Genomic DNA, 126521 nt, shown 5'->3' with positions numbered 1-126521 from the left:
TTCATTGGAAACAAGTTTCAAGACTGTCAAGACATTATTCTCACAGCCCTTTTGTGAGGGTCTGATCCACTCTCAAACTCACCAGTAGAAAATAGGAGATCCCTGATTTCAACTAAAAACATTTAACTGCACATATGTTAAGTTTAATATGGACAAGTTTGAGTGGGCAGTGCCTGTGGAACAAGCCACCTTTTCCTTTGACCCACTCTTGGAGAAGAAAACAACTTCAATTTTATGTAGCTTTAATTATTTACCAGGAAGTAGTATTAAATGTAGTAATTACAGTAGTATTAGTATTAAATTATCTTTGACTAATGCAGCAAATACTGTACTGTATTACATATTGGCTGAGTGCACATGCATAACTTGTGTTATGGTTTATTCAATCCAAATGTTATATATTAAACAGTATATATGGTTTAAATATGCGTAACATGCTGGTATGTTCAGCACATTGTTTTTACACTGAGGGTAATTTAAGGAATTAGTGGGTTCTGGCACCATTTCTTGGGAGTAATGACGTATTTAATCTTTTATTAGGCAAATTAAATGGAACTCTTAATTCTGTTCATAGCAGCCGCTGTAATAATAGTTAATTCAATGTTTTGAGGATAAAATTATTTTTCAGTTTTACATTGTCCACCTAGCTCTGGTCCTCCCTTGAGATGATGGAGCCAAACCCATCAGCTTTTCTAAAAGTTGTTACAGATAATGCTTTAGACTATAAAACAACTTAATAAAATATAAAGCCAATTCTTTATACCCCATGGTAATATTATTTTGCATTTATGGGAACCTTCAGAAATAGGTTTTCCAGCATTATGAACTTGGGGTTTTGGATTCACATGTAATTAAATCCTTTTCAACTCCTACCTAAGGTAGGACAATAAGCGATGGCTGGAAATTTGTCAGAGATCCAACCTGGAACTAAGGAGGAATTTCCTAACAGATCAATTAGTGGGACATATTGCCTCTCTGAATCATGGCTGCTCCATCAAAGTCAATTTTAAAGAAAAAATAAAGGACTACTAATTGTTCAAGAATGGCATACGGACAATTGTTCTCAACCTGGGTTTGGGACCCATTTGGGGGGGTGTCAAACGATCATTTCACAGTGGTCGCCAAATTTCCCATGGTGTTAGGAATTAAAGCTTCTATTCTGTTGCCTTGGAACATATTTTTACAATCTGACCAATCAGGCGTTTACAGTAGGGGCGTCCCTCTGATCTTCCTGCCAATCAGCTTAAAGCTGTTGGGAGAATTGGCGCTAGACTTATGGTTGGGGGTCACCACAACATGAGGAACTGTATTAAGGGGTCGCAGCATTAGAAAGGTTGAGAACCACTGGCATAAGGACTCCTGCTTTGAGCAGGGAATTGGACAAAGTCCCTTCCAATTTTATGATTCCAAAATTAACCACTCTCATGAACTACCTATATGGAATTAAAAATACAGTGATACCTTGTCTTACAAACTTAATTGGTTCCGGGATGAGGTTCTTAAGGTGAAAAGTTTGTAAGACGAAACAATGTTTCCTATAGGAATCAATGGAAAAGCGATTAATGTGTGCAAGCCCAAAATTTACCCCTTTTGCCAGCCGAAGTGCCCGTTTTTGTGCTGCTGGGATTCCCCTGAGGCTCCCCTCCATGGGAAACCCCACCTCCGGACTTCTGTGTTTTTGCGATGCTGCAGGGGAATCCTAGCAGGGGAATCCCAGCATTGCAAAAATGAGCGCTTCACTGGCAATAGAAGTCTGGAGGTGGGGTTTCCCAGCAAAGGGAGCATCAGTGAAATTGCAGCATCGCAAAAACACCGAAGTCTTTGAAACCCCACCTCCAGACCTCTGTGTTTTTGCGATGCTGCGATTTCACTGAGGCTCCCCTCGCTGGAAAACCCCGTTGCTTCCCACCTCCAGATTTCCGTTGCCAGTGAAGCACCCATTTTTGCGCTGCTGGGATTTCCCTGCAGCATCGCAAAAACACGGAAGTCCGGAGGTGGTGTTTCCCATGGAGGGGAGCCTCAGGGGAATCCGAGCAGCGCAAAAATGGGCGCTTCACTGGCAACGGAAGTCCGGAGGCAGGGCATCCCAGCGGTGGCGGTGGGTTTGTAAGGTGAAAATAGTGAGGCAAAAAAATCTTAAATCCCGGGTTTGTATCTCGAAAAGTTTGTATGACGAGACGTTTGTAAGACGAGGTATCACTGTATTTTAATGCAAGCAAGAATTAATATGGCCTTTGGCATTTGCAAGGAAAAAAAATCAAGGGATAATTGGACTGTCAGGAACTGGGCTGTAAAGACCACAAAGAGACATTACATCATCCTCAAAATGGAAGCCCAATGTGAGAGGAACAATTTCAGTAAAATAGAGATAACCTACTCAGTAGGCTCTCTTCCAGCAACAAGATTACCAATTATTCCAACAACGCTCATGTTCCTTTATTTATTTAATGTTTCTCCTTATGCAAGAAAAGATTTTAGTCAATTCATGTACATACGCAACATCCAGATACAAAAATTCAATGCACTGAATTTAATGGAGGTCTTGCAACATTAGAAATCTTTCAACATAAAACAGTTTTGTAAAGTCAGCAGGGGTATTATAGTGTCAAATTTTCACACTTTAATCCAGGTACACAAAGCAGCATTATATAACAGCACAGATGCCCGTATCTGGGCAACGGTGTTTTATAGTGCAATTGTTTTCAGAGGAAACTCCAAGGCCACTTTTGCCCTCTCAAGTTTACAAATTTAACAAGGGACAAGTATCTAACCCCTAAATAAAATATTGTAAGTTGGTTTCTCACAGAGGCACGTGGTTTTTTTTTTGTTAATAAATTTTGAAGGGGGGGGGGGATCCCAAACTATTTAAAATTACCCTTTTAGCTAACTTCCCCCCCCAGGTCTTCAGTATAAGACAAACAGCATTTCTATTTGGAAACATCTGGCACAGCAGCTGCTGCAAACATAAGACTTTAGATTTCTCAATATTGAAGTTCTTGTTTGAAACGTCCAGAGAGACTTGGCATTTGTACAATTGTCTTGGCTTCTACAAAACACTCCAGGGAAAAAAGCAACACTTGACATTTCTGCTTTAGTACAAAAAATAAAAATAAAAAATGCTGCTAGACAACAAAGATCTCTTATCTTACATTCAGTGGTATGGTTCTGCCTGGCGAAGTCAACAGAAAGTTGCCTTCTACAACGTCAAATTTTTAAAAACCAATTTATGGCTCCTTACCAGGTATTAGAGGAGGTAATTTTTTTTAAAGGCAGTCCAATGGCATAACCATTTTTTTTTGGTTATTCTAAATTCTTAACATGTTCTAGCAGCTCTAAAAACAGGAAGGGACATCAAGAATCGGATCCCACCATCCCTCTTGAGGTTAACATGAATATGAGAAGAGAGTTATTTATGCTTTTGAATATCTGAGCAGCAGCATGCAACAATCAATCTTCAGATTCCTTTTCCTGAAACCTACTGGATTTTTAAAGAGTGAAGGTACCACCCCAACCAAAGCTGGACTCAGCAGCACATCTTATTTCAACTCCAGAGAAAGCAAACTTGTTGGGGACTAGGAGGCCTCCATGTCTGAGAATCAAGGTTTCTCCAATTCTACTCAGAACCTACACCTTGCTCTTTTGCAACTGTAGTACTGTATAATCATACAGCATGAAAGCACTCCTCCTTCCCAGTTAGAATGTCTGATTTTTTAAATGGAAAAATTATTCCAAGCTCTGGTATGGGGTAATAGGATACAAATCTAAAACAATTATGAAGTTGCAACAATTGTGTCAGCTCTTACAGCTGTACAGTAGTACCTCTAGATACGAGTTTAATTCGTTCCAGAAGGGAGCTTGTATGTCGAACAACTCATATCTGGAACAAATGCTTTTAGCCTTTGTTTTTCCCTGCCGAGATAACCAGAAGCAAGGATTCTTGCGCCACCTAGTGGACGCTCGGCTCGTATCCCGAATTTGAGCTCGGGTCTCGAAAAGAAATTTCTCTCCCCTCGTGGCTCGTATCTTGGAATACTCGCATGTGGAGCAGCTCGTATCTAGAGGTACTACTGTATTATAATTGTTAGTGCAACCATCAAGATGTATACAGATACAAATTTGAGAATATTGGTTAATAAACTAACTCATCTGAAAGACCCTGGGTAGCTTCAAAACTCAAGAGATAGTCTGACCCAATCTCACAAATACTACAGGAATAGACCCCAAGTATATAAGCTTACTTCAGTTTTGTAGTTCCAAAATTCCTACACAGAACATGTAAGAATTTCCATATAGAAATCAAGACATCCTACCTACAGGTCTACAAAGACCACAATTCACTTAGCATGAAAAAGCTTATTGCTAAATAATATATTGATTCTTACATAATACTCTTGCTTATCTGTTTAAAATAACTCTACAAACCTAGCAGAAAACTGTGATTGTGATGTCATCCAAATTAACAATTTCTCTAAATCTTTATTAAAATTGAAGCAGATGCTGCTTTTTAAACAATTGCAAGAACAGATTTGATAGAACGCTTGTACCCTGATGTATGTGGTGTCAAAGCTTATGGTGAAAATCAAAAATACTTTCTAGAAAGAAGATGCAGAATGGCTGGGGATGAGGCTAATAATGTTTTAGCAGCACAATCTTATTTTATTTAAGAATAGTTCCCAAGATAATTAAGTGGTTATTGTTGTGAGAGGGTAATTCAAACTATGAATTCTTGCATGAAAAATGTAGTAAATTTTTCTTTAAAAAACATACCTTACGTAAGGTCTTACAAACCTAACTGCTCTCTACACCCTTATATCCAGACAATTAAAGTGCTTTCTTGTGTGCATTTTTATCCAGGAGAAATCACATGTTTTAATGCAGGAAGGCATTGGTTTTTCCAAATCTTACATACTCTGTTTATATGAGATAAAGTGATATTTTATGGTCCAAAACCAACCAACACTGACTAGGGGCATTCCAAAACAAGAGGCAAACTAAGACCCTTTAAGGGAGGCCTGTCCAATCCATGATATGTAGGCTGTATGCAGCCCTGCACGGCTAATAATGGGGCCCCACAGGATCTTAAACTTTCAAAGGAAGTTTGTTATTTATATACATTAACTATATTTTATTTTATATGTAACCCAAGAAAATGTCAATTTCAAAAATGTTGGACACCCATGCTTTTAACTTATTGATAGGGCTATGAGGTCTGGGCTAAAAAAAAATCTAGGTACTCACCAGTTGCAATAAAAAGATACACAAAACGCTTACTCTTTGATGCCCTCTAATATTTCTGGCAACTTTGCTCTTTTGTACTATCATTAGTAATGATACCAACTATAACACTGTCACCGTGACATAATACCGGACGTGGGCCCACATGAAATCCACAAAAAGTTTGCTCTCTGGTGTTTTGCTATGATTTTCATTCATTCGATTTCTATAATAAGGGCCATTTTTGTGTAAAATATACATTCCCCAAGTCTTAGGTCACAAAACAAGGTTCTCTTTCACAAACGGACAATTTCCACAAATGTCTCTAGGTCGCTTGGGTATTTTTCGCTTAATACTTTCAAGGTTTGCGTTTTAAGTAAACTGCTTCATAGGTTGTTATTGTTGCTTTTAAGGGGCAAAAAAGGAGGAAATAATGGGGAAGAGAATCAAAGTGTTCTTTATTTCAGCCAGGGAATTTATGCATGCTACAAAAATCATCTTTACTTTTCCTCTATGTAATATGGAGCTCATTGCACTTTTCTTTTTTTTTTGCTCGCTTTGTTTCACATGGCACTTGATTGGTATTCAATTCAATCAAGATTTTCTAAAGTTTTCTTTAACAAAGATGCTTTTTCTTGTAGTTCAGGCCTACTGTCCAAAGTCAGTGCTGTTAAAGAGCCAATCAGGACATCTCTACTTTCAGAGTTCAAGCTTTCCCACTGTTTGGATTCTACCCAAGAAAAGGGGAAAAAAAGAAGGATATCATCATTAACCTTTCTACTTGCAATTTTCAGCTAAAATTAGCTATAAAATGGCTTCCGATAATTAAAATACAATTTTAGTCATTAACATGCTAATATCACTTGATAGTAGTAAAAAGACAATTGATCTAAGTATCCCCCCACCATGAAATTTCAAATGATGAGAGATCCTGTCCGAATAATGCAACATTACTGTGCTTAATAATTATGATTTTTAAAAATGTTCTATAACGTTTGTTGTAGGATAACTTCAGCTATTTTATAAAATTACAACTTGAAGTTAAAAACTACAATAATTAAAAATGTGTGTTAATGTTTTATCTATTTAGAGTACCTGGGGGGAAAAACATAGTTTCGGAGCTAAAAGATGTAATGGAAAATAAACTTACATCTTAATTTTCAGAACTGTAATTCTTACCTTCAAGTTTGGTGAGCAGCACCTCTATTACCGATAAAGCTTCAGTCCTTATGGAAGTGTAACTTTTATTCTCTAACGGAATAAGATTTACATTTTCAATGGTGAATACAAATTGTGTGTATAATATTATAGTTTTGTGCCTGAAATACTAGCATGAAGAATTAATGCAATTTTGACAGTGGCATGCAGTATCCCAAATTTTACTTTCTCCTAATCCTAATTCTAACATGGATTTAATAATAGACTATATTATCAGTAAGTAATATTCTTAAATTCTTCTTCTTCAAACAATAGTGTTATTTGAACAAAGACATTGATTTGTATTGGAAATGATCATGCAGCGGTAAGTAACCGTTGCACATCTAGATTGCCAGCGATTGGTTTTAATATACAGTGGTCCCTCGATTTTCGTGATCTCAATCTTCGCGAAACGCTATACCGCGATTTTTCAAAAAATAATAAATTAAAAATACGTCCGCGGTTTTCTCTCTTCCTTCCACTCTTCTCTCTCTCTCTTTCCTTCTCCCCCCCCTCCACTTGCTCACGAGAAGAAAAAAAGCAACCTCTGCCGGGCAGCTCCCCTTGTGCCCTCGCTTTGTGCCTGCCTCTTGTCCCTCTCTTTTGGGGATTTTTTTTTTCTTTTCTTTTTTCGCCTTTGGTCTCCCATTACTGTAAACCTGCCGCTTGGCCGCCACCGAGGAGAATGCGAGGCATGCGAGGTCCCTGCAGAGCAGAGGGGGTGGCTGAGGCGGCGGAGGCGTAGCGGCGGCGGCGGCAGGCGAGCTTGGAGCCTTGCTTCAAGGGGGTCAGACGCAGCCTCGGCGAGCCGAAGGTTTCCGCGGCTCTGACCCAGAGCAGGAAGGGCTGGTGGGGGCGGCGAATCCACCTCCCTAGCCACCGGCTCCACCATCTGCGCATGCGCGGCCATGGGGAAAAAAGGGCGCGCATGCGCAGATGGTGTTTCCACTATATCGCGAAAAATCGATTATCGCGAGAGGTCTTGGAACGTAACCCTCGCGATAATCGAGAGATCACTGTACTGCATTTTTGGACTATAAGACGCCGCTGGAGTATAAGACACACCTTAGTTTTGGGGGAGGAAAATAAGAAAAAAGATGATTTGATGGGGGAATTGGCCTCCTGGAATACCCCCAAACAGCTGTTCCCAGAGGTGAACTTTAGTAACAGGTCTGTTGGTTGTGAGCTCTGCACCTTGCTTTTCCAGCATCTGAAACCTCCATTCAGAGGCTTTTTTCTCCAGTCCCTGAAAGTCACATTTTTTTAGTGCTGTCGTAACTGAACAGTCACTAAATGAGCTGTTGTAAGCCAAGGATTACCTGTACATGGATAGCAAGGAATATGACTTTGACAGGGATGTGCAGGCTCCACTGCCAAGGGAAGAAGGTTAAATCGATTTTTAAGGCAAGAGTGTCATGGTAACATGTTAGGGGTTTTGGGAAGTGGAAGAACTATAAGGAGGAGGAAGAGGTATTGCAAAATTAGATTTGCAAGATTCTGCTATTTAGCCATTCTCAATAAAAATTAGTTATAGGATACTTAATTCCAAACTTTTTTAGATCTAATTCAATAAACAGAACATCCAAATAAGAGAACAACTTATTTGGATGTTCTGCTCCACTGCCCAGAGAAGCAATCATAATTCTTTTTTTTTAGTTTATTATTATTATTATTATTATTTTTACAAACATATTAATGGGTGAACAGTGTGGCCCCTGGGTGTCATACATTCTAATACAAATATAACTAATAGCATCAGTAATAGTCATTACTTTCAATCAACTTGTATATTTCTAATAGTAACATAGAAACATAGAAGACTGATGGCAGAAAAAGACCTCATGATCCATCTAGTCTGCCCTTATATTATTTTTTGTATTTTATCTTAGCATGGATATATGTTTATCCCAGGCATGTTTAAATTCAGTTACTGTGGATTTACCAACCACGTCTGCTGGAAGTTTGTTCCAAGCATCTACTACTCTTTCAGTAAAATAATATTTTCTCACGTTGCTTTTGATCTTTCCCCCAACTAACTTCAGATTGTGTCCCCTTGTTCTTGTGTTCACTTTCCTATTAAAAACACTTCCCTCCTGAACCTTATTTAACCCTTTGACATATTTAAATGTTTCGATCATGTCCCCCCTTTTCCTTCTGTCCTCCAGACTATACAGATTGAGTTCATTAAGTCTTTCCTGATACGTTTTATGCTTAAGACCTTCCACCATTCTTGTAGCCCGTCTTTGGACCCGTTCAATTTTGTCAATATCTTTTTGTAGGTGAGATCTCCAGAACTGAACACAGTATTCCAAATGTGGTCTCACCAGCACTCTGTATAGCGGGATCACAATCTCCCTCTTCCTGCTTGTTATACCTCTAGCTATGCAGCCAAGCATCCTCCTTGCTTTTCCTACCTCCCGACCACACTGCTCACCCATTTTGAGACTGTCAGAAATCACTACCCCTAAATCCTTCTCTTCTGAAGTTTTTGCTAACACAGAACTGCCAATGCAACACTCAGATTGAGAATTCATATTAGTAATACATATTTATATAAAGTTGCAATCTATCATTATTCAATTATTCCATGTTATCATAATTCTTGATCAGTTGGCTGTCACAATGAATCTTTGGAAGATTCTGTTTAGTTAAATTTAGGTTTCAAACAAAAACAAGGGGACAAAGGAAGCACAAGACTGAGAAGATAGTTTACCTAGTGAATGAGTAATGGAGGAACAGGTTTCCAACAATATTCTTGCCAAAGCCTCCGGGTCAGAGTGTTCTGCTTCAAATAATAACAACCTATCAAATGGAAGAATATAAGCATAATGTTTTCCCCCAAGAAACACAGGGCTTTACTGTCTTAAAATTCCAGCTGAGTGATCTGTAGTCATCGGAGGCCTTTCATGTGGCAACTGTAAATATCGAAGATGCTACACATTCAATTATAGGGTGAGCCTTGTGGAGCTTCACATTTCAATTTCACATACATTGCTCCTTACATACAAGGATCACCCAGAAAGCAATGCACCATATTTTTTTTCTCAGCCCACAGTAATGGTACAAATGCAAAACTTTAGATATATATTATTTAAATTGTCAGGAGTGCGTGTGTAAATTTTGCGTTTCATCAGACAGATAGTATAGCTGCAGCGGTGTTTCAATATGGCGTCTGTAAGTGATGTACCCTGTTTTCCCGAAAATAAGACACTGTCTTATATTAATTTTTGCTCCAAAAGTTGTGCTACGTCTCATTTTCGGGGTGGGTGGGTGCCTTATATTTCTCAAATAAGACAAATTCACAGGCAGAAAAGCTGATACCCCAAAGAAAGTGTACCGTACAGTACACTGATTACGGTATGGTACCTGTCAGTATGGCACCCACACACACAAAGGATGGCACTTATATGGTACAACAGTATACTCCTGCTATTGCAGCTTTCGGCCACCAGAGGAACTACAGTCTACGCACTGTAGTGGAGACTGTAATGGCGGTGAGACAGCAGCAGACTGTGTCTGCTGTACTGGACGGTACAAAGCGATGGAAGGGGCCAGCAGGGGACGCCACATTATTACGGTACCGCTATGAACAGCTTTGAATGGTACCGTATGTTTTTCCACTGTACCGTATGTAAACTTGATTACGCCTTATTTTCGGGCGGTGCCTTATATTAGCAAATTCTGCAAAACCTCTGACATGCCTTACTTTCGGGGTACGTCTTATTTTCGGGAAAACAGGGTATGTTACAAGCAGCGTGTCATCATTGAATTTCTCACTGTGGAGAAAGAAACTGTTGGGAACATTCACAAACGTTTGTATACAGTATATGGAGAATCTGCAGTCGATAGAAGTACGGTTAATCATGGAAGACATTTTGAGGATAACGAAGAGGTGATTCACACAGTGCAGAAATCACTTCGTGACCAGAACAAGGAGTGGTACCGACAGGCAGTGTTCTCTCTAAATTTTTTTTGGGGTGGGCGGAAAAGTATATTGTCTGAGCGACAGTCCCTTCGGGACTGGGCGACACAGAAATAATAATAAAATTTCCCTCTCGGCTTCTGGGCAGGTTTGGAAAACTCTGAGTTGATGATGATTTTTAAGTGAGCGATTGCTCACTGCTCAGCTTAGAGGGAACTATGCCGACAGGGCATTCACGTCCTTGTGTCTCGCTGGAGGAAGGTCATAGAAAGGGGCAGAGATTATGTGGAAAAATAGGGAGTGTAGAAGAAACATCATTCTTTCTTGTGTGTTTCATTGTGTTCAATAAATAATAGTTGAAGGGAAAAAATGTGGTGCATTACTTTCTGGGCGACCCTCGTAAAACATGCCAGTTCCCCCATGCCAGTTAGTGGAAGTAGGTAGGTAGGGAGAAGAGGCAATGAGATCCACAAAGCTCAGGCCAAGGGTTTTGAATCTGTTCATCTCCTCGTGCTACTTTGAGGGAAGTGTGAATGAACAAGAACAGAAGCAGAAGCTCCAGCAACCGCAGAAAACTTACCCTTGGTAAAAAGCCTTCATGGCTTGGAGAACGCCGAGCTGTACTTTCCATGTACCAAGTCTCAGACGTTCACACATTAATCTGCACAGCTCTTGTCGATAGCAGCCTTAAAAAGAGATAGAGAGAGAACAGAATATAGACAATCTATATCCCAACAACCGTTAATGTTCAGTTACAGGGAGCCTTAGAAAATCTAATAATGAAACTTGGGTTGTTAAAGGGGGCAGGAGCTGTCAGAACTGCCAATCATTCTGTTGTCTCGTCGACTGCCAGCCCCTCTAGCATCTGAATAAAACACTTTAAAAAAAAAAAACCTGCTTACCCCACTTATTACAATAATATTTAGGTTAAATCGTAAGACATTAAGAAAGTTAACCTTAAAAAAATACATAGCAGAAGAACTGCAACAAAACCAACAATTAATACAGTTGTACCCCTACTTAAGAACTTTTCTAGATAAGAACCGTGTGTTCAAGATTTTTTGTCTCTTCTTAAGAACCATTTTCTACTTAAGAACCCGAGCCCGGAAAAATTTCCCAGGAAATTTGAGAGTGGCACGAAGGCCCGGCCAGTTTCCTGCCATTCCCCCTTTAATCCGGCCATCTCGGGATTTTCTTTAAGGAGGCTTTGGCAGTCCAGAGTGAATGAAGCATTTTCTTTCTCTGAGCGCTTGGGACAGGGAATAAATGGAAGGAAAGGCACCGGCTACCAATTGAGCAAGTGAGAGGAGAGGGGAGCCCTTCAGCATGGGAAGGAAGAGGCAGCAGGAACAGCAACCAGTGTATGGGATGCAGCCTTGCGATGGGTGTATTGGAGGTGCGTGCTCCTCCTCGCCACCTCAGAGTCCCTCTTTTTCTTTTTTAAGCCTTAAAATTTTGGATTTTTTTGATTCCCCTCACCTCACTTTCTTCTTTCGGCAGTGACTGTCCTCCTCCTCCTCCTCTTCTTCCTCCTCCTCCCCCCACCCAAATACCAAGCTTTTATTTCTTTCCTAATGGGTTTGCACGCATTATTTGCTTTTACATATATTCCTATGGAAAAATTGCTTCTTCTTAAGAATGTTTTTACTGGTCACGGACACGGTGCAAATTAAGTTCTTAAGTAAAGGTACCACTGTACAATGAAATTATTTCCTTCTTCTCCTATGAGCTCTTGTAAAAGCTAAGGATAAAATACTTCAAATTACTGGAATTAGACCTACACTGTGTTTCCGAGTTTTTAGGCCAGGCTTTGCCTAAACTTTCAAAGGCACAGAGGAGAGCTTCAACTTGGAGTTCTTTCTCATTCTCATTCTCATCCTCATCATCGTTGTGTGATGATTTTTTCCCTACATTCTCAGGACAATTCTGCAGTGGAACCAGAGAGTGAAATTTGAAAGAGAAAGAGCAAGCAGCAGGGAAAAAAATGGGTTAACTTTTATACCTTTTTGTTTTTTTTTTACAAACGCCCTGACAACAGTGCCATTAAATTATTCTACATTTGGTTAGTAACAAAGAATTCAGAGTAATATAAAGCATTTTATTTCAAGGCATCTCTACTGCAGGAGATCAGACTTGCAAAATTTAATTAGCATACCAATAAAGATAATGTTTTAAATCCAGTAGTTGATGGTAGGGATCATTTCCTTAATCTCATAGTTCACCAAGAAGTCACATACTTGCCTCATAAAGAGACAGATCCCAAGATAATGTACATTCACAAATTGTTTTTACAATTTAAGGCTCTCAATTACCTTCGCTGAGATGAAAGTCAGTAAAGGAGATAAGAAGCTAGTAATCAATGTAAAAAAAAATATAAAATTTTATGGAACTCTACTAAGATGGAAGTGTTCCAAAAACCTAAGTGGATATTAAGAAAGTTGAAAATAGCCTTTCTGCCACAGGTGCATTAGATCAGTGTTTCCCAACCTTGGCAACTTGAAGATATTTGGACTTCAACTCCCAGAATACCCCAGCCAGCGAATTCTGGGAGTTGAACTCCAGATATCTTAAAGTTGCCAAGGTTGGGAAACACGGCATTAGATGATATCTTTGTTACGGACTTGCAATCATAGAAACATAGAAGACTGACGGCAGAAAAAGATCTCATGGTCCATCTAGTCTGCCCTTATACTATTTCCTGTATTTTATCTTACAATGGATATGTGTTTATCCCAGGCATGTTTAAATTCAGTTACTGTGGATTTACCAACCACGTCTGCTGGAAGTTTGTTCCAAGGATCTACTACGCTTTGAGTAAAATAATATTTTCTCATGTTGCTTTTGATCTCTCCCCCAACTAACTTCAGATTGTGTCCCCTTGTTCTTGTGTTCACTTTCCTATTAAAAACACTTCCCTCCTGAACCTTATTTAACCCTTTGACATATTTAAATGTTTCGATCATGTCCCCCCTTTTCCTTCTGTCCTCCAGACTATACAGATTGAGTTCATTAAGTCTTTCCTGATACGTTTTATGCTTAAGACCTTCCACCATTCTTGTAGCCCGTCTTTGGACCCGTTCAATTTTGTCAATATCTTTTTGTAGGTGAGATCTCCAGAACTGAACACAGTATTCCAAATGTGGTCTCACCAGCGCTCTATATAAGGGGATCACAATCTCCCTCTTCCTGCTTGTTATACCTCTAGCTATGCAGCCAAGCATCCTACTTGCTTTTCCTACCACCCGACCACACTGCTCACCCATTTTGAGACTGTCAGAAATCACTACCCCTAAATCCTTCTCTTCTGAAGTTTTTGCTAACACAGAACTGCCAATGCAATACTCAGATTGAGGATTTCTTTCAATCCATTCAAAAGCAGCATCCTTCAAAGAGGAAGGTGCGATATAAAGGGGTGATTCAATCGATTGTTCTCCAAAGAAAGATGCAGTATAGGATTGAGAATGAGTCTTCAGAAGCAAGAAGAACAAATGCATTAACAATTTCTGGCTTTCTCCAGCTACCAGGCAGTTCATACGAGACATTCCCGCTACACAGCAATAGCACTTAGATTTATATACCGCTTTACAGTCCTCTCTAAGCGGTTTACAGACTCAGCATAATTGCCCCCAACAATTTGGGATCCTCATTTTACTGATCTCAGAAGGAAGAAGACTGAGTCAACCTTGAGCTGGTCTGAATCGAACTGCTGGCAATCGGCAGAATTAGCCTGCAATACTGCATTCTAATCACTGTGCCATATATCATAATGGCACCAGCTGGTAAGGTTGTCAGTTAGTACCAATGTTGGGGTAAACAAGCAAACTTGGTTATTGGTTTTGAGTGCTGAGTTTTCCTTTCCCAAACCCTAAATTATTAGAATTAAATTCTAAAGAGATTGTTGGTTCTTCTTTGGTCAGACTGAACAGTAAGTTTTTTAAAAGCAAGAATGAACAGCAAACTAGAATACCTCCGGGACCGCCTCCTGCCGCACGAATCCCAGCGACCGGTTAGGTCCCCCAGAGTTGGCCTTCTCCGGGTCCCGTCGACTAAACAATGTCGTTTGGCGGGACCCAGGAGAAGAGCCTTCTCTGTGGCGGCCCCGACCCTCTGGAACCAGCTCCCCCCGGAGATTAGAACTGCCCCCACCCTCCTTGCTTTTCGTAAAGTTCTTAAGACCCATCTCTGCCGTCAGGCATGGGGGAACTGACACATCTCCCCCGGGCCTATAAAGTTTATGCATGGAATGTTTGTGTGTGTGTTTGCTTTTAATAATGGGTTTTTTAGTGTTTTTTAAATTATTAGATTTGTTCTTACATTGTTCTTTTTATTGTTGTGAGCCGCCCCGAGTCTACGGAGAGGGGCGGCATACAAATCTAATAAATAATAATAATAATAATAATAATAATAATAATAATAATAATAATAAACTAAGCTGTGTTTCTGTTTTGAACTCAATAGGGGATCTTCTTAGTTCAGCCTGGTTCATCTTAAAATGTCTCCCCCTCTTTTCACAACATAAAAGTTAATCCCAACCAGATTCACAAAGGTTTTTATATGGATTAAATAGAACAATTCAGAGAAGTAGCAAATTCAAAAATGTATTATTTTTAGTGATGCTATTATTCAAATCCAAGCAGCGCTAAAAGATCACCTTCTTTATTACTGGAAAGATTATGTCTGTCATTTCCTGGAACCTATTTTCTTGGGTAGACTTAAGCACATCAGCCATACACCGGAGCGCCACAATCTTGTACCGTAGGTTTTCTTTGCGGCATTCTTTCAGCATTGCCTGTACAACATCATCAACACTGGGCTGGTTGGGCAAAGGCTTGCGCAGTTCCACACTAAAATCAATAAAGGATGAACGGGTCATGACTGATCAGTTTGTCTCCTTGATATTACACCGAACCTCTTAAATATATTTCTTAAATTTATTTTCTTAAATATACTTTCAGCTTAAATATATTTCTTGCAAAATATGCATATTGCCTTAGTGTTCTGCCTGGCTCTATGGTAAGAGTCTCCCGAAAATTCAAGGGTACAAATTTCAGACACACACACACTTGAAAGTTCAAAACAATGTTCTTTATCACAAACATTCAAAAGAAACAAAGCACCCTTTTTGTATTGCAAAGAGCACTCGTCCCAAAACAACCTGGTAGTCTGTACAATCCCCTTAATCTGTCCTTAAGTACTTAGCTAGCAGCTGTGAAGGAACGTCACAGCCCTCCTTCTTCCACAAAGTGAGACCCCCACACTTTGCTCTGCTTTGGTTTCAAAGTCGTGAAAAATCAACAAACAAAGTCTGGAAACAGCAAGGCATGGTCCTGAAGAAACAACGATCAGATAATCTTCCACAACGGCCAAGCCAGCACGCTGCTATTTATATCAGCAGCTCTAATTACTGGAGCCCCACCCGAACACAGGTGGCCTCTCTTATCTCCTGTAATATTTCTTCAATTGGTCTCTTCGATGCATAATTCTGCGCATGCGTGGGTCTAACACTTCCTCATCCGAATCGACCGAAGATAATGGAGATTGGCTTCCTAGGCTGTGTGCCAACCCCCCCTCTTCCAAGTCATCCCCACCTTCTTCTTCGTCCAAGGAAACTGCACTACCTGACTCTATCGGCAATAAAACAGGCCTATGACATGTTGATGTTTCCCCTGCATCCCACCTCCACATTCCTTGGGGCAGGAGCTGGGCCAGAGCCAACCACAATACCTTAGATATGTAAAACCTGTCATATGGCTGTATAGACACCAGGCCTTTTATTTACTGTAAAATGCTTTGAATTTTCAAAAAAGCAGCTAATGGAACCCTGGAAAGCATAACAGTTTGCAATTTCATTCTTCCCCTAATGAAGAAAAGCTTCTTAGTACATTATTTACACCCATGCATACTCAACAACTATATATTTTTTTCCAGTGCATACCCCAGAACTGCAACACTCAAGCCCAAAGGAGAAGCAGTATTAATTTTTAAAACTAATACAGTAATACCTCATGATACGAACTTAATTGGTGCAAGGAGGAGGTTCGTAAGACGAAAGGTTCGTAAGACGAAACATTGTTTCCCATAGGAAACAATGTAAAGTCAATTAATCCGTGCAACCAAAAAACCCCCCCCCAAAAAACGGCTTTCCGGCTGTTTTAAAAGGTCGCAGCCGGCCTGGGGGGCTTGCCAGCACCCCCCGCACCCGGGTTCGGGGTGCGGGGGGGTGCTGGCAAGCCCCCCAGGCCGGCTGCGACCTTTTAAAACACCCACGCTCTTCCCTCACCCCCGCCGCCGCAAGGCATCGCAGCGACAAGCAGGTTTTTCCAACGCGGGTCTTATGCGCCCGAGCCGCGTTTCCCCCCACGTCCGGGCCCACGCACCTGTTCCAGCGGGCTCGGCCGGCCTCTCGGGGGTGCTGTAGAGCGGGTGCGCGAATAGCCTCCTCAGCTTGGAGTGGGGGGGCCTGGCTGCTCAGGTTGGCGGGTGGCCGAGTCCGGAGCTTTGGCCGGCGGCGACGGCGGCTTCTTCGGTGGGGCAGGAGCAGCGGGGCTCAGCCGTCTCCGTGGCCGGACCGAGGCGCCGCCTCATTTGGGGCCAGAGGTGGAAGTAGAAATCGGCGCTGAGCAGCGCCCCGAGAAGCAGCAGAATGAGCAGCCGGTCGCGCCGGGTCCCCAGCATGGTCAGTGCCGGCGGCTGGGCGAGAAGCAGGCCGGGCGCGAAGGCAGCGGCGCACGGGCGATGCCGGGCCGTGGGTGGGAAAGGAAGGCGAGCCACGCGCCTGTTTGGCCGCGAGAGCCCGGGCGAGTCCCGGCAGGGCCTCTGCCCCGCTGCCGCGCAGGAGCAGGTGGGGGAAGCCGAGGCAAGGGAAGCAGCAGGCAGCGCCCCGCTTGTGGCCGAGAGGCGACCGGCTGCATCTTTGCCCGGTGGCCTCTCCCGAGTAGGCAGACCGTGCCGCCTCTGGAAGGATGGACGCGTTGGGCGTTTGTTTGCATCACGTGATTGACCGGGTGAAATAAAAGATCTAAAAACCCCTTGTCTCCCCAACCCGGATTTTTAGATCTTTTATTTCACCCGGTCAATCACGAGATGCAAACAAACGCCCAACGTGTCCGAAAGCCAGAGACTTTGGCTAGAGGTCTCTCCGACGAGCTCCGGTTCTCGTCGGAGAGACCTCTAGCCAAAGTCTCTGGCTTTCGGACACGTTGGGCGTTTGTTTGCATCTCGTGATTGACCGGGTGAAATAAAAGATCTAAAAATCCCTTGTCTCCCCAACCCGGATTGAATACGGGTTGGGGAGACAAGGGATTTTTAGATCTTTTATTTCACCCGGTCAATCACGAGATGCAAACAAACGCCCAACGTGTCCGAAAGCCAGAGACTTTGGCTAGAGGTCTCTCCGACGAGCTCCGGTTCTCGTCGGAGAGACCTCTAGCCAAAGTCTCTGGCTTTCGGACACGTTGGGCGTTTGTTTGCATCTCGTGATTGACCGGGTGAAATAAAAGATCTAAAAATCCCTTGTCTCCCCAACCCGGATTGAATACGGGTTGGGGAGACAAGGGATTTTTAGATCTTTTATTTCACCCGGTCAATCACGAGATGCAAACAAGCGCCCAACGTGTCCGAAAGCCAGAGACTTTGGCAAGCGGTCTCTCCGACGAGAACCGGAGCTCGTCGGAGAGACCTCTAGCCAAAGTCTCTGGCTTTCGGACACGTTGGGCGTTTGTTTGCATCTCGTGATTGACCGGGTGAAATAAAAGATCTAAAAATCCGGGTTGGGGAGACAAGGGATTTTTAGATCTTTTATTTCACCCGGTCAATCACGTGATGCAAACAAACGCCCAACGCGTCCATCCTTCCAGAGGCGGCACGGTCTGCCTACTCGGGAGAGGCCACCGGGCAAAGATGCAGCCGGTCGCCTCTCGGCCACAAGCGGGGCGCTGCCTGCTGCTTCCCTTGCCTCGGCTTCCCCCACCTGCTCCTGCGGCGGCAGCGGGGCAGAGGCCCTGCCGGGACTCGCCCGGGCTCTCGCGGCCAAACAGGCGCGTGGCTCGCCTTCCTTTCCCACCCACGGCCCGGCATCGCCCGTGCGCCGCTGCCTTCGCGCCCGGCCTGCTTCTCGCCCAGCCGCCGGCGCTGACCATGCTGGGGACCCGGCGCGACCGGCTGCTCATTCTGCTGCTTCTCGGGGCGCTGCTCAGCGCCGATTTCTACTTCCACCTCTGGCCCCAAATGATGCGGCGCCTCGGTCCGGCCACGGAGACGGCTGAGCCCCGCTGCTCCTGCCCCGCCGAAGAAGCCGCCGTCGCCGCCGGTCCAAAGCTCCGGACTCGGCCGCCCGCCAACCTGAGCAGCCAGGCCCCCCCACTCCAAGCTGAGGAGGCTATTCGCGCACCCGCTCTACAGCACCCCCGAGAGACCGGCCGAGAAGCTGCTCAACGGGCAGGAGGCGCTGCGTTACTACCGGCGGAAAATAGCCCGCTGGAACAGGTGCGTGGGCCCGGATGTGGGGGGAAACCCGGCTCGGGCGCATAAGACCCGCGTCGGAAAAACCCGCTTGTCGCTGCGATGCCTTGCGGGGGCGGGGGTGAGGGAAGAGCGTGGGTGTTTTAAAAGGTCGCAGCCGGCCTGGGGGGCTTGCCAGCACCCCCCCACACCCGGGTTCGGGGTGCGGGGGTTGCTGGCAAGCCCCCCAGGCCAGCTGCGACCTTTTAAAACACCCGCGCCGCTTCCCATGTGTCTCCTGGAGCCGAATGCGGAAGTTCGGCTTTGCTGTTCAGCTTCAGGCTTTGCTGTTCGGCTCCGGGAGACAGCTGCGAAGCGGCGCGGGTGTTTTAAAAGGTCGCAGTCTGCCTGGGGGGCTTCCCAGCAACCTCCCGAACCGAACCTGGGGTTCAGCAAAATTTTGCCTCGGCGTTCGGGAGGCTTCTGGGAAGCCCCGCCGCCCGGCTGTTACCTTTTAAAACAGCCGCGGGGCTTCCCAGCAGTCTCCGAACGCAGGTTCGTAACTCGAAAAAAGTTCGTAAGAAGAGGCAAAATTTTTCTGAACCCCGGGTTCGTATCACGAGTTGTTCGTAAGACGAGGGGTTCGTATCTTAAGGTACCACTGTATTTCCTTTACTATAGTTTTCAGGAAAAATTGAGAGAGAAGTCCAAAAAACAGGATAAATTATTTGGTCAGCAGCAAAAAAAAACCCCAAAACCCACTTTTATATTGACATGGGGAGAAAAAAAGGGGGAAAGGTGTGAAAGAATAACTAGAATGAAATATGATGAAAAAGTGGCAATTTCATCTACTGAAAACTTTCAGACTAGAAGATGAAAATATTTTTACCTGCATGAACAGACGACACTGGCAATTGCTTTTAATAGCTCTTCCTAAAAGACAAGATAAGACAAGAGATACATTTTAGTAGGCGATTTCTACATTGCTTCCACAAAAATTTAGAAGTGCCGAGTCAAATATGCAAGTTACATCTTGTATGATCATTTGATTGTGAATTATAATGATATCCAGTTGGGCGAAAAACCTAAGAGATCAAAAACAATGCCTGACAACAAAGCCAACTCAGCCTGACTTATACAGTGATACCTCATCTTACAAACGCCTCGTCATACAAACTTTTCAAGATACAAACCAGGGGTTTAAGATTTTTTTGCCTTTCTTACAAACTATTTTCACCTTCAAACCCACCGCTGCTGCTGGGATGCCCCACCTCTGGACTTCCGTTGCTAGCGAAGCTCCCATTTTTGCACTGCTGGGATTCCCTGAGGCTCCCCTCCATGGTAAACCCCACCTCCAGACTTCCATGTTTTTGTGGTGCTGCAGGGGAATCCCAGCAGGGGAATCCCAGCAGCGCAAAAACGGGTGCTTCGCTGGCAACAGAAGTCCGGAGGTGGGGTTTCCCAGCAAGGGGAGCCTCAGTGAAATTGCAGCATCACAAAAACACAAAGGTCCAGAGGTAGGGTTTCGAGGACTTCAGTGTTTTTGCAATGCTGCAATTTCACTGATGCTCCCTTTGCTGGGAAACCCCCCTCGGGACTTCCATTGCCAGCGAAGCACTTGTTTTTGCGATGCTGGGATTCCCCTGCTGGGATTCTCCTGCAGCATCGCAAAAACACGGAAGTCTGGAGGTGGGGTTTCCCATGGAGGGGAGCCTCAGGGGAAACCCAGCAGCTCAAAAACGGGTGCTTCGGCTGGCAAAAGGGGTGAGTTTTGAGCTTGCACGCATTAATTGCTTTTCCATTGATTCCTATGGGAAACATTGTTTCGTCTTACAAACTTTTCACCTTAAGAACCTCGTCCCGGAACCAATTAAGTTTGTAAGACAAGGTATCACTGTATTACTATAATACCAAACAGCTATTCCTTCCATGGTAAACTTGATTTTCTCAACTGACCTCATAGAATTTCATTTCAAAATCAAACACTAGCTAGTATATTAATGATTCTGCAAATACAGATCCATTAAACTCACAAATCTATACCCCAGTACATTAGAGCTTATTTGACCACAGGAGGCAAATTTTATTTATTAATGAAATTTATACACTGCTTATCTCATCTGGACAGTTTATCAAATAAAAGTCATTCGGCCAATTACAAGCAATCATGTAAAAAAGGGGAATGCAAAGAATTGCAGTGGGTTTTTGTTTTAAATGTCCATTTCTAAACCATGGAACAACCCACTGTATAAGTCAGTGATTTTACCTTGCCAGCCCATGTTCTTCCAGGGAGACCTTGCAACAGAGCCGTCAACACCATGCCTAAGTGGGGAGGTCCCAGAGCGCCAGTCTGCTTTGCTATGGATGCCATGGTAGCTGCTCCTTGTGCTTTCATCTTCCAAGACGGAGACTGCAAAGCTTTCTGGGTCACTGCGATCAATTCCTCCATATAGAGCCTAATGCCACCGTAGTTACCTGTAGTTTCGAGACACACAGCGTTGGCTAGAATGAATAAGAGAACCACCACCGCCGACGGATATTAATATGGGTAGTCCTTACTTAACAGTGGCAATTGGGACTGGGATTTTCATCAATAAGTGATGCGGTTTAAAAAGTCTGATATCATGTGGCTGTAGAACCTAGCAGTGCCAATCCTGGCAGTTCCTATTACCATCATTAAGGGAAGATTGGGGATCATAAATGGGGAAGCAGGCTGGAGAGTATTATTTATTTATTTATTTATTTATTTATTTATTTATTTATTTGATTTCTATGCCGCCCTTCTCGAGGCAACTTAGGGTGGCGTACAACATCATAAATGCAACAATATATATAAAAAGAAATCTAAATTACAGTGTTCCCTCGATTTTCGTGGGGGATGCGTTCCGAGACTACCCGCGAAAGTCGAATTTCCGCGAAGTAGAGATGCGGAAGTAAATACACTATTTTTGGCTATGAACAGTATCACAAGCCTTCCCTTAACACTTTAAATCCCTAAATTACACTTTTCCATTCTCTTAGCAACCATTTAGATTATTCCTCACCATGTTTATATATTAAAGTTTATTTTAAAAATATTTATTAAAGGAGGATGAAGTTTTGGCGATGACATATGATGTCATTGGGCGGGAAAAACCGTGGTATGGGGGGGAACCACTAAGTATTTTTTAATTAATATTTTTGAAAATCCGTGGTATAGGCTTTTCGCAAAGTTCGAACCCGCGAAAATCGAGGGAACACTGTACTTTAAAAAGAATTGTGCAAAATTACTAAAAATGTTAGAAAATCCCATATACAGTCATATACCTTCATCCAATTCAATCATTCATAATATCAGCCGAAGACAATCTCATCACTCACGGCCCCCATGCCCACCGGTGGAGCTTTACAAAAGACCAGAAGTGAGAGGGTGGTATGTATCCCGGGAGGGATATCTTCCAGAGGGCCGGGGCCGCCACAAAGAAAGCTCTTCCCCTAGGCCCTGCCAGCCGACATTGTCTGGCCAACGGGACCCGGAGAAGGCCGACTCTATGGGACCTAACTGTCAGCTGGGACCCATGTAGGTGAATACTAGGGAATAAGGCACGGGGAGAGCACTGCTTTGCTATGGTGAGTATATGCAGGCTGGAAAGAGTGCGCTGCTGCACCATGTGAGGACATTTTGGCTGAGGAGGGCATGCTGCGGCACCATGCAAGGGCAGCTGGGCAGGGGAGGGTTTGCCTGGATCTCATAATCTGCAGCAGGGCTCCTTGGGAGTTCAAGTGGCAGGAGCAACTTGCAACCTAACCTCCCCTGATGGTCTGGCTTGTGTGAAACTGACAGGGAAAGTTGCAAATGGTGATGGACAGGACACCACAACCATCATAATTGTGAGCCAGTTGTCAAGTGCCCAGGTTGTGATCACAGGAGTGCTCCAGTGGCCAGAACTTTGATGACTGGTCCTAAGTAATGCATGTTCAACAGCAACTTTGACCAGTTGCCGAAGAAGTGGTTGTTAACCAAGAACGACAGAGTTCAGGTATAAAGTTTTGGGACAAAGCTTTTAATAAGTACTGATCCTGGTACAGTAGTTCCTGCTTTAGGAAAAATTAAAAGGCCTGAGCCAGCATGGTCCTTTGGATGTTGGGCTGCAATGGAGACTGAGATTAAGAATTCACTGTGATTTTGAGCCAGCCATTTCGTCTCATGCCAACCTACCCCACAAGGTCATTCCTATGTGGATAAAACTACAGATGACCCGTACTGTGCTACAGTGGCGCAGTGGTTAGAGTGCAGTATTGCAGGCTACTTCTGCTGATCACAAGCTGCCAGCAGTTTGGCAGATCGAATCTCAGTAGGTTCAAGGTTGACTCAGCCTTCCATCCTTCTGAGGTGGGTAAAATGAGGACCCAGATTGTTGGGGGTACTATGCTGACTCCCGTAAACCACTTAGAGAGGGCTTTAAGGCACTGTGAAGCAGTATATAAATCTAAAGGATAATTTATTTGTTGCCAATCTCACTGTCACACAATTCTGGGTAGTTTACAATCTGATAAAACTATAATATAAAAGAGTAAAACAATAAGTACATTAAAATTAATAAGAATATATACTACTTTTGGGTTTTAAGACGAAAAGAGAGGATATAAATGAAGTTAATTTAATAAATAAATAAATAAACAGGCAAAAAGTTCCAGTTCAAATTGTACTTGGAGAAAGGAAGTCTTGAGCATAACTAAAATTATCAACAATAGAAACATAGAAACATAGAAGACTGATGGCAGAAAAAGACCTCATGGTCCATCTAGTCTGCCCTTATACTATTTCCTGTATTTTATCTTACAATGGATATATGTTTATCCCAGGCATGTTTACATTCAGTTACTGTGGATTTACCAACCACGTCTGCTGGAAGTTTGTTCCAAGGATCTACTACTCTTTCAGTGAAATAATATTTTCTCACGTTGCTTTTGATCTTTCCCCCAACTAACTTCAGATTGTGTCCCCTTGTTCTTGTGTTCACTTTCCTATTAAAAACACTTCCCTACTGAACCTCATTTAACCCTTTAGCATATTTAAATGTTTCGATCATGTCCCCCCTTTTCCTTCTGTCCTCCAGGCTATACAGATTGAGTTCATTAAGTCTTTCCTGATACATTCTATGCTTAAGACCTTCCACCATTCTTGTAGCCTGTCTTTGGACCCGTTCAATTTTGTCAATATCTTTTTGTAGGTGAGGTCTCCAGAACTGAACACAGTATTCCAAATGTGGTCTCACCAGCGCTCTATATAAGGGGATCACAATCTCCCTCTTCCTGCTTGTTATACCTCTAGCTATGCAGCCAAGCATCCTACTTGCTTTTCCTACTGCCCGACCACACTGCTCACCCATTTTGAGACTGTCAGAAATCACTACCCCTAAATCCTTCTCTTCTGAAGTTTTTGCTAACACAGAACTGCCAATGCAATACTCAGATTGAGGATTCCTTTTCCCCAAGTGCATTATTTTACATTTGGAAACATTAAACTGCAGTTTCCATTGCTTTGACCATTTATCTAGTAAAGCTAAATCATTTACCATATTACAGACCCCTCCAGGAATATCAACCCTATTGCACATATAACAACAACGCACAATGGCATGGGGATATCTGTGCAGTTTTTTGGGGGGAGAGGAGAATAAACAATAAAATGAAGGAAGAGGATTTTGCATAATCCCTACCTTCAGAGATCAAGATGACTATTTTATTTTACAATTTGTATGTTGGATTTTCGGACCAACGAAGTGGTCAGAGTAGCAAAAATCATGAATGGTAGATCCACTTACCAGGCACATTTTCCTGCCACACTTCAGACCACAGGTTGCCTTCCTCCTTTTCCCCTTTGTCTTCTTCAGGAACTTCATGCATGCCCAGAAAAGCCAGAGGCAAAACGCACTTGGCTTGATTCTTCAGTACATCTGGGCTGTAGCGTCCAATAGCGTGCATAGTTAAAGCAGAGGCCATTTTATAGACTGGCTCTATAATAATCATAATTAAAGAACACAGACAGAGTGAGAAAAACATGACTCCCTGCTTTCATTGCAGCCCAGGCGGCTCAGTGTTCTGCTTTCTAGCAATGTTCAAAACATTATTCAAAGTTCTGGTGATTTAGAAGACATGGGATTATAGACTTTTCAAATCTATAAATCAAAGATGTGTCACTTTTACTAACCTGTCCCCCCCCCCCCCCCCCAAAATAAGACATTCCCTGATAATATCGGACTTTTGAGTGCATGACAATAAAGCCAAGCGCTTACTTCCGGATTCAAGAAAAATATAAGATGGGATCTTATTTTCAGGGAAACATAGTAGGTGGAGAATTACATTGCTCTTTCAAATGGTGTAGCAAGAATCCTGTTCCAAAAAGTGGGTAAGACAAAAGCAAAAACTAGATTTTCCTGCAAAAACATTTAAATAATAACCAATTATAAATAAATCAACAAACCAATATAAAATCAATTAAATAATGGTAATATAATAATTTCCTATACATTTAAAGTTTCTTTCCTTCTGTTACAATAAAAATGAACAGCAACATTTTGAAGGGTTCTAGGGCCACAGCCTAGACTTCAGGAAATGCAGGCTCTATGCTTTTGCTGCAAATAAAGTAGAATCCATATCATTTTTGCTTATTCCCAAATAAAATGACTTGGGGCAAAAAAAATAAGAAAACACCTCATCTCTTTTTCACTGCAATGTGGAACAGAAAGTCAAAACAATGTTAGAACTTGACTATTTGAAAAATCATGCCAAGTAAAAAACTGTGGCATGATTTTGCAAATAGTCAAGTTCTAACACTAATTATGACTCAAAGTTTGATTACTAATCGATGCAACCATTATCTGAAATATGTCATGACCGCATTGCTTAACGATGGCAATCCCAGCAGTCCCCATTGCAATCGTTAACCAAATTCTACTGGTCATATAGGTGAGGACTCGCCCCAATCCAAGTGATTTCTGGCTTGGTCTTCCCTAGCCCTGAGCTTCAGTAAAGTAAAGCAGTGGTTCTCAACTTTTCTGGAACCAGGGACCGGTTTTGTGGACAACAATTTTCCCACAGTTTGGGCTGGTAGAGGTTTCATGCACAATCTCGATGCCACACATGAAGCTTCACTGGCTTTCCCATCACTTAGGTGGCCTAGTTCTTAACCTGCCACAGACTGGTACCAGGCCACAGGCCACCAGTTGGGGAACCCTGAGATAAATGCCTACATGGCATTGGACCAGAGTACCTCTGGAACTGCCTGCTACCGCACAAATCCCAGCGACCGATAAGGTCCCACAGAGTTGGCCTTCTCTGGGTCCTGTCGACTAAACAAGGTCGTTTGGCGGGCCCCAGGGGAAGAGCCTTCCCTTTGGAACCAACTCCCCCCGGAGATTAGAACTGCCCCCACCCTCCCTGTCTTTCGTAAACTACTCAAGACTCACTTATACCGTCAGGCATGGGGGAGTTGAGACACCTTTCCCCCAGGCTTTTTTCATACTTTGTTTTATGTTTGGTATGAATGTGCTGTTTGGTTTTTTTAAAATAATAATAGGGTTTTTTAATATTAGATTTGTTCCACTACTATATTGTGGAGTCTTTGGAGAGGGGCGGCATACAAATCCAATAAATAAATAAATAAATAAATAAAATAAATAAATATTGCTTTTATTACTGTTGTGAGCCGCCCCGAGTCTTCGGAGAGGGGCGGCATACAAATCTAATTAATAATAATAATAATAATAATAATAATAATAAAGGACTGCCCCCTCTTGAACTCTCCCCACCCACCCATTCCTCCCCATCTCTGCCCTTTCGTCGACACTACATAGCAGAACTCCTCAGCAGCAGTACTAAGGCTGAAATAAAACCCAGAGGTCATCAGCAATCCCCAGTGCCCCTAGGCTTAACTTTCAACCCCAGTGCCCTTACTGCCACTGAGGGCTGCCACTCTATCAGGTGGTCCAAAGAGCAAAGATGGGGAAAGCTTCTGAGGTCTTCAGAAACATCGTAAAAACAGGGTGCAGTATTTAGATGACAGTGCAAATAACCTCATGAAGGCGGCCTAGAGTGGCCAGCAACTGGCTCTTAGAGGGCCAGGCTGGACACGCTTTGTCAGTGTTTGGAAGATGGTGAAGGTCAGCTGGATGCAGCAGGGCTCATGGAGCTTGGAATAGTGATTTTATTTTTTAACCATGACATGGGACTTGAGGTAACACTCTTTGGCTGGCTGCAGTAAGGCTGAAGTAGAGGCCTGGGTCGATGGCAGCCAGATAACACTGCTGAAGGCCTCAAGCCCCAAGGCTGAGGCCAGAGTGCAGTTATTTATTTATTTATTTATTTTATTAAATTTGTATGCCGCCCCTCTCTGTAGACTCGGGGTGGCTGACAACAGTAATAGAAAAAACAATGTAGAATACAAATCTAATAATTAAAACTAAAAACCCATAATTTTTTTAAAAACATGCACACAACAGACCATACATAAACAATATAGGCCTGGGGAAGTTATATCAGTTCCCCCATGCCTGACGACAAAGATGGGTTTTAAGGAGTTTACGAAAGGCAAGGAGGGTGGGGGCAGTTCTAATCTCAGGGGGGAGCTGGTTCCGGAGGGTCAGGGCCACCACAGAGAAGGCTCTTCCCCTGGAACCCACCAAACAACATTGTTTAGTCGATGGGACCCGGAGAAGGCCAACTCTGTGGGACCTAATCGGTCGCTGGGATTCGTGCGGCAGAAGGCGGTCCTGGAGATATTCTGGTCTGATGCCATGAAGGGCTTTATAGGTCATAACCAACACTTGTGGGATTGGTGAAAGGAAGAGATAGGTGGGTGGGGCAAATTGAAACATCCCTGCAGTTATAAATATGGACAGGCTGCTAAACACCTAAATTTTGATCACATGACTGTGGGGATGCTACAATGGTCCTAACCTAAGAGCTATCTGCATTATTAGTATTTTCGTCCTATTCAATCGATCACATTAATGAAAGAAGAGTTTCACAAATTAAATAAAAATAATTTTGATACAGACAGCTTGAAAAACAACTTTTAATGGGTTCAGGGCTAAGCTAAGTGATTTAACTGGTGTAAAATCAACACCAGTTGCTAATTCAGAGATTTTAAAGTGAGTATTCAAAATGTAAAAGCATTTAGGTAGCAAAACTTCTGAATTCATTTTACATAAGCATTTTCTCTCAAACACTATATCAAACCAAGGCATTTTAAGATAGAAAAAAGTGTTCAGTAAGCATGCTTAACAAAAAAACACAAACAAACACCCCATTTTCAAGCTATCCAAGTTGCATTTTAAAATAAAAGTAATACCAAAGTCATACTCATTACATATACTACTAGGAACAAAAGATTTTTAAAATATTTAACATGCGACAGTGTTTTAAAAATAGTTAACTTAAGTGTATACCTTCCTTTTCCATGTACCAACTGTTGAGCTTCTGGAGCAATTTGTCAGTGCTGCTGTCTCGGGAAGTCTTAAAATAAAATCCAGAAAAACTCATGTCACTTCTGAACTGACAAAATCAGCCAGAAAAATCTCAAAACTGAGGAAATGTGACTTACCCTAACTAAATGTCCCAAGGCAAATGCAAAGCTCTTCTGCACCACGCTATTGCGATCAGCTAGGCCACTAAGTAACGCACTCATGAGTTTGCCTATGTAAGGGAGCAAATTATTTTAGCAATCAACTGTAAATTTCCATAGAGACAAGTAAAAAGTCAATTCCCAATCCTTCTAATACAATTAATACAATAAAAATGACATGGTGTAGTGTATTACAGTGTTCCCTCAATTTTCGCGGGTTCAAACTTCGCGAAAAGTCTATACCACGGTTTTTCAAAAATATTAATTAAAAAATACTTTGCGGTTTCCCCCCCTATACCACGGTTTTTCCTGCCCGATTTTTCGTCTGCCTTTAATAAACATATTTTAAATAAACTTTAATAAATAAACATGGTGAGTAATAATCTAAATGGTTGCTAAAGGAATGGGAAATTGTAATTTAGGGGTTTAAAGTGTTAAGGGATGGCTTGTGATACTGTTCATAGCCAAAAATTGTGTATTTACTTCCGCATCTCTACTTCGCAGAAATTCGACTTTCGCGGGCGGTCTCGGAACGCATCCCCCGCGAAAATCGAGGGAACACTGTACACAACTACTCCGACCAGTTACAATACACCTTGATAGCTCAAAACAACAAAATGCAGTGGCAGATTACCAATACTATAATGTAATTTTCCTGAAATAAGTTTCCATTCAGTATTGGTTTGGAACCATTAGTTTAAATAAAGGGATCTTGTTGATTGTAGGAATTGATTTCTGGCTTTATGCTGACTTAAATCCATTTAATGGATGGAAAGGCTTTCTCTATTTCTCCTTTAATGGGAGGAGCAGAATTCTATCCTTCAATTCACCACTTTGTTGAAATGTTGTTTTTTCCCCAAACAAAATGATCTTATATAAAAGATTGCATTCATTAAACAGAAGTTTAAAATCTTTGCGGCAGATTAGGAAAATCTTTTGTGGGTTAGTAATGTTGGGGGTTTATTCACAAAATGGAAAAAAAAGAAAAAGTGTTAATCAGCCCAGGTTTAAAAAGGAAGAAAACATGGCTCTAAAACCTACCAGCATATGGTGTCAAATCTTGGGGACACTGAGTAGTTAGTGACACAATTACACTAGCACAACCACCCTAAAAAGAGTAAAAACAGGAAAGGCAGAGATTAGTTTATTCTTCTGGGTGAAAAAGAAGCGCATGTCTACACATTTACTTAAAAACACTGAATTCAGTGATGCCTACTTTGAATGAGCACAGGTAGTCCTCACTTACCAACATAGCAACCATTCAAAGTTACAAAGGTGCTGGGAAAAAAAGAGACTAATGACTAGTCCTCATAAATTCTGGCCATTGGAGCATCCCCACAGTCATGTGATTGCAATTAGGGATGCTTACTAACTGATGTGCATTTACGAAGGTCATAGTATACCACAATTACATGATCGACATCTGCAGCTTTCCTAGCTGGTTTCATTGTGGAAGCTGACAGCCAAAGAAACATAGAAGACTGACGGCAGAAAAAGACCTCATGGTCCATCTAGTCTGCCCTTATACTATTTCCTGTATTTTATCTTACAATGGATATATGTTTATCCCATGTTTAAATTCAGTTACTGTGGGTTTACCCACCACGTCTGCTGGAAGTTTGTTCCAAGGATCTACTACTCTTTCAGTGAAATAATATTTTCTCACGTTGCTTTTGATCTTTCCCCCAACTAACTTCAGATTGTGTCCCCTTCTTCTTGTGTTCACTTTCCTATTAAAAACATTTCCCTCCTGAACCTTATTTAACCCTTTAACATATTTAAATGTTTCGATCATGTCCTCCCTTTTCCTTCTGTCCTCCAGACTATACAGATTGAGTTCATTAAGTCTTTCCTGATATGTTTTATGCTTAAGACCTTCCACCATTCTTGTAGCCCGTCTTTGGACCCGTTCAATTTTCTCAATATCTTTTTGTAGGTGAGGTCTCCAGAACTGAACACAGTATTCCAAATGTGGTCTCACCAGCACTCTATATAAGGGTTTTTTTTATTGGGGAAGCTGATCAAATGGTATCGTGCTTAACGACCCAATGGGATTCACTTAACAATCATGTCCATGCCTGACAAAGTAATATCATAAATCAGAGTCATGTGGTTTTTCACGTCACTTCAACATGGCATGGCTTAGCAACAGAGTTGCCAGTCGGTAAATGAGGGCTACCTACATAGAGAATCAGACTGCTAGTCAGAATTTTGACAGTATGAATAAGAAGGAAATAGCCACCATATTATTAATTATTGCATTTTATTTTCAGGATCTACAAGTGCAGAATATCTAAAAATACTAGTTTAGCTGAACTGCCCCAGCATTATCTGCTCCTTCTCCAAAGCACTAAGACTTCCTCATATTCACAGCACTGGCAGAGAAGACATAATTGATACGATATAATTGCATCAACTTCTAAGTAAAATAGCAATGGCAAACTCAAGGCCCATGGGCTGAATCCAGCCTGTGGGATGCTTAGGTCTGCCGCCCCTAGAAAAAGCGAAGGACTGGCCCACAGTGCCTCTATCAGCGAAAACAGAGTGTGTGGCTCTCCTGAGCTCTATCTTCACTGGCAGAGTGTTTGGGCCATCACAGGCATCCCTGACATGAGTGATGTCGAGCTGGTCACGGCCTCTCTTGCCCTCACCCCGAGGTAAACACAATCCTGGTGCAGCCCTCAATGAAACCAAGGTTGACATCCTTGGCATAAGAGATTAACACTACCATTCTTTCTTGACTTTCTCTCTTGACATTCGCAATATCCCATCTCTGGATAGGTCTCACAAATTGCATTCACTTACATCACAGGATGAAATCATTGTACAGTAATACCTCGTCTTATGAACGTAATTGGTTTCTGGAGGAGGTTCGTAAGGCGAAAAGTTCGTAAGACGAAACATTGTTTCCCATAGGAAACAATGTAAAATGAATTAATGCGGGCAAGAAAACCCCCCGCAAAAAAACACTGCCGCCCGGCTGTCACCTTTTGAAACAGCCAGGCGCTTCTCAGCTTTCTCCCAATGCCGAACCCAGAAGTTTGGCAAAGGTTCGAGTTTGGGTGGCCGCCGAGAAGCCCTGTCGCCCAGCTGTCACCTATTGAAACAGCCGGGGGGGTTCTTGGCGTCCTCCCGAACCCGAACGCCAAACCCGAACTTTTGCCGAACTTCCGGGTTCGGCGTTCGGAAGGCCGCCGAGAAGCCCCACCGCCTGGCTGTCACCTTTTGAAACAGCTGGGGGGCTTCTGGGCGTCCTCCCAAACCCGAATGCCAAATCCGAACTTTTGCCGAACTTCCGGGTTCGGCGTTCGGGAGGACGCCAAGAAGCCCCACCGCCCGGCTGTCGCCTTTTGAAACAGCCGGGGGGTTTCTTGGCATTCTCCCGAACACCAAACCCAGAAGTTCAGCAAAAGTTCGGGGTCGGCGTTCGGGAGAACGCCGAGAAGCCCCCCGGCTGTTTCAAAAGGCGACAGGGCTTCTCAGTGGCCTCCCGAATGCCCACCTCGAACTTTTGCTGAACTTCTGGGTGCGGTGTTCGGGTTTGGGAGGACGCCGAAAAGCCCCCCGGCTGTTTCAAAAGGCGACAGCTGGGCGGCGGGGCTTCTCGGCGGCCACCTGAACCCGAACTTTTGCCAAACTTCCGGGTTTGGCGTTCGGGCGGCAGGTTCATAAGACGGAAAACGTTCGGAAGAAGAGGCAAAAAATTTCCGAACCCCAGGTTTGTATCTCGGATTGTTCGTATGGCGAGGGGTTCGTATCACGAGGTACCACTGTATAGCTATAATTACACAAATAAACAGATATATATATCGGTGGCTGTGCAAATTTCAACATGCGCTTAGCATTCCTAACTTTCCTGCAAAACCTTTCTTTCCCAAGCATAAGCATACCTTAGTACCAATGCCTAATCCACTTCTAGTCAGTTCACAGAGCCTAGGAATCAGCTCTCCCAAAACAGACACATCCAAATACTGCAAGCACTGGAGAAACAAAAACCAAAAGAAAATCAAAACATCCAAGGAGATTAATATAATGAGGTAGATTGTTCCTCACAAGCTGCTTTTTAGCATTGGACTGGAAGAACAACTGATAGAGCAGGAGCCATTTAAAATACATCCACTTTTATCCAGTATTTTCTTTACAGACTTTTTTATCTTTCTATCAATGGCTGCTTCGCCATCAATTCTCAAAGTGTAGCTTGTCATAAAAACAGAAATGATAACCACTATTTTCTTTCCTTTGTATGGGTGTGCATATGTGAGTGTGCAAGAGGAGGGAGAAGTGTTAAGTGTTGGATCCTATTTTCCCCTTACTTTATTTGCACCCCTGTTATGTCAGGAAGGCTAGCCTGTTTTAAAAGCTCATGAAACAATCTTATCTTCTTGGTTATTGATCAAGACATTGATCAAGTGAGTAACTTCCTGCTGTAACGCCAGCTTTCTTTTACTAAATTAAATCATTAGAAATACCAATATTCTGCTATCAGTTAGAACCAGAGCAATTTCATTACAACTTGCAATCTTCCTTGGACAGGTTATGTAAAACTTTTCTTAAAGACAGTTATTACCATATTTATAGTTTCCATCATTGGGGAAGATTTAGCAGCACTTAGCCTTGCAGTATCCATTGCAGCCTTAAAGAAAAGAAAAAAAGAAAAGACTAAATGATTAAAATCTAGAGTTTAAAAGGTGACAAGAGAAATGGAAAGTCCATGTGGATGCATAGTTACAAGCAATATTATGTTAAGAGCGATCGACAAAGACAAAGATGTCTTAAAAAAAGAAAGAGGAATAATTTTCATGAATTTTTTACTCAGACAATATTTTAGTTACACAGTAAATACAAGTTAAGTTAACTAGCTTATCTTATCGGCTATGGATTTTAATTAAAAATAAAATATCATGTGGATATCTCAACTGTATGAAAATAATTAATAATGTAACTAATCTCATTCCCTCTTCTGCTAGACAGCCTTTGGTCTATAAATGAGAAACCTTACTTAATAGCGCCCTTACCTTTTCTTGTTCTGTAGCACGCAGGCTCAAGTAGTTGAGGACCTGAGGCTCCAAAACACTTAGGGATTCCAACAAAGCTGGGATGAGCTTTGGTGCATGTGGTTTGAGCATGGCCCCAGCACTTTTACTGATCTTCACCAAAGTATTAATGCTATAAATTAAAATATGGAAGAAAAGCACATTTGCATTTTTCTTCTCTAGAAATAATACATCCACCCACGTAACAAATATTGTTTAGGTGTCAGAAAACAATCTGCTAACCATTCGCTAAAACAAAGTAGTTCAAAAGGGAAATGAAATGCAGAAAATTCCCAGGCAGCTTATATTATCTACTTTCTGGGGCATAAATATCACCAGAAAATGTATAGCAGTTTAGACTGACTCTTTCCACAGCTGGTTGGAGCAACTGTAGGACTCTTTATGTGATGAAATTATGATTTTCCCATCTAAGCTTAAGCGATTACATATTATGCATGTACCATAATGATGGTATTTTCTAAATTGAGTTTCCTTGGTTCATAAATTATCTAAACAGTTTAGTGGGTGGCGCAAGGCCAGCCACCATGATTCAGTTAGAAAACCACGCCTAAGCAAACCATGGGATGCTACCAGAGAGGAATCTAGAAATTGTCACTTATTGTAAAAAATAATTCTTTGGATTCACAGATTTCATTTCGAATCCCAGCGACCGGTTAGGTCCCACAGAGTTGGCCTTCTCCGGGTCCCGTCGACTAAACAATGTTGTTTGGCGGGACCCAGGAGAAGAGCCTTCTCTGTGGCGGCCCCGACCCTCTGGAACCAGCTCCCCCCGGAGATTAGAACTGCCCCCACCCTCCTTGACTTTCGTAAAGTTCTTAAGACCCATCTCCCCCAGGCCTATACAGTTTATACATTGTATGTTTGTGTGTATGTTTGCTTTTAATAATGGGTTTTTTTAGTGTTTTTTAAATTATTAGATTTGTTCTTACATTGTTCTTGTTATTGTTGTGAGCCGCCCCAAGTCTACGGAGAGGGGCGGCATACAAATCTAATAAATAAATAAATAAATAAATTTCAGCTGCGAAGAGAAAGAATAATGGGTAAAATCCTGCTGAAATCATTTCTGGATATGAGATTTGGAAAAGTGAAAAGAAATGGAAAACCATGTAAGGATAAAGTACCTCAGGGTCCGCACTTCAGTCACCGTATTCATCATTCCTTTATCAAGAAGACATGGCAAAAGTACGGCTATGGTTTTCTGGCCTGCAATTCCTTTAGACGGGTCGCACATCTTCACACACACCTTAAAACAAAAACAACAACATGCAGATGGCAGGTGGGAACCATTACGATAAGCAGAGATGTTCTGAAGATAACTTTTAAACTATGGCTCAAACTGAGTCACAGAATGATGTAAAATTCTTGACGTTACTGGAGTGATTATGAGAATGTACCTTACTTAATGTTTTCAGGGCTAACTCTGCAGCCTTTCGTACAGATTCCTGAAAAAGAAAAGGAGGGGAGGGGAAAAGAAAACCTTTTTAAATTTCCAATTTTAATTTCAATCACGATTAATGGAGTAATTTTGCCTTGATGGTGTATGTTTTCAAGAAAATATAAATCTCTTTTTCAAACAAAGGTGCTTATTTGAAAACCCAGAGAAATAATTTAAAATTCACATTCCTTGACATCAAGGAGCTGTATGTATAAACTTTGCAGAGAATAAGATTGCTAATCTCACTTTACAGAAAGGACGAGAAAGGAAGGGGCCTAAATCAAAGCAAATTGTATTGGCAGTTCTGTGTTAGCAAAAACTTAAGAAGAAAAGGATTTAGGGGTAGTGATTTCTGACAGTCTCAAAATGGGTGAACAGTGCAGTCAGGCGGTAGGGAAAGCAAGTAGGATGCTTGGCTACATAGCTAGAGGTATAACAAGCAGGAAGAGGGAGATTATGATCCCGCTATATAGACTGCTGGTGAGACCACATTTGGAATACTGTGTTCAGTTCTGGAGACCTCACCTACAAAAAGATATTGACAAAATTGAACGGGTCCAAAGACGGGCTACAAGAATGGTGGAAGGTCTTAAGCATAAAACGTATCAGGAAAGACTTAATGAACTCAATCTGTATTGTCTGAAGGACAGAAGGAAAAGGGGAGACATGATCGAAACATTTAAATATGTTAAAGGGTTAAATAAGGTCCAGGAGGGAAGTGTTTTTAATAGGAAAGTGAACACAAGAACAAGGGGACACAATCTGAAGTTAGTTGGGGGAAAGATCAAAAGCAACATGAGAAAATATTATTTTACGGAAAGAGTAGTAGATCCTTGGAACAAACTTCCAGCAGACATGGTAGATAAATCCACAGTAACTGAATTTAAACATGCCTGGGATAAACATATATCCATCCTAAGATAAAATACAGAAAATAGTATAAGGGCAGACTAGATGGACCATGAGGTCTTTTTCTGCCGTCAGACTTCTATGTTTCTATGTTTCAAATGCTTATCTGACTCCCTTGATGCTCCATAAATTATTTTCCATAACACAGCCCAATTGCTAAACTGAAGAGTCATTTTCTATTAAGTATTTCCCTTTTATTCATACAGCTCAGATATTTTTGCCATGAAAGTCGAAAGCCAAAATGGATCATAAATGTGTGTTTTATCATTCAGGAGTTTTGAATTCTGGAAATTCCCAACATAACACCGGAGGAAGCATAAAAGTCTTCTTGATTGTAAGCTCTTCTCTCCCTGCAATGATTATAGTAACTTCCCAATACTGAAAAATGAAACTTTTTAGTACCTTTATATCATCTTGTACTCTAAAGAGAGTTTCCCATATTTCTGGAAGTTTATGAATAATTTCATCCAAAGGTCTTCCTCTTAGCAAGTCATTCAGTGCTAAGCAGCTGTGGAAAGATTTTAATTATCATTCTTTTATAATATGAAGTTTCAATAAAATAAAACAAATTCAGTTTCCCCAAACATTATAAATTTATAATATTTTAATTAATTGGATTATGTATTGGATTGTCTTTTCACTTGTTGTGAGCCGCCCCGAGTTTTCGGAGAGGGGCGGCATACAAATCCAAATAATAAATAAATAAATAAATAAATAAATAAATAAATAAATAAATAAATAAATAAATAAATAAATACATTATTTAAAAGTGTAGAAGAATAACCTTACTGTCAGACAGTAAGGTCTGTACACCTAAATTTTGTAAAGTAGAATTAATCCCCCCTTTTTAAACAAGCTACAAATCTTACAATAATTAATACTTATATGTTCTGTTTCTAAGGAAGCATTTTATGTAATTATGTCTTCATCTACAACTAGCCTCAATAGTTTAAGTTAACCTGTATTAATTCCCCTCTTAATTAAATATTATGGGTGGTATGATATAAGGTCCCTAATGGTACATTGCATCAATGTCAAAAAAAAGTTCAAGAAATGTAATATTTAGTACAGCGTACATCAACTTAAATTATATGGTAGGAAACAAAACAAAAATATATGCATAATAACTAAAATTATGGAGTGCGCGGAGATGTCCAAAATAGCAATGGAAATGCAAAATAAAAAAGACTCAGACTACTATAAAATATGGGACAATTGGTACAAATGGGTCATAGCAAAAAAATATCAAATTTTCATATCATGAAAGTAATAAGCCTATCTCATCTTTGACTGTTCTAAACTGAAAACAAAACCAACCTATAAAATAATTCCAAAACCAACTAAGCTGAAATCCAATTTGAAAAAGATTTTACATCATATCTCTCTTTATTCGTCTTTAAACCAAACAGAATTTTTTACACACCATATAATATATCAATGCAAATACTCATTAATTCCTATATCAATTCTCACACTTTTTTTCCTCATACAAAATACATTTATTACACCATACATATACAGTGATCCCCCGCTCTTTGCGAGGGTTCCGTTCCAGGACCCCCCGCAACGAGCGGGTTTTCGCGAAGTAGCGCTGCGGAAGTAAAAACACCCTCTGCGCATGTGCAGAGGGTGTTTTTACTTCCGCAGCGCTAGCGAGGAGCCTAAGATTGGGGGCGGCGCGGGTGTTTTAAAACATCCCCGCCGACATGAGGGGCTCGCTAGCACACCCCCAAACCCGGGTTGGGGGTTCGGGGGTGTGCTAGCGAGCCTCCCATGTCGGCGGGGATGTTTTAAAACACCCGCGCGACTTTCCAATGAGTCCCGAAGACAAACGCGTTGTCTTCGGGACTCATTGGAAAGTCGCGCGGGTGTTTTAAAACATCCCCGCCGACATGAGGGGCTCGCTAGCACACCCCCAAACCCGGGTTGGGGGTTCGGGGGTGTGCTAGCGAGCCTCCCATGTCGGCGGGGATGTTTTAAAACACCCGCGCGACTTTCCAATGAGTCCCGAAGACAAACGCGTTGTCTTCGGGACTCATTGGAAAGTCGCGCGGGTGTTTTAAAACATCCCCGCCGACATGAGGGGCTCGCTAGCACACCCCCAAACCCGGGTTGGGGGTTCGGGGGTGTGCTAGCGAGCCTCCCATGTCGGCGGGGATGTTTTAAAACACCCGCGCGACTTTCCAATGAGTCCCGAAGACAAACGCGTTGTCTTCGGGACTCATTGGAAAGTCGCGCGGGTGTTTTAAAACATCCCCGCCGACATGAGGGGCTCGCTAGCACACCCCCAAACCCGGGTTGGGGGTTCGGGGGTGTGCTAGCGAGCCTCCCATGTCGGCGGGGATGTTTTAAAACACCCGCGCGACTTTCCAATGAGTCCCGAAGACAAACGCGTTGTCTTCGGGACTCATTGGAAAGTCGCGCGGGTGTTTTAAAACATCCCCGCCGACATGAGGGGCTCGCTAGCACACCCCCAAACCCGGGTTGGGGGTTCGGGGGTGTGCTAGCGAGCCTCCCATGTCGGCGGGGATGTTTTAAAACACTCGCGCGGCTTCCAAACCGAGTCCTGGAAGCCGCGCGAGTGTTTTAAAAGGTCTCCGCCAACAATGGGAGCTTCCTACCACCCCCCCAAACCCGGGTTGGGGGCTCGGGGGGGGTGCTACGAAGCTCCCATTGTTGGCGGAGACCTTTTAAAACACTCGCGCGGCTTCCAAACCGAGTCCTGGAAGCCGCGCGAGTGTTTTAAAAGGTCTCCGCCAACAATGGGAGCTTCCTACCACCCCCCAAACCCGGGTTGGGGGCTGGGGGGGGTGCTACGAAGCTCCCATTGTTGGCGGAGACCTTTTAAAACACTCGCGCGGCTTCCAAACCGAGTCCTGGAAGCCGCGCGAGTGTTTTAAAAGGTCTCCGCCAACAATGGGAGCTTCCTACCACCCCCCAAACCCGGGTTGGGGGCTCGGGGGGGGTGCTACGAAGCTCCCATTGTTGGCGGAGACCTTTTAAAACACTCGCGCGGCTTCCAAACCGAGTCCTGGAAGCCGCGCGAGTGTTTTAAAAGGTCTCCGCCAACAATGGGAGCTTCCTACCACCCCCCAAACCCGGGTTGGGGGTCCGGGGGGCGCTGTCTCTCGGCGCTTTCGTGCTGAGTCCGGGAGCGAACTCGCTCCCCGACTCAGCTGGAAAGCGCCGAGAGACAGCGTGGACAGGCCCGTTCCTTGGCGCTGTCTCTCGGGGCTTTCCAGCTGAGTCGGGGAGCGAGTTCGCTCCCGGACTCAGCACGAAAGCCCCGAGTGACAGCGCCAAGGAACGGGCCTGTCCACGCTGTCTCTCGGCACTTTCCAGCTGAGTCGGGGAGCGAGTTCGCTCCCGGACTCAGCTGGAAAGCGCCGAGAGACAGCGTGGACAGGCCCGTGCGGCGAGAATGAACGGCGTGGGCGGGCGAAGGGCGGGCGGCAGCGAGGAGTTTGCGTGGGCGGTGGGGAAACTCCTCGCTGACGCCAGCAAGAGGGGGAAGACCCAGGGAAGCCGCTGCCATCTACGCATGCGTGCCCGGCACGCATGCGTAGATGGTATTTTTGACTTCCGGGTTGAAAAATAGCGAAGTACCCTATTCGCAATGGTTGGGGACGCAATAAACGGGGGATCACTGTACACCCTCTATTATCCTACTATACCATGTTGTATCACCTAAAAACGTATGCATCACACGCAGATTTACCCTCCTCAATACTTCTTACTCTTTTCTTCTTTTCACAAATCACTCTCTACTAATCAATATATGTATACATATTGGAAATTAAAGGTGTGAATTATAAATATAACATAAGATATAAATGGTAACAAGGATATCTTTTACTTACATAGTCGGAGAAATAGACTATTGATATAAAAACTTTTTATGTATTACTATGTATAATTCTAATATTTTTCTAAACCATTTGATTTTGTATCCTTTCCCCTTTCTCTTTTTCTTTCTCTGTTTATATTCCCTTCCCTTTTTCACTAATTTAATAAATAAACTATTATATATATATATATATATATATATATATATATATATATATATATATATATTCATAATTGAGCTTTCCTGCTAACCTATATGACTTATTTCCAAATATTTCTACTCTAAAATTACAAAATCTGCCACCCAAAATATACAGCTCACATAAGTGATAAAATTACATAAATAAATCCTGAAAACCCAATATAGAGAAAATATACAAGTATGGATTTTCAAAACACCAATTATTTTAATTTAAATAATGAACTGACTTTAGAAATGCATACCTTGACTCTCGAATTCGCCACATATTGCTAGTCAGATTGCTTATTAAATCATCAAGAATTTCTTTCATGTATTTGTCCACCTGTACCAGTAGAAAACAGTTTTAACTATTAAAAGCATTCCCACACCCAAAAGTGTGAAGAAACTAAAAATTTATAGTGATAATTTCCTATAACTCAACCACAAACTACAATAAAAGAGAAAGTGTTTTTCCTCCTTCGAAGGCATTCTTTCAGAAACAGCACAAGAAAATGAAATGGGCTAATATGATAGATTGATTAGAATCATTCTCACATAGTGCTTTTCCTACATGTATATTGCTCTCTCTGTGGCAGGAGGTTAACCCCAAATTAATTAATTAATTAATTAACAATAGGTAACAAATAATTAATTAATTATTAACTTGTTGAATTTATATTGTTACCTATTCGCTCATGGCAATTCAAGGTGGCTTACAGAATATAAAACTACATTTAAAATAGTAAAAACTAACAAAAAGAATTAAATAATATAAAAAATCACCCCCAGACCTCCCACCCTGGCGACAGCAGATCACACGAGCTATTTAATGGGCTCCAGCCTGCTCTGGGTTCCCCAGGCCTGATGGCAGAACCAGGTCTTCAGTGCCTACCGGAAGAGAATTAGAGTGAGGGGGCATCTTAATCTCTGGGGGAATGATGTTCCAAAGAGAGGGAGCCACCAAGGAGAAAGGCCTTCTTTTGGGACCACCAGTTGTATCTCCCTGAGGGATGGGACACACAACATTCCCTGCCTCCCTGCTCCGATGGGTCGGATACATATGACTAGCAAGATATATTATTATCAAAATAATAATAATAATAATATATTTCTAACAAATACAGAAAAGAAAAAAAGCTAGTACTAGCCACACTTCAGTAGTTACATGTTTACGATGTTTTCTTTTAGATAGATAGATAGATAGATAGATAGATAGATAGATAGATAGATAGATAGATAGATAGATAATTAAAAACAGTTGTGTTTTTGACTGTAATCCTTAATGCAGGTAGGAACTTAGTTCAGAAAGACTTAGGCTTCTTCATATATATATTTACTGTTTTCCTATAAACAACATATATATAGCAAGTATATAACATTGGACTATGTGTGCAGATACTATTTATTTATTTATTTATTTATTTATTTATTTATTTATTTATTTATTTATTCGATTTTTATGCCGCCCTTCTCCTTAGACTCTGATAATTGTTTATTGATAAAATACTCCCAAAGCATTAACACAATATGCAATTAAAATAATTGTGTGTGAGAGAGAGACAGAAAAAAAACATATATATATATTCCAAACTTGCAAAGAACTGATAAAGAAATAAAGGGAGACTGATATAGATCTATTTCAAGCTTTTTAGCTTTCATCATCCAAGCCACAGCCTTCTAGAATTCGAACCTCGACAGAAAAACATACATACATACATACATACATACATACATACATACATACATACATACCGTACATGAATATATGAAATAGTTTTGACCGCATATACTTTGGGAATATTTTACCAATAAACAATTATCAGAAATTTTACCAATAAATATTATATTAATAAAATAAGAACATGCAGTTGTGACCAACACCACTCTCCTAAACTCCACTGAAATGCATCCTATTGAATCATCTTGCTAATTTCCAGGACCCAAGAATGATAAATTGTTTAGGTTAAATTGATGTTCTGAACCAAAAACCCCAACCATTTGATGTACTGTACTATATTTTCCTCATTCAAGGTTACACATTATCCCTCTCACATTTAGAAAAATACATTATTTTTCTCCAACAAGGGGTTTTTTTCCATTTGAGAGAATCTACAGTTAACTTTAAGTTGTGACAACTCAGTGGAAAAAAGCGACAACATTGGGACATAATTATTCTGTGTTCACTTACAGCAGATTTATCTGTAACAAGTGCATTCCAAATGCTGGTCATAGCCTGCCGAATCCCAAGATTGGGATCAAACTGGTATCGGTAGAGGCGAGGAAGCAGTTGGGGAAGAAATGGAGCCAGCTGTTCCCCAGCTTTGGTAGCAATCACATTAAAACCAAAAGCTGCTCCCTGAGAAAAGCAAGAAAAAAAATATTATATCTCACTTAGGTGTCCCAGGTTTCTGGTAACAGACAGAAAGTATTCAAGTAAAGCGAACATTATGCATTTTGTACATGAATCAACAGCTCTTCTATATAACGCTCCCACTGTAACAGATTCATCCCATCACATACTCATAATGTTGAGCTTCAGCTCAGAATTCAAAATAGAAGACATATTATTTCAAAGTTATAGATACTCTTATCATAGATTGGGGAAGGGGGAAGGTGTTGTTGTTTCTAATGTTCTACCATTCCTTTTTTTAAAATAATATTTTTATTAATTTTTAACAAGTTTAATATACACACAACATAAAACAGTGCATAGTGAAATGTGCCCACCACCCCGACACACAAACATACCCCACCATCAATCGGGGGTGTTTCTTATATAATCCACTTTGACCCAAGAGCATTATATCTATTTACATATTATAGAGCGATTCCAATTTATTTCTTATCGATTGGTCTCGGATTCTACTCATCATATATCGTCTTACCTTGTCCCACTGTCCCATCAGTTGTCTCAATTCAGTTTCATTATCCAAATTTATCCTTTTATCCATAATTTCAAATTGAATATGGTCCACCATGTACCTATACCAATTTTGCATTGTCCATTTTGTCGCATCCTTCCAACCCAAAACTATTACCACCTGAGCGCTTTCTATTGCTGCTTGTTTTATATCTCTAAATTCTCCCATCGCATTGCTTTTAACTAGTACTGCCATTTCCTTAGTGATTGTCCATTGTATATTTAGCATTTTATTGATGTTCTCTTGCACTTTTTGCCAAAATTCCTGCACTATCGGGCATTCCCAAAACATATGCATAAACACTCCATTATCTTGAAATGTTCTACCATTCCTACTACAAGCATATACCTTCCGAGAATTCCACATTGCATGATGATTGGCCAAATTCATGAATTTATACACCAAATCTGGCTGGTTGAGGTCGCTTGCAAGTGAACAAAGCTCCTGATATGTAGAAAGACCCTGGCTTGGGAAAACAGAAGCAAATGATTAATGCAATCGAAGGAAAAGAATGATGAGTTACTCTTTTATAAGAAATAGTTAAATGTATTAACAAGCTTTATATACAATAAACATAAGCTGTTATACTCTTTTCTAAATTAACCCAGGATGTATTCAGTAAAACAAATTTGAATAACTTGAGATAATTCCTCCTGGAACACATCCAAGGCCAAGTCACTGGAACAGCCATGGTCAGGCTATAAAGCAGTAAGATAAGAACATTGCTCAGGGTCAAAACTACCGAAGGACAAGATAAGATAGCTATGACTATGACGAGAATTTTCATGCTGACCCAATTTAGAGCATAGAATAACATTGAAAATGATTTAGCAGAATAAAGGGGTGTGGGGCGGGATTATCAGGCGTTGTGTAAAAAGTATAAAATACAGTGATCCCCCTGTTACTGCGTCCCCAACCATTGCGAACAGGGTAATTTGCGATTTTTGAACCCGGAAGTCAAAACACCATCTACGCATGCGTGCCCTTTTTTCTATGGGCACGCATGCGTAGATGGGGCCCGGCAGATCAGCTGCTGGGCGGCTTCCCTGGGTCTTCCCCCTCTTGCTGGCGGGAGGGCGAGCAGCGGGCATCAGCAAGGAGTTTCCCCACCGCCCACGCAAACTCCTTGCTGCCGCCCGCCCTTCGTCCGCCACCGTTCATTCTCGCCGCTTTCGAGCTGAGTCCTGAAGCGAATTCGCTCCAGGACTCAGCTCGAAAGCGCCGAGAGCCAGCGTGGACAAGCCGTTCGCTGGCACTGGCTATCGGTGGTTTTGAGCTGAGTCCGGAAGCGAATTCGCTCCAGGACTCAGCTCGAAAGCGCCGAGAGCCAGCGTGGACAAGCCGTTCGCTGGCGCTGGCTATCGGCGCTTTTGAGCTGAGTCCGGAAGCGAATTCGCTCCCGGACTCAGCTCGAAAGCGCCGAGAGCCAGCGTGGACAAGCCGTTCGCTGGCGCTGGCTATCGGCGCTTTTGAGCTGAGTCCGGAAGCGAATTCGCTCCCGGACTCAGCTCGAAAGCGCCGAGAGCCAGCGCGGACAAGCCGTTCGCTGGCGCTGGCTATCGGCGCTTTTGAGCTGAGTCCGGAAGCGAATTCGCTCCCAGACTCAGCTCGAAAGCGCCGAGAGCTAGCGCGGACAAGCCGTTCGCTGGCGCTGGCTATCGGCGCTTTTGAGCTGAGTCCGGAAGCGAATTCGCTCCAGGACTCAGCTCGAAAGCGCCGAGAGCCAGCGCCAGCGAACGGCTTGTCCGCCGCCTGCCTGCCCGCTAGCGAGGAGTCGAAGATTGGGGGCGGCGCGGCTATTTTAAAATGTCGCCGCCGGCATGGGGGGCTTGCCAGCACCCCCCGGACCCCCAACCTGGGTTTGGGGGGCTGCTAGGAAGCCCCCCATGCCGGTGGCAAACAGCCGCACCGCCCCCAATCTTCGGCTCCTCGCTAGCGCTGTGGGAGTAAAAACACCATCTGCACATGCGCAGATGGTGTTTTTACTTCCGCAGCGCTACTTCGCGAAAACCCGCTCGTTGCGGGGGGTCCTGGAACGGAACCCTCGCAACGAGCGGGGGATCACTGTATATGGATTGTAAAATGTGTGTTTGCTCTCCTTGTACTCAATCTAACTTGGAAAGAGACTTGGAGGCTGTCTTTGCAAACGCTTTTCTCTGTCTGAAATAAATCTTTGAATTGTGAACCAAATCTGTCTGTGTATTGTGAGTATTAAAATAATTGTCTATCATATCTCACACTACTACTTACGTGTCCTATTTTGAAATATCCCCTGGGAACCCAGGGGATACTTAGAGATGAAGGGGGGGATTCAAAATAACATTTTAAATACAGATTTGAACCAAATTTGTTAAGACAATTATGCAATAATTCAAAAGATTTTCCCCATTAAACAATTCCATCAAATAAGCAAACCCCTATCTTTCAGAATTAGTACAATTATACAATTAGAGGCAATGCTCTAGTCTGTGTTCCCTCTTTGTTTTTTGAGGCTTCAGTACAGAGCTAAATGAAAAAGTGGTACATCTTTCCATTCTCTTTTTAGTTTCACCTTTGCTGCCTCTAGTCCATGTTCAGCTATGAAAGACACTTCTCAACAGGAGACATTTGCTTGTGGGTCACAATACTTAACAGGTGAATACACAAAATGGAACAAATGGTATGTTTTTTTAATGTCTAGGGAGCTCTGACAAACAGTTCTTGTGAAGCTGTGATTTAACAGAGGACTATAATCCAGAGGAATATAAAAATGTTGGTTGTGCTGGGTTTCAGCCGTAACTAATGGGAGAAGGGGGCTTTGTAACATATATGAAAAGGCTGATGCATCATACTTCTCCAACCTGTTGTCCACTTAACTTGGACACTGATATGCCTGACAAACTTCATTGTGTCTTCTCTTGCTAACCTCTTCTTAGATGCCACTACTGGTGCCAGGGCTGCAAACATGTTTTATACCTCTCTGAGACCGCCCTCTGCCGCACAAATCCCAGCGACCAGTTAGGTCTCATAGAGTTGGCCTTCTCCGGGTCCCGTCAACTAAACAATGTCGTTTGGTGGGACCCAGGGGAAGAGCCTTCTCTGTGGTGGCCCCAACCCTTTGGAACCAACTCCCCCCAGATATCAGAGTTGCCCCCACCCTCCTTGCCTTTCGTAAGCTCCTTAAAACCCACCTCTGTCGTCAGGCATGGGGGAATTGAGACTTTCCCTTCCCCCTAGGCTTATAAAATTTATGCATGGTATGTGAGTATGTATGATTGGTTTCTTAAATTGGGTTTTTTTAAATTAACTTAAATATTAGATTTGTTTACATTGTATTATTATTGCTGTTAGCCACCCCGAGTCTATGGAGAGGGGTGGCATACAAATCTGATTAATAAATAAATAAATACAACTGAACTGTCTCTCCCAATTTGTGAAGCATCTTCTATTCCTTATGCTTCCATACAGAAGATTGAAGAGGGTAGGTTGTTAAAGTATTCCCCTCTTGAAATTAGGATGGCAATGACCCATCTGCCCTTGATCCCTGCAGAGCCTTATTTTTCCATTTCTTGATACCTGCCATAATGGTATAAATATGTCACTTTTCATTCCGCACTGCTCAAGGAACATTTGAGCAGTTCAGAGAATCAATTTACTAAGTGCCTTTGAAAGATGGCTCCCCATAAAGCTAGCCGTTTCAGGAACTGATTTCTGTAGAGGAGTGGAGCCCTTCAGTGGAATGTTTGGGAGGGAATAACAGGCCAAATTTGGTATTGGACAAGAAACTCCCAACTGCTACCCGTAGGCACTTCAATGTAGATACCTACACCATAGATTAAAGTAACACAATGGCTCACAAATAGCATGATTAATCAATGAGCTTACCCATCTGGAGTTTTGCCAAGGCCTGAGCCTTGGAACATCACAGTTTCCCCCGACACTTCATGCTTGATTCTGTAAAGAGAATGGTCTATTATATGAAAGCTTGTATATGCTTTAGCTGTATCCCACAAATTTTGAAAACAGGTCTCTGAATTTTTATTACATTTAAAAAAGATTTCTAATTCTTTTTCTATCCATTCTTTATATTGTTTATCTCTTATAATATTTTACTTGGTGTAAAAATTTTGGCAAAGAGTTTGATCTGGAGACGTGGGAGAAAGTTTGGATAACAAATTGGAAGATGACAAATTCTGTCTCTTTAAAAGAAAACCAAATTAAGATGTTTTACCAAATTAAGATGTTTTACCTCCCACCGAATAGAATTGCCAAGATGTATCCAAATACCTCCCCAAATTGTTGGAAATGTAAAAATGAAATAGGTTCTTACTATCATCAATGGTGGACATGTAATAAAGTCCGGACATATTGGAGAATGATAGAAAAAATGATAAAAGAGATTACATTACATGAAATAGAAAAATCCCCTGAATTTTATCTTTTAGGCATAGCTAAACAGAAATATATAAAAAAAAAATTTTCTTCTGGTTGTACATATCTTAACAGCGGCCAGGATAGTGTATGCACAAAATTGGAAAGGGGAAGATATCCCCAAAAAAGAGGATGTAGTAAAAAAAAATTTGGACTGTGCAGAGATGGATATGATGACAAGAAGGCTGAATGATCAAGAAGAATCTGACTTTTATTCTATTTGGAACAAAGTTTATACATGGATAGATAAGAATAAAGTTCAATATAAAGTTATGAAAACTGTGTGAATATAATCCAAAGTTACTGATATTTTTAGTTGTTGCTATTGTTTGTTGGTTCTTTTTCTTTTTTCATCAATTTAACTCTAAGTGTATTAGAATGTGTAAACAAAATTCTTTTTTTCAATTAGAATATTATTTTGACTTTAAGATTTAAGATTGACTTCTAGAAAAGAGGGGTAATTTTAACCCCTAAGTGTTTAAATGTTTGTAAGTCTGTATGTTTTTTTATTAAAAATCAATAAAGTTTTTGAGAAAAAAATATATATGAAAGCTTATGAAGGATATTAATTTTCTACCTCTTTGGGATCAGATTATATAGCCTCTTGGTTCTGCTTCATTTATATATGTCAAATTTCTTGTCATTTCTATGCGGATCTACATCTCAAACTCAATTGGAAAAAGAAGGGGTTAAGGTTCTTTACAGCAGTGTTTTTCAACCAGTGTGCCGTGAGACATGGTCAGGTGTGCCGCGAAGCAAGAGAGAAAGAAAGCAAGAGAGAGAAAGAGAACAAGAGAGAGAGAAAGCAAGAGAAAGAGGGAGGGAAGGAGAGAGAGAGAAAGACATAGAGGGAGGTAGGGAGGGAGAGAGAAAGAGCAAAAAAGAGGAAGGAAGAGAAAGAAAGGGATGGAGAGAGAAAGAAGGGAGAGAAAGAGGGAGGGAGAGAGAAATAGAGCGAAAGGGAGAAAGAGAGAGAGATAATTTTATTGTCCAAACTTTTTTTAGCCCCCACCCTCCTCCCGCTCAATGTGCCCTAGGGTTTCGTAAATGTAAAAAATGTGCCGCGGCTCAAAAAAGGTTGAAAATCACTGCTTTACAGAACACTTGTGCATTTTTGGGAAAAACATTTTCACTTGAATCTTGAAACACTACTGCAAATGGGTATCTTGCATAATAGGGACTAAAATTTATCATAATTGGAAATATTTACTCAACTGATTTTATATGGTAAAAGGAGTGAGAAGAGGCTGAAATTGAACTGTTCTCTCAGACTTTAAGAAATGACTGGCAGGATTTTTGTCCATTTAAAAAGTTTTAAGTTATACAGATGTTACAAGAAACATTATTAATATAAACATATCACAGGACAGATTGACCTTCTGTGTCAATCTGGATTTTATTACTTTTTCAGGGATTTTATTACTTTTTCAAACCCATTCTACACTATCCTAAGATGCGTTTTGCTTCCTAAAGTATTTAGGATACAAGACCCCAAAAGATTACATCAAAACATAACACAGTGAGATCAAATTATAGATTGCCACACAGGAGGAAAGCAAATACATCTTATAATTTCAGAATTTTAAAATAAAGCTCATATTGATTCAATATAATTTAGAGGAAACGTGAACAGAAGGGTTCAGATGCTCTGAAGCATTCCTCCAAACTTGCTTTATATTTAAACTCATTTACTTTTAATCCCCCTTTTAAATTATTCCCTGCCTCTTGATACATATTCTATCAGTTGAAGTTTCTTTAAAATACCTTTTCCCAGTCATTAGAGTTTCAACAAGTGTAGTAACTAGTTCCTGTTGATCTTGTTCGTTTCCAAGTTCATACACCAAACCAAGACCTTTAGAAGCAACATCTTGACTTAGTTCTATAAGAAATAGAAAGCAAATTAAATGTTGCTATTCTCAATTGTTACATGCCCAAACATTAACCAATGCAATACCAGCTCAACCACATTTATCCATTCAAAAGTACAGTGATCCCTCTATTATCGCGAGGGTTCCGTTCCAAGACCCCTCGCGATAATCGATTTTTCGCGATGTAGGGTTGCGGAAGTAAAAACACCATCTGCGCATCCGTGCCCTTTTTTTCTATGGCCGCGCATGCGTAGATGGTGGAGTTTGCGTTCCCCGCCGCCCACGCAAAGGGGAAACCCGATTCGGCTCCTCGCTGCTGCTGCGCTACCAAGCAGATCAGCTGCTGGGCGGCCGAAGGAACCTTCCCTGGGTCTTCCCGGCCGCCCACGCAAAGGGGAAACCCCGGCTCCTCGCTGATGCCCGCCGCTCGCCCGCCCGCCAGCAAGAGGGGGAAGACCCAGGGAAGGTTCCTTCGGCCGCCCAGCAGCTGATCTGCTCGGCGCAGCAGCAGCGAGCAGACAAAGATCGGGGTTTCCCAGCCGCCCACGCAAAGGGGAAACCCCGGCTCCTCGCTGATGCCCCCGCTCGCCCGCCCGCCGCCCGCCAGCAAGAGGGGGAGAGATAGAGAAAGAGAGAGAAGGAAAGAAAGAGATGAGAGAGGGAGGAAGAGAGTGTGAGAGAGGAAGAAGCAAGATAGAGAAAGAGAGAGAGAAAGAAAGATGAGAAAGGAAGGGAGTGACGTCATCAGGTGGAAAAATCGCGATATAGCGTTTCGCGAAGATCGAGATCGCGAAACTCGAGGGATCACTGTATATTAATATCACAAACACACAACAATAGAATTCCTAAAACCAAGGCCAGAAATGTTAATGCTAGAAAGCCAACTCCTCAGGAAAGAATAACAAGCAGTTTCCTCTGAGACTTTCAAATCACAACATTGAGCAAGTTACAATTTCAATAATATCTCTGTACTGAAATCTTGTGGGGGGTTTTCATCTATAAGTTAAGCATTTTTGTTTCTAATAGGGATTTGCATCTTTAATCAATGAACAAAATAATGCAGGAACATTCCTACTTACCATCACTGTCAGACAAAATAGTTACAAATGCAGTTTGAATCTCTTTGAGATGTGACTATGAAAGAAAAAAGAGGATTTTAACTTATAGCTGTTACTTGAAACCCAATTTTAAAATCTCACTGATAAGAATAATTCACCCCTTTTTCTGGCTTGCCCTGTGTGGAGGGAAGAACAAGATTTGGTGCGAAGCCTCTGATGGCTTATTCTTGAGGGAACACAATCTATAGCAGATTGTTAGTTTCTTTTATTCCCTGTGGATGGATGTGGCAATAACCCTTTGAAATATGATTAGAGGTCAGAACATGCAGATTTTTTTCCAAGCTAATACAAGAATCATACAATCTCACTGTCAAAACAATGAAGTGTAAGACTCAAAACAACTTTTCTATGAGTTTTGAAAAAAAACAGTGTGCTGTAAATGCACCTGTATCCCTTTTGCTCAGCGAATACACTTCCAGAACAAATAAAATAACAAAAAAACAGAGTTGGAAGGGACCTTGTATGTCTTCTAGTCCAACCCCGTTTGGCACGATAGCCTACACCATTTCAGACAAATGAGAATTCAGAAACAGACAAGCAAGAGGACAAAAGAATGCACATGAAATCACAGAAGGTCAATTAAATCATATTCCCTACCCCCCACCCCAACTTCAAAAAAAAGAAAATGGGACATAATTTTTTCTTCCTACCTTAATTTCTTTGTGGGCGCTCAGTTTCTTCACCAGTGATAAAAGCCAAATACAAGATGCTTGTCTTATGTGAGGGTTGGGACTTATGATATGCTTATTCAAAACGACGTCTAGGACCCAGGGAACCACGTCGTTAATTTTCACATCTGTTACATTGAAACCATTGCAGAGGAAGTTGAGAATAATGCAAACAAAAGGATTTGAAAATCAGAGGCTTGTCAGCAATGTTTTCACTTTCAATAGTCATGGTTCTGCCTATAAATATTCTATGTATAAATTCTGGACTTTTATCCAGTTTCCATGTACATTTATGCTTACCAAAAGATGCAAGTTTACAGTGCTACACAAATAAGGGCTATATGGATTATTTTGTCAAATTTTCTTTTTCTCTTTTTAATCAGTCTCTCCAACGTTTCCCAAAGCAATCTAGTACAGTGCCAGATTATTATACCAGATTTTACAAGAGGCATAAATGATAGGATTCTGTTTATCCTATACATATGGATGAAACCCCCTGCTTAGGCAGGATAGCCTACACCATTTCACCATTACAAACTACCCTAGCATATAAAGGGTGCATTTGGAATTTAGGCTGTAGTTTCTTTGAGTTATATTCAATTATCACTCATAAGCACAAAGCTAATTGTAGGTGCAAAAATTACTGCTGAAGCATGTTCCATATTAAGTTACTTTTCAAAAGTCAGATGAACAATACAAGTGAAATTTCAATAGAAATCTGTCATTCTGGGTTTGTTCAACAACAGAAGCTCTTTTTTTAACACACCAGGAACTAAGTCTACGGAGAGGGGTGGCATACAAATCTAATGAATGAACGAACGAACGAACGAACGAACGAACAAACAAACAAACAAACAAACAAAATCGTTCTCTGAATCATATTGTTAGATATTCCTATACCCAAACTTACCAATAGGAGCAGTATACTCTTCTTCAGACACTATCCATGCATCACGGGCAGCTACAGAACTCGTCCCTATTGCAGCACTGGTAATAGCTTCACCAACCGTAAACTGTAATTCAATTTGCTTGGCCTGAGAAACACACAGTAAAACAATATTAAATTTCAGTTCGCTCACTATCAAAACCAGTTGTAGTTTCTAGGCAAGAAACTTGCTACATTTATTACAAAGAAGATTATAGCATATGTCAGTGATGGCAAACCTTGTTTTCCCCGGGTGCCGAGTGTGCACGCACACTATCACACATGCGTGAGTGCCCACACCCATAATTCAATACCTAGGGAGTGTGAAAACAGCTTCCCCCACCGCTTGGAGGCCAGAAACAGCCTGTTTTTCCAACTTCTGGTAGGCCCAATAGGCTCATGTTTCGCCCTTCCCAGGCTCCAAAGGCTTCCCTGGAGCCGGAGGAAGCCAAAAACACCCTTGCAGAGCCTCTGTGTCAGTCAAAAATCAGCTGGCCAGCACACACATGCACATTGGAGCTGAGCTAGGGCAACAGCTCATGTGCCAGCAGATATGGCTCTGTGTGCCACCTGTAGCACCCGTGCCATAGGTTCGCCATCACTGGTATATGTCATTACAAATCCTACCATGAAATTTTCAGCTGATTTGAAAAGTCATTCCTGCATTTAAATCAAATTTATTTCAAGTCTCATAGCATTATTTCCAGAGGGGTGGCATACAAATCTAATTAATAATAATAATAATAATAATCATCATCATCATCATCATCATCATCTATTTCCCAACAAAAGTTATTTATTTTCATTTATTATAACCCATAGGGACACTCCAAGCCACAAAATTCCCTAGGCATTCAAGCAAACAGGTTAGGCTAGCCTTGTTGACGGTTTTTTGGTGATTGGATCATTTATCATTAAGTTAATAAAAGCAACTGTTTCTTCAAATATATATTCTAAGAGGATAATTAAATAATTACCTCTACAGAATCCATTAATCCTTGCAAGAGTAGCTTCTGATGAGGAAAATCTCCATCCCCTACTGGAAAGTAGCCCAGTGTTTGAATAGCTCTTTCTTTCATCTTAAAAATACCATGTGGGGAGGAAGAGGAGGAAGAGTGAGAAAGAGTGTTATTTTAAAATCTGCTAGATTAAAAGGGGAAAACCAAAACACTTCCCCATCAGGACAACACCCAGATGAGCATAAATTAATACTAAGACTAGCATCAGACCAACAATCAAGAAGTAAACAATACCCCAGGCAATGAACTATCAAACCAGCTAACAGAAAACAGCCCAACCAAAAAGAACTGACCAAGACTACTCCCACCAACACTGACTGCGTAAGCCACTAGAACAGGATTTCAAACTCACATGGTCATGACATATCAGGATTTTTTCCCCCTTTGCTAAACCGGGCGTGAGTGTGGCCAGTGTGTGACGCATAGGCCTGAAGGCCAGGAGTTTGTACTAGAAGATGTGACAGAAATTCCCATTCCTTTCTTTTTTTTCTTGTTGCAGTTATTAGTATAATCATAACTATCAGTAACAATCATAATAATATTCATAGTAATTTTTTGTATCTTCATTCAACATAATTCTTAATCTTCATTTCATATCCAGTGTATTTTTCTTCTTCGTTGGTCTATATCTCAGTGCTTTCCTTAATCTTATCCTCCTCTACTTTTTGTCCCTCTTGAATTTCATTCTTAACCTTTTCTTTTACTTCAATTCCCCAGCTTCTTCTCCAGTCATCAAGCAGATCTTTGAAAAGTCCAACCACTTCCGGATAATTTGCTCCATGCCTACGAGATTACAGCCCTCCTATCCAAAAGTTCAGCAAACTTCAGTTATAATAGAAACTCTGTCTCCACCAAGTCCAAAAAACCTTTCCTGTGTGCGCCACTAGTCCTTAAATGTTGCTTACCTCCAATTCTCAAAGTCACAAATTGTCCTTTTTAAGAATCGTCCAGCTACTAAACACAATGGCGCTCTAGATTCAGTCTTCCGACTCCATCTTTTCTGTTTTTAAAACCAACTTCTCCTCGACTTATTGTCTTCTCAATTACTTGTATCTCCATCAGGTCATATAAAGCAAAAATTCCTTAAGTCTTTAGGTATTTGTTACACTTCTTTTTATGTTTTTTACTTCATGGTCTCCATTTGCTACGTAGTCGCTCCTTAATTTTTGGTCTCTTTCTTTTCCCCCTTTTAACTGTTAAAGTACTATTCTGATGTTTCTCTTGGCAAAATCACTCTTCTGTTTTCTTCTTCACACTCTCCAGCACTTCGTTTTAGAATCCACTTCCCAGTTGACTCCAATCTTTCTATTTTAATCCTGCTGTTTGTGGCCACTGCAGTTAGGACAACACATGACTTTGCCTTCCATTGCTGCATCGCTGCAGGCTGAGAGGACAGACCTGAGTCCCTGGGGGGGAGGGGGTTGCCACCCCACCCCATGCTTACCAGCAGGTGCCTGTCTTTCCCCCCACCCCTCCAGGATCTTTCTGACCAAACCGGGTCTTCCTAACAGCGCAGATACTGGGGTTACCCGGTGGAGCATGGGGAACTCCATAGCGCTCTAGTGTTGGCCACGCCCCTTCTCCAATTCCCATTCCTTTCTAGTATTGATGATGTCACCTAGTTTGGGCAGTGAAACGTCTACAAGAAAATAACAAAGATCTTTTAATCACAGGAGAATTGTAACAATGTTGGAAAACATTACCTTATTAGTTTCTTTGCCAGACGGAATTCTGGCCAGTAAACTTTCAACAAGATGGAGTTTTGTAAAACCACTGCCTTCGTTGGGGATGGGCAAAGGCGCATTCCTGCCAATTTCCCCCAGTGCGGTACATGCAGCTATTGCTAGAAGTGGTGATGTACTATCCAAAAAAGAACCTAGTAAAAGGTAGAAAGATTACTTTGTATTTTCCCCTTTAAAATCCAGCAGGTTGTATCCCAAAGGAACAGCCTCTAAAATGGTCTTAGCCCTTAAGTAGCTATGGCAGGACTTAAACTCATGGTGTTTCTAGCCTTACGCCTTTATCAAGCCAAACTTAAAACAGTTAATAACTTTTGCATTCCCCTGCACACCTGCCTCAAGTGGGAGAAGTATGTTTTTTAGAAAAAATGAATACAGTAGTCCCTCGCTATACCGCACTTCACCTACTGCGGCTTCACTTCATCGCGGGTTTTCAAGAAATATTAATGAGAAAATCATTCACGGATCTTCACTGGTTCGCGGGTTTCTGAGGAAGTCGATTGGCAGATTTAAACAGCCCGCTGAACTCGATCGGCAGGTTTTTCAAAAAATATATATCTAAAATGGTAAATACTGTATTTAAATACTGTATCTAAAATAAATACTGTGTGGGAAGGGTTTATAAACACTTAAAACAATGAAAACTTACCAAACAATTACAATATAAATACTTAAATAAGTACTATCAGTCGATAAATTCCCCATCGCGGATTTCACCTATCGCGGCCGGGTCTGGAACGTAACACCAGCGATAGGTGAGGGACTACTGTACTCCCAGAAATTCCCAGCATTTGTAACAACTGTACCAACAAAATATAAGAGTTTTGCATGACGCAGATCAAAAAAGTAAGGTTCTACATTTTGGCAAAAGAAAAGTTCTACATTAAGCAAGAAAAACAAAACGCACAGGTACAGTATCTGCGGTACCTTGCTCAACAGTAGTAACTGTGAGGGATGTTGTAGTCCTAGTGGACAACCATTTAAATATGAGCCAGCAATGTGCAGCAGCTGCCAAAAAAGCCAAGTATAGTTCTGGGCTGCATTAACAGAGGGATAGAATCAAGATCACGTAAAGTGTTAATACCACTTTATAATGCATTGGTAAGGCCACACTTGGAATACTGCATTTAGTCTTGGCCCCCACGATGTAAAAAGATGTTGAGACTCTAGAAAGAGTGCAGAGAAGAACAACAAACATGCTTAGGGAACTGGAGGTTAAAACATATGAAGAACGGCTGCAGGAACTGGGTAGGTCTAGTTTAATAAAAAAAGAAAGACTAGGGGGAGATATGATAGCAGTGTTCCAATATCTCAGGGGTTGCCATAAAGAAGAGGGAGTCAAACTATTCTCCAAAGCACCTGAGGGTAGAATGAGAAGCAATGGGTGAAAACTAATCAAGGAGAAATTTCCTGACATTTAGAACAATTAATCAGTTGAACTACTTGTCTCCAGAAATTGTGAATGCTCCAACACTGGAAGTTCGTAAGAAGATGTTGGATAACCATTTGTTTGAAGTGGTGTAGGCTTTCCTGTCTAAGCAGAGTTTAGACCAGAAGACCTCCAAGGTCCCTTCCAACTCTGTTATTCTATTCTATATTTGAGTAAGTTCAAAATTATTAACTATAAAATCCCAAAGTTACTTTATTCTAATATGCATAATACTAATTCAATTTAAATTTTATATTCACTCATTGGCAACCCTCAGTCTCGAAAGACTATGGTATCGTACTCTGGAGAGAATTCCTAGAACAGCATCTAGTGTGGCTAGAAAGGCCAATCGGAGAGTGGAAATCCCTTTCACACTGTGCTTGGATTCATTCTGTCCCTTGCCTGGCCCCATATTTCGATGGTTCTGGGACTGCCTCTTTACATCAGCCTGCAGAACAAATGTCTCCTTGAATTGGAGAAGGCCATGCTGCATCTTTAGCCTCCAAGCTGAATGATCAGAGGTCAAGGTTTCCCAGCTGTTAATGTCCATTCCCAAGGCCTTTAAATCTCTCTTACAGATATCCTTATATCGCAGCTGTGGTCTCCCTCTGGGGTGCTTTCTCTGCATTAGTTCACCATACAGGAGATCTTTCAGAATCTGCCCATCATCCATTCTCACAACATGCCCAAGCCAGCGAAGATGTCACTGTTTCAATACATGCTAGAAATTCCAGCACTAAATAGTCACTCAAAGTACATTTTATCTCATCATCATTTGATAGAATCTTCAGTGCTAATTAAATAACAGCCCATTCCGTGGCTTTATCTGCCAATGGCTCATATTCAGATAGAAACATAGAAGTCTGACGGCAGATAAAGACCTCATGGTCCATCTAGTCTGCCCTTATACTATTTCCTGTATTTTATCTTACAATGGATATATGTTTATCCCAGGCATGTTTAAATTCAGTTACTGTGGATTTACCAACCACGTCTGCTGGAAGTTTGTTCCAAGGATCTACTACTCTTTCAGTAAAATAATATTTTCTCATGTTGCCTTTGATCTTTCCCCCAACTAACTTCAGATTGTGTCCCCTTGTTCTTGTGTTCACTTTCCTATTAAAAACACTTCCCTCCTGGACCTTATTTAACCCTTTAACATATTTAAATGTTTCGATCATGTCCCCGCTTTTCCTTCTGTCCTCCAGACTAGACAGATTGAGTTCATTAAGTCTTTCCTGATACGTTTTATGCTTAAGACCTTCCACCATTCTTGTAGCCCGTCTTTGGACCCGTTCAATAAATAGATAATACCAATCTATTTTTAATGTCAAGTACGTTACTTGCAACTAGTTAAATCTGTTTTCAAATGATTTGTGAATCAAATATCACATCAATAAATGATAAAATGAGACGAGTTTGAGATTGTACTATTATATGAGTTTTATGACAAAGTCTTCAGGTAAGAGATAGGCAAAGCAGCACAATGGGCCAAAACTGATTTAATTTTTCAAAACCACTGCAAACTAAACAAAATGGGCCCAAAACACAAGGAAAATGCAAACATTCAGACTGACCTATAGTTTCAGTTGTTGATTTTATCAGCTGGTCGTGTTCTGGTGCTACAATGGTATTTCGGTCTTCTATACCATGTAGTTCCACTATTTTCATTTTTCTTTTTGACAAATACCGTCCTATTGTGAATCCCAGAGCCAACAAGGATCCATGTTGCATTTCCAGATTCTGTGGTGAAAAGAATGACAATCCAAAAACAAGTTAACAATTCATTAAGATAAATACACACACACACACATATACAGTGATACCTTATGATACGAACCCCTCGTCTTACAAACAACCTGAGATACGAACCCGGGGTTCGGAAATTTTTTGCCTCTTCTTACGAACTTTTTCCTTCTTACAAACCCGCCACCGCCGCCGCAAAGAAGCCCCACTGCCCGGCTGTCGCTTTTTGAAACAGCCGGGAGGCTCCTCAGCGTCCTCCTGAACCCAAACGCCAAACCCGAACTTCCGGGTTCGGCATTCGGGAGGCCGCCGAGAAGCCCCCCGGCTGTTTTAAAAGATGACAGCTGGGTGGTGGGGCTTCTTGGCGGCCTCCCGAACGCCGAACCCGGAAGTTCGGCAAAAGTTCGGGTTTGGGAGGACACTGAGAAGCCCTGCCGCCCAGCTGTCATCTTTTAAAACAGCCGGGGGGCTTCTCGGCGTCCTCCTGAACGCCGAACCCGGAAGTTCGGGTTTGGCGTTTGGGTTCAGGAGGACGCTGAGAAGGCGGTGTTTTTTTTGCGGGTTTTCTTTTTTCGTTGCACAGATCAGTGTTTTTCAACCAGTGTGCCGCGGCACACTAGTGTGCCGTGAGACATGGTCAGGTGTGTCGCGAAGCTCAGAGAGAGAAAGAAAACAAGAGAGAGAGAGAAAGAAAGAAAGAGAGAGAAAGAGAGGGAGGGAAGGTGGGAGAGAGAAAGACATAGAGGGAGGTAGGGAGGGAGAGAGAGAGCAAAAAAGAGGAAGGAAGGAAGAGAGAAAGAAAGAGGGATGGAGAGAAAAAAGAGAAAGAGAGAGAAAGAGGGAGGGAGAAATAGAGCGAAAGGGAGAAAGAGAGAGATAATTTTTTTGTCCAAACTTTTTTTAGCCGTCCCCCCCTCCCCACTCAATGTGCCCCATGGTTTTGTAAATGTAAAAAATGTGCCACGGCTCAAAAAAGGTTGAAAATCACTGGCACAGATTAATTGATCTTACATTGTTTCCTATGGGAAACAATGTTTCGTCTTACGAACTTTTCGTCTTGCGAACCTCCCCCGGGAACCAATTAGGTTCGTAAGACGAGGTATTACTGTATATGCATATATATGCATTTAGAACATTTTGAGCAGCCTTCTTATATTTAAAGATAATAGTGTGAGTTTTAATAGCCTAAAATTTAAAATAGTATGTCCACGCATATCGATTTTAGTTGATTATTTTTCCTTCCACTTATAAACATGCTATATAGCTTCTTACAAAAAATAATTCTTTTGTTCTTATAAAAGTGTTTTCCCCTAAGCTACTGTGACATATATATGCACTAAAAAAAAGCAAAAGATTTTTTCCTCAGACAAAGACTTTACATTATATGCAACTGTACTTGAACTGAATTTAATTTAATTAGCCAATTTTAGTTGTAACTATTGGGCTCTTACTTCCAGGTTTTTTTTTTGATATTCATAAAAAAACTCTTCATTCTTAATTTAGTTCAATATTTCTTAAATAGAAAAGGGCATTTCAGATACATAGTAATACCATTATACTTTCATTCATATAAGTGGTGTGAAGTAAAAACAAAAATATTACATGATTGTCCTTTGCTGTTTTTATCAGTTGCTGAACAGATGTTTTGAATTCATTTTCTGACACTGTCAAAAGTACAACTGAGTAAAATAGAGCAGCCAGTTCCCGCATTTCTTCCTTATTAGTATTCATAAGATTCTGAAAACAGTATAAAGGAATACAATATGTTAAAAATAGATAATACCCTACAAGTCTTTAAATAATAAAAAGACTGATCCAATTAACTCCAAGTTTTCTGTGGGGAATGGCTAAACAACATCTCCAAAGAATATTTAACTGAAGAGGAAGGAGAAAACAATAATACTTAGAATTCCACATCGCTCTTGCTTTTCAACACCATTAGCAATAGCAACTAAATAGAGAGCTTTACATCCCTTCTAAGAGGTTTACAGTGTCATCGTTTTATCCCCAACAATTTAGGTCCTCATTTTACCGACCTTGCAAGGATGGAAGGCTGAGTCAACCTTGAGCCAACCAGAAGTGTTCGGAAACTCCAGATCGTGCAGAATGCAGCTGCGAGAGCTATCATGGACTTTCCTAAATATGCCCATGTTACTCCAACACTCCGCAGTCTGCACTGGTTGCCGATCGGTTTCCGGTCACAATTCAAAGTGTTGGTTATGATCTATAAAGCTCTTCATGGCATCGGACCAGAATATCTCCGGGACCACCTTCTGCCACACGAATCCCAGCGACCAGTTAGGTCCCACAGAGTTGGCCTTCTCTGGGTCCTGTCGACTAAACAATGTCATTTGGCGGGACCCAGGAGAAGAGCCTTCTCTGTGGCGGCCCCGACCCTATGGAACCAACTCCCCCCAGATATCAGAGTTGCCCCCACCCTCCTTGCCTTTCGTAAGCTCTTAAAAACCCACCTCTGTCGTCAGGCATGGGGGAATTGAAATATTCCCTTCCCCTAGGCTTATAAAATTTATGTATGGTATGACTGTATGTATGACTGATCTCTTAAATTGAGGTTTTTAGATTTTTTAATATTAGATTTGTTTACGTTGTCTTTTTATTGTTGCTAGCCGCCCTGAGTCTGCGGAGAGGGGCGGCATACAAATCTAATAAATAAATAAATAAATAAATAAAACTCCTGGCAGTGAATAGAGTTAGCTTGCAAAACTGCATTCTAAGCACTGTCACCACAGTTTTTTGCAATACTATGTGCAATGCGATGAAACTAAAGACTAGGGACAAGAATTCAAATATTGACTACAAAACCACAGTCTATTATTACATTATTTTAGGTACTTTGATAGAAATTCTGAGTAGAGTTGCCTCTGAAACTTTATTTTAGATAATGAATTCTTAGTAGAAGTTGTTATTTTCCTGTCACTGTCACTGATTTTTTCTTTAAAATTTTATTGTAAAGATATCCCTATGACTTATCCATAGAGGCCTATATAATTCACTGTGAAGCATTACATCTAAAAGTATGTGTACAGTAGAACCTCTAGATACGAGCTGCTCCACATGCGAGTATTTCAAGTTACGAGCTGCGACGCGAGCAAAATTTCTGTTCGACACCCGAGCTCAAATTTGGGATACGAGCCGAGCGTCCACTCCATTTTTCCCAGTTATCTCCGGGCGAAAAGCCAAATCTAAATGCATTTGTTCGAGATACGAGATGATCAACATACGAGGTCAGCTCTGGCATGAATTAAACTCGTATGTCGAGGTACCACTGTATAACAATTATGCCATATTGGCTTCCATGAAATTACTTTTAACAGTAATTAGGAGACATTGAGAAACATGTTTTTAAGTTTATCACAATCATTCCTTTTTTGGGTATGGGAAAAAAAATCTGTTCTGCTGGAAACAAGTGCAAAATTTTAGAATAAAATCATCTTTTTTTAGCTTACCTTTATCCAATCCATCTTGTCTATAAATCTTACAGCTAGCTTTTCAGGATAGACTGAAACAACCTCCAGCAAACAGTACATGACCGGTAAACCTATATTTTTTTAAAAAAAGTTCTCAAATTATTAAAATGACAAAATTTGAGCAACAGAAATTATTGTATTCTATGTAAATAAATTTGCTAATGAAATCACCACGAAATGCTAAACTTGCTAAATGAAATCATCATGCACACTAATATGATTTATTGTCTTCACAATAGGCATGCCAAAATTATTCGAAACAAATATTTACATTCCCTTCACCCTGTAATCTAATACTATTGTTAGATATAATATGCACTGAAAGATTGCATGTACCTCATAGTTGGTGAGATACAGATGATAATACAGGTAGTCCCCAGGTTACACCGTCCCCGACTTACAATGTTTCGTGGTTATGACACAAAACCGCCCCCCTCTTCCTGCCACGCTGCGCTTACTTGGTTTGCTCTCACCGCCCCAAATTTTGGCAGTGGGCTCCGGAATCAATGGCATTCGCCAGCTCCGGTGCTTTCTGAACCATGGGGGTTGGAAGAAGGCGTGAATGAAGCGCTTTAGCAACCAGACAATTTTTTTAGTCGCGGAAATGACGTCATGATGAGACGACCCGGAGGCAGCAAGGCCCTTCAAATTTGCATATTCAAAGCTCAAATCGAGCTTTAGAGTAGCTGGCCATGCTACAGGCTTGGGGGGAATCAGGCGAGATAGTGTTAAAGCGAAATGGAGGAAGATCCCGACTTACACCGAAATTCGGCTTACGATCCACGGTAGGAACGGATCGACGTCGTAAGTCGGGGACTACCTGTACATTGTCTTGCAAAGCTGCTCTGGAGTAGAAATTCAAGCTTGCATAGGGAAACTGACCCTTGTTGCATTTAATAGTATACATGTAAAAACATACCTAAATTGATGAGTGGAGACTTTATATGCAGCAGGAAATGCTGAATGTGGCATAGTTACAAATAAGACCAGTAATATAACCTAGAAATATCATCTACAGTAGTCCCTCGCTCTATCGCGCTTCACCTGCCGCGGCTTCACTTCATCGCGGGTTTTGAAGTCAGCTTCATTTGAATGATTTTACCACACAAACAAGCGCTAGAATCCCCCAGCGGGACTCCCAAATGATAAGCGGGGCGGGGACTGAGCTCCGGCGGAGGCCCGTCCCCTTGTTCAATCCCCCTCGCCAGTGCCGAAAGGAAAAAAAAGAAAGGAACGCGACGCGGCGGGGATTTCCAGACTGGGCTCGAGGGCGGAAGAGGAAGTGCTCGAGGGCGGAAGAGAGAGAGAGAGAAAAAAAGAAACAGCCGGGGCAGCTCACCAGGGACTTTACAGCCGGGGCAAGGCAAAAAACACAACATTTGGCCGAACTTCTGCAAAGAACAGAGTAAGTAGTAGTGGGGGGGGAAGGTTAGCCGGCCGTTGCTCGCCTCCAGGCATCCGGAGCTGGTGGGAAGGAGGATAAATTCCCCATCGCGGATTTCACCTGTCGCGGCAAGGTCTGGAACGTAACTCCCGCGATAGGTGAGGGACTACTGTATCTTACTAAATAGCTCAATTTGCTAAAACTACAATAGGTGTTAAGAGTTCAGTATTTATGGGATCATGTACTGAGGTGGGGGGCGTGGCGTGTTTCCTTTGTTCTTTTCTGATGTTAAGTTTTGTTATTTCTTACTATTTTCCCCAGCATTCTGAATAATGTTGTTGAAAAGGAATTGCTTAATGAGTTTGTGTGGATGGATGTCAGAATTTTTCTGACCTGCATCTAAAGAGTGTCATCACATCAGAAAACTTGAGAATTCAAATATGAGATAAAGACATTCAAAAATGAAATCCAGGATTCTCTACTAAATACCTTAACAATATTCAATATGTTAAAACTTGAATGTATATTTGAACCATACTGACCTATACAGATAGTCCTCAACTTACAATCATTTGTTTAATGACCTTTCAAAGTTACAGCAGCATTGAAAAAGTAACTTATGACCAGTTCTTGCACTTATGACCAGTGTAGCATCCCCACACTCATATGATAAAAATTTAGGTATTTGGCAACTGGAAAATACTGTATTTACAGTGGTTGCAGCATCTCAGGGTCATGTAATCACCTTACCATCTGGATTCTGATAAGCAAAGTCAATGGGATAAGTTGGATTTGCTTACTCAACAACCATATGATTCATTTAACAACTGCATTGATTTGCATAACAGTAGCAATAAAGTTCATAAAATCAGGCACGAGTCATTTAACAATCGCCTTGCTTAGCAATGTAAATTTGGATGCAATTTTGGTCGTAAGTCGAGGATTTAGCTGTACAACGTATGTTGACCTGCACCAGCAATTGGCTGAAACATCATGCATTTATTATTTTGTTAAGAAATGATATGGCATAGAGATGCAACAAAAACCTATGTGCTATTTATGGAATTTCAAGGCCACGACATAATCTATTCTACTAACATTTTGGACGCGCTAGCAAATCATTCCTGGGGGGAAAATAAACTACTGTAGCCAATCCAAGCTCATCTCATTATTCATAACAGACACTTCAGTTCAGGCAACAAGAATGAAACACATTCCAAGACTAAGTGGTGCGCCTATCTACAGAGCCCACAACATCTCAAAGTCAAATTTATTTGATTTTGAGATTGACTTTTATAATAAATCTCTTGTAATTGCTTAAAAGATGATAGGTTGTAAGCATTTAACATTTACAATTTTTTTAAAAAAACTGGAGAAAGGCCAGTTTGGATCCCCCCCCCCAACCTTAAGACATAAACTTAAATGCAACTCAAACTTAAGTAATATGAACCCACGCTGTCAGTGACTCACCCACGCAGAACCCAAAAGCAGGGAAGATGGAAGAATGAGAGGCACAGCTGCCAAAATCTCGCGATACTGGAAGTGATGCCACTTCCGGTGTCGCTGTGATAAGAGGAAGTGATAGTAAGACAGGGATGGGGAAAGCCTAGAATGCTGGAATCAATGAAAGACATGCAAAAGAGTGGAAATAGAAATATATAGCAGGGAATGCAAGATTAGAAAACCTGCATGTTTTTTTCAGTTATCTTTAGCAAATTAACTTCTGAAAATTAGTTAGCCACCTCCCTTATAGTTTTTCACTCCTGTTCACACTCCCCGGTCAGAAGATGAAATTATTATCTAGCATCTTCAATTAGTATATGGGCTATAGTAACAAAAAGTCTAATTAAACATATGGTAAGATAGAAGTGCTGGCAATCGCCTAAAATATAAGGCATCTAATGAGAACAGAATTCTAAACCAGCTAAAGTTTGGCTTAGGCCTCATGCAGGATGGACAGTTTTTCTATGCCAAAAATTACACTTTCATTTCCCCCCTTCTTTACAGGCTAACAATAAGAGGCCCTATCATTCAATTATATTTCAATCAGGACACTGGAAAATAAAATGTGTTTCTTAAAATGTAATCAAATCACCGTGTTAAAATTATGTAATTTTCGAAACAATGGGTTTGCCAAAAATCTACTCGCTGAACATACACTTTTTAGTTCTTTAGTTCTTGAACTTTAGTTCTTCTAAAACTGGAATCACTGGAGCTTCAAAGCGGTTCCAGATTATTTTTTTAAAAAAATTATTATTGATTTTGAAATTGAAGCTACCTTGGATGAAATGTTTACCTTTAGCATTAGTGTGTATTAGAACAAAAGCGAGTGTTCACATTTGAGTTAGTTCAAATCACTGAAGCCTGATAAAGATAAAGGCTTTGACCTAATGTATTGCGTTAAAACGACTCTTACATTTTTAGAAAGTGAATCAGTTTACACTAACAAAATGACCAACAATGGATGCTGAATTAATCTTTTGAAGCAGCATATTACTCATTCATGATAAAGGTAGAACATTTTTTAAAGCTTTGTGACTTGTGTGTTTCTCACCTCCAACACCAGATAGCAACTGCTGAAGAAGACTTATATAGATCTGTATAGGATTGCTTTCACCACCCTTTGAGGATGAGGATGTTATAACATTTCCAGAGAGGAGGTTTCTTATATAACGGCCAATGGCTGGAGCATGATCTTGCATATCAGCTAAGCTCTGAGAAGTGGGCACCACACCAGCACTGTAAGCAAGACACATCCGGAGATACAGCACTATCTAAGCAAAGCAGGGAAAAAAAATAAAGATCACAAACTTTCTTTTACAGACTAAACAAATGTGATCCCTCCCCCCCCCCAGCCATTAACATCATCTATTGTGTTACTGTTATTTAAAATGTCCAAAGGATGTTGTGGTCTCATTCATTACTAGGGTCTGTTAGGACAAATCAAGCAAATTATCCCAATGTTCAAAAGTTAAGGAAATTAAGGCTGACAGTAACTTGCCTAAAAACATATCATATTCTAAACTAAGCTCTCTGCCACCCTATGTCCTGGGTACCTAAATTTGATGTCCTATACCCGTGATGGCAAATCTATATCACATGTACCAAAGGTGGCCCGCAGAGCCGTATCTGCCGCACGAATCCCAGCGACCGGTTAGGTCCCGCAGAGTTGGTCTTCTCCGGGTCCCATCGAATAAACAATGTCGTTTAGCGGGACCCAGGAGAAGAGCCTTCTCTGTGGCGGCCCCCACCCTCTGGAACCAGCTCCCCCCGGAGATTAGAACTGCCCCCACCCTCCTTGCCTTTCGTAAAGTTCTTAAGACCCATCTCTGCCGTCAGGCATGGGGGAACTGACACATCTCCCCCGGGCCTATACAGTTTATACATGGAATGTTTGTGTGTGTGTTTGCTTTTAATAATGGGTGTTTTAGTGTTTTTTAAATTATTAGATTTGTTTTTTACATTGTTCTTGTTATTGTTGTGAGCTGCCCCGAGTCTACGGAGAGGGGCGGCATACAAATCTAATAAATAAATAAATAAATCTCAGGGCACGTAAAGCGTTGCCCTATGTCAGCTCCAGTGCACATGTGTGTGCTGGCCAGCTAATTTTCAGCCTTCCGGAGGGCAGGAGCGAAGGCCATTTTCATCCTCCCCAGGCTTCAGGAAAGCCTCAGGAGCCTGGGGATGGTAAAAAATGGACTCAATGTTTTTGAACTTTCCGGTAGCGAAAAACAGCCCAACAAGCTTACCGAAAGTCCATTGGCTTCAGTAAGGACTGTGTGCATGCGTGCAGGAGGGTAGGGTTGTGCATGTATGAGGGAAGGGCGCTGTATTATGGGTGAGTGTGTGTGCGCTATCACACTCATCCTTTTGCCACTCGAGAAAAAAAAAGGGTTGCCATCACTACCCTATGCCAAACTTTTTTTTTTTTAAATTTAAAAATAAAAATCTAAAATAAAACAGTAATCAATATGATACAAAATAGCCTCCCCCCACCCCCAAAAAAATACAATTCCCATTAATGCTTTTGGACTTTACAAGCCTATTTTGAATTAAAAAAACAAGTAATACCATGTTTCCCCCAAAATAAGCCCTCCCCGAAAATACCATTTCACTCCCTACCTGGCATGAAAAATAATGAAAATCAAATAGAACATCTAGGGCAGACCTGGGCAATAGCACTTAGACTTCATAGAGCTTTACAACCCTCTCTATAGAGTCAGAGGTTTACACAGTCAGTATATTGCCAACAATCTGGATCCTCATTTTATCAACCTTGTAAGGATGGAAGGCTGAGTCAACCTCAAGCTGGTAAAAATTAAACAGCTGACAGTCAGCAAAATTAGCCTTACTCTTAACATTACAAATATACATTATTCTGCTTGAATCTACTGCTGCAGAAGCTGCCCTAATCTGCAGAAGAAAATCTATCAAAAAGAGGATTGAAGAGTTGAACTTTCTGTCTCGTTTACTTCTTCAGGAATATATTAACTCTATTAGCCGGTCTGTTTTAGTGAAAGAATTTAAAAATTCTTAAACTAGACAGATCATGCCTGATGTTACATAAATAGTACGATTTCAGAAAGGAAAAGAACGAAACATAGATATTGGGTGCAAAAAGTTTCTTAATATCAACTTTCTACCCATTTTTAATAAATGTCTAACTAAGGAAAAGGCATCATTTTTTTTCTTTATGACATTTTAAATTTATTTATTTACTGGGCATTGGAAGAATGCAGCAGACATGGCTGATAATGTTTAGAGGTTTCAGTTTTGCTTTGCAGTTGTTTTTAAAATACTTTGTGGGGGGAGGTTCCAATAGGTTTTGACTTCAGGTGACTGCATGGATTTGCAGTGTTCTTGTTAAGATTTTCAAAAGTGGTTTACCTACGCCTTCCTAGTGCTGAGAGAGAGAATGGTTCTCCTAAAATACATCAGAATAATAAATTTAACATGGAATTAACTTTTTAAAAATTATTATTGTGTAAAGGAAAAAATAACATCCTATTTTCTCACTGAAAATCAGGAGCAACTTGCAGAGAGGTTGGGAAAAATGGGGAAAATAAAACCAATCAGCAAAAAGCTGAATAAAGACCAAACAAATGTATTAAAAAAATCTATATAGAAATAAGAGATCAGGAAAGCCACTAAAGTCTTGTGTAAAAGGATTCTCTGCTGGCTCACAAAAGTGCTAGCAATGTCCTCATCTGTTGAAAGAAAGCTTTGTGGGGAAAAAAAGTGTCACTATCAAAAGTTGTCCCCTCACTCATAACCCACCAAAAGGCCCAATAAAACCTCTGATGCAGATCTTAAATTTCAAGTATGTGCTTGTATAAAATATAGTACAGTGGTACCTCATGATACGAACCCCTCATCTTACGAACAACCCGAGATACGAACCCGGGGTTCAGAAATTTTTTGCCTCTTCTTACGAACTTTTTTCTTCTTACGAACCCGCCGCCGCCGAGAAGCCCTGCCGCCCGGCTGTGGCTTTTTGAAAAAGCTGGGGGGCTTCTCAGCGTCCTCCTGAACCCGAACGCCAAACCCGAACTTCCGGGTTCGGTGTTCGGGAGGCTGCCGAGAAGCCCCCCGGCTGTTTTAAAAGGTGACAGCCGGGCGGCGGGACTTCTCAGCGGCCTCCCGAACCCGAACTTTTGCCGGACTTCCGGGTTTGGGAGGCCGCCGAGAAGCCCCGCTGCTCGGCTGTCACCTTTTAAAACAGCCGGGGGACTCCTCGGCGGCCTCCCGAATGCCGAACACGGAAGTTCGAGTTTGGCATTTGGGAGGCCGCCGAGAAGCCCCCCAGCTGTTTCAAAAGGTGACAGCCGGGCGCGGCGGTTTTTTTTTCGTTGCACGGATTAATTGAGTTTACATTGTTTCCTATGGGAAACAATGTTTCGTCTTACGAACGTTTCATCTTATGAACCTCCCCCGGGAACCAATTAGGTTCGTAAGACGAGGTATTACTGTATTTCAAGATGGCACAATATATACAGAAGACAATTTTGTTATTAACAAATAGGGCTTTCCCTAATTTGTAACTGAGATGCATACCTCTCCAAAAGTAGCTGGGTTGAAAGGCATTACTGTTGTTCCAGTCATGTATTTAGCTGGAGTTTTCATTCGGTGAGAGGCCTAAAATAAAGCATTTATGCATTTAACAGAACATGGTGCTTATTCCTCAAATGTTTTGCAATTCACACAAATTACTGGGATTTACAACTAGTCCTATGCCTTTTATAAGTAGCCCTTGCTTAATGATTGCCTTAGATAGTAACCAAGTAACTTTGTGACCAATGCCTGCATTTACAATTTTTGCAGGTCTGTAAAGCAAAAGAAAGATTAAGTAAGATCATAAAAACAATCATGGTCATGTGATTTTTTTTAACTTAGTGGCCACTTAAAGTCTCAACTGTAGTCACTAAACAAAGGCTACATGTAATTCAATTCATGTCCTCAATAGGGAACAGGGTTGGGAGTTCATTATTATGGGTATACTTTGAACAAGAGTTTTAAGCTGAAATCCTGTACCTTGTCTTGAATATACTGGACCATTTCTGGGAACGAAGGCATTTGTTTATCAGCACTTTCTTTTTCATTTTTACCAGGAAATGTTCTCAGAGCACGTTGTGCTTCTCCATGTACTTCTTCCCGCCTTTCAGAAATTAAAATACAACATTTTCACGTACGTACAAGCAAATAGAACTTTTTCTCCATCAACCTCCCAAAATAACTCAGCATAAAAACATTGTAACATGTCGGTTCATATTAATGCAAAGGTATTTATATTCTGGATGTGATTTCAAAAAGGTAATTCAAAATGTAGAATGTAGCACCTGTCTGCAACTCTTTAAAGTAGCTGCATCCTCTCCTGGAATCACACATAATTCAAAGAGGGAAGGCATGGCGTTCTAGGAAAAGACAACTTCTTTTACACTGGGCTCCCTTACACTTCGAAATACATTGCTTGAAATGTTTTCTGCAGGATTGCACAACTCTAAGAACCAATTATTTAGCATTACATGCACAAATAAGAAACAGCCAGGATCCTCTTTCCATTGTCTTCTTATTTGGACATTAGATAACAATAAATTAAACTTTAGTTTGGTTCAATAGACTCTTGACTAATGTCTTCACAGAGACATTAAATAAATCACCCGTGACTTAAAGTTGATTTTACTTACAAACTGACTTAAAAACCCCACCTATCTCATAAATGTAAGCTACTTTGGAAAATGCAAAAATGAAAATTTATTCTGATTTATTCATTATCCCAACTGCAATAAAAAGGAAGACATTTTTAGCAGTTACATAATTTAAATTCCTAGCTTATATTATATATGAACTAGGACACTGCATTTTTCAGCCTTTTTTTATTTTGACGAAAGATCTCTAGCTGTCCAAATTGTTGACACAAGGTGAGGTTTAGAATTTAAATATTTGGACAAAGATTAAATCAGGCATTATTATGCCTAGTAATCTTCAGTAATGTGTTACTAAATTAAATAAACATTTTACCTGATCTAGCAAAGCTTTCCATATTCCAAAATACAGCCAAACATTATTTCTCTTTCTACTTATAAGTTGGACATCTAATTTTTTTTACCAACTTTCTAAACCACTCATACAATTCTAAACATCATTTATTACATATAATCTTATAAAAAAAATTCCATAGTTTTACTATTTCCACAGGTTTAAAATGGTCAGTGCCTTCATGATTTTGGCCTACAATGTTAGTTTTCAAAAGTTACCCTGTTTTCCACAAAATAAGACATTCCCTGATAATAAGCCCAATCAGGCTTTTGAGTGCATGGCAATAAGGCAAAGCGTTTATTTAAGGGTTCAAAACAATATAAGACAGAGTCTTATTTTCAGGGAAACATGGTATGCTTGGACATAACTTTAACTAGTATTTTATCCTCTTCATCAGCTTTCTAAAAATATTTCATTTTTTAACCTAATTATTATGCATCCAACCATGCCTAATGGCCCCAACTGAAACTGGAATTGCAGTCATAGGTTGTAAAGCAAGACTTCATAGGAGCACATCAATTTATAATGGCAATCCCAGCACTCCCCACTGCAGTTGTTAACTGAGAAATGCAGGTCATCAACCAAATACCCACCCCTGGCCAAGCCATTCCAGGCGTGTCCCTTTTAGGCCTGAGTCTCAGTAAAGTAAGGAACTGCCTCTAACTCTATCTCCCCCCATCTATCTCTCCTTATTTGTTCCGTATGGGGCAGCAGTTGTCTTTTTTTCTGTCTATGGAAAAGGGTAAAAATATTAGCTTCAAAAACAAAGGTGATATTATTTGCTTAAAGACTTTCCAAACAATTTTTAAATTGTTGTCTACCAGGCCAGGCTCTGATAGTGATGGAGGAAGCAATTTTTGAGATAAACCCAGGGGTTTTAGATTTGATATACAAACAGGCATCAATAACATGTACTAATAGTGTGTGCCAAAAATAAATAAAGTTCCCAAGGATCATGATAAACCCATATTTATTATTTATTTATTTATTACTTAGATTTGTATGCCGCCCCTCTCCGAAGACTCGGGGCGGCTCACAACACGTGGAAACAAATCATAAATAATCTAAACAGATTTAAAATATTTAACGATTTAAAAAGACCCCATATACTAACAGACATACACTCAGGCATACCATATATAAATTAAACATGCCCAGGGGAAGATGTTTCAGTTCCCCCATGCCTGACGGCAAAGGTGGGTTTTAAGGAGTTTTCGGAAGGCAGGAAGAGTAGGGGCAGTCCTAATCTCCGGGGGGAGTTGGTTCCAGAGGGCCGGTGCCGCCACAGAGAAGGCTCTTCCCCTGGGGCCCGCCAACCGACATTGTTTAGTTGACGGGACCCGGAGAAGGCCCACTCTGTGGGACCTAATCGGTCGCTGGGATTCGTGCGGCAGCAAATATTGCATCTTTGAAAGACTTGATGTCTAGAGTATGTCCATTAAAAGACAGCCAGTTCAGTATACAGGTAGTCCCTGACTTACGACATTGATCCGTTCCTACGAGGCGTCGTAAGCCGAATTTCCGTGTAAGTCAGAATACTGTTTTCCGATTTACACGAACGGAGGTGTCGGCATCTTCAAGGGACCAACAGCCGGTCCTTCTTGGCGCTGCGTTGCTGCAGCCTCCGAGGCCGCCCACCGCGGAGATCCACTCGCCCGAACGGAGGTGGCAATGCAGCGCCGAAAAGAACCGGCTGTTGGTCCCTTGAACCTGCCGGCGCCGGGCAAAGGGATCTCTGCGGTGGATGGCGGTGGTGGCTCCGAGGCCGCCCACTGCAGAGATCCCCTTGCCCAAACGGAGGTGGCGGCGGCGGCGGCAGCTTCAAGGGACGAACAGCCGGTCCTTCTCGGCGCTGCATTGCCGCCTCCGTTTGGCCGAGGGGATCTCTGCGGTGGATGGCGGCGGTGGCTCCAAGGCCACCCACCGCGGAGATCCCCTCACCCAAACGGAGGTAGTGGCGCGGCGGCAGCGGTGGCTTCGAAGCTGTCCCCGGGGCGTTGTAACGATGAAACATCGTACGTCGGGGACGACGTAACCCGGGGACTACCTGTAATGGTTAGGGTGCTGGCCTAGAAACCAGAGTTCCAGTTCTGCCTTTAGGCAAGAAAGGTGGCTGAATAACTTTGGGGCAGTCACTCTCTCTTTCATTCCAATTCACTTCACAGGGTTGCTATTGTGGGGGAAATAAAAGGAGGAGGAAGGATTATGTACATAAACTGCCTTGAGGTGAAATAATAAAGGCAGGATAAAATGGATATCAATTAAGAGTCAAAATAAGAATTACTGATCCCTATTTAAAATACTACTATATAACGTTAGCATTTTATACCCAGTTTATAATGTAATATTAAACATACGGATCTCCTGCAGCTATAAGTAGTAAGTATCTTGAAGGAATGTGATCGGAAGGAAACACTGTGCTGGCAAATTTTACAGCTACTTGGCGGACTTGGACTTGAGGCTAAAAAAAAGTCAGAAAGACAAAGAAATGATCTGAAACAAACTCTTTACCAAATCATGCATTTACATACAATATTCAAAATACTGCATGCACCAAAAGTAAAAAGGCAGTTACAAAAAGTTCTCATTTACAGCATGCTTTATTTCATTGTTATGATTATTTTTCCTGAACCTCCTTTAATGATTTAGGCATGAATTATACATATTGTAATTAAACAAAATAATATGAAATTATTACAATTATTTATTGTAAATAAATAATCTCTGCTCAGGCAGAGATTACCTGGTAGAGAACAGATCATTTAAGATTCTTTCTCAGGAATCAAAATTTCTTAATATTTGAAATAGCACAAATAATTATTTTACTGCTCCCTTGGTGCAAGCACAATCAAGGTCAGTAATTATAGGTATGATGCAATGAAATGAAATGTGAAACACAGTATAGCATCTTACGTCTGCCATAAAATGTTCAGGTTTCCAGGATATGATTGAAGGGTTTAAAAAAATGTGCTTTATATATGGTTCTAAAAGTAATCTTTAATAAAATATTGCATAGATTAAATATTGCCTGTATATGGTCAACTGACATTATTTGTGACTCCACATACTCAGTTTTGCACGTATTTTTCAAGATCAATTCATATGCAATTATTAAAGTGGAATGAAAGTTCCATAATAAAAAAGCATATTGTTCCTGTATACACTATGATAAACTAATTTTAAGCAACACGATTCCCTCTTAATGCACTATATTATAATCCCCAAAATTCTTAGTTGAAATTTTCATATTGCCTGGAAATTCTAAAAAAATATAAACCAACACAAAGGAGTGTGTGTGTATCTTTCTCTCTCTTTCTCTCTCTCTCTCTCTGTACTGTATGTGGGCATGTATGTACCGTATTTTTTGGAGTATAAGATGCACATTAGTTTTTGAGGAGGAAAATAGCGAAAAAATATTTTGTCTACCAGGTTTTCACCTGGCTAGTACTTGGTCTGGTCAGCTTCAGCACATTAGTTTGTTGGTTTTGATTTGGGATAATAAACAGTTTCTAAAACACTTTAGTTCTCCCTCTCTTCAGAGAGAGAAACAATGAGAAAGCAGACAAAGGGAAGATCCCTTAGGTTAGCAAAGCAGAGAAGATTGCTTCCCTCATTAGCACCTTATTAGGGATTTATTATTTATTTATTTATTTATCAGATTTGTATGCCGCCCCTCTCCGCAGACTCGGGGCGGCTCACAGCAATAATAATACAATGTAAACAAATCTAATATTTAAGTTAATTTAAAACCCCAATTTAAAAACCAATCATACATACTAGCATACCATGCATAAAATTTATAAGCCTAGGGGGAGAGAAAGTATCAATTCCCCCATGCCTGACGACAGAGGTGGGTTTTAAGGAGCTTGCGAAAGGCTAGGAGGGTGGGGGCAACTCTGATATCTGGGGGGAGTTGGTTCCAAAGGGTCGGGGCCGCCACAGAAAAGGCTCTTCCCCTGGGTCCCGCCAAATGACATTGTTTAGTTGACGGGACCGGGAGAAGGCCAACTCTGTGGGACCTAACTGGTCGCTGGGATTTGTGCAGCAGAAGGCGGTCCCAGAGATATTCTGGTCCGGTGCCATGAAGGGCTTTATAGGTCATAACCAACACTTTGAATTGTGACCGGAAACTGATCGGCAACCAATGCAGACTGCGGAGTGTTGGTGTGACATGGGCGTATTTAGGAAAGCCCATGATAGCTCTCGCAGCTGCATTCTGCACGATCTGAAGTTTCCGAACACTTTTCAAAGGTAGCCCCATGTAGAGAGCATTACAGTAGTCGAGCCTCGAGGTGATGAGGGCATGAGTGACTGTGAGCAGTGACTCCCGGTCCAAATAGGGCCGCAACTGGTGCACCAGGTGAACCTGGGCAAACGCCCCCCTCGCCACAGCTGAAAGATGTTTCTCTAATGTGAGCTGTGGATCGAGGAGGACGCCCAAGTTGCGGACCCTCTCTGAGGGGGTTAGTGATTCCCCCCCCAGGGTAATGGACGGACAGATGGAATTGTCCTTGGGAGGCAAAACCCACAGCCACTCCGTCTTATCAGGGTTGAGTTTGAGTCTGTTGACACCCATCCAGGCCCCAACAGCCTCCAGGCACCGGCACATCACTTCCACCGCTTCGCTGACTGGACAAGAGGTGGAGATGTAAAGCTGCATGAAAAAAAGATTACTAAAAGCTACATGCAGAGTATAAAACCCACCCAAATTTTCTTTTGGGGAGGGAAAGGTACATCTTATACTCTGAAAAATATGGTATGTAGATCATGAAGAAACAAGGAATGGAGACCAGGCACAAGAGAGAGGGAGAAAGAGATTTTTCTTCTCCTAATTGCATTCCATAAATTAATATAACCATTCTTATGTACAAGAGATTAAGGGGAAACTAATACCATGTTTTCTCATCCTTTCATATCTTGGTGACTTACCTTGATTAGGTTAGAGGCTACAAGTGCCTCCATGAGAGTACGAGGTGCTCCTTCTAAACTGGTGTATGCACCAACCATCATGGAGAGAGCTTCCTGAATAGCTAGTCTGGTATCAGGTTCTTCCTGAAATGATATGCAGGTGTTAATATCTAGTAAGTATCCCACAAATAGGGGGAAAAAACCCTTTTAGATAAACTCTTCGGTAAAATAAAAATAAAATCACCCACCTTAGAAAGAGCTTCAAAAAACTGTTGGACCAGTGCAAGATCCTTGGTAAACAGTTGAGGTATTCGACTGGAAAAAAAGTATTTTAAAAGGATTTTTATTTGAAACAAAGTAGGAATTTCAGTTAACCTACTAACTAGACATTTCACATATACTAGTTATTTTGTTTGAATGGAAATTTGTGAATTGCTCCAGAATTAACTTCTGTTTATTTGTTACATTTTGAGATTTTTACATCAACACAACGGAGAAAATTTTCTCAACGAGACGACCTCGATTGTATCAAGATCACTCCTTTTATTGTATTTCACTTTTCCTGACATGTGGTACAGAATAACCAATCCGCGAACGCCACATACATTAAGCCATCCCCCAACTACCATTCACTCATGCGCTGTATAAGGCAACCTCCTCGTGACTTCCCTATAGATAATTAATGGAAGCTCCATTCATTGCCTTTTCCTGGATTGTGTGTTTACTGATGATTAGCAAAGGAATGAGAGTAAGGCATATATTCCCTTATATGGAAGTTAGCTATACGTTATCTTCATGCTGTATATCAAGTAAATTATTTTCCACGTGGTCATGGATTCTGCAGCTTGCTTACTCAGCCTGGAATTTGCTGCCTTTCTATAGAGGAAGAATAAGGTTTATACAGCACCCATTAGGCTAAAACATCACCCTTCAGCAATATTCTATCCCAATTTTCAGTGCCTAAGAACCTATGATTACAACACCATCAATATTGGATTCTAAAATATTAAATACCACATGTTACTGAAATAAAAAGCAATTGTTTTCTGATTCACCAGCATTTCCTCTTTTGGCCAAACCATGTAGTACTGAGATTAGTTGTTTAAATGGATTTCAATTCTGTTTTGTGGTTTTTAATCTCATATTATATTGCACTTAAATTAAAAACTACTAGTAACCAGTGTTCCCTCTAATTTTTTTTTTTGGGGGGGCGGAAAAGTATAGTGTCTGAGCGGCAGTCCCTTCGGGACTGGGCGGCACAGAAATAATAAATAAATAAATAAATAAATAAACAAACAAACAAATAAAAAACCCGCCCTGTTTTGCCTCAGATAATTTCAAAATAAAATACTGTACTGTGTGTCTATAATAGTGAGCTCATAATAGGGCAACTCTATCAATATCAAAATGCCACTTAAACAGTTGAGCTAGTTTCAAACTAGATTTTGATTTTCTTTCTCTCTTCCTTACTCCCATTCTTTTTCTTTCTCTTTTCCTTCCTCTCTTTTTTCTATCTGTTTCTCTCTCTTCCTCTCTTCCTCTCTCTCTCCTTCCCTCTCACTCTTTCCCTCTCGGCTTCTGGGCAGGTTTGGAAAACTCTGAGTTGATGATGATTTTTAAGTGAGCGATTGCTCACTGCTCAGCTTAGAGGGAACTATGCTAGTAACTAAATAAATACTTAAGTAATACGTATATTACTTAAAATACTGTATCTAAACCTATTTTGGATATTTGTGGGGGTGTGGAGCAATGTGAGTGCCCGGCAGCGGCGGCACTTATAGGCCAGATCAGCGACTCCAAAACATCGGCTTGATTAAACTGGCCTGGCCCCATGTCAAAAGAGGACCCTAACCACAGTAGCCTATGCCTGCCTAACTGAAAACAGGCTCCACTGAGTTGACTGACTTTCTCCCAGGTAAGTGAGTAGAGCAGCCTTCCCCAGGCAATAGTGTGCTTGCAGTTTATAATAAATAAAATAATAAATATTAACATTAAAATTCCATTGGGGCCCAGATCAGAGAGTTGGGGGGGGCACGTGAAATGTTTACATTTATTTATTTATTTATTTATTGATTGATTGGATTTGTATGCCGCCCCTCTCCAGAGACTCGAATACATCTTCCTAAGAGGAGCGTAAGAAAATAATTGAGAAGCACTGCTTTGCACTAAGATAATGTGCTTGCTTGCTGACAAAGTAACAATTGTTTTAGAACAATTAATTGACATATCACCAGTCTAAATGTAATTTTGTTACCTGGAAAGTTTTCCAACAGCAGAATAGGCCACTGAAAGCAGTTTGGGATCCTTTAATTATTAAAAAACAACAACTGTGAGATAAGCAAAGAGCCATGAAAGGGATAACATACATTCATGTTTATCCTGACAATTATGTTTTTGTCATTTGATCTGTAGTCATCTTAAAATATGGTTTGCAGACACAAAACATTCTAAAAATTGAATAATCTTAAAACAGGCTTGTTTATTACTGTTAAATAAATGGAATTGTGTTCTGCATATATAAAAAAATAACTGCATCATGTAGCACTAAAACTACTTCTGTCAAAGAAGAGAGTGAGTGGGAAATGCAAAACTGCACATGAAGACAGACATTATGTCAATGCCTTAGAATAATTGGAAGTATAGATTTGAGCACAAGTGCAGATATAATCTGGAAAATCAGCAACAATTTCAATGTATCTAAAATAGATTTTACTTTATATTCAATGTTATAACAATGTAGATGTATGTCAACCTTTTGAAATACTGAATCTTAAATTGTTACATATAATGAGCATGCCAAAAAAAGTACAATATTGTTTCCTAGCTAGGATATACCAATTATCTTTTAACCTGCTTTTATTGCCTTTCTGAATGCTAATGTGTCTCCAGAATTTTTCAAAAACACAGCTTGGAGGTTTTACATCTATTAGCTCATAGAAACATAGAAACATAGAAGATTGAGGGCAGAAAAAGACCTCATGGTCCATCTAGTCTGCCCTTGTACTATTTCCTATATTTTATCTTAGGATGGATATATGTTTATTCCAGGCATGTTTAAATTCAGTTACTGTGGATTTACCAACCACGTCTGCTGGACTTCCAGCAGACGTGATTGGTAAATCCACAGTAACTGAATATTTTCAGTAAAATAATATTTTGTCCACGTTGCTTCTGATCTTTCCCCAAACTAACCTCAGATTGTGCCCCATTGTTCTTGTGTTCACTTTCCTATTAAAAAACACTTCCCTCCTGAACCTTATTTAACCCTTTAACATATTTAAATGTTTCGATCATGTCCCCCCTTTCCCTTCTGTCCTCCAGACTATACAGATTGACTATAAAGCTCATTAAACAATGCCTTCTAGACAGGAATTGCCAATACATAACTAGGAAAAAAAGTTATCCTTGCAATTGAATACTCTATGAATTCCACTCATATGCATTAAACATACGCTACAGCCATAAGGATTCTCAATAAACAAATAAGCTTTTAGCTGTTTGATGGACACCCCTTCCATCATTTCATCATCTAACTGTTTCTAACAAGAAATTAAAGTATTGAACAATGAAATAATTCAAGCCACAAAGAATCCTAAGCAGGAAGTATTAACACATCTTAGACAATCTCAAATTTACTAAGTGGAAAAAAACAGAATGACCTGCTCTAAGCCCTGGATAAAATTCAATGCTTTTTGATGGAAAGAAACAATGAGGGACTGGAAAATCACTAATCAATATAAGAGTGGAAGAAACTCATATACTGGCATGAAATGACTTTCTTCCATCTGCACAAAGGAACAAGCCAGGAAGCCATAGTTTTACCCGAACAAGAAGCTTTCATTATGACTACAGTTTATCAGTGTATTCTACTACAGTTTATCAGTGTATTCTCCCACATGCAGTGCATTCTCCCACATGCAACAACAAAAGAATGAAACAGAATTTCAACAGATATAAAGTTATACCAAGGGAATATCCTGGTTGATTATATCAGCATTCAATAATCCAAATATAGGAAATGCATTTTAAACCTCAATGGTTTTCTTATATCTAGCTATACTTGTACTACCATGGAGATTAGTTCTTTAGAAAAAAAAAACCAAGTGCAAATAATATTTAACTTTCTGAGTTCCACAAATAAGTAAGGTTCTTTACAAGGCTCTCTTTGAACTCACCTCTTTATATTCATTTATCAGTTTTGTCAGTCCATTCAAAAGCATTGGGCCTAATGGTTTTATCTTGCTGTCAGGGCAACTAAAATTCAATATATGAAAATAGTAATGAGTTAACAAGCAAAAAGCCATCATAAATAAAAGTTGTCCTTATGTAAGAAAATTCTTTTCAAAGGATGCTTATATATCAGGCGTGGGAAATTAATGTGACCAAAAGGCCATGTAAGAAATTTGTGACAGGCTGCCACCTCACACCACCCCATCCCTGACACTACCCCATTCCCCACTGTCACCACTCCGCCAGTGATGTCACCACGATGTTGCAGGCCAGAAGAACAAAGGGTCAGATGTGATCTGAAGCCATAAAAATGCCCAGGCTTACAGAAATTACCAAAGAAGAAATAGAACATACCCCAGAAGGTATGCTACTAGGAATTTGGAGGAGACACTATTCTAAACAAACCCTGCTTCTTATAACGCATATAAATACTACAACAAGAATAGCAATAACGCAAATGTGGAAAAATGAACAGACCCCAACAGAAAATTTAATAATAGATAAAATATATACATGTGTGGAAATGGACGAAATTACAAATTTAATTAAGGGAAATAAAATCAATGAATCAAAACGAACATGGTACAAATGGCATGAATGGATTCAAAAGAGAATATAGAAATGATATAATATGAAGCAACAGTACAACTGGAAGAAATAACAGATACTTTGTAAATGTCTTTATTTATCATTTAGAAAAAGTAATACATTAGGTACAGTGTTCTCTCTAATTTTTTGGGGGGGTGGGCGGAAAAGTATAGTGTCTGATCCGCAGTCCCTTTGGGACTGGGCGGCACAGAAATAATAAATAAATAAATAAATAAATAAATAAACAAACAAACAAACAAATAAAAAAACCACCCTGTTTTGCCTCAGAGAATTTCAAAATAAAATACTGTACTGTGTGTCTATAACAGTGAGCTCATAATAGGGCAACTCTATCAATATCAAAATGCCACTTAAATAGTTGAGCTAGTTTCAAACTAGATTTTGATTTTCTTTCTCTCTTCCTTACTCCCATTCTTTTTCTTTCTCTTTTCCTTCCTCTCTCTTTTCTATCTGTTTCTCTCTCTTCCTCTCTTCCTCTCTCTCTCCTTCCCTCTCGGCTTCTGGGCAGGTTTGGAAAACTCTGAGTTGATGATGATTTTTAAGTGAGCGATTGCTCACTGCTCAGCTTAGAGGGAACTATGATTAGGTAATAATTGTATAATGTATAATGTACACTATCTGAATGTAATATGTAAAAAAAATAATGAAATGCACAAAGGTAAGAAAGATGGTTTATGATCTGTAAAATGGAACAAACTGTGAGATAAATATTTGTGAAAATTTAATAAAGAAATTGTTTAAAAAAATGCCCAGGTCAATTTCATGTAGCAATGTTCTCCCTTGGACAGATAATGAGAACTTTTTTCAGAAAATTCACCATCTTTCAGTCTCTATCTAGGTGCCTTAACAACTACACCATGTAAAACCAGAATAAACTGCACGTTATAAGAATGTTATTAAAATAATAACAATGCATTTTCACTTAAATTTATGCTGTATTCTCATTAAATTACTTAACCTCCATTTCAATTGCACATATGATATTATAGGAGGGCTAGTTTGGTGCAATGATTAAGGCATCCGGCTAGAATGGGAGACAGTGAGTTCTAGTCCCACCATAGGTCCTAAACTAGCTGGGTGACTTTGAGCCAGTTACTTTCTTCTCAGCCACAGTAAGGAGGCAAGAGTAAACCACATCTTTAAAAAACCTGTCAAGAAAAAAAAGTCATGACTTAAAAATACTTACATTACACAAATATGATGCACAAATTGAAGAGACAGAGTTCTCAGTTTAGCATTGGCATTTGCACCAAAAAGCCCATCATAAACAACCTTAGAAAAATAAAACAAACGAAAAAAATTCAGAAGAAATATCATTTCAAACAATTTTTCAAGTCTTATAATGAGGATAATGTCAAAAACCGTCTGCATCTCAAATAAGTTTGATTAAATTAAATTGAATGTATTTTTTATTTTATTTTTAAAATTGTGTGTGTGTGTGTGTTTGTACACACATAGAAAATAGTTTGTCGACTTTAAAAATAACTGCCTGGATGGCCCGAGAGGCAAAAAGGAAGCAGGCAAAAAGGAAGCAGTATCTTTTTCTTTCATGTACGCTAAGAGCATATACACCAAGACAAATTCCTTGGCCAATAAAAATTCTATTCTATTCTATTCTATTCCTCCTATATTTGGGTATACCAGGGTGATTCAACAAAAAAAACATACATACATACATACATACATTCATACATACATACATACAATAAATGACATCCTGAAGATACAAGCAGTCCTTGCTTGCTTGCTTGCTTGCTTGCTTGCTTGCTTGCTTGCTTGCTTGCTTGCTTGCTTGCTTGCTTGCTTGCTTGCTTATTTATTTATTTGATTTGTCACCCCTCTCCAAGGACTCAGGGCGGCTCACAACATTTCAAAACAATAAACAATATACATATCTTAAAAATCCAATTAATACAGTGATCCCTCTATTATCGCGAGGGTTCCGTTTCAAGACCCCTCGCGATAATCGATTTTTCGGGATGTAGGGTTACGGAAGTAAAAACACCATCTGCGCATGCGCACCCTTTTTTTCTATGGCCCCTTTGCGTAGATGGTGGAGTTTGCGTTCCCCACCGCCCACGCAAAGGGGAAACCCGATTCGGCTCCTCGCTGCTGCTGCGCTACCGAGCAGATCAGTTGCTGGGCGGCCGAAGGAACCTTCCCTGGGTCTTCCCGGCCGCCCACGCAAAGGGGAAACCCCGGCTCCTCGCTGATGCCCGCCGCTCGCCCGCCCGCCAGCAAGAGGGGGAAGACCGAGGGAAGGTTCCTTCGGCCGCCCAGCAGCTGATCTGCTCGGCGCAGCAGCAGCGAGCAGACGAAGATCGGGGTTTCCCAGCCGCCCACGCAAAGGGGAAACCCCGGCTCCTCGCTGATGCCCCCGCTCGCCCGCCCGCCGCCCGCCAGCAAGAGGGGGAGAGATAGAGAAAGAGAGAGAAGGAAAGAAAGAGATGAGAGAGGGAGGAAGAGAGTGTGAGAGAGGAAGAAGCAAGAGAGAGAAAGAGAGAGAGAAAGAAAGATGAGAAAGGAAGGAAGAGAGTGACGTCATCGGGTGGAAAAATCACAATATAGCGTTTCGCAAAGATCGAGATCGCGAAACTCGAGGGATCACTGTATAACTAAAAAACTTTAAAAACTCTAATAACATTTAAAATCATTCATTCCCATTCACACAGCAAGACATACTACACTCGTCAGCTTAGCTATCACAATGGGACAGTCATAAGCACCACAGTTGCTTAGTGGAGAATCACATGGTCACAACAGGGTTATGATGGTAATATTTATTTGGTTGTTAAACAAATCGCTATTTGACTGCAATTGAGGACTTTAATTCTATGTTCTTCCTTAACTCTGCTCATCACAAGCCCATTGGGAAGCATGCTGGCTATAGGATAAATGAGGATTGGTAGCAAAGATGGAATGCTGGGGGTTTTGTTTTGCTTTTTGAATGTACTTTCAAACACTGCTGCATAAAACACTCAGTAAGCAAGGTAAGCAATCTGTGAATACTCACATCTCACGTAGGGGAATGAGTTACAAGCACACTGTTAAATACCGTATATACTCGAGTATAAGTCGGGTTTTTTTAGTCCAAAAATGGGCTGAAAAACCTGACCTCGACTTATACTTGGGTGACTGACGGGTCACCACAAGAGGGCGCAAGCGGCTTAGGGAAAGACAGCCGTCTTTCAGCTTGAAAGAAGCGGCAACTGCCTGGTTAAGAAGGGAGAATCCACCCCCTAGCCAAACGGCTTTTTTACTGTTTAGCGCAGCGTTTGAGCGCTAAACAGTAAAAAAGCCATTTGGCTAGGGGGTGGATTCTCCCTTCTTAACCAGGCAGTTGCCGCTTCTTTCTGTTTAGCGCGGCGTTCGAGTGGTTGGCTCTTGCGTGCAAGCAAAGGAACCTGCCAACCACTCGAACGCCGCGCTAAACAAGAAAAAAGCCGTTTGGCTGGTGGGGGGATTCTTGCTTCTTAAACCGGGAGCAGTTGCCCCCTCTCCCAAAGCGATGTCCCAAAGCGGTCTCCAGGAAGCGACCGAGGGAAAGGCAATCGTCTACCTTTCCTTCAGCCCGAAAGAGGAGGCAAATGCCCCGCCTTCCCCCAGCCGGTTAACTTGAAGCGCTCGGTTAACCGGCTGGGGGAAGGCAGGGCATTTGCCTCCTCTTTTGAGCTGAAGGAAAGGCAGACGACTGCCTTTCCCTCGGTTGCTTCCCGGAGACCGCTTTGGAACGTTGCTTTGCTTGCGCCTGCCTCTCCTACAGCGGAGAGAGGCGGCAAATGGCCAGCCCTTCCCCCACCCGCTTAGCTGAGCCCTTCGGGAAGGTGCCGCCTGTCTTCGCTGTAGGAAAGGCAGGCACATCCGAAGCGCGTGGGGAAGTGGCTGTGGGAGGCAACGACATTCCTAAGCCGGTGAGGTGTGGTGGGGGGGTGGCGAGAAGATAGAAGCAAGAATCCACACACACCCAGCTTTTTCCCCCTCTCCCCGCAAGAAAAGGAGCCAGCCAAACACTCCAATGCCGCGCTAGAGGGGGGAAAAGCCGATGAGGTGTGTGTGTGTGGGGGGGGTGGATTCTTGCTTCTGTCTTCTCAACACCCCCTCACCCCACCTCTCGGGAAGAGAGCAACAGGAAAGGACGCGGTTTTCTTCTGCCGGGTCGAGGACAAAGCGGGTGTTGAGGGCGACGGGCGAGCAACATTTCAGCGGGGAGAAAACCCCAAGCTGAGAGTGCCTTTTAAAATCACTCTCCTCTCAGCCTCGGCAAGCTGCCGAGAAGTGGGGTTTTTGGAGTGGGGAGGCAAAAACGCTCAGAATGTCACCAACGAGGCATTTCTCCAAGGGGCGGGGGTCCCTAAACTTTCCTTTAACCCCAGCGGACACAAAGATGGGAATGCGTGGTCCTCGCCAGCCAGCCATCTGCGGGGGCTGCCCCGCGCCAAGGCAGAATTAAATTCAACAACCAAAATATTATATTTTTTTAAAAACATACTTTTTTGACAGTTTGTTTGCCTTTTAAGACATCTCTCTGGCTGTGCCTAATGTCAACAATAAAAAGTTTTGCCAGGTGAATTTTTTTTTTGCCAGATTAGCTATGGATCTCACTGAAGAAATTTTAAAGAATACTCAAAATGATTCTTCATTTGCTTTGTAACCTTAAATAAAAAAACAATACAGTATTGACTCTGTAATTTACCCGGGGAGGGGACAGGAGGGGGGCACAGACAGACAGGAAAGGAAGACAGACAGACAGACAGACAGAGACCTATGACCACAATTGAGCTCAAAATTTGTTGTTAAGCAAAAGCATTGTTAAGTGAAAATCACCACATTTTACTCAATCCATGACATTTCCTAGCTCTAACAGTGATGTGCAAGCTAGGGAAGTACCGGTACATCTGAAGACATGTGTAATGTTCTAGTTATGGTTAACTGTGTGGCAGAAAGTGGACTCTGGGTTTGTTTTCCTATTACAGTAAGTGAGGTTGAATGTACCATATATAATTTTACAAGAGCTCTCTCTCTTTCTCTCTCTGTATATACACATACAGTTTATATAGTAGATAATGTACAGTATATTTTTGTGTGCCTGTGTGTAATATTTATTTACACATATGGGATACAAATCCAAATAATAAATAAATATTTTGGATGTTCAGTAATTGTAAATATAGAGGGAAATTGTATCTCTTTGAGGCAAGGAGAGGTCAAGTATCCTAACCCTAACCCAAACCAGCAGGAGCAGGGGATTGAGGTAAGTACCTAGGTACTTGCATTTTTTTTGCCTATACCTGCCTTGGGGGATATATACCTGTTTACCCTCTTTTAAACTTACAGAGCTAGTTTACTGACTTTCTTTGAAATAAATATTCTAAAATATTTAATCTACTGATGCCTCAATTGATGTAATTTTATTGGTTTCCATTTTTATAAGTTACCAGTAGCCGCTGCAATTTCCACCTCGACTTATACAGGGGTTTATAAATTTTCCCAGTTTTTGTGGCAAAAGTAGGCGCCTTGACTTATAGTCGGAGCGACTTATACTCGAGTATATACGGTACTAAATTCACTAAGAAATACAGTAATGGGGCAGATTTAAAAAACTCCTAGTACAGTAATACCTCATCTTACGCACTTAATTGGTTCCAGGACGAGGTTCGTAAGGTGAAAAGTTCGTAAGATGAAACAATGTTTCCCATAGGAATCAATGGAAAAGCCAATAATGCGTGCAAGCCGATATTAAGGCTTAAAAAAAAAAAGCTGCCCGCAGACGAAGCTGAGGCGAACGGAGTGGGGGGAGGAAAACCCATGGAGATCCAGAGAGGAGAATGGGGCAGGACAGGGTGGAGAAAAATGGGGGAAACCCATGGAGATCCAGAGGGGAGAATGGGGCAGGACAGGGTGGAGAAAAATGGGGGAAACCCATGGAGATCCAGAGGGGAGAATGGGGCAGGACAGAGTGGAGAAAAACGGAGGAAACCCATGGAGATCCAGAGGGGAGAATGGGGAAGGACAGAGTGGAGAAAAACGGAGGAAACCCATGGAGATCCAGAGGGGAGAATGGGGCAGGACAGGGTGGAGAAAAACGGGGGAAACCCATGGAGATCCAGAGGGGAGAATGGGGCAGGACAGGGTGGAGAAAAACGGAGGAAACCCATGGAGATCCAGAGGGGAGAATGGGGCAGGACAGGGTGGAGAAAAACGGGGGAAACCCATGGAGATCCAGAGGGGAGAATGGGGCAGGACAGGGTGGAGAAAAACGGGGGAAACCCATGGAGATCCAGAGGGGAGAATGGGGCAGGACAGGGTGGAGAAAAACGGGGGAAACCCATGGAGATCCAGAGGGGAGAATGGGGCAGGACAGGGTGGAGAAAAACGGGGGAAACCCATGGAGATCCAGAGGGGAGAATGGGGCAGGACAGGGTGGAGAAAAACGGAGGAAACCCATGGAGATCCAGAGGGGAGAATGGGGCAGGACAGGGTGGAGAAAAACGGAGGAAACCCATGGAGATCCAGAGGGGAGAATGGGGCAGGAAAGAGTGGAGAAAAACAGAGGAAACCCATGGAGATCCAGAGGGGAGAATGGGGGAGAACAGGGTGGGAAAAAACGGGAGGAACTCAAGTCTGGAGGTGGGGCATCCCAGCGGCTGGCGGCAGGTTCGTAAGGTGAAAAAAGTTCGTAAGAAGAGGCAAAAAAATTCCGAACCCTGGGTTCGTATCTTGAAAAGTTCGTAAGACGAGGGGTTCGTATCATGAGGTACCACTGTACCTGAATATTTGCAGGAAATGTTTCCGCAGCTTGCCTGGAACGCAAAAGATGTGGGACAATCTTTAACTTCACCCGAGTACTGACAGGATCACGTTTCAGTTCTGGTTTCAGAACAGCTCCCTGTTATAAACACACAAATGAGGGTTTTTGAAAAATAAGGGTTAGAAAATACTAAATCACTCAGAAAAGCAATCAGTATACACATCAAATCTTTATTCTGGTCATTGACCAGTCTAACAGTGTACATATAACCACAATGTTTCAAAGCACTGGACCTGTATAAGTTACAAAAAAGAAAAAGTACCAGGATTACTACAAAGTAAGATATAACTTAGTGTACTCCAGAGGTTCCCAATTGTTCTTGGTTCACACTGGCTTTAGTGTCTCAATAACTTTTTCATGGTCTCCCTAGCAGTTCCCAAACTGTGCACCATGGAACTAAGGAGAGAACTGGGATTGCTCCAGTTATTAGGCAGTAAAATATGCCATTGTGAGTGTATCCGGTGGTGCCCTAGATTGAGAACTACAAGTATATTCAAAGAAAACCAAGATCCACTTCCAACATGGCATGGTAATTATCCAAGATGAGAAACTATACATCCAGGTTATCCTACGCTTTCAATTTGATCTCCCAATGACGCTTGGAAGTGTGAAGAAAGCATTTACCTGAAATGCCTTAAACCAGCTGCATCTATTTCAAATGTCAGAATTATAGACAATTCTCATTGTTTGTAGAGGCTCTGATCCAGCATAAAACTGAATAACAAAACCTGAAATAATGAGATGAGTTCACATTTATGGGAACTGGAGGATAAGGTTCCAAAGCCTAAAGCCAGTCTTCCTCCCAGAGCTATCATCTGCATGGTACACCTTGATCTGTTTCTCTTTTTCATTGTTCGCTTATAAAAGATCTGAGCTAGTCCAGAGCTGCAAGGCTCCAAGCAGCTTCTTTACAACAGCTAGTTTCTCTACAATAGCAAATAATCCATATTATAAAATATGTAATACCAAGTGATACACAAAATGCAAAAAATAGAAAATAAGAAAAAATAACAGATTTAGGTAAACAATTCTTACCTCCTTAGTTTTTAGTGGTATATCCCCAAGGTAAACTTTGTACAGCTTGTTGATGATGGCTGGGTTATTCCAGTCAATTAAACTAAGGGAGGAAGGGAAAGAAGGAGAAGAAATTTACTAAAAATCAAACTGATTGCAAAAATTCTTTTTTTCCCTTCCATAGTTTCTGTTTTCAGTAATTGAGTCCGCCAAATGAAAACTTTACTGGTTCTCAATGTAGCATGTCTGTAGAGAAACTCAATCATCCAGGTTATGGTTGTCCTAAAGATGCTTTTCCAAAAGGCAACTGGACTTGAGTTTTTTCCTTTAAAATGTTTCCTTGAAAATTCAACAAGAATGAGAAATGAAAAAAGTGTTTTTTATTCCCATCTTTATAATCCATTTTTATTTTAATAGCCGTACTAGGGAACCACTCTTACAAACCACTAATAATTACCAGAAACATGTGGAAACTAATACGAGAATCTAGGTCTTTCCTAGCATATGTCTTCGGTTAATTTCATAACATACTAGCTATGGGGTCATTTAGATATATTGTAAAGAAATTAATACTGTACCTATTTATAAAAACACCTTTAGAATTATGACATACATAATCCTGAACCCCAACAGTGTGATTAATCACTGCACTACTTAAAGGCTATGCTTCACATAAATTGAAAAATTATTAAAGATTAATATTCATGTAAACACTGATCTTTTAAAGACTCCCCAAACTACTAGAAACTATGTGGTCACATGAATGAGATTTGTCTACCCTTATTGCAGTATTATTGAAGAGCCTTGGTGGTGGTTAGAATGCAGTATGCAAGCTACTTCTGCTGACCCCCAGCTGCAAGCAGTTTCGCAGATCTAATCTCAGCAGGCTCAAGGTTGACTCAGCCTTTCATCCTCCCAAGGTCAATAAAATGAGAACCCAGATTATAGGGAGCAATATGCTTACTTTCTGTAAACCACTTAGAGAAGGCTGTAAAGCACTGTGAAGCGGTATGTAAGTTTAAATGTTAAATTATGCGCCCAACCTACTATACAGTATTGAGGAGCAATGAATCCATGGACTCAGTTTTATTTTGGAGCTTCCTATAATGAATGAAATCTGAACAGGAGCCTCATTCTGCAGATAAATTAATAACCTTAAAATTCCCCCAGAATGAGGAAACTTACCCAGATTTTTCAATCATAGGTAGAGTGAGATAAGCTAAATATGCTTAGAATCCCTGGTCATAAAAGCTTTGGCAGTCTTTTTATTAGCAAACTCAGCACTGAAAACTACCTTAATCATAATAATTACCTGCTGAAAAGCAGCTATATATCAAACCTGAGGAGGTATACTATTACCATTCATACTAATACAGTCATACCTCGTCTTATGAACCTAATTGGTTCCAGGGGGAGGTTCGTAAGATGAAAGGTTCGTAAGACGAAACATTGTTTCCCATAGGAAACAATGGAAAGTCAATTAATCCGTGCAACCAAAAAAAAAACCCCGCAAAAAAATGCTGCCGCCCGGCTGTCACCTTTTAAAACAGCCTGGGGGCTTCTCACCGACCTCCCGAACGCCGAACTTCCAGGCTGTTTTAAAAGGTGACAGCCGGGCGGCGGGGCTTCCCAGCAGCCTCCGAATGCCAAACGCGGAAGTTCGGGTTTGGCGTTCGGCTTCGGGAGGCTGTTGGGAAGCCGCCCGTCTGTTTTAAAAGGTGACAGCCGGGCTGGGGGGCTTCCCAGCAGCCTCCCGAACCCCGAACCCGGAAGTTCGGCAAAAGTTCGGGGTTCGGGAGGCTGCTGGGAAGCCCCCCAGCCCGGCTGTCACCTTTTAAAACAGCCGGGCGGCTTCCCAGCAGCCTCCCGAAGCCGAACGCCAAACCCGAACTTCCGCGTTCGGCGTTCGGCGGCTGCTGGGAAGCCCCCCGGCTGTTTTAAAAGGTGACAGCCAGGCTGGGGGGCTTCCTAGCAGCCTCCCGAACCCCAAACCCGGAAGTTCGGCAAAAGTTCGGGGTTCGGGAGGCTGCTGGGAAGCCCCCCAGCCCGGCTGTCACCTTTTAAAACAGCCGGGCGGCTTCCCAGCAGCCTCCCGAAGCCGAACGCCAAACCCGAACTTCCGCGTTCGGCGTTCGGAGGCTGCTGGGAAGCCCCGCCGCCCGGCTGTCACCTTTTAAAATAGCTGGGGGGCTTCCCAGCAGCCTCCCGAACGCCGAACCCAGAAGTTCGGGTTTGGCGTTCATAACACGAAAAAAGTTCGTAAGAAGAGGCAAATTTTTTCTGAACCCCAGGTTCGTATCTCGAGTTGTTCGTAAGACGAGGGGTTCATATCTTGAGGTACCACTGTATATGGATGCCAATAGTGCTGCTATCATTGTGGTCAATTGTAGAGATGTCTACATCCTCTCAAATGCAATTCCAAAAATGTCCCATTGTGATAAACAAAATAAGTTTGCATTAAACAAAATCAACCTTATTTTTAAAATTCATAATAAACCAGCATTTTTTTTTAAAAAAAAACATCTATATTATAGCCCATTACCTCTGCTTGCTTTTGAGTTCAAGATCTGCTGCAGTGGCTACACTGTGCCGTGTATCACTAGAGGCAATAACCAAATGTATGACAGCTTCAAGTTCAGGCACCTGCTCAGCTTCAATGAACTTTACAATGCCCAGTTTACACTGTCAAACAAAACAGGAAAAAAATAAAAGGTGTTCAGACGAATCTCATACATTGTCTATAAAAAGGATACCTTTATTATAATTACAGAGTGATGGAACTGGGTAGAGATGGCTAGAGAAATAACAAAAGGCTTTGCCTTAAAGCAAAGATGGGGAAATTAAGAGGCTCAATATATTACAGAAGGAAAATTTACCAACAACATCAGTCAACCTAACCAATAGTGAGCCATAAGGGGAATTCTGATCCAATCAACTGTGGAGGGTCAGAGGTTTTCAGTCATTTAAAAGTAAAGGTTTCCTCTGTCTAGTCATGTCTGACTCTAGGGAACAATACCCATCTCAATTTCTTAGCTGAGAGAACCAACGTTGTTGAAGACCCTTTCCATGGTCATCTGGCCAACATGACTATGTGTCAAGAAGCATGGAATGCTATTATCTTCCTAACAAAGTGGTTTAAACCACGGGATTCCAACCTTGGCACCTTAAGCCCAGAGGATTTCAATTCCCAGCAAAGCTGGCTGGGTAAATCTGGAAAGTCTTCCGGCCTTAAAATGCCAAGATTGGAATCCCGTGGTTTAAAAAGTTTAAAATGATATTCTCCAAAATATCTCTCATCCCCATAAAAATATGCTGATTATCGTGTGGATTACATTTTTCAGAGTTTTGGAATGATGCAACATCATATGCTGATGCTACTTAGTTTTACTGCTTTTTTCAGTTTTTGTTTTATATTCTGTATTTTGTTTTATTTCAGTGAGCAATATAATTAAATTAGAGTACGCATGAGCTGGAGACAAATGAAAGCTCACAAGGTAAGTTAATACGCATTATGTTTGGCCACTTGTTATAATTAAGCTATTACCACCTCCCGCCCACTGGGCTATAGTTATTTGGCTTTTACCTGTTCCAGCTGCTCAGGTGTCCATGGACTGTCTCCAATCACCCGCTTGGCTGCATAAAAGCTCATTCCCGGAGGAGGCTGAGGGATGCCAGGTCCTGCAGAAGTACTTGATGAAGAGGAACCCTGTCCCGCTGGCACACTCTGGCGACTCTGGGATTCATTTAATACATATCTAGAAGGGGGCGGGGTTATAAAATCCTCTATTAGAAATGGTGAGTGAATGTATCAGCCTGTGAGCTCTACACAGCTTCAATTATGTCAGTCTGAAAAACCCAACCATCATCACCTTAGTAACAGAAACCTAAAATTGAACTTGAAAAAGCAGCATATTAAAATAAGAGATAATTATTTTTTTGTCATAATAAAAAACCCTATTTTGTTGTGAGCCGCTCCGAGTCCTAGGAGAGGGGCGGCACACAAATCTAATAATAATAATAATAATAATTATTATTATTATTATTATTATTATTATTATTATTATTATTATTATTATTATTATTATTATTTGTTGTTATTATTGTTGTTATTGTTGTTGTTGTTGTTGTTATTATTATTATTATTAAGTCAAGGACTATCTATAATTGGCTTAAGATCAAACATGTCAATCACAGAGATTTTGCACTACACAAGCTTTCGCTCAATGGATCAGAAAGCAAGCCAAAATCAACCCAACATTAGAAATTAATTTGATATGTGACTTCTGCTTAAAACCTAACCAATATCTAGACTAGAAACTCAATGCTTCTAGCAATTTTCCTGTGATTATATAGTACCTTTGGAATCTACACTCACTGACCTGCCTATGGATTTTTAAATGATCTGAGGCAAAAATATGATTTTCATTAAAAAAAAAAATCTTCTAGAGAATGTCAATGGCAAAATATCACTTTAAAAATAGCCTTCCCTTTCCCTTACTAATCTGAGTAGTACTTATCACCTGATAAACTTCATATTATAAACAATGTTGTTTGGCGGGGCCCAGGGGAAAAGCCTTCTCTGTGGCGGCCCTCTGGAACCAACTCCCCCCGAAGATTAGAATTGCCTCCACCCTCCTCGTAAGCTCCTTAAAACCCACCTCTGCCGTCAGGCATGGGGGAACTGAGATATTCTTTCCCGCTAGGCCTTTACAATTTATGCATGGTATGTTTGTTTGTATGGATGTTTGGTTTTTACAATAAGGGTTTTTTTTAGTTGTTTTAGTATTGGATTTCCATGCTGTTTTTTATTACTGTTGTTATCCGCCCCGAGTCTATGGAGAGTGGCGGCATACAAATTCAATAAATTAAATAAATTAAATAAATAAATAAATATTAGGTACTTACCCATAAGGCATGAGGAGAACATCCAACATAAAATCCAACAGCAGTTGTACAGTCTTTGGTTTTTCAGCAAGATTAAACGGAGAAGCTGCTTTCAGAGGTTCAACAGGATATTTCATGTGAAAAAGTGTTGGTATTAGAAGTTGCATTAGGCTGCAAAACAATTGGGCACATTGCAATTATGTGTAACAATCTGTCTAAACATTCATAAACGTTTTCATTTACAGTGATACCTTGTCTTACAAACTTAATTGGTTCCGGGACAAGGTTCTTAAGGTGAAAAGTTTGTAAGATGAAACAATGTTTTCCATAGGGATCAATGGAAAAGTGATTAATGTGTGCAAGCCCAAAATTTACCCTTTTTGCCAGCCGAAGTGCCCGTTTTTGCGCTGCTGGGATTCCCCTGAGGCTCCCCTCCATGGGAAGCTACACCTCCGGACTTCCGTTGCCAGCAAAGCGCCTGTTTTTGCGCTTCTGGGATTCCCATGCTGGGAGTCCCCTGCAGCATCACAAAAATATGGAAGTCCAGAGGTGGGGTTTCCCATAGAGGGGAGCCTCAGGGGATTCCCAGCAGCACAAAAACAGGTGCTTCGCTGGCAACGGAAGTCCGGAGGCGGGGCATCCCAGTGGCGGCGGTGGGTTTGTAAGGTGAAAAGAGTTTGTAAGAAGAGGCACAAAAATCTTAAACCCCAGGTTTGTATCTTGAAAAGTTTGTATGACGAGGCGTTTGTAAGATGAGGCATCACTGTATTGCCATTTGTATTTTAAAAAATTTTAAATGGGAATTGCAGACAAGGAAGACCACATAACTTCATGGTTTTCATGAAACCATTTTCCTTTCTTTCATATTTAGTAGCTAATTCTAAATGGATCTGTAATATTCAAATTGCTCTGAAACAAATTAAATTGAAATTTTAAATGTTAAGGAGGTTGGATCCAAGAATTAAGATTTATCTGTATGACAAAATGGTGGATGGCAAAAAAGTAAGGTATTTAAAATACCCTTGCCTAGGAAAGATGGCTGAAATATTTTTTTAGGTCCCAGAAAATAAGATAATATTCAGACAAATCCCTCATTTGTTGGGATTTAAGGAGTGGAGGTTCAGATCAATCAGATACGCAGGTTTTTATTGTTATATCCTCTCTGAATAAGATATAATCTAGTCTCCTGGTGGAATCTGCCTTGCCATGCTGAGACAAAGTAACAGAAGGGAACTATGCCATCAGTTCTCTGAACATGAATTTGCAGTCTTTAATGGCTAATTTATTAAAATGATTTTTTTTACAATTAGGCAATGAAAGCTTTATGCTCATAATATTATACCTGTCTTGTTGGGGTTGAGGTTTTCCTTCCATTGCAGTAAGGAGAGTGGGTGCCAGCTCACATTGTTTTTCCACAGGCAAACGAGGGTAACCCATCTTAACATATATTATTGTAAAATTCTGTAAAATGCAAGATATGTCTGAAAAGAACCACTAAAAAAACAGTCCTACAGGTACAATATCCACAACTTTTAAGAAACGTATCAGCAATAATCATTGATACCACTGAAATGTTTACATTGTTGAAATAGTCCAGCTCACCAAAAATATTCCACAAGTTCATTTACTTTCATAACTTTAGAGAAATGCTCCTGACATGGTAGGAGTTGTGTACAGTAGGAAAAGAGCAGATGGGCTCTGATAGCATCTTTTCCAACTAATGCATTTTATTAAACAGCATAAATGGCTGCTCACCAAAACTGATTTGAATTACCATATTTTTCGCTCTATACTGTGGGACACACTCCCCCCCCCCCCCAAAAAAAGTGGGTGGAAATGTCTGTGCATCTTATAGAGCAGTGATGGTGAACCTATGGCACGGGTGCCACAGGTGGCATGCGGAGCCATATCTGCTGGCACATGAGCCGTTGCCCTAGCTCAACTCCAATGTGCATCTGTGTGCTGGCCAGCTGATTTTTGGCTTGCACACAGGTTCTGGGAGGGCATTTTTGGCTTTAGCTTTCGGGTATGGGGGAAGCCTTTGGAACATGGGGAGGACAAAATATGAGTCTATTGGGCCCACTAGAAGTTGGAAAACAGGCTGTTTCCGGCCTCCAGAGGGCCTACGGGGGCTGGGGGAAGCTGTTTTCGCCCTCTTCAGGCATTGAATTATGGGTGTGGGTACTTACACATGCACGATAGTGCATGCCCACGCTTTTTTGGCACCGGAAGGAAAAAAGGTTCGCCATCACCGTTATAGAGCAAATATTGCGGCAGTGGGGAGGGGGGTTGTCACCACTGTCACCATTCGCTGCTGCAAGGAAACACTAGAGCCTTCACTGTCAAGCAGCTGATTGCCAGTTGGATCAGCCTCCCAGAATATCACCAATCAGCTGTTCTAGGTGACAGGGATCACCATCGCCAATCACTGCAAATAGCAGTGGTAATATCCGCCACTTAGAACAGCTTATCGGCAGTATTCCAAAAGGCCGATCAAACCGCCTATCAGCTGCTCAGCAGTGAAGGCTCCAGTGTTCCTTGGCGGCAGCAGCAGCAGCTAAACTCAGTTGACCAGTGGTGGGTGCAACAGAGCAGAGCCCTGTGCTGGGGGGCTCTGATAATGTGCTAAAGGTGACAAGGCTGTTTGCTGCAATTCCTGCAGTAGTGTTTAACTCTATCAATTTGAGTAAAGCCACAATGTCTTTGTTGTAATGTGTTATGTGTAAACTTAAAGTGCAAGTAATTTGTTAAACAGAATATTTCCTAATGAGATTTAATTATTGGCAATAACATTAAATGTATATGAAAATAAAACATTCCGAATGTATTTTGTTTCTCTCCATTTCAATGCACTATTTAAATATGACAAATAGGTGTAGTTACATATAAACATTCATTAAACTACAGTTGGAATGTTCAAGAGTTACATTTAGGAAAACACTTCCCAGCAGCTACAAGTCAGCAAACCATCTCTCTGTTTATACAGTAGGCTTATTATTCGAAAGCAGGACAAAGAATACCTAGGCAGGAGATAACCCAGCTATTATACTTAAGCACAATGTGCAAAGACAATCACAATCTTAGATTTCATGAGTAAGAAGAAAGGACTTACTGTAACAAAGGAGACCGCAGAAGGATCTTGATATTGGACTAATAAAGTCTCCACTGGAAGTTGGATTCTTGGGCGACTTTTGATTCGTTTGTTCAGATGAACTAGCAATTCCATAACCTAAAAAGAAAAAAATATCATTCCTTCATTTTATTGATTTAGTTTCATTTCCCACTTGTGAAACATAATAAATAAAACTATATTATCAAGTGTCCTATTTGTCCTTCCATTTGACCTTCAACAGAAAAAAAAAAAAGAACCAAGTGAGTATATTATTTGGACCTGAACGTGAAAAAGAATTGCAAGGGAACAATATTTGCAATGGCTTCAAAGAATATATTATTATGATATACATCTTCCAGCTTGAGGGAAACACAGCTTACTCAAACAAGGTCAGATCTGGTTAGTACTTGTATAGAAGATCATCACACAAACTTTAGACTAGAATGGGCAGCTGAAAATGAACCCGGATGAAAGCAATAGCTTTGTACTGAAAATTACATGTTTTGATGAAGTGATCATGAGTTAAATTCATCCCAAAGGACACTCTATATATAAAATCAACATGGGAGGGTTTTGACAAACTTCAGCATACAGATTATTATTATTATTATTATTATTATTATTATTATTATTATTATTATTTATTAGATTTGTATGTCGCCCCTCTCCAAAGACTCGGGGCGGCTCACAACAGCAATAAAAAACAGTATAACAATGGGACAAATCTAATAATAAAATATATAAAAACCCCAACAATTAAAAACCATACAGTACATACACACCAAATGTGAAATATAATAAGCCTGGGGGAGATGTCTTAGTTCCCCCATGCCTGGCGATATAGGTGGGTCTTAAGTAACTTGCGAAAGACAAGGAGGGTGGGGGCCGTTCTAATCTCCGGGGGAATATTCATACCTTTTTACGTACTCCTTCCTGTGTACTGGAAAGTTTTAAAAGAACAGGGGGAAGGAATTTGGATATAATGTTCTGCAATTGCTCATCTGTTTCTGCATGGCCAAGACGCAAGAATACACGTTCAAGTTGATCTAAAATAAAGGAAGAAAAACTGATCTATAATTAACAGCAAATGGTTTAATGTCATATCAGCAAGTTCAGCATTAAATAGTGATTTAATTTGCAATTGCTTTTACTAATGACCTACTTGCAAGGTCACCCTGCATTTATCATATGTGTTTTACACAGATGCAACATGTATTTTAAATCAGAAAATATACAGAATTATTTATTAAATTTATATGCTGCCCATCTCCCTGTCTAGTGACTTTTTCCGTTTTGTTCAAGTGAAGGGAAAAGAGACCCATCTGCTTCTAATTTGATCACTCTAGTTTACTGAGTGATCAAATTACATATGCATTATTGGATGAAGGTTTCTTAAACAAGGTTGAAACAAGATTTCTTGAACACTGGGAGCATAAAAACTCTGACACTGGTTTTTGCGTCAAATGCTTTTCTCTTCTTTTACACAAATCATAATGTATTTTATGAAATGCACATTTTAATTTATGAAATAAATGCTACTTGATCAATGAATGAAAATTTTAATCAAACAGATGATAGGCTCAGGACACATTGTTTTAGGTACTCAGATTTTGGTGAACAATAGTACAATAGAACAATAGAAATAATACAATAGAAAAATAGTTGGGTTTTTTTACTCAATGTATTAAAAGACATGAGGTATAATATATATTAGATCTGCATATTATTAAGAAGTAAATATGGGTAATTTAAATCAAAATCAGTTAATTACCTTATTTTAAAAATTACAGGCCACACTGCCTTAGTAAAGTAAAATTATAGGTCCAATCACAGTTATGTAATTTTTTACTTAGCAACCAGATTGACAAACCCAACTGTGGGTGCTTAGCAAGGACAGCCTGTAACCACCATAGCAGGAGAACACTATGTCTAGTTTATGGCTGGAGAAAACAGTATTATAGCCTAAGTCTTCCTAGAATGCATTCAGTTAAATGCATGACATGTTAACAATTAAAAATACACAAGGTGAAAGGTATGATTGTGGAGATAGAAAAAATTTCCAGGGAATTATTTAAATTATGTATTATTTAAAATATTATTTTTAAATTCAAAGGAGAATCCTATTGTATTTCTTTAACTTATTCATTTTATCCGTTTTTACTTAATCAAGCACCGAGACAATGTCTTACTTATTTCTTAGTTTAAATAATAAAATACCTTGAGCCAGGGAAAAACATAGTTTTACATTTTTAAAAGAAAGAAACTACGTTGCCCCACTTGCTCTAGGAAAAATGAAAGGGCTAGAGTGCAATATGGGAAACTTTTCAGAAATGGAAGAATACTGATTGAATAAATAGACAAAAGATGGAACAGTTTGTTCCAAACTTACAATCACAACTGAGACTGGAATTTCTGTTGTTAAGCAAGGCAGTTGTTACATGAATTGCACCAAATTCTACAATTTTTGCCATGGTTGTTAAACGAATTACTGCAGTTGTTACATGAATCATGAGATCATTATAAGAATTCAATCTCCCCCAATGACTTTGCTTGTCAGAAGCTGGGAAGGTTGCAAATGATGATCACATGATCCCAGGAAGCAACACCTGCCAGAGAAACATACCAGTTGCCAAGCACCTGGATTCTGATCATGTGAGGATGCTGTAACAGTTTTAAGTGTGACAACTGGTTGCAAGTCACTTTTTCAGTGACACTGTGACTTCGAACAGTCAATAAACAAATACAGTGATACCTCGTCTTACAAACTTAATTGGTTCCGGGACGAGGTTTGTAAGGTGAAAAGTTTGTAAGACGAAACAATGTTTCCCATAGGAATCAATGGAAAAGCGATTAATGAGTGCAAGCCCAAAACTCACCCCTTTTGCCAGCCGAAGCGCCCATTTATGCGCTGCTGGGATTCCCCTGAGGCTCCCCTCCATGGGAAACCCCACCTCCGGGCTTCCGTGTTTTTGTGATGCTGCAGGGGAATCCCAGCAGGAGATTCCTAGCAGCGCAAAAACGGGTGCTTCGTTGGCAACGGAAGTCCGGAGGTGGGGTTTCCCAGTGAGGGAAGCCTCAGTGAAATTGCAGCATCGCAAAAACACGGAAGTCCTCGAAACCCCACCTCCGGACTTCCATTGCCAGCAAAGCGCCTGTTTTTGCGCTACTAAGATTCCCCTGCAGCATCACAAAAAACACGGAAGTCCTCGAAACCCCACCTCCGGACTTCCGTTGCCAGCAAAGCGCCTGTTTTTGCGCTACTAAGATTCCCCTGCAGCATCACAAAAAACACGGAAGTCCGGAGGTGGTGTTTCCCATTGAGGGGAGCCTCGGGGGAATCCCAGCAGCGCATAAACGGCCACTTCGCTGGCAGCAGAAGTCCAGAGGCAGGGCATCCCAGTGGCGGCAGCTTGGGTTTGTAAGGTGAAAATAGTTGGAAGAAGAGGCAAAAAAATCTTAAACCCCAGGTTTGTATCTCAAAAAGTTTGTATGACGAGGTGTTTGTAAGACGAGGTATCACTGTAGTTGTCAGTTGAGGACTGCCTCTAGTGAAAAGTGCCATGAACCAATGCATGAGCAGAGAATAAATATCAATAGAAAATAAACTTAAGAGGAGACAGAAAATCCTTCCTCTACCACTGCAATAATGTCAAATTCTGGAACCTATCATGTAGATAGAAATAGGCTTAGAATAAAATGGAAAAAATAGGTGAAATAGCATGGCACATATATTTCTTTTTTTTAAAAAAGCTCTCTACTGCATACAGTTATAGACTGAAAAAATAGTTTCTTGATATTTGGGCTAAGATTAAAGATAGTCCCCATGCTATAAGCATTGGGCTGTTCCCAATTGTCCATATAAACAGACATACTTCCATGGGAATACCAGCACCTATAGATGTATTAATGATTGTTTTGTTTATTTATAGTTTTTGTAGCCTGTCCCAGTGCATAATGTTGGATAGAGTATAACAAAGTAATAACAATAACACAATCAACATCTGCCTACCCCAGATCCTTGAAAGGTGGATAAAAATGTCAAATCCAATCTGAACATCTAACTGTGGGATGAACCATAATAATACAGAGGTAACTCAAACTGAAAGCATAGCAAACCTATTTCTTTGAAATCACCTTCCAAAGTGCCCAAAGCTCTACAGGTAAATTATACCAGTGTTTCCCAACCTTGGCAACTTGAAGATATTTGGACTTCAACTCCCAGAATTCCCCAGCCAGCGAATGCTGGCTGGGGAATTCTGGGAGTTGAAGTCCAGATACCTTCAGGTTGCCAAGGTTGGGAAACACTGAATTATACAATATGAGGAATACAATCCAGAAAGACAACCTTCTTGTCCTTAGCCCTTAATCTCCTATATGTGAAGGAACTGGAAGCAGGCTCTCTCATCATGTTCTTGACAGATGACAATCTTTGCTTTGCAGGTGATACCTGATGCAATCTCATGTCTTGCAAAGTACTAAATTAATTGCACAAGGCTTTATGGACAGGTCTGTTCTGCACAGCCATAATATTTTTATAGTATTAGAATCCTTCATTAGTCCAGGGCTAGGCAAAGTTGGCTCTTCCATGACAGGTGGACTTCAACTCCCAGATTTCCTGTGATAGTATGATTGGCTCAGGAATTCTGGGAGTTGAAGTCCTCAAGTCATAGAAGAGACAATTTTGCCCACCCCTCATACAGGCTGATAGATGTTGACTTTTAAACATTTGCTCAAATTAATTACATAACAGGAGAAATACGGTAAGAGTTTCTTCTTCAAACAAAAAAGATGTAATGTCTTTCATGCTCTCCAAACTAGTCTTCCACGGACTACGATGTCCACAATTCCGACTTAAGAGTAGATTTCGACTAGGAATCAGGGGCAACAGATTTGAAAAAGCTACCGTCCAGCATTCATATGTATCACTAAATTTCTCAACATTATTTGTTCAGGCATGGCATAAAATCATGCAAGTTTAAAGAGAAGGATTAATTAGATCAGATAATATTTACTCCAAATAAAGTAGTCAAAATCATTATTACAATAATGGGGACGCCTTATCCAAGACATCAAAGACACTGCAATTAAAGTACAATTGTTCCTCTTTCAAAACAAATTAAGTACCCAGTGCAATGGTACTTTCTCCTAAACTACTGCATAATGTCGTAATTTCATTAATAGCTCTTCCATACTTATGTACAAGGAGTACCTGTGAACACAAATGAATTTGGGCCACTCCCCATCCAGCCTCTTTCACAGGATTGTGTTGCGGGTATAAAATTAAGGAAAGTGGCTCACTACAGATAGCCCTTTATTTATGATCCAAGTGAGCCCAACATTTATGTTGCTAACTGGGACATTAGTTAAGTGAGTTTTACCCCATTTTACGACTTTTGTCATCACATTTAAGTGAATTGCTGCAATTGTTAAATTAGTAACACCTCCAGCTTTCCCATTGACTTTGCATGTAAACAATCTGGGGACATGCAACCATCATAAATATGAACCAGCTGTCAATCTTCTGAATGTAAATCACATGACCGTTGCGATGCTACTAGTCATAAGTGTGAAAAATGGTCATAAGTCATTTTTTTCAATGCTCTTGTAACTTTGAATGGTCACTAAATGACCAGGCTAATATATGTCTAGCCTTCTTGAACTATGTGGGCCTAGAAGGGTGGTCTAGAACAGCGTTTCCCAACCGGTGTGCCGCGGCACAGTAGTGTGCCGCGAGACACGGTCAGGTGTGCCGCAGGAAGCTCCAGGTGGGCGGGGCACTGCCAGTGCCGGACCGCCAGTGCCTCCGACCTGGAGCTCCCACTCGCAGCTGTCCCCCGATGCAGCTGTTTCCAGCTGGGCCCCAAAGAAGGAAGGCGGGAAAAAGGAGGCAGGGGCGGGGAGGTCCGGCAGTAGGAGTAAAGGGAGCCGCGGCCGCCCCTGCCTCCCCATGGTGCCTCTGGCCAAACGCGCCCCTGGCTTCTCTGCCCTGCCCCATTGCCCGCCCGATCCGCCCACTCTCCTCCTCCGCCGCCGTCGCCTCCTGTCTTGGGGCGTGATCCGCCCCCTCTCCTTTGCTGCCAGAGAGAGAATGGAAGGCGCCGTTGTCTTCGCCTCCGCCCGCCGGCTCCCCTCGCCCTCCCAGACGTCCCCAGCGCCCGGCCACGCGCCGCCTCCCGTTAGCCCAGCCGACCTTTCCCTGCTGCCGTTTTCTCTTCATGGCGCAAAGCCACACAGTCCCGGACTCCCGGATCGCTCGCTTCTCCGGTCAGCAAAGCCATCTGCCCAGGAAAGCGCCACGCCGCGCTTGCTGGCCGGAAAAGCTTTGCGCCATGAAGAGAAAACGGCAGCAGGGAAAGGTCAGCCGGGCTAACGGGAGGCGGCGCGTGGCCGGGCGCTGGGAACGTCTGGGAGGGCGAGGAGGCTGATGGCTGCTGTTGCCTCTTAGCTGCAGAGCCGGCGGGCGGAGGCGAAGACAACGGCGCCCTCCATTCTCTCTCCAGCTCTCTCTCTCTCTCTTTCTTTTTCTCTCTGTTGCCGGCATGGTGAACGAGAGAGAAAGAGAGAGAGAGAAAAAGGAGGGGAGAGAGAAAGAGAGAGAAAGAAAGCAAGAGAAAGAGAGGGAAAGAAAGCAAGAGAGAGAAAGAGAGGGGGGAAGGAGGGAGAGGGAAAGACATGGAGGGAGGGAAGGAGGGAGAGAGAAAGAGCAAAAAAGAGGAAGAAAGAAAGAGGGATGGAGAGAGAGAAAGAAGGGAAGGAAGAGAGAGAAAGAGGGAGGGAGAAATAGAGTGAAATGGAGGAAGAGATTTTTTTTTGTCCAAACTTTTCTTTAGCCCCCCCCCCCCGCCCCCCCTTCTGTGTTCCCCAGAATTTTGAAAATATTAATAATGTGCCGCGGCTCAAAAAAGGTTGGGAAACACTGGTCTAGAAATCCAAATAACAAATATAGGCAATAAATAACTGCACATTTTTGACACTTCGATATTTGTGTGTGTAATATACACGAGTATATTTTTGGTATTTTTGATTTTGCATGTATATATTACACACACACACACCTATATGTTAGTGCACAAATACCTATGTATATGTGTTTTGATATGTATATGTATGTTCAGGTGGTCCTTGACCTACAACTGTTCATTTAGTGACCAAAGTTACAATGGCACTGAAAAGTAACATGACCATTTTTCACACTTACGATGGTGGCAGCATTCCCATGGTCGTGTGATTTACATTCAAATGCTTGATAACTGGTTCATATTTATGACGGTTGCCGTGTCGCGGGACCATGTGATCCCCTTTTGTGACCATCTGACACACAAAGTCAATGGGAAAGCCGGATTCGCTGAACAACGGTGTTACTAATTTAACAACAACAGCGACTTCTCTTAAGAAAACGTGGCAAACAAAGTCGGAAAAAATTGAGCCAAATGTACTTAATTCATTTCTCGCTTCGCAACATAAATTTTTGGGCTCAATTGTGGTCATAAATTGAGGACTACCTCTATTTATGTATGGAGTCATTCGTTGTCAAGTGGACCAATTTTCAGAATCTTCCCCACTCGACCACCTTCAATTCCAAGGAAACTTTGCACATATTCCTTATGGCAGTGATGGCAAACCTTTTTTTCCTTGGGTGTCAAAAGAGCATGCACGCATGCTATCACACATGCCCGAGTGCCAATACCCATAATTCAATGCCTGGGGAGGGCGAAAACAGCTGCCCCCACCCTTCAAAGGGCCTCTGGTGGCCAGAAATGGCCTGTTTCCCAACTTCTGGTGGGCCCAGTAGGCTCATGTTTCACGCTCCCCAGGCTCCAAAGGCTTCCCTGGAGCCAGGGGTGGGTAAAAATGCCCTCCTCCATCCTCTCAGAGACTCACTGGAAGCCAGAGACGCCCTCCCAGAGCCTCTGTGGGAGCCAAAAATCAGCTGGCCTGCACACATATGCATGTTGAAGTTGAGCTAGGGCAATGGCTTGCGTGCCAGTAGATATGGCTCTGTGTGCCACCTGTGGCACCCATAGGTTCGCCATCACTGCCTTATGGTATAAAACTGAGGTGTGCAAAATTTTAGTCCAATTTGGCATACTTCAGTTTTATACCATAAGAAATATATGTGCAAAGTTTCATTGAAATTGACAGTGGTCGAGTGGGGGCACCTGGTCCACTTGACAAAGAATGACCCCTACACACAAATGCATGCCTACATAAAGACACCCAGGCTTGCCTCAGTGGCAAAGACTATAGTCATTTCCTGTCACAAAGAAGCATTTCCCAGCCATACCACGCCTCTGAGGCCTCAATACCTCACATGTGGAATGGGAAGTGGGAGCACCACATTTTGAAAGGCCAAGAGGGACGCCAAGACGGAACCAGCACAAATCCATCCATGCCGCTTACAACACCCAACACCCTCTTCTTTCTCCTACGACAGGACAGCTGGGTGGGTGGGGAGACAGCAAATTGGGCACCACACAGAACGGACGGCCTCTCCTCTTCCCCTCCCTCCAACTCAAAAAAACACCCCACACGGGAGTAAGGTTCTCTCAAGACCACCGGATCCTAATCCCTGGGGGGTGGGGCGGAGAAGCAAAGTCGCGGATGGGGCCTCCACTTTCCACCAATTTTAAGAATCCGACTTTTGAGAGGCAGAAGGAAATCTGGAATTCCCTTGAGTGAAAGGGGGTGGGGGCAGGAGAGGAGGCCCTATATACCTACATATATTTAAAGGGGGAGGTGGAGAGGAGAAAGGGATGTGTGGGGTGGAGTATGTGCATGTGTGAGAGAGAGAGGGAGAGAGGGAGAGAGGAAGAGTAGCTGTGATCCAAAGTGCCCATGCCCACATATCTTTAAAAGGGGGGGGGGATGAGGGGAAGAAGGGATGTACCATACCATCTAACTCCCGCAGTGGATAGGAATGATTTATTTGGGGGGCTTTATTGTTATTACATTGTTTTTTAAAATGTTGTACTGCCAGGAGTTGGGCTGCTTATAAATCAATTAAATTAAATTAAATGTATCAATGGGGGGGGGGGGTGTATCAGTGACGCGAAGATTCCATACAAACATATCTTTTAAAGGGGGAGGGGGAGAGAGAAGGGATGGGTGTGTAAGAATGTGCAAAACAGGGACCCAAAGCCCCGTATTCACGTATGTTTAAAAGGGGGAGCAGATGGAGTGTGTGTGTGTGTATGTGTGTATCAGTGACCCAAAAACCCCGTACCCACATATATTTAAGGGGGGGGCGATAGGAGGAAAACGAGTGTGTGTGTGTGTGTATGTGTATGAGAGAGAGAGAGAATCAGTGACCGAAGAGGCTAATTTGGAGGACGGGGTCGTCCTCCTCTTCCCACCCTCTTCCCAAGCTTTTTTCAAGTCCATTTCCTAATATGACTCTGCACAACCGAGGCCTAATGGCCGGGGCTCCTCCTCACCCTTCCCCCGTTCCGGATCCTGCATCGCCGATGAAACAAACCAGCCTTCCACCCACCCCCTCAGGTCTCCCCCTCTCTTTCTTTTTCTGTAAATGTCCCCCGAGCCCCTTCTCCCAGGTCTCCCCCCACAGCACCCATCAAAGCCGGAAGGGAGGGAAGGAATCACAACCCTCGCTGTGAGAAGGCCCGGGAGGAGGGGGGTGCTTCCCCAAAGGCCGGAGCATGCGTTTAAGACCCCCGATCCCCTAAAAGAAAAGGATCCACCCGCTCTCGAGGGCCAGATCGCCGTCTTTTCCTCCGGCTCCGCACGAACAATGTCGTCTCCTGCCCGGATTCCCCCCCCACTTACTCAGCTCGTCTTGGGCAGCAGAAGCGGCCGCAGCCATGTTGTCAGCTGGGAAGCGAGAAGGCGGCTCGGAAGCCGGCAGTACTCCTCGCTCTGGGCTACCAAGGCGGTGTTAGCCGAAGGAGCGGGAGAGGCGGCGATCGGGGTGGGCAGGGAGGGAGTGGTGATCGGTCCTTCTTGGCCTTCAGCCCCCTTCCTCAAGGCTTCCCCCCGCCACTGAGCTGCCAGAGAAAGGCGTCCGGGGAGGCCGATGGTTGATTTTTTTTTCCCTCCTCCCTCTTCTGTGACTCTCCGCTCAAAAAACGCCAAGCGCGGTTGAGAGACACGCGAAGGTTAAGTAACCTCGCGAATCTCTCCTTGCCTGCCTTGCATCGGCTTCGTGCACACGTGCACTCCGCCCTCTCTTGCCTGGTTGTTGTTTTTTTAACTTTACTTTTTATAGACTGAAAAAGGAACGGGGCGGCGATCGGGTCTATCTTCTTCTCTTGATCGCCTACCTACACACAGCTACAATGGTCTCTCCTTTGGCGAACCATGCTTACAACTCCATGTAACTGTTGGAGCCAAGGCACATTAAATATATATATAGAGGGGGGGGTTAAAGCGCCCCTCCGTTTATCGTTGGTGACCTACGCTTCCCCCCCCCCCCATTCATTCATTTTGCTCCCCATCGATACTTTCCTGAGAATGCCCCTGAAAGGAAATTACCTGAATCCAGGCTGATCTCCATGGTTGACAATATGTGTACATACACGCACATACACGCACACACACCCTATAACCCTCCCCCCTCAAAAAAGGGGTGGTGGAGAAAGGAGGACCAGTATTCTTTTTTAAAAATAATTGAGTTTCTCCCCCTATCTGCAGAAGGTAGTTCTAACAAGCTGACTCATTCCTACCTTGAAAGGTGCTCAGTTAGGTTGGTTTTAGAAAAACCTGAGATAATTCTCAGTGCAGACTTGCTAAACACCTATCCATTGGGGCCGAGTACTCAGTAGTTAATCAGCCTTCAAGCAGAGATGTAGTGTACGGGGTTTTTTCTGTTCAAGGTTCACAATACATATACTGTACATAAATTTATACAGTACTGTATAGGGAAAATCGGGATGTTTAAGACAGCTATGAAAGTACAGTAATCCCTCACTACTTCACCGTTCATCTTTCACGGATTCACTATTTCACGGGTTTTCAAAGGGGGCTTAAATCCATTAAAAATTTAAAATCCATTAAAAATCCATAAAATTATTCTACAGTACTACTGTACTCTATTAAAGAAACTGGTAGGATATCACATGTAGTTCCAGCTGAGAAACATTATAGAATGACTGTTTAATGCAAAGGGTGGGTTTTAAAAGTCCAAATACTGTACTCCTTAAATACATTAAAAAATATCTTTACTTCACGGAAATTCATTTTTCACGGGTGGTCTTGGAACGCATCCCCAATGAAAAATGAGGGATCACTGTAATCATTTTAGATCTCCCAAATGTGGCTGTTGTTGATGTCCTAGCAAACATGGGTTGTAAAATGTAGTCCTGATGACTACTTTAGGGTGAAAAACTCATTTTATTGCCATCTAGCTATCCAGGTTTTGCAATAGTACAAATGTGGTAACTCTGTGAAGAGAAGTCTTCAGTATTTCTAGAAATCTTCTTGCAAGAATTCAGGATGTTCCATTCAAAATGAGCCAGCAGCCCCACCCAGGCAGTAAAATCCTTGCAATGTAAAGCAATGTTGGTGTATTGTTTGTTTGTTTGTTATATTTTTATGATGTCCATCTCACTGTTACAATGGCTCTAAGAGGCTTACAATATAGTATATAGCATTGTATATCCTGTGCAGTTTGTATTGTAATACTTATGCCATTGGGAGATATTCTATCAGCATTAGTTCAAGGCTGTTGGGACATAGAGAAAGGCACTATCTATGTTCATACATGTGCAATCCTAGTAAATGATGTTAAGGGTAGAATGCAAGAATACATAACAGCTGTCTTACATGTGGCAGCCATGTCTGCAGCCATAAATTGCTAGTTTTACTTGTGGATTATTTATTGTGGATTATTTCTCATCTCTGTAGCTGCTGTATTTCACCATCTTGATTCATCTTGAGATTTGCGTAGTTCAACTCTATACACTTTATGAAGTCTGTTAACTAAATGGTTCAAAACTGTTTTATTTTATTATTATTTATTCGACTTCTATGCCACCCAATACCAAAGGACTCAAGGCGGCTTACAATATAAAAATACAATTTACAATAAAAATAAGTCCTATATAAATTAAAACAATAACCCCACTTAAAACCCATGACTCAACAATCCAATCAACACATACATACCATTCAATACGATTTGGCCATGAAAGATGTAAATTTCATGGCCCCCAAGCCTTTCGGAAAGCCAGCAGAGTGGGAGCAGTATGGATATGGGAGGGGGGAGTTGGTTCCATAGAAGTACAGTACGTGATTATCTGAGTTAGGCCACTACAGGTTTGAAGCAGAAAGGAGTAAAAGGAATTTCTTTTGGTTTTCGTTCCTTGTTAATTAAGCACTAGGATTAAAATCTCATATCCAAAATGTTTGTGTCTGCTATACACATAAATGATTGGTGTAAAGTCTTTGATGCAACTAGCATCATTAATTGATTGATCAACCATCAATCAATAATTCTAGGCTTAACCATATTTTATGGGGGAAAGGAACACAAGAAGCCAAAATAAGTGGCCATACAGATAGTCCTCAACTCATGACTGTATGGACCCTCACTTAATGATTCCTACATCTCCTCTCTCCAGTCGGTAAGTAGAGCACAGGGTACCTTGGGTGGGAGAGGCCCCGGTATTGGAAAGAGTTCTGCACAGTTGGGCAGAAGGATCAAGTGGGGGAGTAGTCTAGAATCTTTACATAGACATAAGAGAGCAAGATCCCCCTTGAGCAAGCTCCCCCTTGAATGTTGTCAAACTTTTATTTAGTCTTTCTCAGGGGCAAACTGACAGTCCGGGAAGATTCCTATGAAATAGATAATAGAACATTAAAGTAGCTAGTTTTAATTCTTCAGGTGTGGCTCTAATTATTCTCACATGAGATCTGGCAGATCTAACACAGGCACATCCCATTTGTCCCAGGCCTTTCAATGCCTCTCCCATCCCCTGAGGCATCCCATGCCCCATTTTTCATCCCTTGGGTTCCCTGTACGCCATGGGTCTTCTTTCCCCTACCAAAACAGGTCCCCCCACAGACCTTGAGCCTGCTCCCTATCTCACTGAATCCCACACTGCTCCCCATTACTGATAGTGTACTTATCTTTGGAAGAGCTCGAGTTGGAAAGAAAAGCAGACTGCTCCTTGGGCCACAAGTTCTGTCCCAAAAACAGGTGCTATTTTGGATATTTATTTATTTATTAGATTTCTATGCCGCCTTTCTCTGCAGACTCAGGGCGGCTCACAACAAAATAAATACAATAGTACAATTTATAAGAAATCTAAATTTAAAATTAGATCTAAAACCCCAATACATTAAAAACAATCATCCACATTCATCCTATATACATTCCAGTCGATGGCCAGAGCTAGGTGTATGATCAATACAAATTATAATCAATTTATGTCATTTAGCCATTCAGGAATTGCAGGTAGAAAAAGCGAAGCTGCCTGGTATTACTGCTATTACTGCTTTTAGAAGATGAGTCTGAAACTGCCTCTCCCAGTTCAAAAACTCAGTGTGGAGAGGCGAGCAGAACAAAAGTGTTCTACAAGGGTCCTCACCAGAAAGAAATTTTGCCCTCCCGAATGAGCAGTACTATTTAAGAAGAGCAGTACATGAGACAAGCTTATTGGATTTTGGGAGACTTAATTTCTTTTGTTTATGCATGCATATTTGCATATACATTTTCTTTACCATTTGTTTAATTTCTGAAAACTTTCTAGCAAGTGTTGCGGAATGTTTGGAGGAGGGTGATTTAGATATCGTAAATTTACCTGATTTAGCGACAGATGGCAATGTTAGTGATGACCACAGAGCTAATGACATACACTTGAGTTTGGATGAATCAAACGGGGAGATGATGGATGGATGCTCGTTTTAGATGCTATCAGAGATGCTTAGAAGAAAGAGGGAGAAGATATTAGAGTGAGGAATTAATGAATCAATTACCTCACATCCGGGTAAGTCAAAACCAGCAAGATAGTACAGCAGTATTATAATGCAAACCCAAGTCATTGCTATTTTGTTTTGGTAGATTTTAAATGTATCCTCAGTATTTCACAAATGAAAGTGAACACAAGAACAAGGGGACACAATCTGAAGTTAATTGGGGGGAAGATCAAAAGCAACATGAGAAAATATTATTTTACTGAAAGAGTAGTAGATCCTTGGAACAAACTTCCAGCAGACGTGGTTGATAAATCCACAGTAACTGAATTTAAACATGCCTGGTATAAACATATATCCATCCTAAGATAAAATACAGAAAACAGTATAAGGGCAGACTAGATGGATCATGAGGTCTTTTTCTGCCGTCAGTCTTCTATGTTTCTATGTTTAAAAATAAGCTTATAACCACTGGCCAATAGCCCCCACCCCTTTTTGTTTCTATTTCCTGTTGATAAATTGACCAGTGTGCCTAAAGTGCTTTTCACAAATCTGGTATCTTCTGAATCTATCATGTCATAGTCATTAGCCATGCTGTCTTGATAATGGGAGTTACTGCCAATGTAATTGAAGGGTCCAGGTTGGAGAAACCTATCCTAAAATAATTCAAAACAGCCTATCTTCCACAAATGTCCATTGTCATCCAATGTCAGGAATGAGGAGCAAAGAATACCAGAAGTATATGTCAAAAGCATATTATTCCAGCAGGATTAAAAAACAAAGGCATGAAACCAAAGATGTCATTCCAGCTGCCCAGCTAAAATAAACAAGCTAAAGCAAATAAGCAACCTTATAAGAAAGTACTGGAGGCAGATCATTATTTTAGTCACAATAAAGACCTCATTTCATGGAAGAAAATGATAAGTCACACTTCTATATTTTGCCAAGAAAATCAGAAGAACAGTCAATATGGAGTTATTGATAATACAATACAGGTGATGAGGAGCCCCTGAGGTTGAATGTCACTCAATATGCTACTGAGGAAGAAATGAGGATTATTTTTAGGGCACTTGTGCAACGTCTGGTTTTATGGTCAGACTCACATTCAATTTGAATTTAACAGAACATAAAAGCAAAATGTGCTTCTTGTCATTAGAAACTGGAAAGCCAAAGTTGAAAATATGGAGGAAAATGTGGTTGGACTGTATGGCTGAATAAATCAAATGAAGAAAGAGAATGACTCAGCAATGTCTGCTAATCCAAATATTTCTTCATTGCTATCACTGTCATCAGATGAGTGACAGCACCAAATGTAGTACATGGAAATGAAACAGACGACATGACTGGCACAAGGAGGTGGAAGAACTCAGCTGTAGCAAAAAGATGTGCTTGAAGAACAAAGCAGGAACTACCCATGTTGTAAGTTCCAAGTTAAGGTCAAGCAGCAGAAAACCAACCTATTTTTACAAGATGAATTTGGTCATTATCAAATCTGAACTATGGCAAATTAGCAGGAGAGGAAGCTGAAAAGGATTCAACCAAATTATGTGTCTAGTGAGCAACAAAGTGGCCAACAACATTAGAAGATATCAATCTATCTACCAATAAGAGGGTTGTGAAAATATTTACAGACCCTCACATCCTAGACACAAACTGCTTCAACTCTTACTCTCAAAACAACGCTATAGAGCACTGCACACCAGAACAACTTGACACAAAAACAGTTTTTCCCCGAACGCCATCACTCTGCTAAATAAATAATTCCCTCACTAAGTCTGCACTACTATTAAATATTCTCATCGTTCCCATCACCCATCTCTTCCTACAAATGACTGTATGACTGTAACTTTGTTGCTTGTATCCTTACAATTTATATTAACTGGTTCCTAATACGATTTGATTACTTCTTTGTACAGTACTTGGATTATCATTAAGTGTTGTATCTTATGATTCTTGACAAACTTTTTAAATGTACATTATGAGCATGTGCACCAAGATGAATTCCTTGTGTGTCCGATCACACTTGGCCAATAAAATTCTATTCTATTCTATTCTTTAAAAATACCAAAGAAAAGAAACTCAGCAGTGTGCGCATACTTAATTTCTACCTGCTAGCCAAATAATGCTTGGAATCATTTAATGCAAAATCAAATCCTACATAGAAAGGGAGAAGCTCAACTTTCAAGATGACATTAGATTAAATTAGACTTTTTTTATTGACCAAATATGATTCGACACCCAAGGAATTTGTCTCCATAGGCAGAGGGACACAAAACATTACAGTGTTCCCTCGATTTTTGCAGGGGGTACGTTCTGAGACCGCCCGCGAAAGTCAAATTTCCGCGAAGTAGAAATGCGGAAGTAAATACACCATTTTTGGCTATGGACAGTATCACAAGCCATCCCTTAACACTTTAAACCCCTAAATTACAATTTCCCATTCCCTTAACAACCATTTAGATTATTACTCAACATTATTACTGGTACTCACCATTGGATAAGACACTTAGTGATCCTGATATTTATAAACATAATTATTTATTAACAATAATTTTCTTTTTGTTATTTATTTGTAAAAATTATTATATTAAAATTATTATTAAAATTATTATAACGTAGAACATTTAGGAGGCATCTTGGGCATGTCTTCTAATAAGTTTTAATAGTTGTAAAAGTACTAATATAAGCCGGGATAACACCGCTGATTGGCTGAGGTTTTGGGCCATCAACAATGACGGGTGAAATTTTTGCAATAACAACGCTGATTGGCCAAGATTTCAGCCAATCAGCAATGACGGATGAAATTTTGGTGATGATGTATGACGTCATCTGGCGGGAAAAACCGTGGTGTAGAAAAAACCCTGTGAGGTATTTTTTAATTAATATTTTTTGAAAAACCGTGGTATAGACTTTTTGCAAAGTTCGGACCCGAGGGAACAATGTATTTCTAATATTGCATGCAGGATAATTGAGAAAGACAAAGAATACTAAAATCAAGGTTAATATGTGTCCACTGATTACAGGAAGGCCTTTTGATTGTGTAGACGTGTCAAGCCATGCAATGGGAATCCAAAAAGATCTTGTTCTCATGAAAAAACCTATCCCAGGTCAGGAATAAACTACTGTACTCCAAACTCGACTGCAGAAAATATGACTTCAGCAATAGAGTGATCAATACCTGGAATGCACTATCTGACTCTGTGGTTTCTTCCACAAATCCCCAAAACTTTAACCTTAGACTGTCTACAGTCTACATCTCACCATTTCTATGAGGCGAGGGGCGTGCATAAGGTACCACTGTGCCTACTGTGCCTGTCCTATTGTTCTCTTTATCACTACTTTTTACTTATGTTTATGAAAACTACTACTATCCTATACATGTTTGATAAATGAATGAATGAATGAAAATAAAATGAAAATAAATAAAGAAGCCAGTCGGCAAAGAAAATGAGACAAAGCTGTATAGTACTGTCGTTTATTCAATCCACATGCTGAAATTAGACGATCGGTCAGTCGTCTTGATTAAAATTTATGTAAATGATCCTTAAGACTCGATACTGATTTGATAGCATGCAATCCGATCAATTGTAATTTTTTTAAAAAAACAGCGCCCACATTCTTGGGCGCCTCATTTTATTCACAATTGATTTTGGGCTCTCTCATCTTGGAGCTTGCACGTTTTCTCTCCCAACTTATTGGTTGAGGCGGCTCCACGTGTCGCTCCTATGCCGTAGATAGACACCTCCCTGTAAGCTCCACCCACATTCATTTCCATTGGTCCGCTCGGGTTGCCCTATCCCGCCCCCTCCACCCCCGCGAGTCTCCAATTCTCTCCTTTCGCCGTCGCGGGCAGCCTCGCCTGCCAATCACCTCCCTGCCGCTCGTCGATTGGTCGATCAGTCCTCCTTCCCGGCCATTCCCCTTGGACGCCGGGCGGCTCGGGGAACGTAAGGCGGCGGCTTCGCGCGAGCCCCGCCCCCTTCGCTTTGTCCACGTCCAAACGTTCTGGCCCCGCCCTTAGGTTCTGCCACTAGTGCTGCGGCGGGCGGGGCGGAGAAAGGGGCCGATAGGCGCGGCGGAGGTTACGTGCGCCTCGCCCGCCAGGCTCGACGGCGAAGCCTCCCGGGAGCGATGGCGGCACTGGGGAACTCCCGGGGCCGTTTTCGGTGGCGGGCGGGCCACTGGCCGCTGCTGGTGTGGGCCCTCCAGTGCCTGTGCCCGCGGCCGGCGGAAGCCCTGGTGGAAGGCTTGTATTGCGGCAAGCTGGTGTGCTACGACGTGCTCGGAGTCGGCCGCGACGCAAGCAAAGCTGAAATCGCCCGGGCTTACCGGCAGCTGGCTTTGCGTTACCACCCGGATAGGCAGCGGGAACCCGATCGGGATGGCAAAGGAGCCGAGGCCTCCGCGGAGAAATTCCTGCTGATCGCTACCGCCTACGAGACCCTCAAGGTGAGAGAGCGGGGCCGGGACCGCCCCCTCCCTCCTCCCGGCTTGGGCGGACGCCTCCGGTAAGACACCCGGCCCCCCGCTCCCCTTCTGCAGGACCCACGCCTCCTCCCGCCAGTCGCCTTGAGAGAGAAAGAGAGAGAGAGGATGGAGGGGACACAACAGAGTTGGAAGGGACCTTGGAGGTCTTCTAGTCCAACCCCCTGCTTGGGCAGGAGACCCTACGCTACTTCAGACAAATGGTTATCCAACATCTGCTTAAAAACTTCTAGTGTTGGAGCATTCACAACTTCTGGTGGCAAGTTGTTCTGCTGATCAGTTGTTCTAGCTGTCAAGAATTTTCTCCTTAGTTCTAAGTTGCTTCTCTCCTTGATTAGTTTCCACCCATTGTTTCTTGTCCTACCATCAGGTGCTTTGGAGAATAGGTTGACTCTCTCTTCTGAGATGGATCACTGCTATCATGTCTCCCCTGGTCCTTCTTTTCCTTCTTTCCTTCATTTCTATTCACTCTGAATAGAAGTGGCCTTGGTTGCTTGAGCCTCTAGAGTATTTCCTCAGGATGATTTTTCTTTAAAAAAAATTAATTGCAGGTCCTTTTGTCCCTAATTGCTGTGTTTGCACGGGCTGGTTGGGGAATGATGCAAAGTGTAGTGCCCATGTTCATGGAGTGATGCCAGGGCTAGGCATAATATACACAGGTGCCAAATTAGTCGAGGTTACTTCAAGTCATTTTTTTTTAAAAGAGAGAGGTCTCTGTTGCATCACCTTACAAGTCCTTTCTAACCCATCAGTCTTGCTTTCTCTCCATATTGGTCAGCTAGTATAATTAAGAAAAAGGGGCATTTTGATGCCTGTTTTTAGGGACAACAAGAAGGGAAGATAGATTCTTTTGAACTATACTTGTGGGCTTCAAGGAACATTTGTCTAGCAACGGTAACAAATAACATCTGGGCTAGACAAATATTTGGATTGTCTCAGCCACACAGTCTTTGTGTTCTTAGGGCATGAGACAGGAAAGGAGCCTGCAGAAAACTTTTAAAATTAAATCCCTTTGAGGCTTTTCTATGTTCTGAATATTTGAAACATCAGCGTTAAGATTTGAAATGGGAAATAACACATCACATCATGCAGGTGTTTAAAGTGTCCCATGTACTTTAGTAGTGTCTACACTTCTGAAATAAAGTTATGTGTTGTTTTATCCTCAAATTTCAAAGGAAGCAGAACTTCAAAGAAGAGGCTTTTGAGACAGATTATTGACTAGAAGGAGATATATCCTAACAGTGAAGAACAATTGTCATAAATTGGAGATGTCCTACAGACATTGTATAATCCCACCATTGCTGTATATGCTCTTTCATGTTTCATATAAACATGCAATTTATGTGTCAGAGTAGCCCTGTCCTCTGAACAAGGCATTAGTAACTTTAAAAAGAAACAAGTGTAGGGAATCACACAGGATTCATGGTGAGCCTAAAGTGACTCTTTAGATTGCACCAGGCAGTGTACAGAATGACAGAATACAGATAGTCAGTAGCGTCATTAATTTCAAATAAATTGAAATAGCATATTTTAAAAATCCCTTGAATTTGACAGGATTTGGAAAAAAAATGTGCTATGAGCATTATTTTTAAAAGTCTCCAAAACATCTAACATTTATCATATATTAAAACATGCCTTCTGAATAGGCTGAAATCCAAATAAATTATGAATTTTAACTTTTCTCTCCAACTTCAATTGTATTTTTTTTAAGTCCATCAGATTTATATATATATATTTCATTCAGAATGTTTGATGAGGACTGAGAATGTTTTAAGAAAAACTTTCAGCCATGTTGGATCATTGCAAACAAGCCCATGAAGGACTTCAAATAGTAAAGAATCTTTTGAAATGATTAAATATAGATAATGTTTGGCTGTTGTCACACATGTATAAAAAAGGTTTTTATTTAGGAATCAATTTTAGCAGAAATATTCCTGTTTCTTTTAAGATGAATTCAACATTGGGTGAACCCTTCATGATGGAATTTTTCCAGTCCTATTTATGTGTAACATGACAAAAAATGCAAATTTATTGCTTTGTTTAAATTCAGCTTTCTTAGCTGTTTTGTTTTGTTGCATTTTTATTCAAATATAATTAATTTCTTTTGACAGTTTAATTTCTAAATCAGCAAAGCTAGGTATATAATTGCCATAAAAACTACATTAAAAAGCATTTATTTGACTGGCATACAACGTTTTCTTTCCTTCTGGAATGAAATATTTCCACATTTTTAAAAAAAAACCTGCCAATTGCCTTTTCAGGATGAAGAAACTCGTAAGGATTATGATTATATGCTGGATCATCCTGAGGAGTATTACAGCCATTACTATCACTATTATTCTAGAAGATTGGCACCCAAGGTGGATGTCAGAATAGTGATTCTTGTCACTGTTTGTGCCATTTCTCTATTTCAGGTAAGTATTGCATGCTTGTATCCTACCTGATGCCGTATTCTCCTCTCATTTGGACATTCATGGTATTAGATCCAGAACGCCACTTCTGTTGGAGGGTAGAGGTGAAGAAAGTTCCTTCTCTCTAGAACCCATTGTGTAGAGAGCCTGCATGGGGTGGAGGGAATTGATTACTGTATTTTTCAGAGTATAAGACGCACTTTCACCACCCAAAAAGAGGATAAAAATTTAGGCGCGTCTTATACACCTAATGTAGCCCTGCCCTCCTGCTACCACCCTTTGCCCTCTCCCTCCCAGCAATTTATCTCCTTGCAGCAAACAGTTTCAGTTTCAGCACAGCCTGATTAGCATAAGCCGTTGATTGGTTGGATCAGCTGTCAGGCTGCAGAGAGGCAGAGACATTTTTTTCCTTATGTTAATCAGACTGTGCTGAAACTGAAACAGGCTGCTGTTTGCTGTAAAGAGGCAAATTGCTGAGAGGCAGAGGCAGATTTCCCCCCCCCCCTTGTTTTCCTCCAAAAAAAGGGTAGGCGCCAGTAGCGGGTTCCTACTGGTACGATCCAGAGCGCCGCACCAGTAGGAACCCACTAATGATGCAATTTTTGATGCCCCCCCCCCCCCCCAGCATCCCCTAAGAAGGAGTTTTTCAGCTGTGCTTCGAATGAAGAATAAAGGTCGGCATTAAGACGAGGACGGAGAGGAAGGCTTCTTCTGACATGGAGATGCCGGGTGGGGGGAGGGGGGTAGCCGAAAATTGCATCATCAGTGGGTTCCTACTGGTTTGGCCCTCTGGACCGCATCGGAGGTAACCCACCACTGGTAGGTTCATGTTATACCTTGAAGCGTCTTATATGCCAAAAAAATACAGTACAGTGGTACCTCTACCTAAGAACGCCTTTACTTATGGAATTTTCTAGATAAGAACTGGGTGTTCAAGATTTTTTGTATCTTCTCAAGAACTATTTTCCACTTACAAACCTGATCCTCCAAAACTGTAACTGGAAAAGCAGGGAGAAGCCTCTGTGGGGCCTCTCTAGGAATCTCCTGGGAAGAAATAGGGCGAAAAAGGCAAGGAGAAGCCTCCATGGGGCCTCTAGGAATCTCCTGAGAGGAAACAGGGCCTCCACCCTCCCTGTGGTTTCCTCAATCGCATGCATTATTTGCTTTTACATTGATTCCTACAAACGAATTAAGTTCGTAAGTAGAGGTACCACTGTACTTCTCTCCTCATGCTAAAGCTCAGTAGGGAAAGATAAATATGCTACCGTAAGTGTTACTAATTTAACAACTGCAGTGATTCGCCTGGCAATTACGACAAGAAAGGTTTCACCTAACAACAGAAATTTAGGGTTCAATTGTGGTCGTAAGTTGAAAACTATTTGTAATTTGGTATGTGGACTTGCCATATACCGTAGTTTTTAGAGTTTTGGGGGAAGAAAATAGGGGAAAAATAATTTGCCTATCAGGTATTCATCTGGCTAGTCCTTAGTTAGCCCATTAGTCGGCTGGTTTTGGGCCATGTGCTTGCTTTTTAATCCCTGGTTGGGGATAATAAACAGTTTCTAGAACACTTCTCTCTCTTCAGGGAGAGAAACAATGGAAAAAGCAGGCAAAGGGAAGATCACTTTTCTAGCAAAGCACAGAAGATTGCTTCACTCATTAGCACCTTGTTAGGGGACACAGTCAAATTTTCAGCCTCTTTTAGGAGGAAAAAGGTGTGTCTTATACTCTGAAAAATACAGTGCTTGCCATACATTGGGAATTGTGTCATTTATTAATATTGAACTTGTGTTTTCATAAAGCCACAGATCAAGCTACAAATTTCTTTGTTTTTTGTCATGTCATGATTATACATAAAAGTTCACATACAGGTAATTCTCACATAATGACTGCAATTCAGCCTGGTGAAGACTACTTGTACATGTTTGAACAAAAAAGAGATTGTGATAAAAATACAAGCAAGTAGCACATGAAAATAATGCATTTGATTCCCTTTAAAAATGCATGAATTTCATAAAAAGACAAAATGAACAAGATTGTACTTATGCAGGCAAAAAAAAACCACGCTCAACAAAGTGCATTTTAGATTTAGACCAAGTAATATGGGAAAAATAAATGTTAAAGGGTTCTCAAAAGTTAAAACAGTACATAAATTTGAATTTGCCATTTAATGTTTCAGTTCTTCAGCTGGCGGACTAGCTACAATGAAGCTATCAACTACCTAGCAAATATGCCAAAATATCGAATACAAGCTACTGAGATTGCTAGGCAACAGGGGCTATTGAACAGAGCCAAAGAAAAGGGCAAAGGCAGGCGATCGAAGGAAGAAATCCGCAAAGAAGAAGAAGAAATTATCAAAGATGTAATTAAAAACAAAATAGATATTAAGGGAGGCTACCAGAAACCTCGAATCTCTGACATTCTCTTGTTTCAAATTGTCTTGGCACCTTTTTATCTGTGCAAATACATAGCATGGTATTTTTGGTGGATTTATTGTTTCAATATCAAAAGGCAAGAGTATGGCGAAGAAGAGAAGTTGTACATCATACGCAAAAATATGAAAATGTCACAATCCCAGTTTGACACCTTGGAAGATCATCAGAGGGAGTCTTTCCTTGAGCGACAGCTTTGGATAAAAGAAAATTACGAGGTCAGTGATGGTGGCAACAGAGAAGAACATCTCCCCCCCCCCTGCCCAATATCTAGGTCAGGGCTGTCAAACTCTCGGCCCACGGGACAGATGTGTCACATGCCAACCATGCCCTTGTCCGGTATAGTCATGTGACATCTGCTGTGACGTGAGTTTGATACCCCTGATCTAGGCCTATTTAGTAAGTATAGAGATGGTTTTCACAATCTTACAGCATTGGTCTCATTCAGCAAATCCCAAGTATAGTGATCCCCCGCTCGTTGCGAGGGTTCCGTTCCAGGAGCCCCCGCAACGAGCGGGTTTTCGCGAAGTAGCGATGCGGAAGTAAAAACACCGTCTGCGCATGTGCAGACGGTGTTTTTACTCCCACAGCGCTAGCGAGGAGCCGAAGATTGGGGGCGGGGCGGCTGTTTGCCGCCGGCATGGAGGGCTTCCTAGCAGCCCCCCAAACCCGGGTTGGGGGTCCGGGGGGCGCTGGCTCTCGGCGCTTTTGAGCTGAGTCCGGAAGCGAATTCGCTTCCGGACTCAGCTCAAAAGCGCCGATAGCAAGCGGCAAGGAACGGCTTGTCTCGGCGCTTTCGAGCTGACCGGACTCAGCTCGAAAGCGCCGAGACAAGCCGTTCCTTGCCGCTTGCTATCGGCGGTTTTGAGCTGAGTCCGGAAGCGAATTCGCTTCCAGACTCAGCTCAAAACCGGCGATACCAAGCGGCAAGGAACGGCTTGTCTCGGCGCTTTCGAGCTGACCGGACTCAGCTCGAAAGCGCCGAGACAAGCCGTTCCTTGCCGCTTGCTATCGGCGGTTTTGAGCTGAGTCCGGAAGCGAATTCGCTTCCGGACTCAGCTCAAAACCGGCGATACCAAGCGGCAAGGAACGGCTTGTCTCGGCGCTTTCGAGCTGACAGCTCGAAAGCGCCGAGACAAGCCGTTCCTTGCCGCTTGCTATCGGCGGTTTTGAGCTGAGTCCGGAAGCGAATTCGCTTCCGGACTCAGCTCAAAACCGGCGATACCAAGCGGCAAGGAACGGCTTGTCTCGGCGCTTTCGAGCTGACAGCTCGAAAGCGCCGAGACAAGCCGTTCCTTGCCGCTTGCTATCGGCGCTTTTGAGCTGAGTCCGGAAGCGAATTCGCTCCCGGACTCAGCTCAAAAGCGGCGAGAATGAACGGCGTGAGCGGGCGAAGGGCGGGCGGCAGCGAGGAGTTTGCGTGGGCGGTGGGGAAACTCCTCGCTGACGCCAGCAAGAGGGGGAAGACCCAGGGAAGCCACTGCCATCTACGCATGCGTGCCCGGCACGCATGCGTAGATGGTATTTTTGACTTCCGGGTTGAAAAATAGCGAAGTACCCTGTTCGCAATGGTTGGGGACGCAATAAACGGGGGATCACTGTAATTATTAATAGATTTATACTGAGCCATATGGGTTAATGTTTTATCATCCACAATGCAATTGTTATCTGGGTTTGAAAGAAAGTCTCCCATTTTTCATTTTTGTGAAGCATATCACTTTCTCTTTAAATAATACACAATAAATGCATAGTCACTATAGTCTTATAAGGTATATTTTTGTTTATTTCTATAATGTCTAGTTAATAAATTTCTAATGGAGATGTTTATTTTTTTAAGCTGTTTTGCCTACTGGTATTCACTATTAACACAAGTTCAGGAAGCAGAGTGGTAGAACCAGTTCTTCACTTAACAGTAATGTAATTCACAATCATCATATTTGAAATACTTAAAATTATATGGAAGAGTCTGTATTTAAAAGTGATGTGTCTGCACTGAAATTTATAATGAGTTAGCGTGGGTATCTATTGCAGACTGATGTGGCTTTCTTAAACCTTCTCTTTTTAGCTTTACAAACAAGAACAAGAGGAGGAGCTGAAGAAAAAAATGGCAATGGATCCTCGATGGAAAAGATACCGGCGATGGATGAGGAATGAAGGGCCTGGAAGACTGACATTTATTGATGATTGACATGTGCGAAACATGTACAATCATGTCACAGATGATTGACAGGATTATTCATACCTAAAATGTTCAGAGTTTAACTGCTGGGTTTCAGTGGTGTCCTAAAACTCAGGAATTAATCAGGGAGAAAACTAGTAACATTTTATGATTTTATATATGTGCATACAAATAAAAGTAAATATGTTAATTATACATCTATTTTTCACTCTTGATGTGGTATGGAATTAAAACTCTCTGAGGCAGATGCGATAATTTCTTTATATTTCTATTATGTTGGTAGTCCTCAACTTGTAACCATTTAGGGACCATTCAAAGTTATGACAGCAGTGAAAAAATGATCACATGATTAAAATTCAGGTGCTTGGCAACTGATTCATATTTATGATGGTTGTCCCAGGGTTATGTGTTTTTTGTTTTTAAAGCTTCTGAAAGCAAACTCAAAGGGATATATCGGATTCACTTTACATCTGTGTTATCAATTTAACAATTGCAGTGATTCAGTTTGCTGTGGCCAAACTCATTTGACCGGCTCCCTTAGCAATGGAAATTTTGAGATCCATTATGGTCATAAGTCGAGGACTAGCTGTAATCACATAGGTATAGTTTACAAATACTGAATTTTAGGTATTGATGGTTTGTAATATATGCCATGATGCATTTGTCTATGCTTCTTTATAAACTTATTTTTATTTACAGTGTTCCCTCGATTTTCGCGGGTTCGAACTTTGAGAAAAGTCTATACCACGGTTTTTCAAAAATATTAATTAAAAAATACTTTGCGGTTTTCCCCCCTATACCACGGTTTTTCCTGCCCGATGACGTCATATGTCATCACCAAACTTTTGTCCACCTTTAATAAATTTTTTAAAAATAAACTTTAATAAAGAAACATGGTGAGTAATAATCTAAATGGTTGCTAAGGGAATGGGAAATTGCAATTTACTTCGCAGAAATTCAACTTTCGCAGGCGGTCTCTGAACGCATCCCCGGCGAAAATCGAGGGAACACTATATTTAAAACATTTCTAAGGCCACCTTTCTTTAAGTAAAACCTAAAGAAAACCTAAAGAAAAATCTAGTGCTATGCCTACCCTTCTCTGACGTCACTCATTTCACTCTCATCCCACTTTGACCTCACCCTAGCCCAGCACTTGGAGGAATAATCCTATTATGAAAATCACCTTTGCTTATATACCAGGAAAAATAATATTTTTTAAAGATGGGAAGCAAAGGCAGGTTGGTTGTATTGTTGCCTGAGCTGGCAAAAACATTTCCAGTAAGAGCAGGAATAATATTTTGGAAAGCATCTGCTAAAATTCTGAAGCATTTTATAGTGAAACGTACAATGGCGATAGTCAGAATTATTTCAACAAAAATTGTTTGGCTAAGTCTACATAAGACAACTTAAAATGTTAATGGATTTAACTTTTAAACTGCCTTTATTAATAACTGGTGTGCATAAACTATTTTATATTGTTTAAACTATTTTATATTGTTTAAATTACATCTACCTTCTATTATTTAAATATAAATCTACCTTCTATTATTTAAACATAACATATAGAAATCTAAAATTAAAACATACTAAAACCCTCATTTCTTAAGAAAGCCAATCATTCACATTCAATCAAACCTGTAGATCTGTTCGCTGGGGCAAGATGATGGACTTAATGGCCCCAAGCCTTCCAGCAGAGATAGGTCTTTAAACTCTTTCGGAAGGTGGGGTGGGTGGAGGCAATACGAGTCTCTGGAGGGAGTTAATTCCAGAGGGTCGAGGCCACCACAGAGAAGGCTCTTCCCCTAGGTCCTGCCAGACGACATTGTCTAACTGAGGGGCCCTGGAGAAGGCCAAGTCTGGGACCTGACCGGCCATGGGGATATATGAGGCAGAAGATCCAGTTCCTTTGGGTAAAATTACCAATTATACCAATAAGTATTAAAATAAAGCAGATACTAAGCCCTGGAATCCGAAATGCATTAGCTCTAATGTACAGAGCTTTTATGTTTATGTATTAGGGAAAGCTCCATTGCGACTGGTGAGATGTGAATTTATGTAATGTAAAATAATCCATTTATCCAGATAAATGCTCATAAACACCATCTAAGCTGAGAAATATCTGAACGAGCATAATTTCTAATGTAAATAGACCAAAATCGGGATCATTCTTACCTTATATTGGCATTCCCCCTCCTGATGTCTAGTTGTATTTAATTACAACCCCTATTATCCCCAGGCACACTTTCTGGATATATATTTTTTAATGAAGCTGCTGGGGAATATGGACGGTGCAGCTGTTAATCCCATTAGGCAGATAGAACCAGGAAATCCACTCAGCCTGCTTCTATAGAGAGAAGTTATACAGGGTGCATTCCAAAAGTAATGCAATTGAATTTCCCGCGCTGCTCCTATTGGTTGCAGTGGGACCAAAGCACTTGGAGTAGGTGGGGGGGGGATGCTAAGCTTTGCCGTGAACCCAGTCACTGCTCCCCAAGCTGTGGAAGCGGCAGGACGTCAGTTATTGTAAACCTGTGCACGCCCACCATGTCACGAAAAAAATGGGGAAAAACTTAGAAGTTGAAGAAATTGAACCTGATTATTTGGACAACGTCATCACTGGTGATAAAACCTGGGCTTTTGAATATGACCCAGAAACAAAATGCCAAAGCTCTGAGTGGCAGAGTCAGAGCTCTGTCAGAGCCAGTCCCCCAAGCCCCAAAAGGCAAGATTGAGCAAATCAAAAGTGAAAACAATGCTCATTGTATTTTTCGACAGTGAAGGAGTGGTCCATAAGGAGTTTGTTCCTCAAGGACAGACAGTTAATGCTGCCTACTATATGGATGTGCTGGAAAGACTCTGAAAAAGGGTAATCAGGACGAGAAAAGACATCTCTGCTACCTGGCAACTCCATCACGACAATGCCCCTTGCCACAACGCGCTACGAGTCCGTGAGTTCCTGGCCAAACACCTGGTGCCAATGCTGCCCCCCCCCCCCCATAGTCCTGATGTCACCCCAGCAGACTTATTTTTGTTCTCTGGGATTAAGGCAGCCCTGAAAGGAACCCATTTTTCGTCCATAGAAGAGATCCAATCAGCCGTGATGAAGACCTTGCGAGAGGTCCCCGAAGACGCCTTCCAGCGTGCGTTCTGGTCATGGCAGAGTCACTGGAAAAAATGTGTAGAGGCCCAAGGACAGTACTTTGAAGAATTTTAAATGTTTGTGCAAATCTGTTCAATTAATTTTTTTAAAAAAATTGCATTACTTTTGGAACACACCCTGTACTACCGGTAACGGAATCTTGCAAGTCCTATTCCTCCTCCCACCCCACTGAATCAGAGGGATCAACCCGAGCTGCTGTTTTACAGTATGTTACCTCAGTGGTTCCCAACTTTTTGGGCACCAAGGACTTTCCACACACAGTGCCAATCCACAGATCAAGGATTGGGGACCTCTGTGCTACCTTGTTTCACTGGACTTAAAAAAATGGTGTTTTACTTCCTTTGTTCCTTTGTTCCACTGCCTGGAACCACCCAAAAATACCACAAAGGAGCCGGTGAGCAGGGCTACATTTGCAGTATGAGACACACTCAGATTTTCGCCATCTTTTTTTTTGGGGGGGGGGGATTCTAAAAATAAGGTAGCTTCAAAAATTGTAGTCTCATTTATTTGCAGTTATCTGAGACTTTGACTTTAGGATTCACATCCATACCTGACTGCCGATGTTTATATTATTGATAAATTATTTTCTAAACAGAAAAGTAATTGTGAGAATAATAGATGCTACGTAGTGTTCAACTAGCTTAGATTTCCTCAACCTTCCTGCCTTCAGCCCTTTCCTATTTTTGCTTTTTAGTCAGCTTCAGTCATATAACATATTCCTCTATTTACACAGGGGTATGTGATGGTGACTCTTCTTTCCTGGTTGTGAAGCTCAGATGGTTCTGGATTATTCATGGACTTGCTAGAAAGAAATATTTTTTAAAAAAATGTTTTTCCTAGAATTCCAAGAATCTATTCTGCTTCAAATCTCATATTCAGAATAGTTTTGCAATTGATCGTTCTGCTGAGGAAGGAAGATTTGTCTTAGACATAAGTTGAATGATAAATGCCATAGTCCTCTGTAACTTTAGAATTCAAATAGGTAGGCACAAACACACAACCCAGGTGTCAATAAGAAAGACAAAATTGTCAAAAAGGACAAAAAAGGTCTGTATAGTGGACATAGTCATACCTGGAGACAGCAGAACAGAAAAGAAAGAACTGAAGAAAATAACGAAATACAAGGACCTGAAGATAAAACAATTATGCCAAAAGAAAACAAAAATATTTCAATAGTGGTTAGAGCCTTGGATGCAATCTCCAAACATTTGGAACACCAAATGTTCTGTCTGAAGCATCTTGAACACAGTCAGCATTGACAAAATCACTATCAGTCAATTAAAAAAGGCAGTTTTACTTGGAAAAATACTTGCAACGACACTTTTAACACCCTCAAACAATATCTGCCTATCCCATGTCTTTAGGAAGGACTCCACTCTAAACATCTGGCTGATTGCAATGAATTACAATAATAACACATTTGGAATCATGTTTTTCCTTCTCACTGCTCTAAGTGATTGGCTGAAAAGGAACTTTGTACAGCTTTCAAGGTGAGAAGCAGAAAAGGAGAGACAATTCTCTATTCTGCAATATGGGAAAGATTCTTTTATGCCATATAGAAGAATAGGAATTAGATTAGGAATTAAAGGGTTAAATAAGGTCCAGGAGGGAAGTGTTTTTAATAGGAAAGTGAACACAAGAACAAGGGGACACAATCTGAGGTTAGTTGGGGGAAAGATCAAAAGCAACATGAGAAAATATTATTTTACTGAAAGAGTAGTAGATCCTTGGAACAAACTTCCAGCAGACGTGGTAGATAAATCCACAGTAACTGAATTTAAACATGCCTGGGATAAACATATATCCATCCTAAGATAAAATACAGAAAATAGTATAAGGGCAGACTAGATGGACCATGGGGTCTTTTTCTGCCGTCAGACTTCTATGTTTCTATGTTTCTATGTTTCTATTCCTCTCACTGGCTTATTGTATAAATAGGACTTCTACTTTCCTATATGTTTATTTTGTGTATATTATGTAAAATGAAGAGAAAGCAGAAGAATGGCCATTGAATGGTGGTAACAGGGAGCCATCTATCCAGATAGGAAATTATCTCTGTCCCAATAATAAATAACGTAACTTTACATGTCACAAATTAACGAATTGCTCATATAAGTAGCTTCTAATCCCAGTGCTTACCTTGCTTGCTTATCTGCCTGCCTGCCTGCCTGCCTACCTACCTCTCTCTCTCTCTCTCTCTCTCTCTCTCTATCTATCTATCTAGCTATCTATCTACGGTATCTATCTATCTATCTATCTATTTGGATTTATATGCCGCCCACTCCCGGAGGACTCTGGGTGGCTAATAACCAAATACAATAATATAAATACCCCTTAAATATAAAATATAACCACTCCCCCCAAA

The 126521-nt window shown here is 41.4% G+C and overlaps 2 protein-coding genes across 3 annotated transcripts; one reads left to right on the top strand and one right to left on the bottom strand.

The window, feature by feature from the left end:
* Positions 1-5653: 5653 nt before the first annotated feature.
* Positions 5654-106193, bottom strand: ECPAS (Ecm29 proteasome adaptor and scaffold). 2 transcript variants are annotated; one of them, XM_070742437.1, is made up of 49 exons: positions 106109-106193; positions 96536-96666; positions 95621-95737; positions 93851-93969; positions 92530-92679; positions 91208-91379; positions 90167-90306; positions 87646-87727; positions 86569-86688; positions 80989-81074; positions 79139-79217; positions 77218-77267; positions 75212-75278; positions 74985-75107; positions 72413-72516; positions 69051-69174; positions 68574-68654; positions 65074-65293; positions 61115-61206; positions 59250-59384; positions 57479-57644; positions 54437-54609; positions 52692-52793; positions 51700-51823; positions 50772-50917; positions 50083-50137; positions 48900-49014; positions 46590-46658; positions 43074-43191; positions 41993-42160; positions 40068-40147; positions 36180-36285; positions 34828-34875; positions 34555-34676; positions 33395-33545; positions 32947-33012; positions 32270-32359; positions 29421-29487; positions 28359-28450; positions 28204-28270; positions 24580-24771; positions 21039-21247; positions 19662-19705; positions 14985-15177; positions 12115-12259; positions 10914-11019; positions 9125-9213; positions 6394-6465; positions 5654-5944 (listed from the first exon to the last, which is right to left on the bottom strand). In XM_070742437.1, the coding sequence occupies exons 1-49, from the start codon at positions 106158-106160 to the stop codon at positions 5805-5807; spliced, it is 5559 nt and encodes a 1852-aa protein (XP_070598538.1). In that variant the 5' UTR covers positions 106161-106193; the 3' UTR covers positions 5654-5804. The 2 variants fall into 2 exon arrangements, with proteins under 2 accessions (XP_070598538.1, XP_070598537.1); XM_070742436.1 differs by having other exon boundaries at positions 105404-106116.
* Positions 106194-113420: 7227 nt separating this feature from the next.
* DNAJC25 (DnaJ heat shock protein family (Hsp40) member C25) lies at positions 113421-121191 on the top strand. Its single transcript, XM_070742439.1, has 4 exons — positions 113421-113938; positions 116236-116388; positions 118565-119035; positions 120883-121191. Exons 1-4 carry the CDS (start codon positions 113621-113623, stop codon positions 121003-121005), a joined length of 1065 nt encoding a protein of 354 aa, XP_070598540.1. The 5' UTR covers positions 113421-113620; the 3' UTR covers positions 121006-121191.
* Positions 121192-126521: the final 5330 nt, after the last annotated feature.

This window comes from Erythrolamprus reginae, chromosome 2 (assembly GCF_031021105.1).
Source record: "Erythrolamprus reginae isolate rEryReg1 chromosome 2, rEryReg1.hap1, whole genome shotgun sequence".
Lineage (NCBI taxonomy): Eukaryota > Metazoa > Chordata > Lepidosauria > Squamata > Dipsadidae > Erythrolamprus > Erythrolamprus reginae.
The sequence above is the reverse complement of the archived record's forward strand: the minus strand, read 5'-3'. Positions and strand labels throughout refer to the sequence as shown.

What these genes read in the sequence shown, in the direction of transcription:
- ECPAS (XM_070742437.1), bottom strand. Translation starts at nt 106,160, where the DNA reads ATGTGCGTGTATGTACACATATTGTCAACCATGGAGATCAGCCTGGAT. An exon ending in TTTTTGAAGCTCTTTCTAAG is followed by an intron (nt 75,108 to 75,211) that starts GTGGGTGATTTT and finishes ATATCATTTCAG; the next exon opens with GAAGAACCTGATACCAGACT. An exon ending in TAAAAACTCGGAAACACAGT is followed by an intron (nt 11,020 to 12,114) that starts GTAGGTCTAATT and finishes TCTCTTTTTAAG; the next exon opens with GCTGCTATCGACAAGAGCTG.
- DNAJC25 (XM_070742439.1), top strand. Translation starts at nt 113,621, where the DNA reads ATGGCGGCACTGGGGAACTCCCGGGGCCGTTTTCGGTGGCGGGCGGGC. An exon ending in GTGCCATTTCTCTATTTCAG is followed by an intron (nt 116,389 to 118,564) that starts GTAAGTATTGCA and finishes TTAATGTTTCAG; the next exon opens with TTCTTCAGCTGGCGGACTAG. An exon ending in GGATAAAAGAAAATTACGAG is followed by an intron (nt 119,036 to 120,882) that starts GTCAGTGATGGT and finishes TTCTCTTTTTAG; the next exon opens with CTTTACAAACAAGAACAAGA.